At 40.1% G+C, this 120963-nt stretch overlaps 5 protein-coding genes across 6 annotated transcripts; 3 read left to right on the forward strand and 2 right to left on the reverse strand.

The window, feature by feature from the left end:
• Window positions 1–36128: 36128 nt before the first annotated feature.
• Window positions 36129–41610, forward strand: ears2 (glutamyl-tRNA synthetase 2, mitochondrial). Its single transcript, XM_027022560.2, has 9 exons — window positions 36129–36580; window positions 38693–38848; window positions 38981–39170; window positions 39489–39961; window positions 40167–40275; window positions 40725–40878; window positions 40973–41103; window positions 41216–41351; window positions 41460–41610. Exons 1-9 carry the CDS (start codon window positions 36313–36315, stop codon window positions 41541–41543), a joined length of 1701 nt encoding a protein of 566 aa, XP_026878361.2. The 5' UTR covers window positions 36129–36312; the 3' UTR covers window positions 41544–41610.
• Window positions 41611–41708: 98 nt separating this feature from the next.
• On the forward strand, window positions 41709–52977 carry LOC113585192 (ADP-ribosylation factor-binding protein GGA3-like). Of its 2 annotated transcripts, none has more exons than XM_027022558.2 (17): window positions 41709–41929; window positions 43810–43894; window positions 45462–45537; window positions 45676–45774; window positions 46250–46373; window positions 47165–47265; window positions 47411–47491; window positions 48743–48865; window positions 49382–49463; window positions 49626–49742; window positions 49866–49991; window positions 50395–50456; window positions 50583–50683; window positions 50766–50896; window positions 50991–51160; window positions 51862–51972; window positions 52796–52977. In XM_027022558.2, the coding sequence occupies exons 1-17, from the start codon at window positions 41887–41889 to the stop codon at window positions 52904–52906; spliced, it is 1743 nt and encodes a 580-aa protein (XP_026878359.2). In that variant the 5' UTR covers window positions 41709–41886; the 3' UTR covers window positions 52907–52977. The 2 variants fall into 2 exon arrangements, with proteins under 2 accessions (XP_026878359.2, XP_026878360.2); XM_027022559.2 differs by having other exon boundaries at window positions 51862–51945.
• A 2356-nt stretch (window positions 52978–55333) lies between these two features.
• Window positions 55334–79134, reverse strand: LOC113585194 (cAMP-specific 3',5'-cyclic phosphodiesterase 4B-like). Its single transcript, XM_035534735.1, has 19 exons — window positions 78841–79134; window positions 78132–78667; window positions 73413–73541; window positions 72004–72125; window positions 70558–70728; window positions 70415–70454; window positions 69611–69681; window positions 69177–69226; window positions 68800–68912; window positions 68315–68408; window positions 66583–66737; window positions 66018–66116; window positions 61579–61743; window positions 61246–61345; window positions 60340–60494; window positions 58108–58230; window positions 57010–57192; window positions 55451–55803; window positions 55334–55337 (listed from the first exon to the last, which is right to left on the reverse strand). The coding sequence occupies exons 2-19, from the start codon at window positions 78171–78173 to the stop codon at window positions 55334–55336; spliced, it is 2169 nt and encodes a 722-aa protein (XP_035390628.1). The 5' UTR covers window positions 78174–78667; window positions 78841–79134.
• A 1854-nt stretch (window positions 79135–80988) lies between these two features.
• On the reverse strand, window positions 80989–86007 carry cdc37 (cell division cycle 37 homolog (S. cerevisiae)). The gene is made up of 8 exons (XM_027022562.2): window positions 85699–86007; window positions 84557–84838; window positions 84279–84384; window positions 83947–84062; window positions 83652–83774; window positions 83331–83513; window positions 82629–82700; window positions 80989–82393 (listed from the first exon to the last, which is right to left on the reverse strand). Exons 1-8 carry the CDS (start codon window positions 85804–85806, stop codon window positions 82253–82255), a joined length of 1131 nt encoding a protein of 376 aa, XP_026878363.1. The 5' UTR covers window positions 85807–86007; the 3' UTR covers window positions 80989–82252.
• A 30516-nt stretch (window positions 86008–116523) lies between these two features.
• On the forward strand, window positions 116524–117414 carry sp6 (Sp6 transcription factor). Its single transcript, XM_027022557.2, has one exon. It carries the CDS (start codon window positions 116524–116526, stop codon window positions 117412–117414), a length of 891 nt encoding a protein of 296 aa, XP_026878358.1.
• The last annotated feature ends 3549 nt before the right edge of the window (window positions 117415–120963 follow it).

Genomic DNA, 120963 nt, shown 5'->3' on the forward strand with positions numbered 1-120963 from the left:
TTACGACAGAGAAGTTAGAGTTGAGTGACTGTATGTCTGCCAAGGTCACATGGACAGAGAAGGATCGAAAGTTGTTCGCGAACCAGGCACTGGTGCCGTTTTCAGTTCCACAAGGCAGAGCTAAATCAATATCGAAAAAGATTCAACGAAATGCTTAATTGAAAAAAATAAATAAATAAATAAAAACTTCACAAAAAGTGAAAGGAGATAACCATGAGACACTTTTTAAGACTTGGTCAAATTTATTTGGTACCGCTGGACCTACCTGAATTGCTGATTTGCTGAGATTTCTTCAGGTACTCAACCAAAACAAGCGTGATTTCCTGCTGTGTGATCAGACTCATTTGGTCAAAGGCCTTGTCCAGCCCTTCAACGCTGTTAGAGAAAGATGAAATCCATCTCAGCACAACATGTTCAGATGTTTGCAATGTTTACATTCCCAAATTTTGGCAAGGATCAAAAAGAGAGCTTGCACGTTGGATCATTCTATTTAATGTGGCCATGCATGAAGAAAATGAAGGAAGGTTACATGGCTGCAACAATAGAAAAGAATGAGACTTACATCACGTGGTAGGCAGCGCAGTCAACATACGATGTTGTTATTGTCAGCATGTCTGGTGTCAGGCTTGGGAAGAGAGGCACCAGTAACGTCCAAAACCACTGAGTCCAATTATACATGGAGAACTTTGGGAAATAACCGCTAATGATTCCAAATGTCCGATTCATCATCATGTCCCTGACCATGGGATTGATCTGTAGCATCTTTGGAAGAGGAAGGAGGAAAATCACTCGCTCAATCTTGAGCACTCATGCTTTCCTGACAAAATTGTAACTCTAGGAATTCTCTGAATTTGTCCTACAAAACAGTCATTTTGTTTATCAGACCAAAGTTGAGTATGCTGGATAGACTCATCAGTTGAATTATACCTCAGAATTCTGACTCAGAGATAGCAAGTACTCCTCAACGTTCAGGAAGCTGTCGCCTTCATTCAGACGCTCAAACACCACGTTCATCATGTCTGTGTTGTTCAGTGCTCCAGACCGTAAAGTAATTTCGGCTACTTGGGGTGCAGTCAAAATTCCTAGTAACAGAAACTGTGGAGTGACATTTACACATGTTGTCTTAATAATGGTCCTTTCTATAAACATGTCTTTTTACTCTGTGTAACTTCTACTTGTCACAGATTTTGTTTACCCATTTCCCATTTCTGACAAATTTTCCAATGTTCTTCTCTTGCCATTCCCTTATGTCACTGATGTTTGAAACACATCCTGGATCTGTTAATAAAACACACATCCATCCATCTATATATATATATATATATATATATATATATATATATATATATATTTTTTTTTTTTTTTTTTTTTTTTTTTTTTTTTTCTCCATTTTGTTTTTGAATGGGTCTGTTTATTTACATTTGTACCTGAGTTGTCTTTTCTTGTTAGATAAGTGTATATGAAGTGGCTGTATATCATGTTCTTTTTCTCTTCTGTTATGAATTCTTCTTGTGTACTTAAAAGCTTGACTCTGCCATTCAAAACAGACAAGAATAATAATTTAGAACAGGGCTTTTGCATAACTCAGATTACAACTCCTCTTTAAATGACTATTTTTCAGTCTGATATGCTTCCCTAAACTAAAATATAACATTTTTACTTAATCTTAATCACACACACACACAATCACACACACACACAATCTCACACACAATCACAATCACAATCACACACAATCACAATCACAATCAATCACAATCACAATCACACACACACAATCACAATCACACACACACAATCACAATCACACACACACAATCACAATCACACACACACAATCACAATCACACAATCACACACACACACAATCACAAAATCACAATCACAATCACACACTCACACAATCACACACACACACACAATCACACACACACACACACATCACACAATCACACACACACACACAATCACACACACACACAATCACACAATCACACACACACACACAATCACACACACACACACACACAATCACACACACACACAGTCATTTTTGAATGGCTTATGCTTAGGAATAATGAATTCCTGGTTCAATTGTAGCATCAAAGATCTTATTTCCCCGAATCTGGTAAGATTCAGAATTGACTGCAGTGTTACATATGATTGTTTATGCCTAATAACACACAAAAAAAAAAGTAAAGGGGAAAATCATGAGTAAACATTCAATGCTCAGATTTGCTCATTTATAGCAGTGGAAATCGAAGCAAATGGAATAAAAGCAATACAGTGCAAGATATATACCCAACTAAAAAGGAGGATCACATGTAAAAGACAAAATTGCTTTAACTGCAAAGTGGTAAATCACAGAACAACTTTTTATATTTAAGATGTTTTTAAGCCCAACAAGATACTATAGGGCCAAAGAATGAGTAGATTTATGCATCATTAATTCATTATGAGACACATTTACATCTACTCCCTCTGCAGTGTTCTTGGACTCTTTATAAGCTAGCTTCCTAACTTCCCACAAGTGCTTCTCAATCAAAATCTGGGCTTTATTGTGGGCCCTGCATTTCAACTAAAATGAGAGTTGTGCGTTTTAAGAAAGTGACATACTAATAAATTTGTTTAAATTAGACATTCAGTGTTGATAATGAATAAATCCTCTCTGAATTTCAGTGCCAACTGCAAGAGTTATGTCCCAGCTCTCAGTACACCTGAAACAAGCCAATGAATATAAAGGTTGGGGTCTGCTTTAGGGTAACGTGGACTCTGCTGACAATTTTGTCTCTGAGTATGTTCCATGTTCCAACCCTGCCAACCTCTACTCTAGATCACTGCTGTGGACATCCATCCCAGGCTAAGACTAGGCTCCAACAATGCTTCATTTTCCATGCCATGCTGTGATATTAGGGCTGTGATGTATGGAGATAGCCCATTGACACCCTGTGCAACCTATCTCAGTCCCAACATGGTCCAAGAGCTTTCATGGTGGAGATGGACACATCTGTCACAGTAATGGGGCTATGCTTTCTCAGAGGTAGGGAGAACCCAAGAAATTATGTCTTATGTTCTTTGCAAAACAAGCTCTGTTTGAGCACAATTATGATGTGGAGAACAAGGAATTACTCACTATCAAGCTAGCCCTCAAGTTGTAAATGCACTGGTTTGAGGGTGCAGCACATCTGTTAGTTATTCTTCACCCAATTCCTGCTGACCACCTCACACTGAACCAGATACAAAAACACCAAGGCTGATGTCCTGTACTGCATGCACAATCCAGAGCCCCAGGAGGAAAAACCCATGACCATTCTACTGCCCACCTACAGGGAAGCTCCCATCCTCTGCAATATCAACAAAAATCTCACAGAGATAACTACAATAACCAAATAGACAGACACTTGAATCCAAACAAGGGCAGCAACAGAAAAAGAAACCAAAACAAAACCATATGGCAGACATTGCTCATTATGCTCAATCCCACGAGAACCATGATGTCAATGGGGAAGTTGTAGCAGGCTGGGTATTAATGTGAGTTCAACAAGCAGGTGGAGAGAACAAAGCAGGAACATGATTGGTACCTGCTCTGCTTCTGCAGCGACTAGATGGGGGACTGATCAGTTTCTCCCCTGAGCTGAGCGTCCCTTCACATTCTCCAGGCCCCATAAGAAGGCCCCTGAGGTACCAGCCTGGGGAGTGGCTCTCAACACAACTCTCGTCATCCATTCAAGAAACTCCAAACACCACTCTAGCTGTTCCATTCAAAGTTTAACTTATCAACTGGGCTATCCACCATCTCCAGCTCCCCAATAACCTTCTGGTCTCACATTCTTTCCATATCTCCCTGCTCAGGTTGTTTGTACCACAGAAGACAAGATGTGGGACAAGATGTTGGGCAGCACAGTGGCTTAGTTGTTAGCATGTTGGCCTCTTGGCACTAGGCTTTTAGGTTCATCATCACTCCTCTTCCTGTGCACCCCCAACCAACACCCCCATCCCCCTACCAATGTGGCTGCCCTCCAGCCCCTAACTCAGCATTGAAGCAGCACCTGGGTGGGCTACTGTCACAGGTCAAAGCAACCCCTGTACATCCACAGCACTCTGCCTCCGATGAACTCTAGTCACCTGCAATTTGTTCCCTTGTAATCAATCCATGTTGCTATTTAAACCAGTGCAGTCCTGACTGAGCCACTTCATGTTTTTTCCTTTTGTAGTTTCTTATTATAATGTCCCAGTTCTCAATTTGTTTGCCTTATGTACTATTGTTTTTTGATAAACATGTTCGTTAGCATTAGCACTGTGTTACTTTGAAACAATTACATATTTTAAATGTACTAACGTTTGATCTCACACTTATGCCTAAACTAGATGCCAAAAAAGCCATTTCTGTAATTCAAAAACTGTAACTGAGCTATATATCTAAACAACTCCATGTGTTTGTTATATTTAACCTTTCATGTCTAATCCATATTACTTGGGTGTACAGAGTCTCAGAAAGAGACCTGTGTTGACATACTGTAATCAAGGAAACTGTAGATTGAGAAATATGAAATTAAAACGTAATATAGATTAAATGACTTTACATGATGTGGTAGGCTTCACAGGAGAAATCGCATTGGCTCAGTGTAGTCAGAAACTCCTCAGTTAAGTATGGCAATAGAGGCAGGAGCTTCACATACACCCATGACTCAACAAACATTACACTGTTGATGTTCCCTTCACTGAGAGTCTTCAGAGCATGAGATATCACTGCAGCATCAGCACCTGTATCTGTGTCCTGAATAAACAGCAATGGAAGGAAGTCAGTCACCTTTCCAAGCAAAATGAACACTGTTTTGCATACCTATAATGTTTATAAATGTTTATAAACAGGTTACCCACCAGTTCAGCCAGAAGATTGAGTGTTGACTGGATCAGCTGTCCAAGTTGGTTTTGAAGACGCTGCAGTTTTTCTGTCAGAAAGCTGTCATTACTCTGTACACCACACAAAATCTGGCTGCTCATGTTCTCCACTGCATCCAACACCTACAACACAATTAAGGAATTCTCAATGACATTACTCATACAATACAGTTAAGGAATTGACTACTCTAAACACAGTCCCTTTCCAGACATTACTCTTTACCAAAAACAGACATACAATACAAATTCACTGAAAAGCATAATACATGTATATGCAGATAAACCCACATATATACATAGAAAAACCTACAGATTTAGAAAGGTAAAATCACATTCTATCAACATATATAATATGCAGTTTAGTTGAACATTATGCTACATAACAGCTAATTAAAAAAAAAAAAAAAAACAATTCAAAAAAGTGACAAATGGGGTCACGCCAGCCAACATAACCTAAATGCTATCCACCATTGAGCTGAGCTAACCTGTGGGTCCCAGGCAAAACTATAATCCTCACTTATGGCTTTGCACTATAGCCTAACAGTCAGACTTTGGTTCTTACCATTAAGGATGCATCAGTTATTTCAGCAAAGTTGCACGTTTCTGTTGAGAGGTTAAATGTTGTCCTATTCACATATTAAAGGGGAAAAATATTACATATAATATTCCACAACATTTTTCTAACAGATTTGCAAAGTTTATATTATACATACACACACACACACACAGCAGGTGAAATAAATATTGAACCCATCATCAATTTAAGTAATTCTAAGTAAGTGCTATTGACATGAAATTCTCACCAGATGTCGTAACCAACCCATCCAATCCCCACATGCAAAGAAAATCAAACCATAGATGTCCATAAATTAAGTTGTGTAATAATGAGAAATGACAGGTAAAACATTGACAGGGAAAACATATTGAACATGCTTACTTCGCACAAAAAAAAAAAGTATTTAATACTTTGCACAAAGCCTTTGGTGGTGATGGCAGCTTCAAGACGCCTTCTGTACGGAGAAATTAGTTACATGATAGGCCCACTCTTCCACACAAACACTTCAAATCCTGAAGGTTCTGTGGGCTCCTTCTATGAACTCTGAGCTTTAGTTCCTTCCATAGATTTTCAGTTGGATTCAGGTCAGGTGATTGGCTGGGCCATTCTCTGAAACCAGTTGAAAGTTTCCTTGGTTGTGTGTTTAGGATCATTGTCTGCTGAAATGTCCACCCTCATTTCATCATCATCCTGGTAGATGGCAGCAGATTTTTATCAAGAATGTCTCAGTACATTTGTCCAGTCATCCTTCCTTCAATCATATGAAACATGCCAGTGCCGTATGCTGAAAAACAGCTCCACACCATGATGTTCCCACCTCCAAACTTCACTGTTGGTATAGTGTTCTTGGGGTGATATGCAGTGCCTTTTGACCTCCAAACATAGTGTCTTATGTCATCCAAAGAGTTCAATTTTGGTCTCATCTGAACAGACTATATTATCCCAGTATTTCACAGGCTTGTCTAAATGTTGTTGAGGAAACTATAAACACGCTTCAGTATGCTTTTTCTTCAGCAATGGAGTCTTCTGTGGTGAGCATGCATACAGGCAATGGAGGTTGAGTGCATTACTTATAATTTCCTTTGAAACAATTGTAGCTGCTGATTCCAGGTCTTTCTGTAGCTCTCCACGGGTGGTCCTTGGCTCTTGGACAACTCTTCTGACAATTCTTTTCACTCCTCTGTCTGAAATCTTGCGCGGAGCACCTGATTGTGACCAGTTTATGGTGAAATTATGTTCTTTCCACTTCTGGATTATGGCCTCAAGATTGCTCACTGGAACCTTCAGTAGTTTAGAAATTCTTCTGTAACCAATGCCATCAGCATGTTTTGCAACAATGATGTTGCACAGGTCATGCAAGCACTCACAGGTTTTACCCATCATGAGCTGTTTCTTGTGTGGCATCTTGGTAATGAGATACCTTTTTATAGGCCATCAGTTGAACCAGCTGATATTAATTTGCACTAAGTGGCAGGATTGCTTTCTAATTACTGATAGATTTCATCTGGTGTCATGACTTTCCATGGGTTTTTGCACCTCTCTTCCTTCGTGTTCAATACTTTTTCCCTGTGTCGAAATATATTTACTTAGAAAATTGGTCACGTTCAATACTTATTCTACCTGCTGTGTATATATATATATATATATATATATATATATATATATATATATATATATATATATATATATATATATATATATACACACACACACACACACACACACACACAACATGGTGTGAGTTAATACTATATCCTGATTGGTTGTTGTGTAGTAAAAGTAAGGTACTAATGTATCTTAGCAACCTATGCTGTCAGTGGGGGTGTGGCTAAATCTTTGTACAGTTTTATAAATAATATCTATGTATGTTTACTAGCTACTTTACTAGCTGTTGTTCTAGTAACAAAATCTTTGATTTAGTATTGAATAGAATATAATTAGTATCAGTATCTTGGGCTGTATCCAAGCAAAATCATTTATGAGTTTACTCCAATGCATAAAAGATGACAAAGGCATTTGAACACCTAACACCTAATACTCACATACCTGAAGACTATTGTTGCTTCTCATTACCTTTCTCATCACTTTCAGGGTAAGATTAAGAGTAAGGTATGCTTTTACTAGGTCATATATGCACATGTCTACAGCACGATGAAATGTTACTCTTGAGCTTGGGTTAGCCATCATATCCCACAGTGGATGCATGGCAGAGACAGGATTTGAAACCACAACCGTCCAACTGATGGGTTATCAAGCCTAATGTTGGGTTATCATTTACTGAGTGTCAAGTTTGGCCCCTGCATGTGTCCTTATTGTCATTTGATACCCTGTCTCATGTATTTGCTTTTCTTCTGTGTTTTGTTTTCTCTGCACTTAATTTGTAGCACCTGTGTCTTTTTAAATTCTGATTACATTCTGATGCATGTATTTAAACCCTGTCTTGTTCCCTGTTTGCTTTGCTGGTCATTGTGTTAATTCCTAGCCACTGCTTGTGTGATTCCTAGCCTTGTGTTTTCTTGTTATCACTAGTATTATTTGTCATTATTGTTACTTGTGTAATATGCATTCAGCATATTCACTGGCCTCCTAACTGCTTAACGTTACACTGAGACTAGTTTGCATACAGGCTTAAGAGATCTGTGGACGAGGCTATAAATATCAGTTGCCATTTATCCTGAAAAATGTCGATTTCAGCAGCATGTATGCCAGTTTCCTTAATTGACTTTAGCTCAGTGATTAACATAATCATTCATGATTTATTACTGATCAAACTTCACCACTATTCATCTTCAAATGGATCCACATCTTCCAAACTCACTTGAAGAAGAATGTTTCAGTGGGTTGTTATCTCTCAGTCTATCAACTGAAGTGAAGATAAATCACTCCTTATTCCTCTGATTAAAAATCGGTTTGATAAGATTGAACTGTCTCACCTCCTGTCCACAGACAGGAACCAGGACCCCTGTGGCTCAAGGTGTCTAGCAACAACAACCATAAAACGTCAATACCTCAGGGCTTATCACTCCTGCCTGACCATCTGACTTGCTGCTTCCTTTACCAGGACATCATAAAGTGTCATAAATCTACAAATTGCAATGTAGGAACCTTCCAGCAGCTTGTTAATATTGCTTGAACTATGACTCTAGGAACTAAGACTCTAGGAACTAAGACTCTAGGAACAATAACTCTATGAACTATGACTCTAGGAACTAAGACTCTAAATTCCATCAGAGTTTAACTTATTTGGACAACCAACACTTTCCATGCACATCCCAAGAATTAAACGCACTTCCACATGAATTTATTTACAAGAGCTATCAATATGTAAAATAAATATATTCTAATATATCAATATGTATAATAAAGCTATTCTAATCTATCAATATGTATAATAAATAAATTTTTTTGTCATTGACCCATAGTACCACATGGCAAAGAGAAGTGTTGATTTATTAAGTGTTGAGAAGTTCTTAAATGTTCACAATGTCTTCAGGTGGGGTAATAATCTCAAATAATGCTTGGTCATTTTAGTGTAATATTCAGATTGTGACATTTAATTCTTTTTTGTGTCTTATTTTTGTCTTCTTGCCTTGTTCGCTTGTTGTTGACAGAATAGTTAACCACTTCTAATTGTGTTTGTAATCTTATATGGACCAGCTAGACAAAATATAGTAGTCCAATTTAGTAGTCCGTAGCTTTCCAGGTAAGGTCGGAAAGAAATTAAAATGACTGTTTAGTTGTTTCACATATTCTTAGTTAAAATTTGAACCCTAACTATATCTATCATACACACTCCCAGTCTCTTGATCTTTAACTACATCTGTCATACACACTCCCAGTCTCTTGATCTTTAACTACAACTAGAATGTCTGCAGATCCCTTCCACCTGACATCACTTATAAAAAATCATTTTGGAAGACAAGTTAAGGCATTCAAACCAAAATCATCACTTTCGCAATTCCATATCACTGGTAAACTACCTTCCTCCCTGTGTCTGCATACTGAACTGACAAGGTTACACAGCTATAACTTACATTTTACAATTTTGCTATTTATTTTGTACACAGAAATTTATATCCATATACATTGTATACACTGTGTTATGGCTTGTGTTTGCTCCTGCATCTTATATCTTATATATATTTCTTACTATTGCTTATGCACATACTGTAATGTATTGTCCCTCCCATTGTACCTGCACTGTAACTTTGGCAGTGGTCATACCTTTGCATTCCAAATAATGTAGCTGACATGTACTGTAGAATAATGCAATTAGTTTTGAGATATTTAGTAAATTTTGTTTATTCTGAAATATTTAACTTATATACATATACAAAAAATAAGAGTCTCATCACACTCTTTCCATCCCTGGTATTTATTTTCATATTCCTTGCTTTGGATGTTTTGATCTCTTGTGACTGCAACATCTATTAACTCTGCTGGGTTCTGCATCTTATCTACCAGTGTCTGATTGGATATCTACTACTTATTTATCTGTCAAAATCTGTAGGTCCCACAGGATCTGGAGTTCCCACAGGATCTGTAGTTCCCACAGGATCTGTAGGTCCCACAGGATCTCTCTCTGTGGTCTCTCTCATATGTACAGCATATTCTACTATATATAATCCAAGGCTCTTGCCCGTGTCTCTCACTGTGTGCTTCTCTCATACAACACACAGAATAGCATAGCCACTAAAAATAACCAGCCTTAAATTGTCAACTGTTATTGGCCATTCCTCCTCAAGCATTACTGCAGAAGTTGTCTAGTGTCAAGAGTTGTATTCAACTGTATATCAAGGATTTGGAGAAAGGATTTGTTGGTTTTAGTGTAGTGGCATTTTATTGTTAATGGACACTGCATTAATAACATGTCTGTTTGCATTGCCAGTTAATGCTATGGTAGCAATGAAGTTAGGAAAGTCAAAGAAAAGAATGTATACTCTCAAAACTCTCAAAAAATATATTTATTGTATTTGCTGACCTGTTTCCTGTGAGACAATGTGTTGGTTCTCCTAAGGAAACAAATATGCTATAGTATTAAAGTGGAGTACAACATACTTTAGTATAATACATTTACATACTTTGGTATAATACATTTTACTATAGGTATATTACAATATTTAAAAAGACAATGTTGTTTAGATAATGAACACAGTCATCATGTATTTAATTAGGATTACACCTTACCATCAATATGGCCAGTCTGACACTGAAATGAAATTAACAGTCATACATAAGTTGTGCATATCACTCCACTGCAACAAAGAACAGCTTGTGTGTGGAGGGTGGTGAGCATGTGTTAACTGTACCTGTGCATTAAGCAGTAAAATTAAACATCCTGAGGGAAGATAAAACAGTCAAAACAGTTAAAATCAAATGCATCAGACCTTTGGTGCAACACTCACACTACCACATATAGAAGATTATAGAAATATAAATGGCATAACGAATTGTTTTTGTTTTGTTTTTTTTACTTAAATTTTTTTTTTTATTAGACTTTTAAAAAACATTTACATTTAGTTATACAGGAAAAGAACTTATCTAGACTGCATCAACATATGAAGGCTGAGAAGAGTGTGGTCTAGACCACAACAAGATGAAACTTCTAATAGGTTCACAAACTTTCAAGCACCATTGTAATTTTTAACTGTTAATAATACATTTTCAATTGCATTGTATGTACTATGTACAAATATCATAAATAAGCCTATTAAGAACTACAGAGTGAGGACGAGGCCATGACAATAATATGACCATATTTCTTGCACTAAGTTAAAAATCAAATATACTCCAAGTTCATTTTTATTCTGTATATAATTAGATGATAGATGGAGGAACAAAATCTCATAAAATTTGATGACTCCTCTTCAGTAGGTCAAAGGTCAACCCCACCCATCACCTTTGGAGTCCACACTTTCTGAGAAAATTTGTTGGTTTTAGACAATATCTTTCTTTGATTGTTTTGCTTTGTACTATACTGATTTTTCGAGTTTTCCTGCTCGCTTGTTTTGCTTATGACTAGATAAGCTTTTCAAGTTGACCTGCTCTTCAGTGTATTTACAGGACTTTACACTGATTAAATTTATCAGTGATGACTGAAGGAGAGGTATTGGATGAGTCTCTAGGATTCCAGGATCCTCAGACACACCAGATCCAATGTAATGGATTGGATCTCTCCAGAGGAGAGCACCACTCACCACGAATGTGGTGGACTCTCTACAGCCACAAGTTCAAGACCCTTACAGGTACAGCAATGGTTCCTTGTTCATTGCAGCATACAAGCCGGCAGTCACTCCTTTGCAAAGCCTCTGTCATTTCACATTGCGTTAAAAATGGATTGAATATCTTGGATGTAGAGGAATTTGCCCTGCTTGAGAGACAAGCTAATGATTAGCCTCCATCTGTGCCACCCAGTCACAGACAGACAAAGTGATACCCTCTCACTGCACGCTCACTCCCTCATCAATCTAAAAACTGTTCTGCTAACCTAAAGCTGCTGATGGTGAAGTGTAGGCCCTTTAATATGCTGAGGGACTTTAACATGAAGTTTATACTGGCTGTTTATGCATCACCATGAGTGAATGTGTGAGAAAACTCTGCTACTGCTCTAAAGCTGCTGCAAACACCATCAGTAAACAAGAAACAAGACACTGTCTTCATCACAGATGGAGAGTTCAACCACTGCACATCTGGACGCCATGGTCACACAGATGGAGACTTCAATCACTTGTAGGTACCATGCCAATCCACCAGGTGGCAGCACCATCAGCAACGCATATAGCAAGCTTGCATCAAATGGAAGAACAAGAGTGTGTCTAAAAGCATGTGGAATTAAGCTGTTTTAAATACATTGATCAGCAGAAATTCGCTCCCTCTCTAGTTTTCCCTGCACCAAGGTTAGACCTAAAAGAGGGGCTCTGTCATCTCTTTCAGGTTCTTTCTTCACTCAGCACAATGCAGACCATTAATGGCAAACAGCCAAAAATAATAATTTTTAAATGTAATTAATCCAGTAACGATGGAATCTAAACTAAAGTCTGGTAACAGATTCACCAAATTACTTCAAGCAAGTTCGTGAAGGTGGTCATGCGGCCTGAAACAAAGGCAATCAATTCCCTCTTGTTAAACTTAAGACAACTCATTTTCCTTGATTTTGGCTCCAGAAGGACAATTCCCAGTACACCTGGATGATGTCATATTTTATTAACAGAGAACCAGCTGTGGAAATTCCCTCCTAATTCTAGAGGAAATAGCTGGGATAATCACTCAAAACACATGAGACTTTAACATCTGGCTGTAGTTTACCTAAACTGCACCGTTTCATTAATGGACATAGTTGAAATGCTGTTTTAATGCATCCATGTTTGTTTCAGTCATCTTTATTTAGATATTTTTAAAATTGGTACACACTGGAAGTAAGAAGTTCTTTCTCCTCTTTGCATGCAATCTCTCTCTCTCTCTCTCTCTCTCTTTACTAAAAAACATATGTATTATCAACCTCCCTAGGCTCAGAAACACTGACCTTCTTGTTAGTTAATAAAACTATCCCCATTATCATTTGTTCTATGATCATGTTAGAACAAGCCAGCTGAGCTCATTAATATACAGCCACTTTGCTCTGCTGTTTAAACTCAGCACCATTTTATTTGCTTGGTTCCATAAGAGAACCAAAATAGCAAGTCCCGCCTCCTTCTCACTCACGCGTCCACAAATACACACACGCGCACACTCTTTTAGCTTGTTTCACTGTAAATATATGTCATGATTAGTCTCTCCCAAGTTCCAGTTTCCATGTTTTCCCTGTCTTGTTTGTTTTGGTTCCATGCCTTAGTTTCGTTCTCTACCCCCCTTGTTTGATTGCTTGCACCAGTCTCTCGTTTCTACCTTTTGGTTCATGTATTTAAACCCTGTTGTGTGCCTTGGTCCGGGCTGTTCATTGAATGTGTTTAGTTCATTGCATTTGCATGTTTATTTTATATGGTTGTGTTTCTTTGTACTCTGTGCCTATGTGTTTATCCTAGCCTTTGAGTTTCCTAGCCCCAAGTTTTCCTAGTGTGTTTAGCCTGCTTCCCCTGTTTCATAAAAGAAATCACTGTTATTTAAATCCTTCAGGGATCAAATCATTAAAAATTAAAGATTCTGATTGGATTTTGTGATTCTGATTGGATTTTGATATTTGAGACTGATTTAATGAGACTGATTAATAAGTAATGCATAGTGAATCTTATGTATGTTAAAGGATTAGTTGTGAAACCCCTACATAATTGGAGCTTGCCAGTGTGAGGATTTTTGGCTCAACCAAATTTGTATGACAATCCCCAAATTCGCCAGCAGGGGGCACTGCCCTCTGGGGCCACAAGGCTATGTACTGTGTCCTCTCCAGTAAACATGAAAAAGGCCCAAGGATGTGCTCTAAATCCTCTCCTGTATTCCCCCTTTACGTGTGACTTCGTAGCCACCAAGGGCAACACTAGTATCACACAGGATATGGCATTCAGGAGAGAGGTGGTGGATCTAGTGGACTGGTACCATGACAACAATCTCTCCTTTAGTGCAAACAAGACAAGTTGATCCAGGGAGGAGGGAGAACTGCACACACCGTTGTACATAAGTGTTACAGACGTGGAGAGGCTGAAAGCCTTCAAACCCCTCAGTGTTTACATCAGTGTGGATCTCACCTAGTCACACAACACAAATCGCCTGATCAAGAAGTCCCACCAGAGGCTCTAGTTTTTAACAAGGCTGAGAACATTTGACATCAACCAAAATCCTCAGCAATTTCTAAAGAGGTTTTCTTTCCAGCAACATCACAGTCTGGTATAGAAACTACAGCCCAGGGCAGGAATGCACTCCAGTGTGTAATAAAAACTGCACATCTCATTTCTAGAACGGCCGTCCCTGCTCTACGGGACATTTACTACACCAGGGTCATCAGGAGGGCCCACATCATCATCAGGGGCAGCACACACCCCAAAACTACATCTTCTGTATTCTGAGATCTTCTGCCAAGACAGTCAAATGGCTTCTACCAATAGTCAACGAGGCTTGTGAACACCTCACACAGGCTGCCTGCCACTCTGAACTGTTGAACTGTGTTAAGACTCACACACTATCCACTGAACTGTTGAACTGTGTTAAGACTCACACACTATCCACTGAACTGTTGAACTATGTTAAGACTCACACACTATCCACTGAACTGTTGAACTGTGTTAAGACTCACACATTATCCACTGAACTGTTGAACTGTGTTAAGACTCACACACTATCCACTGAACTGTTAAACTATGCTAAGACTCACACACTATCCACTGAACTGTTGAACTGTGTTAAGACTCACACACTATCCACTGAAATGTTGAACTGTGTTAAGATTCACACACTACCCACTGAACTGCACAAACATGCATGCATACTCTTTGAACTATTAATTCTCCACACAAATCATCACAAGTGGCTGCAGAAACACATTGAAATTCTGCACTTAATGCTCCTTGAATTTCTTTGCACAACACACATGCAATTTTATAACTATGTAACAATACACACAAGCAGCTTTAGAACTATTTACTTATTTAACTCTAAACAGGTGTCATAAATGTTTCTTTTATTAGTTTATTCACTAGTTGTTGTCTTCATTGTTATATGTCTAGTTTTTGTATTATCTAGATTTTTGTATTAGTTTTTTTTTGCTCTCCAGTGTATAGAGGATACGCAAAGTAAGAATTACATTGTGAAGTGTAATTGTTTATGTTGTGCGAATGACAAAACTCTTAACCAAATTAAAACGCTTAACCAATAAAACGCTTAACCAAATTATTGCTATAGTATATGAACAAGTGCAATATTTGCCGTCGTTCCAACTGGAGTGTCAAGATTATCAGTTAACTATGGATCACTTTCTATCAGCAGGTATGAACCTCTTTTACCTCGGATCTTACCTCTGTGTGTGTGTGTGTGTGTGTGTGTGTGTGTGTATGTGTGTGTGTGTGTGAGAGAGAGAGAGAGAGAGAGAGAGGTGACCTGAGACTATAGAGGGGGAGTATGTGTATGTATGTTTGTATTCATATGAGACTAGATGGGTGCATTGACCTTTGACCTAATTGGAAATTTGTAAATTTTAATATTACATATTTTTTAATATTAATTTAGTGCTCAAATTATTTTTTAATATTAAAATTAGTCATAATTAAAATGAGAAATATACATTTTATAAATGATAAACTTATAAAATATTATGGATTATAAATGATAAAATTTAATTAGAAAATAAATAAGTGCAACTATTAATAATTAATTAACTTTATCTATATGTTATATCTAATATTACTTAATTTTGTTGAACATACATTATTTAGGTAAGGTTTTCATTAATCCATTAATGTTGTTTTTAACAGAAATGAAAATACAATTAAAAAAATTTAACTAATGTGAATATCAGTTATTCCTATCAGTGCTGAAGTGCTGATTAAGGTGGGTCAGAGAAGAAACTAATAAGAATTAATATAAATAAACACACCACTATAGTCATTGTCATAGTAAGATTATGTATAGACATGGTATGGAAAATGATACAGACAGCCATCGATGATTTGCCATATAAGCATATAGAACACGCTCACAGAGGGCTTGGTGCCAAAGTTTATGCATATCTAATCACTAGACTTTATATTATGCATTCCTATCTAATCACTAGACTTTATATTATGCATTCCTATGTAATCACTAGACTTTATATTATGCATTCACATCTAATCACAAGGCTTGAGATTATGCATTCATATCTAATCACCATGCTTTATATTATGTATACATATCTAATTGCTTCACAGCAATACCTCAGTTGGAAAGTAACTCCACACATATGACAAGTTTACAATTAGCATATATCTGTATATTCTTATATACATTATATATTCATGTTTAAGAACATGCATGTGTGTCTGTGTTTGTGAGTGCATATCTTACCTATCAAGAGAGCACCTAAAGCTCTGCTGCTGTTGTTTGTTTTCATAATGGTGGTCCGTCCAATCATCACTTCATCATTGCAAACTGCACAAAAAAATCCAAATCAAATGAGATAAAGAAGCTACTACTGAAATTAATCCAGTTGCACAGAAAGTCCTAATGGGTAAAAACTCTTAAATCACCTTTACATTCCCAGCATGTGTCAGACCACCCTGTAAACACCCCACCCCACTGATATCTAATGCCAAAATAATAAACAAAAAGATCTAAATAATTGAAAAAAACAAAAATACAAATATCTTCCCTTGCTTTAAACACTATACATCCCACAGCTGGAACAAACTCCCAGAAGATCACAATGGTGCCCAAACCATTTGTGTTTTGGATTTTTCGTAATCATGTATTTTCCTTTAAATGTTTTTTTTTGTTGTTGGTTTTTTTTTTGATGTTATACATCCTTTTAAATTTTAGCATACAGCATTTCATAGAATTTAAACTCTGAATTCTCAGACCTTTGCTCATTATTTTATGAGATTCATGAGATAGAAAATCTAAGATCAAAAATCTAATCCAAGAGACAAAAACAACTAAAAAATAACTTTTACAGAAATGTATGGACAGTATTCTTTAGTGATTCCATATTGAAAACAATGTGAGTGAAATTAGGAAAATCAGAACCCATAGGAATTTCCTTCACATGTTAATTTTTTAGATTGAAATTGATCTTTATCTGAATGGAAAAGAGTAGAGGAATATTGTTCTGTATCGATATGCACACATCATACTTATGTACAGCGCTTATATCCTAGAGCACAGTTATGTATAAGAGCAGAACACAGAGAGAACATACCATAAAGAAAACATAGCATACATCCGCAGGGATAAATGTATCCCATCTAAACATAATTATTAAACATAACATTATCAACAAAGAAACCATCAAGACTGACACTTGCCAGTTTAAACTATAATCATTCACTATAAAATATCTAAACCAAAACATCACATATCAAACTAAACATCTAATTAGATTATATTGATACGGGGTAAGGAGTGATACTCTTACTGAATAGATTCTACACAGTTCTACACATTTTTCAGTGTGGAGACAATTCTGAATACCCCCACGTCAAATGTGCCTCATTATAAATCAATTGGTTTTTTTACTTTTCCAGTGTTTCACAACTCAGTGTATTAGTAATTTGCTCTTGAATTGTGTATTTTACAGCATTGTTTTATTGCTCTCATTCTTGGTTTCAGCTCTGACACTCTTAGGTAATGTTATTTTTGGACTAATCTATTTCTGCAAGCTAAGGATACTTAAAGCACCTTTATAAATACCATAAATAAAAAAGTTGCAAGAATAACTTAAGAAATTAAAAAATTATATGTGCAAATAAATATCATCCAGTATATTTCATTTCCATGAAAAATAACTTTGGCGTATATAATAATTTGATTAAGAAATACATCAAATACAGTTGCACCATTTATAATGTAAATAGTATTCAAAAACTGTGAAGAGTAGTGTCATCTTACCTGTTAGACATGTACATGAGGGTGTGAGTGGATGTGAGGCTTTGAGTGTATCTGCGGGTGTGAGCAGGTGTGAAAATTTGAGTGAAAATGAGGGTGTGTGCTGACATTTGTGGGTGGGAGACACCTAATAGCCTCAGGATATCCTGAATCATCCACCTTACAGATCTTACAGCAATTTGGTTTTAGAGTGACTACTGGAGCTTCATAAATGTTTACACTCATTTTCAGCTTTAACATTTCTAGAATCTTTAGGACGGACAAAATATTTAAAACATTTTCTAAGGATCTACTGTAATTTATTTATTTTTTACTTAAAACGTATGTTTAGAAATGATTAGCTATACAGGCAAAGCAATTGTTTATTTGTCACATACATAGTCATACACAGTATAACTCACAGTGAAATGGTTTGAGAGTGCTCTGTCCAAACTGAGGTGAAAAAACAGGGGTGTATAGGGAAATATATATCTATATATATACAAAATATATTAACAATGTATGTACAATAAATCTACATATTCCTTTTACATTTGTTCATACTAAATGTACATATGCCTTTTACATAAAATCTCCCAAACAGCCAAAGACCCCTGAACCAACTGCCCCACGCCTAAATACTCCTCATTCACAAATGCCCCAAACCCACTGTCCCCATGCCTAAATACCCCTCATCCATAAATCTTTTCAGCCACCAACATCCCCCATAGCTAATTTCCCCTAATATACAAATAACCCATAGAAAAATGTCCCTCAACCACAAATACAACCTCAGCAAAAGCCTTTCAATTACACATATCACCCATCGCTAAATGCTTTTAAACCAAACACCAACACAACATTAGAAAACATCCAGAAATATCACAGAACCACAAAGGTACATAAAACAAATATCCTCAACAACTAAATGCCTTTCTACCACAAACATCACCTAGAGGTAAATACCCAAACACTTATACACTCCTACTTAGCCTTCCAACATCCAAGTAAAACTTTTTTTTAATCTCCTTCCCTTTTTATCTTGTTTCTCTTTGTTTCTCTATCTAACATGGAAGCGGTTTGCCTATGTGTACTTATTGGCATATTGAGATACCTGTAGGCTCTCTGCCAGAGAGCTCTCTGCTCGACCTCAGGCATTGGACAAAACAGTCTAACTCAGTCTTGATAAATTACTAAATATTATATCTCTAACATCTAAAGCACTTATGATAAATTAGATCATCATTGATCAGAGATTTAATGTACTCTGTGTAACAGAAACTTACAACAAGTACATAGTACATACATTGAATGAGTCTTTCTGGCTACACTGCCCTTGTCTAACTGGTCACAAATGTGGAATTTCAGTTTTTTAAGTTTCAAGTTTCAAGTTTGGTTTATTCGTCACATACGTAGTCATACACAGTATAACTCGCAGTGAAATGGTGGAGAGTGCTCTGTCCAAACTGAGGAAAAGAAAACAGGAGTGCATAGAGAAATATAGATATTCTCTATATGTGAAATATATATATTCTATGTATGTACAAAATATATTAACAATGTATGTACAATATATGTATATTATGATTATATACACAATGTACAATGTATATGGTTGTGTATATATGTACACAATCTACAGAATGTACAGATCCATTTCGTATAATAACATATCTACAGTTGTTGTGTAACAAGGTAATTGAATTTAAATATATATATATAGATATACAGTTATGTTACATGGTGGTGGTGGCCCCCACAGTTTATCAGTTTCCCTGATTCAGGGCCCGAATGGCCTGTGGGAAGAAGCTCCTCTTCAGTCTGTCTGTCTTGGTCTTCATGGAGCGAAAGCGCCTCCCTGACCTCAACAGAGAGAAGAGTCTATTGTTGGGATGGGTGGGGTCCTTCACAATTCTCCTGGCGTTGGTCTGGCACCGCTTGTAGTAGATGGTCTGCAGGTCAGGAAGTTCCGTGTGAGTGAGGCGCTCTGCTGAACGCACTACCCTTTGGAGTGCTTGTCTGTCCTGCTTGGTGCTATTCCCAAACCAGACTGTGATGTTCCCCGTGAGGATGCTCTCGATAGTGCAGGTGTAGAAGTTCCGCAGTACTTTGGAGGGCAGTCTGAAGTCTCTTAGGTATCTGAGGTGGTAAAGACGCTGACGAGCCTTCTTTGCCAGGGAGTTGGTATGGCAGGACCAGGACAGGTCCTGCGAGATGTGAACACCAAGGTACCTGAAACTATCTACTCTCTCCACCGTGGTTCCACTGATCCTCACAGGTTGGTAGTGCCGCTCCTGCTTCTTGCTGCAATCCACGATCAGCTCCTTTGTCTTACTGATGTTTAGGAGGAGATTATTTTCCTGGCACCAGTTTTCCAGGTGTTTAATCTCCTCCAGGTAGGCCCTCTCGTCGTTGTCCGAGATCAGACCCATGACAACGGTGTCGTCAGCAAACTTGACAATGATGGTGGAGCTGGAAGTGGCTGTGCAATCGTAGGTGTACAGTGAGTAGAGCAGGGGGCTTTATGATGACATATTAGGTGTAAACCACAAACCTAATTATGATTTCTTATTTCAAAAAGTTTGACATTCTTTGAAATTCATAGCCTGTTTGACTATTTAGTATTTACAGGCTACCAGGACCCTATTCAGAATTTACTAATGAGTTTGCAGATTTCTAATACATTTGCTTTGGTAGAAAGAGCTATTGTCAGAGATTTCAACATTCACTTTGGTAATCCTTGAAACCCTTTGAGATAAGTGTTTATTTCACTACTAGAATTATTTGGTTTCACTTAATGTATAAGAGAATCCACACATTCTGGTGGGCATATGCATGATTTATAAACTAGAATGATTAAAGCAACAGATTTTTTCATCAGGCAAACCACCCACCCACCGGCCAGCCTCCCTGCTGTAAGGCGTTTAGTGCCTAATGTTTTGGCAATGACTTCCACCTCCACAAAACATTTGTACAATACTGAAAATAACCAACATGATGCCTGTAAGGCAAGGCAAGTTTATCTGTATAGCACTTTACACACACAGTTTCAAGACGCACTTCAAAAGTTACAATCTTTATATATATATATATATATATATATATATATATATATATATATATATATATGAGAGAGAGATTATACTACCAATATATTTATACAGAAATTATATTATCAACAATAATATAGTGTTCTGATTAGATATATTGTTATTTATTGTGACTACAGCATATGTACAGTCACACCCAGGAAATACAAGACTTCTTTCTAAGAGCACAATACAGCTGAAGCCTAAATGCTTCACTGCCACAAATTTACATAACAAATGTTGGCTGATGGCCCTCTGAATGTTGGCAAGGAGGGGTGATGGCCTCAGAATACAGAAATTATGCTAGTGTTATGCTAGTCATGCTAGTGTTAATACTGATGTATGACATAGACATTGAAGCACTTATAGTGCTTGGACCCCTTTTGTTTTTGTTAGGATTTTTTTTCTTCTTCTTTTTCTCCCTTAAAACGAATCATGCAGACCAAACCGTAAATCCTACAGACACAAAACTTGGTCAATAGGTAGTAGTTCTTCCTGCTACTCAGGTGCATGATGCCAGCCTGATTAGACTATAGTTGGTGCTATGGAATACCCAAATGCATTCCAGTCCAGAACTCACATACCATAAGGCCTAGAAAGGAAATACCACTTCCCATGAATTCCTTGGCTCAAGCCAAACAAAAATGTCTCAAGAACCATTAGCTCTGCCCACTTAGTTTTTTTTTGCTAATTTGCATAATATTCAAAACCTACTTTTGCAGGTTTTTTTATCCAATCACCAAAATCTTGGTGTAAAAATACTCAGTAAAGGCTGAAACTCAATAATTATCAAAAGCATTTTGACATTTCAAAACAATATGGCCGCCATATGCAAATTAACCCTTCCGGTTAAGTGCATATTTTGCATAAATGTCTATAACTCATGAATGCTTCAATCAGTTTTGATGATACATTATATATATTTTAGGCCCCTAAGGCTGGGGAGCCTAATTCATTTTGGCAAATATATGTCAATATGGGGTGCTATAAACCCCAGAAAACTGTATCTCAGCATCCCAACATCAGATCAAGGTGAAACTATGCATCCAGCATTCTTTCACATAAGGGTACAAGTATAATTAAGAATTCACTTCTCATTCACTTAAAAATTGTGATCGCCATTGGCCAATCAGCTTTCAGAAGGCATTTTACAGGCTTAACATTGACCAGTCATGATGAATCTTAAATTATATGGCTATGTAAGGATTCTCTGTGATTCTGTAAAGTTTCAAAACATTTGGAAATTAGGGGCACAATTCCAGAAAATGAAGCATGTTTTTTTCCTACATATTTTCAATTAGGAACATACAACTGGAATCAAATGATTCCTTGAAATAGTCTGAAGATATTTGCAATTGCAAGTGTTTTTCAAAAATGTTTACTGTTGTCACACTCATTAACTGTATAATTTGCACTTTTTGAACTAGTCCTTGGATTTTTCATTCAATCACATCAAATCAGGTCTTGAAAAAGTCTTTAGAGTCTGAAACTAAATAATTATCAAAAAAAAAAAAAAAAGCTTTTTGTTGTGTTCCTACAGCACATTGATCAAATCGGTATCACTTTTCTGAGTCATATCACTGAAACCTTATCATAGTTTGTTTGATTTTAACCAAAATTGAAATATGTATTTACACCACTAGTCTGAGGGAAACTGCACAGTTTGAGGTAAATCCATTGGTGGGAGGTTTTACAGTGCAGAATGACCTATTATGCTTATAATCGTAAGCCTTGTATTTTCATACCTAAATAGGCAGAAGTAATTATGTAATGCAATGTAATGGTAGTCTGATGTTGCCTGCAAAGTTTGAGCCACTTATGACATTGGGAGGCTCTACAGTGCACAATTAGCTGCTTTGCATTTAATCACAGGCCTTGTGCTTAAATATCTAAATGGACAGAATTCAGGAACAGTATGTCACATCAACACAAAATTCTACAGACACACATATAATGATGTTGCCTGCAAAGACTGAATCTCTTAGAAGATTGTGAAGCTCTACAGCATGCAATTTCCTACTTTGCATATAGTTGTGCGCCTTCTATTTAAATCCCTAAAAGGACAAACATCAGGAAATGTACTTCATATCAACACAGAAATTTACAGACATACTTGTAATCACAGTCTGATATTGCCTGCAAAGTATGAGGCAGATAGCCCATCAGGAGGCTGTACAGTGGACAATTACCCACTTTACATTTTAATTATAGGATTTATGTTTGAATACATAAATGGACAGAAGTCAAGAAAAATAGTTTACATCCACACAGAAATTTACAGACATACATGTAATGACAGAACAATGTTGTACATTGATATCAGATTCAGAAGGGCTGAACATGTCACTTTGTAAATTTTAAACATTCACAAAGCATATACTTGTAGTCATAGTATCATATAATCAGCAAAGGCCATTAGTGCAGTACGTTACTGTTCTTAGCTTTTTATACCAGCACCAAATACTCAAAAATTCACCAGCAAACATAGTGACACACACACACACACACACACACACACACACACACACACACACACACACACACACACACACACACACACACACACACACACACACACACACACACACACACACACACACACCTACTTCTAGGGTTCACCTAAACACTGCACTGCCCCTCCCAGCCACACAACCACCCACCCTTCTGTGGCTTACCTGTTTTTGTTTCTCTCTTTGTCTGTCTCTCTATATACAAACACACAAACACACACCTACCTCTATGGTTCACCTACACACTTTCTCTCTCTCTCTCTCTCTCTCTCTCTCTCTCTCTCTCTCTCTCTCTCATACACACAGACACACACCTACACTGGGGTTCACCTACACACTTTCTCTCTCTCTCTCTCTCTCTCTCTCTCTCTCTCTCTCTCATACACACAGACACACACCTACACTAGGGTTCACCTAAACACTGTATTCCTCTCTATCTATCTTTCTCTCTCTCTCACTCTTGCCTCTCTCTTGCCAAAGTGCGTGGTCACAGAGTCCATAACACATTTACTCTTTACATACTATATTCAGTCTTTACATACATACCTAAGCTTTCACTCACTTAATCCATTACTTTTTCAATGAGAAAATGTAAAACAGAAAACATTTGGAGTATTAATGTGGCATCAGGTAGTTACATAGAGCCCAAAATAACCATGCCAATAAAAACAGTAGAATCCAACAGCCTGAACTAATATCACTAATCTCTTCCATAAAATCTGGCTTGCTTGCCAGATTCACTACTCACACACTTTCTTAAAGAATTGCTACATGAAGTTATAAAACCTCATAATAAACTCCTTCCTGAACTTTGGAAATGTGCCTAAATCTTTAGCAGTCATCTTCAAGAAAGCTAACCTTTACTCATGTCAGTTAAACTACAGGTCAATCTCAAACCTTATTTTATTTCCAAGATCCAAAAAAGATGTAGCTCAGCAGCTAAGATCATACCTGAATCAAATCCAGACACATTATGTCTTTCAGATTGGGTTTAGGCCTCATTGTAGTACAGAGACTGCACTGAACAAAGTAGATAAAGACCTATTTTTGGCTTCTGATCACATTTTAGATAAAATGTCTTCAACGTTAAATGGAGTCTATATAATGGATGCTGCATTAATCATTTATCAGTTTGCAGTACCAGTTCTTGCAATGGCAGAAAATAAGTTTAGAAATAATAAGGTTAGAGAAACAACTTGCCTACACCCTATGATCTTTACACTGTGTGCACAATTATTAGTCATGTTGTATTTTTGAGGATTCATTTTATTATTGAACAACTACAGTGCTCTGGGTCAATCCTAAATATTAATAAACCTGAAACCTGATTATTTAAAAAAATAAAAGTGAGGTTTTGGCTTTCTTAGGAGAATATCTATATGTGCATAATTATTAGTGTGCAGAATTATTATATAACTAAATGAAAAATGGAAATGATCCCATCTCACTTGTTTATTTTCATCTGTTGAATTGAGAGTAATAAACAAACAACTCAAAATTGACAAAAAAACATTTCTGGCATTTCAGCCACCTTTCTTTTCACTAACAGCCATAATCATTCAATTCATGGAGTCTGTCAGTTTCTTGATCTGTTGAAGATCAACTTTTTGTGCAGCAGCAGCCATAGCCTCCCAGACACTGTTCAGAGAGCTGTACTGTTTTCCTTCCTCGTAAATCTCCCATTTATGAAGGGCCCACAAGTTTTAGGTCAGGTGAAGAAGGGGACTATGTCATTATTCTTTCATCTTTAAGGTCTTTACTGGCTAGCCACACAGTGGAGTACTTCTATGCATGCGATGGTGCATTGTCCTGCATAAAAATCATGGTCTTCTTGAAAGACGCTGACTTTTTCCTGTACCACTGCTTGAAGAGCTATAAAGCTCCCAAACTATGGAATAACCTTCCTGTAAATGTACAAGACTCAGACACAGTCTCAATATTTAAGGTTAGGCTGAAGGCCTATCTGTACACTCAGGCATTTTATTAACTTCTTCCCATCTTAGGTAAAGGTGTAGATCTGGGTGTCCATGGGCATTGAGAGTTATGGTAAAGTGGCATGTTATGGTGCTGTCACTTCACCTCTCTTTTGTCACTCAAATTTGTTGACTGAGAGCGGCAGAGTGCTGATGTTCCATTGTGCCCTCATACCTGCGTTTCCTTCTGGCTCTTTCCTTTTAGCTGTGTTGCCATAACTAGATCTGCCACAGTCCATCCTTGCACATTATAGTTCCCTAATTGACACACCCTCTTACCTGGACATGCATAATAATCTATTTTCTCTTTCTGCCGAGGTACACCTACGTCTGATGTCATGATGTTACTGAGCCTCAACCCATCTAAGATGCCATGGCTACTCCCACCACCCCCTGATGTCCCCTGATGTCTCCTACTGTAACCCACCACACCTCCACTATAGCCAACTATTTCTCTGTTGCCCTTAATGAACGTTCTCTCAGGGGATGGGTTTCGGACACATGCACACCATTCGGACAAGACTAAGACATCTAGAAAATTGGATTAAACATTAATTGCTTATTTTTTCATTTTATTATTAGTTTTTTTTTTTTTTTTTAATTGTTATTGTGGTGACCATTGTCAGTCAGAGGAGGATCGGCCCCCCCTTTGAGTCTTGGTTCGTCTCAAGGTTTCTTCATCAGGCTCTAGGGAGCTTTTCCTTACCACTGTAGCCCTTGGCTTGATCACTGGCGGCTTGAACTTGAACATTTATAAAGCTGCTTTGTGAGAACATCTGTTGTAAAAAGTGCAATATAAATACATTTAGATTTGACTTTGATTTGAAGTAATTGTCTTCTAAAAACTGGTAGTAGGTTTGGGAGTTGATTTTGAGTCTATTTTCAACCCAAAAAGATTAAACTAGCTCATCTTTAATAATACCAGCTCATAGCAGTACCCCACCTCCACCTTGCTAGCATGAACTCTGTGTCCATTACTGATCCAGCCATGGGCCAATCCTTCTGGTTTGTCAATAGTCACTTAAAACCTTTGAAAAATCTGTCTTCAGATATTTCTTGGCCCAGTCTTGATTTTACCTGCATTTCAACAGCATGTGTCTTGTTCAGTGGTGATCATTCAGCCTTCATTACTTTGGCCACTACCTTGGCCAGGAGTACTGAACACCTTGTACTTCTGGGCACTCTAAGTAGGTTGCAGTTCTGGAATATGACAGAACTGGAGGACTTCATGGTTGATTATTTTAAAATCTTTGGCAGTTAATTTGCTTCTTTTTTCTCAACATTATTTTGCGACCCTGTGGACTACTTGCAACAAAGCGTGTAATGGTTCTGTGATCACGCCCCAATATCTTAGCAATTTTAAGAGTGCTACAAACCCTCTGAAAGACTTTTTACAATTTTTTTTTTGACGTTTCAGAGTCTGTTAAACCTCTTTTTTAGCCCATTTCGCCTGAGGAAAAGAAGCTGCCTAATAATCATTCACAACTTGATATAGGGTGTTGATCTCATTAAGCCACACCCTCCCTCATTACACAAATACACATCATCTATGCTTAAATCCAATAAGCATTCAAGTTTACACAACTTGCAATTGGAAAATATGTATAAAAATTATGATGTGGTCAAAATGTTCTCTTGCCTAATAATTGTGCACACAGTGTAGAACAACATGGAATGAGTTGTTATGATTTGAACATCTTGTGTTTTGAGCATAAACATGTTCAAGCAAACATTTTTGCTTGCACAGCTCAGTTTTAGAAATCTTGTGCACTACATTACAACTTTTATAACATTTTCATCAACTCCAATATATATATTCAAAACTGCAGCTAAGTGCACAAGATTTCCAGAGAAATGGCTCTAGATCCCTGTGGCAGGGACTACGGACGATCACGGACTACAGGAGCCCACCCTCCGGACTGATGAGTGCGGATGAGTCTCTGGCGAACGAGCTGAATACATTCTTTGCTCGCTTCGAGGCTACATCTAGCAGCGCTAATGCTAGCAGCACAAATGCCAACGGCGCTAGTGCTAACAGCGCCAATGCTAACGGCGCTAGTGCTAACAGCGCCAATGCTAACGGCGCTAGTGCAAATGGCACTATCGGCGCAGCCAATGGACCATGCGCGGGGCCCACCATAGAACAGCGCCCTCTCATCATCACGGAGAGTGACGTGAGGAGAGTGTTTAAAAGGGTGAATACCAGGAAGGCGATGGGACCAGACGGTATCTGCGGGAGGGTCCTCAAAGCCTGCGCAGATCAGCTAGCCCCGGTATTCACCGACATCTTCAATCTCTCCCTGACGCTCGGTATTGTCCCGTCCAGCTTCAAGCGGTCCACCATCGTCCCCGTCCCGAAGAAACCTCGACCCTCCGACCGCAATGACTACCGCCCTGTCGCCCTCACATCAGTCGTGATGAAGTGCTTTGAAAAGCTAGTCAGAGACTTCATCACATCTTCACTGCCAGCCTCCACGGACCCACTGCAGTTTGCATACCACCACAACCGCTCCACTGACGATGCGATTGCACATCTGCTCCACACTACACTGACTCACCTGGACGAAGGGAGGGGAAATTATGTTAAAATGCTATTCGTCGACTACAGTTCAGCATTTAACACTATCATTCCCTCCCTACTCACTACTAAGTTGGGAGATCTAGGACTGCATACATCCCTGTGCGACTGGATCTCCAACTTCCTAACAGACAGACCACAATCAGTACGGGTGGGCAACTGCACCTCATCCACCCTCACCCTCAGCACTGGAGCTCCTCAGGGTTGTGTCCTAAGCCCCCTGCTCTACTCACTGTACACCTACGACTGCACAGCCACTTCCAGCTCTAACATCATTGTCAAGTTTGCTGATGACACCGTTGTCGTGGGTCTGATCTCGGACAACGACGAGAGGGCCTACCTGGAGGAGATTAAACACCTGGAAAACTGGTGCCAGGAAAATAATCTCCTCCTAAACGTCAGTAAGACAAAGGAGCTGATCGTGGATTGCAGCAAGAAGCAGGAGCGGCACTACCAACCTGTGAGGATCAGTGGAACCACGGTGGAGAGAGTAGATAGTTTCAGGTACCTTGGTGTTCACATCTCCCAGGACCTGTCCTGGTCCCGCCATACCAGCTCCCTGGCAAAGAAGGCTCGTCAGCGTCTTTACCACCTCAGACGCCTAAGGGACTTCAGACTGCCCTCCAAGGTACTGCGGAACTTCTACACCTGCACTATCGAGAGCATCCTCACGGGGAACATCACAGTCTGGTTTGGAAATAGCACCAAGCAGGACAGACAAGCACTCCAAAGGGTAGTGCGTTCAGCAGAGCGCATCACTCACTCGGAACTTCCTGACCTGCAGACCACCTACTACAAGCGGTGCCAAACCAAGGCCAGGAAAATTGTGAAGGACCCCACCCATCCCAACAATAGACTCTTCTCTCTGTTGAGGTCAGGGAGGCGCTTCCGCTCCCTGAAGGCCAAGACAGAGAGGCTGAAGAGGAGCTTCTTCCCACAGGCCATTCGGGCCCTGAATCAGGGAAACTGATAAACTGTGGGGACCACCACCACCACCACGTAACATGACTGTATATCTGTACATCTGTATATATAGATTTAGATTTATACTCAATTAACCTGTTACAACAACTGTAGATATGGTTTATACAAAATGGATCTGTACATTCTGTAGATTGTGTACATATATACTCAACCATATACATTGTACATTGTGTATATAATCATAATATACATATATTGTACATACATTGTTAATATATTTTTGTACATACATAGAATATATATATTTATCTGTATATATATATATTTTTTTTTCGCTATGCACCCCTGGTTCTCTTCCTCAGTTTGGACAGAGCACTCTCCACCATTTCACTGCGTGTTGTACTGTGTATGACTATGTATGTGACGAATAAACCGAACTTGAACTTGAACTTGAACTTGAACTTGAACTTGAAATGGGACCTTCTGCTTTCTTTGCCAGTTTGGATTCGCTAGTGTTTAGTGTTGGTGCTTATTGTTGCTTGTGTCTTTGTTATAGACTCTTTGTTATAGACTGTGTCTTTGTTATAGACTGCTTCCCCTTTTGTCATTGTGTGTTTGTTTTTTCTTTTGAGCACCATGTATTCTTGTACTCACCTGGAATCTTGCAGTTAGTTTTGTCAGTCTCTCTGGGTAAGAGCATCTACTAAATGTCATAAATGTAAATTGACCAATATTAAAGCCCTCATTGACTGTGCCCTTGTTGTATTTGTGTGTTTCAATGCTGAGGCATGTATTCATGCATTGTTCTAATAAATGTATACATATACATGATACATTCAGGGTTCTGATTATGTTGATAATATTGCCATGTTAACATTATACACAGACATATGATATTTACTGTGTGGTCTTAGACTTATTTCTAGTAATATTTAATCAAAGAATAGCCACTATAAGATCTGTGCATCAGATAATGTACCTCATACACAGCTCAACTTTGTATGAGAAAGGTGGCATGAACATATATTAGAGCTAATGTTGTATTAACTAGGGTTAGGGTTGTGCCAACTAAGATTAGGGTTAGAGTTGTGCTGTGCTTTTTTGTGTTAACAGGGTTAGTGTTGTGCTGTGTCCTGTGAACTAGGCTTAGGGTTGTGCTGTGCTCTGTCTGCTCAGTACAGCTGCCTCACTCACTCCTGAATTTTACACTATAGTTGTACCTATATTCCGCATTTTATCTCATTACTGAATACAAGTTTAATTTCACATCAACTTAATAATGACATTATAATTGTTGTTGTGAATTTTAGCATTAAGAGTCTTCTACTCACTATACACCAAACATACACGAAGCACTGAGTGCGTGCCTGTATCATCTGAAGAGAGTATGTTCTTAATCTTTGCAATGTTCCTGAGATGAAGAAACATGGTTCTAGAAATATTACTTATATGAGCTTTGAATAAGAGTGTCTAGGGTTAGGGTCATGTACAAAGTACAATGCCATAGAGAGAGTGTCTAAGTGGACAGTCCTCTCCCTTCAGTACTATCTATAGGGATTTCCTGTCATATTCTGGTCAGATCAGGCCCTGCTTCAGGTGGTGCATGTGTATGGTAGTGGGGGTGTGGCCAAGTTGGGTGGAGGAGGTGTGTGACAGTGCAGGTGTGTCTAAGCATTGTCTGAGGGATGGAGACACACCCAAGGTGAACCAGCAGGTGATTAAAATTGGTATCACCTTTGTGTCATTAACACGCAGCATACTCATGTGGACTCCTCTATCCACAAGACTACACGATGCAAAGAGAGAGTCCAATTCACACAGCGTCTTCCCTTTTGTTTGTCAAAGATACTTGAATTAAATGTTCCACATGTGCACAGGTTACTAGGGTATGGTAATATATTATGTGCATTGAAGAAGGGCCATATAGCAGGAGTGAGAGGGAGCAGGAGAAAAGCCTTTAATATCTTTACCAAAATTTTCCATCACATTACAGAGTTCAGCATAACAGCATACCACATCTCTGGTAACAACGATGCCAGCTAAACACCACAACCAAACAGTAGTCTGTTATTAACAGCAAATGTCAGCTAAACACAACCAAACAGTGTTTTTGTAATCTTCATATAAATCAATTACTTCCTGGAGTCCAGCTATAGAATAGCCTTTTCTAACCAGAAACCTGAAGTGCCCTCAAGGCATCATTCAGCGCCATAAATACGTGACCATACAGCTGTTAATAATAGCAAGCATAGCTGAAGCAGTCCACCCTGCTATTACACATCAGGAAAAAGCAATAATGTTCAAAAACTGTTCTGAACATAAACTTTTCATCCCCTACAACTTGTACAGCTGATGGAGGTGAATCTCCATCTCTTTAGAAATCCTGTGTATTACATTATGATTTTTACTACATTTAAATAATCTTTAACTACAGTACATACATACTCAAAAGTACACAGGGCTTCCAGAGAAACTAAATTTTCAGACAGAAGTCTTTCATCAGCACTTTCTTCAGTGCTTCTGAGGTTCTATGAGGTAGAAGGTATAACCAGTTTATTTATGAAAAAGTAAATGTTTAAATCATAACATTCATTCCATGGGGTTTTAAAGTTCCAAGAGTGTTGATCAGTTTTTTTTTCTTTGAGTTTCCAAATTTCATTGCTGCCATAACAACAACTGGCAATGCAAACATGTCATTAATGCAGTGTCCATTAGTATTAAAATGCATTGTAATATGTATGTGTTTATATATATATATATATATATATATATATATATATATATATATATATATATATATATATATATATATATATATATAGTCCATATTTGAAAGTTGAATTTAAGCAGACTTAATTTAACAGTTCAAACATTATGGTACAGCTAGTACTAATGCTAACTAGCTAGTTTGCCTTCTACTAGCTAGCTAGCGATCAAGCCATAATCATGACATTAACATTAATGACATTAACATTAATTCAACTCTGCAAGTGTCACTGTTGCATTGTACAGTTTGCCTTTTGCTAAAAACCATCTAGCTAATATTTGCCAATGTTAGCTAGCTAATTCTGCGTTATGCCACTTGCATTTTATGGTTTGCTGTTTGCTAATCATCTAGTTAATATTAGCTAGGTAGATAAATTTATGCAGGTCTCACATTTGTTTATTTATGTATGGTTTGCTAAACTATATTTTACAGCAACACTTACAAGGCTCATTAATTTTTCACATTAATGGTTTATAATTTACAGCTAATAATTGTATCTGTTTTGTGTGAAAACTACATATTTATTCATGTTTGATTTGTGAAAGTGAAGACTTTAATTGATAATGCAGATAATAAATATTTAAATATACTGATGTCTTTATTTCAGTAGTTTTATGATTAAATAGTTCAGTATAGTAGTGTATTGCTCTTGCCTTATACAACACTTTTGAATTGGTTAGTCTAACTAAAAAAAATTTGTTTACAAATTTCAAAGCACTTTTTAATTGGCAAGTCTAGCATAAACTTGAGTCACCTTTACTTGATATATCAAGTTCTGCCAACTTAAAATATTAGATTATGATTACCAAATTCAAGTTCAAGTTCAAGTTTGGTTTATTTGTCACGTACATATTCATACACGGAATAACTCGCAGTGAAATGGTTTGAGAGTAAATTATAAATTATTAGATTTATGAGATTTATGACCAATCTGAAAGAAATTCAAGTTGAGGTGACTTTAATTTAAGTTTAGCTAACCTTTTAAGACTTGTTATACCAACTTAAATTTGTAATTGTGGGTAACAAATCGACCTTACAACTTCATTATTTTAAGTTGGAGTCTGTCTTTTTTTTTTTTACAGTGTACAGCTCATCTATCAGAATAACTAACTAGAAACCTTATGTGCCCTCAAGGCATCATTCAGAGCCATAAATGTGTGACCATCTTACAGCTGCTAATAGCCTATGTAGTTGAAGCAGTCCACCCAGCTATGACACATCAGAAAGACACAATCAGGTTTCTCAGAAATACTTGTAGCAATTTGCCAGATGAATAAGGTGTGGCATTACACTGATGTCCTGACAGTATCCAGATGACAAGCTGTCAAGCTGCAGCTTTGTTTTAGTTAATTATACCAGAACAAAAGTAAATAAAATGCCAGTAATGCAAGCAATTTAAGAATCAGGTAGTAAATACATTCAGGCCAATCATAAGCTCAATGTGCCAGAAAGAGGCAAAGAAATCGTACTGGCACACTGTAATAATATATTTTTTATGTTTTAATGTTTATTTATTTACATCACACCAGCTGGAGCGTGGGACACGGGAGAACTGTGAAGCTTCAATTTCAGCAGCCCTTTATACAGGTGGCTAGGGGTTAGGGTTAGTGGTTAAGGTAACACCACTAGGGTTAGCATTAGGGATAGTGTTACACCACTAGAGTTAAGGGTTAAGGTTACACCACTAGGGTTAGGGTAACACCACTAGGGTTACAGTTAGGGTTAGTGTTACACCACTAGGGTTAGGGTAACACCACTAGGACTATAGATAGGGTTAGTATTACACAACTAGGGTTAGGGAAACAACTAACTATAATGTTAACCCTAGTGGTGTTACCCTAACTCTAGTGGTTTAACAATAACCCTAGTGGGTTCTATAGGTCCTAGTCTTGTCCAGATGGTGTGCACATGTCTGAAACCTATCCCACCAGAGAACATCCATCAAGGGCAATGGAGAAGTAGTTAGCTGGGATGGAGGTGTGGTGGGCTACAGCAGGGGGCATCAGGGGGTGATGGGAGTAGCCATGGCAGCTGAGACGGGTTGAGGTTCACTAACATCATGACATCAGGGGAAGGTGTACCTTGACAGAAAGAGAGAATAGATTATTAGGTATGACCAGGTAGGAGGGTGTGTAAATTTGGGAACTATAATGTGCAGTGATGGACTCCGGCAGATCTAGCTATGGCAATACTTGTAAAAGGAAAGAGCCAGAAGGAAACATAGGCATGAGGGCACCCGGGAACATCAGCACTCCACTACTTTCAGTCAGCAAACTTGAGTGACAAAAAAGAGGTGAAGTGACAGCAATTATGTATGTATAATGTTGGTGCTTTCTCAATCTGTTTTTTCCATGTGTTGTATTTTTTTGGAGTTCTGCATCTTTGCAGAAAGAGTTCTGCAGCTTTGTAGAAAGTGTAAAAACCAGTCAAGCATTTACTTCCTCATAACCAGAGCAACACAGAGCACACACTTCTTCCCCTATATGTTCTGTACTTTTTTGCATTCTCTTGTTTATATATAAAACTATATTGTACACACTCCCCCCTTTATATGTATTTAGTGTTTTGTTATTCATACACCTGACCCTCACAAACATTTCAATGTACTTCAACTGTCTTGGACATTCTGTTCACTTAACAAATAATTGTGAAATTCAAACAATGTGTTATAAATGTAGGCAAACTAGTTTTGCTGGATTGCTGTTGACATAACAGGATTTTTGTCTTCAGTGTGACATTTGAGATGTGACATTTGAGGTGCTGGAAAACTCCCAGAAGTGCAAAGAAAATTTGATTGATATATGGCATGCAGAAAATTTAAATATGAATTTTGTGTTGTGAGTCTTTTGAGGTTTTAAGAACCAATTCCCTTGTCACGGAACGCTCACCTCCCACGAGTCATGTTGTTCGGCCAGCCACGTGCTGCAGGTGATTGCTCATTTGATCCCTGGTGGTTCTTCACTCCCTCCACCCCATCTCCAAATACAGTCTCCCTGCTGGTGTAGGTGGAGCAGGACATTGGTGCTCTCCTCCAAGTGTGAACATCAGTAGCAAATAGTGATGTGCTGGTGACATCTTGAAAAGATGCAGTGGCCAGCTACATGTAGAGGAGGCATGTGCTAGCCTTGGAGTGAGAAGGGGAAAATAACAGTGGGAGAATCCTGGGAAACAAAATGTTGAATTCCAAGGCAGTTTTGTCTTGAAATTTCCTGAAGCTGAAATGTTACTGAAAACATCTGTTCTCCTCTGCCTTTCAGATATTTAATTTTTTTTTATTTTGAATTCATTCATTCATTTTTAATTCATTTAAAAAAGTATATATTATTATTTAAATTGCTATCTATTTAAATAATTTATTTCATTTAATAAATTGTTTTTGTTTCTCCTTTTTTGGGAAAATCCCCCCAAGGTGACAGATCTCAGGATGTTAAAAGTTTTATTATTAAATTTTTATTAAATAATTCTGTCTATGTGAAGCACTTTGAAATGCCACAGTGTATGAAACTTGCTATACACATAAATCTGCCTTGCCTGGTCTGGTCAATGTTCACCTAAAATTTTAAAATACACTAAACATGATTAGTGTATTTAACATTTACTTTAGTTGTGTTGTTAAAGGCTAGAATTAGCCATGGATTGTTTTAAACTTGTATTTTAGCTGTTACTTTTGTTGTGTTTTATAGGCTAGAGTTAGTTGTGTTTTAAAGGCTAGAGTTAGTTGTGTTTTAAAGGCTAGAGTTAGTTGTGTTTTATAGGCTAGAGTTAGTTGTGTTTTAAAGGCTAGAGTTTGTTGTGTTTTAAAGGTTAGAGTTAGGAAGAAGACAGACAGTATCAGCAAGACTGCAACAATAAAGGGAGTTTGAAAACAGGGGGTTGTTAATGTGAATTAATGTGAATAATGTTAAAACAGGGAGCTTTATGCTGTTTATGTGGTTAATGTGAAAACAGGGAGTTGTATGCTATTTATGTGATTAATGTGAAAACAGGGAGTTGTTTGCTGTTTATGTGGTTAATGTGAAAACAGGGAGTTGTATGCTGTTTATGTGGTTCATGTGAAAACAGGTTTGTATGCTGTTTATGCGAATAATGGCAAAATAAAGTAGTTGTTGTTATTTTACAACCACTTTGTGGTGCTGACTTACAATACTACCATTTTTGAAACCCCAGTTTATTCACTCAGAATAAAGATACACTCAGACATATATGCATGTCTATTTGAGTAGGATGTTTGGGGTTTTTTGTTTGTTTGCTTGTTTGTTTTTGTGCAGTATTCTTTCTAGAGGGCCGATGTTCAGACGTAAAAACACTTTTATTTTGAAATGTGAACTTCGTTAAAATCAGTACGAGTTCCGGTACGTGTTTTGCTGTCAGCGGCTTAGGTCATTAATAGATAATGGAACATGTGCTGTATGGAAGACTGAATCAGTCTGTGTGCTGTGCGCTTTAATACTTTACTGGCTAAATGTATGTTCACTGAACCCGGGAGGAGATTGTGTTTTACAGCAGTGTATTGCGTAATCTCGGGACAGGATGGTCATGTGTTCTTCACTGAGCCTCAAGGTTCAGCGGAACCGCTTTCGTTTCAGCGAGATCTGCCAACTGTACTGCAGAGCACCAAATGCTACAGATGGGGTCTACGTGACAGGCAGTATTAATTCTGGTCGTAACGTTTCTGAATCGGTGTCTTCCCCAGTCTACTTTAACTGTACTAAACATGTTCGTACTTACAAGTTATCGGCTCCAGGTCTCTCTGACAAGAAGCGCGAAGTGAGAGTAAGATTCGCCCCGAGTCCCACAGGTAAGTGCCTGCCTCCTCCAGTAAACACATCATTCACACGGGTTATAACAGCATAGTTAGGTTAAGATGGCTAGCTAACTAAGAATGATGAGATGTAGAGGATCCTCCAGTTACCCGTTTCATATTGAGTCGAGCGATATGCAAAGCGTTTCCTCTCTGCCATTACATTCTCAGCACACACATATCTGAACATTTTATCCCAGTCTTACAAAACCATCCAGTTCGGATTAGCTAACGAATTTGTTTGCATTTCCATCTCACCTGAGTTCAGCTTTTTGTATGAATGAAGTGCCTAGTTTGATACTGAGCTTATACGATTAAACTGTTTGGATTAAATATCTGAATCTCAAATAAAGAACCCCCCAAAATATTTTGTGGCTAATGCCACCATCTCTGGTGTTGCTTTCAGCTGATTCTTTTACCTTTTCTTCGTAAGAGTCCCACACAGATGCACATAAACATACACAAACATGCAAACAATCTGTTTCAGTTGTATTGAATATTTACACTCTGTCTCTCACACACACATACACAAACATGCAAACAAACAGTCTGTTTCAGTTGTATTGAATATTTACACGTTGTCTCGCATTCACACATACACAAACATGCATACAAACACTTTGTTTCAGGTGTAGTGAATATTCAGTCTCTCTGTGTTAGCTGTGAATATTCACTCACACAGTGTTCAGTTGTGAATATTCACACTCACAGTGTACAGTTGTGAATATTCACTCTCACACACATGATGTTCAGTTATGAATATTCACACTCAGTTCTCAGTTGTAGTGAATATTCACTCACACACTGTGTTCAGTTCTAGTGACTATTCACACAGTGTTCAGTTGTAGTTAATATTTGCTCTCTGTGTTCAGTTGTGAATATTTGCTCTTTCACATACACATGATGTTCAATTATGAATATTCAAAATCTCACAGTTTTCAGTTGTACTGAATATTCACACACTCACACAGTGTTCTGTTTGTTATCAGGGTTTCTGCACCTGGGTGGCCTTGGCACAGTGCTAGAGATAGTTGTGCTTTAAAGGCTAGAGATAGTTGTGCTTTAAAGGCTAGAGTTAGTTGTCTTTTAAAGGCTAGCGTTAGGAAGAAGACAGACAGTATAAGGGAAGTTTGAAAACAGGGATTTGTATGCTATTAATGTGAATAATGTGAAAACAGGGGTTTGTATTTCTAGCTTTTAAAACACAACTATCTCTAGATTTTAAAAGACAACTGTGTGAAAACAGGGGTTTGTATTCTATTAATGACATTAATCACATTAAACCCCCATTTTCACATTAATTTGAAAACAGGTTTGTATGCTGTTTATGTGGTTAATGGCAAAATAAGGTAGTTATTATTATTTTACAACAACTTTGTGGTGCTGACCTACAATACTAACATTTTGAGACCCCAGTTTATTCACTCAGAATAAAGATACACTCAGACATATATGCATGTCTATTTGAGTAGGGTGTTTGGGTTTTTTGTTTGTTTGCTTGTTTGTTTTTGTGCAGTATTCTTTCTAGAGGGCCGATGTTCAGACGTAAAAACACTTTTATTTTGAAATGTGAACTTCATTAAAATCAGTACGAGTTCCAGTGCGTGTTTTGCTGTCAGTGGCTTAGGTCATTAATAAATAATAGAACATGTGCTGTATGGAAGACTGAATCAGTCTGTGTGCTGTGCGCTTTAATACTTTAAAGGCCAAATGTATGTTCACTAAACCTGGGAGGACCTTGTGTTTTTCAGCAGTGTATTGTGTAATCTCGGGACAGGATGGTCGTGTTCTTCACTGAGCCTCAAGGTTCAGCGGAACCGCTTTCGTTTCAGTGAGATCTGCCAATTGTAGAGCACCAAATGCTACAGACTGGGTCTACGTGACAGGCAGTACTAATTCATACACTTTGTTTCAGGTGTAGTTAATATTCATTCTGTCTCAGGGTTCAGTGGTGAATATTCACTCTTACACACACACACAGACCCACACAATGTTCAGTTGTGAATATTCACACACACACTGTACAGTTGTAGTGAATATTCACACTCTCACATAGACAGTGTTCAACTGTGAGTATTCACACTCACACAGTGTTCCATTTGTTGTCAGGGTTTCTGCACCTGGGTGGCCTACGCACAGCGCTTTATAACTTCCTGTTCGCTAAGCAGCAGGGCGGGACGTTTATCCTGCGACTGGAAGATACAGACCAGTCCCGCCTCATCCCTGGGGCGGCCCAGAACATCCAACACATGCTGGAGTGGGCTGGTACAACACATCAAATATGTTACTTTAGCAATATCAAAATATCACCACCACCACTATCATATTAACAACACCTCAACATCACTGTGTGTGTAGCAGGGGTCAGTATGGTCCATACATTATGTGTGTGTGTAGGTATTCCTCCTGATGAGAGTGTGTGTAGCGGGGGTCAGTATGGTCCATATGTCCAGTCCCAGCGGCTACACATGTACTCTGCTGCAGCTACATCTTTGCTGGAGTCAGGCCATGCCTACCACTGCTTCTGCACCAGTCAGAGACTGGAGCTGCTGAAGAGGGATGCACTGCGCAGTGGACAAACACCACGGTAAAACACTCGCCCATTCACAAACACCATGGTAACACAAACACCACATTAACAGTCACACACACAAAAACCAGAATCACACTCTCAAAAACCACAGTAACACACTTGGTCACACTGCTTTACCATTTTTATGTGCTTTATGCAGTAGTATGATAGAGCTGCCAGCTAGTTTTAGACTGTCCCTATTCTAGCCATTCTAACACGAGTGGAACATGTCTGTATGGTAGCTAGTGTGTCTTTTTTTTGTCTTCCTCTGATAACAGTGGCTACCCCCCCCCCCTCTCTCCAGTGGATATGGTGTATCTCTTACTTTTGCAGGTATGATAACAGGTGCAGACAGCTGAAAACTAACCAGGTACAGGAGAAACTAGCTGCTGGCGTTCCACATGTGATCCGTTTCCGGCTGTCTTCAAGCTCAGAGCCGTTTGAGGACATGGTGTTTGGCTGGACACGGCACGAGGTAGCAGAGGTGGAGGGCGACCCTGTAATCATCAAGGCCGACGGTTTTCCCACCTACCACCTGGCCAGTGTTGTGGACGACACACACATGCGTGTGAGTCATGTACTGCGTGGCTCGGAGTGGCTCATATCCACCTGTAAACACCTGCAGCTGTACCGTGCCCTGGATGAGACTCCGCCCACTTATGCCCACCTGCCTCTCCTACTGAACCGCGATGGCAGCAAACTGTCTAAGAGACAGGGAGACATCTACATCCAGCACTTCAAACAGCAGGGGTTGCTGCCTGAAGCTCTTCTGGACATAATTACTCACTGTGGATCGGGATTCAACAGTGAGTCAGTAACTCGGCAGCTGAGCGAGTCAGTGAGCAAGTGGGTCAGGGAATGAGTCAAGGGATTCATTGGATAAGTGAGTTAGTGAGTGTGTATTATCATCATTATGCTAGTTATTTTTAGATATTTCTGTTTGTATATGTTTGTGTTTAAATAAGTCAGCCATGTACTGTTGTAAGCCTGGCAGTTATTTGTGTGTTTAAGGTAATCGTCTGGGCCGAAGGCTGGATGATCTGATTGAGGAGTTTAACGTGTCGAAGATCACGACTCACTCTGCGCTGCTTGACTTGGACAAACTGCCCGAATTCAATAGGTGAACAGGTCAACGAATACATAGCCCACACTTACAAGAGGTCATCACTTCACCCCAACACAAATCAGATACATACAGAGGTTATCCTGCCACCCAACACAGAGTAAATATAAACAAAGGTCCTTTTTCCGGTAGGCAATCAGCCTCCAATACTGCTAGAAACACCAAGGGGGTCAGTTCTCTCAGAGCACATGCACTGATATACTGATGAATACATGCATATTTAGAACACTAACTCAGCCTGGATATGAACCTCTGCCCAGTGCTGAACATGGAAATGTAAATACATCTGTAGGGTTTCTACCCACACTGCTTCTGTGTGTATACCTTTCAACAGATTTCTTTTACTTTTGTTTGGGTGGTTTTATTGTTTTGGGTTTTTCCTAGAGAAATTGTTGAAATTTTCATAAACCATTAGTTTACTAAAGGTACAGACTATCTGTGTATAGGATTCACTTGCAGCGAAGGATTGAAGATGAAGGTTTCTGCTGCCACCTGGTGGATGAGTTAAAAAATCACATCACACAAACCTATGGAAGTCTGATTCAAGATCCGATTGTTTTGGAGCCTACTTACATCCAGAGGGTGCTGCACCTGAGGAAGGTAACCAAGTCATCTTGGGAACAACTAAAACCTCATCACTTTCCTGCATCTCTGTTAATCTTTTTTGTTTGTTTGTTTGTGTGTGTGCACACAGGGTCACATCACCTCATTGAAGGAGCTGGTCAGTCCAATGTACTCATACCTGTGGCTCCGCCCCTCTGTATCCTGGCAACAATTGGAGGAAATGAGTTCAGAAGTGCAGGATATCACGGCTCTCACCATACAGTGAGGCCACATCCACTAACTCACCTCAGGGGGCTATTCAGCAAAACCTGGCTAATTGATTTATTAGCAAATGTATGTGTGCGTTCACCACTGAGTTTGTGTATGTGTGTAGGGTGGTACAGGGCTGTGGAAATCAGTACACTGCCGAGTTTCTGACTGCTCAACTGAAGCTTATTGCTAAAAAACTGAAGAAAACTAAATACAGTTCAGTCATGAAGATCCTCCGCCTGGCACTTACTGGAGAACAGGTACACACACACACAAACAGTCATATTCCATAGTCTATAAAATATGGGTTTATCTGAGTGTTCCTGTTGAAGTGCTGACAGTCTCTCTCTCTCTCTCTCTCTCTCTAGCAGGGACCAAGTGTAAGTGAGGTCATGATTTCTCTGGGTGAGCAGGAAGTCTGCTTTCGCCTGCAGAGAATTCTAAAACATTAACTCGGACTGTTTCTCTTCAAACTTATGACACGTTTGTTTTCAGCAGAATAAAGCTCTTTTATGTAAATGTTGTTTACCTCTTGATGTATGGAAACACTACTTTCATCAGTTCCCTGAAAAGAAATGTCATCATTCAATATTTTGAGGAAATTACAAGGGCAAAGGTGTTTTAGACTAATATCTTTTAAAATGAAATTTCTTGCATTTCTCGTTCGTTGCGGCGAGCTGAAATACACATGGGAAGGTGGGTAGGAGTCAGTTTTTCAGCGTGACTATCAGCAGGTCACATGCTCTGCGCTTCTCGGCGCTTGCTGCAACCGCAGCACTTCTGCGTGAAACGGACATGGCGAGCGAGGAGGGCGCCGACACGCTAGAGACTTGGTTGAGTACGTTTACGTTTTGATTAAAACACAACAAACCCGCGAAACATTTTTAACCCTTTGTGTATACACAAACCTATTTTGAAGCGCTACTTGGTGTAGTTTAGACAAACTTGGTTTCGTTTTGTCCATGTTGTTAATGTATACCGTTGTAAGTAAACAAATCGCGAAGATGCAGAATAAACGTAACGATGAGTGTTGCGTAATTATTTATCGTTAGTAAGATTGTGCGTCAGCAAAATTGACTTAACCTTTAAGTTTCAACACTCCGTGTTCTGCCTGATGTAGTCTAGTCAAAGCTAAGTGTCAAAGCTGTCTTTAGCTTTCCCCAGTTGTTTGTTTATATATCATATGTCATTATATAAATGTAGTCTTTGAAAAGGCACTGAAGCGGAAGCACCACGCGCGTTATCACGTGCACGCTTAATTCCTGTGTTGAGTGTTCGCGCGACTCAGCTGTGAGATCTCTCATATACATTTATGGCATTTAGGTGTGAGATTTCTCATTTACATTTATGGAATTTAGCTGTGAGATCTCTAATTTACATTTATGGTATTTAGGTGTGAGATTTCTATCCACGCTGATACTGCACTTCCGTCAATGAAACAAACAGTCATTTAATATTGTAAGATTATCGCTACACACTGGATGCTTTGGGAGGACCTGGATTTCTATCGTGAATGGTCATTAAAGTAAATTTAAGTCTTAAATAAAACTACCCTTATTTATTAGCATTTTAAAATTAAATCTGAACTAAAGGCTTAAACAGTGGAGGTCAATTACAAGTAAAAGGTAATGCATGTGAATATGTTTTGGTTGTTTTTACATAATTAATAGATTTCATTTACAGTAACGTTTTACTCACAAACTTAGACACACTCAAATAGTGCTAGGGTTAGTGAGATGCTGTGGGACACCTATAGAAATCTGAGATGGGTCAGCACGCATCAATTAATGACTTGATGATATATCTAAACAAATAACTGGGAAACGCACACTGAGAACTACCCAAGTAGGTTAAACAAACCTGAGATTCACAGCAGTGGTTTCATTTAGGATAATCTCACATCACCAGTCTTATTCAATTTCTCTTGATGGACCCATGAACACGGGCATTATTAATTACAAGAGATGCCTGCAGATCTTGTGTGTGACTATAGCAATCTCTCTCACGCACATGAGGATTCTCTGAAGCAGTGCCATGGTAGGTCAGTGGTTAAGTTACTTGAGGTGTAATTGGATGGTTGCTGGTTCAAGCCCTACCATTGTCAAGTTGCCATTGTTGGAACCGTGGGCAAGGTCAGTTGCCCAAGTTGTGCTCAGTTGTAACTGTAAGTTCCTTTGGATAAAAGTGTCAGGTAAATGTATGCACTGGTCTTTGTGTCACTATATATACTTCTGTGAGGGTTCTATGAAGCTCTGGTCCTTATAGGACACCCCTTCCTAGGTAGAGTAGCAACAGTGCTGAATTTCTTCTATTTGTAAAATAACTACCTGTTTAGTGTAGAAATCCCTTTAAATGGTCTGGTAAAATCCCCTTTCAGATTACATTTCACTAGAAAAGAATACTGTGAATAACAGGCAACCTCTGTTGGTTTTATGTGTGTTTTTTCACATGGCGGGGCAGATCAGATGCGCACCTGAATGAGACATCCATCATCAGTTAACCTACAAGTTCTTTTCCTTCAAGATTGTTATATAAACATTTGTTCAATAAAATCATGACCACATGGGCTATCAATTTTTGCAACTATAGATAATAATGTAGTCTGACTTTGTTATTGAAAAGAAAGTGTTTTTATTAAATTATAGACAAGAGGTTTTGTACCGTCTTTTTTGCAGAAAGAAAATCTAAATCAACTTATTTGATTTTCTAATGTCTTAGATAAGGTGACAGACCCTGAGAACACATCAGAGAGATGGGACTGTATCCAGGGATTCTACCAGCAGGTTAATGCACAACCAGATGGGTGAGACACACGCACGCGCACACACACACACACACACACACACACAAAAACACACACACACGCGCGCGCGCACACACACACACACACATAAAAACACACACACACACATGCGCGCGCGCACGCACACACACACACACAAAAACAGACACACACACACGCACGCGCACACACACACGCGCACACGCACGCACACACACACACACACACACACACAGTGGTAAGAATAAAGAGCCTATGAGAGGTTAGATATAGAGGTCAGGTATAATTTAAGTCATTTGTCTCTCACCATGTGATTTGCTTATGTGTCACTCAAGTCTTTGTGAGAAGTTAACCCATAAAACAATCATGAAATCACTAAGGATTTACCCTTCACATCGGAAACATTTTCTCCATCGTTCAACTGACAACTGGCTAGCTAACTAAAATGTGCAAAAAGTGTACAGCTGCTGAAGTTGCAGTGATTTTGGAAAGTAGTGACAAAGATAACGGAGCCTTAGAGCCTGAGGGGGTTGATTCCTTTGATGATGAAGAATACAAAAGAGATAGATGGCTAAATTAATGTTATTTTACGATATCATTTTAATAGTGGACTTTAACTAGTCATATGTAGACACAATGTCTGCTGCAAGCCACCTAGCTGAGTGCTGCTTCTGTGCAAAATTGATGTAAGTGATTTGTAATACAACAGTCATGACTTTTGTTTGAGAAACTTGACTGACCATTAGTAAATGTTTGCTTTGTTAATTTTTTTTTAATGTGAAAGTAAGCTAGTCTAGTGCAGATGAATGGATATGTTTAGACCATATGCAATACTGTTCTGTGAAGTTGAGTCTTCTGTTTTTTGCCATATTTTGATTATAGTTTTTGTAATGCTCAGTTCTCACCTCCACACATGAAGCTTGATATTTTGATATTCTATGAGCATATGACAATTGTAAAACTGTAATTTTAGAGATTCATTACATTTTTCTATACTACTTTATTCATATATTTTACTGCTCCTGTGAACCAAATACTTTGGTAACCCTATTCCAAACACCAAAACAGTTCACATCAGTAAAGGTATGTTTTCACATGAAACTTCTAAAATTTGACCTCATATTTTTAGATTTAGGGCCATATTATTTTTTATGCAGTGCTCTAGGTCAAATGGTACATCATTATGAAGAGAGCAGAAATTGGTCTGAACATTTTGATATAAAACATATGGGTATCATGCTATAAATAAGAACCTTTGAAATGAATTTAAGAAAATATGCGAAAACGTAGAAAATGTCCTTAAGACTTCAGAGGGTTAACCCTCACCCTCCAAATCCCTTCATTAACCCTTGTTAACCCTCACCCTCACATTGCACCAATCCCAATTACAGTAACCCATTAGAACCATACAGGAATAAAAGTTCCCATTAGAACCAGGAATTGAAGTCAGTACACTGTACTGTACTGGGGTTAGGAGTTAGGGTTAGGTTACTGTACTGCTGTATCTTCACAGAAAACCCCTGCTTAAGCTCTTGCTCCTTAGTTCTGTTAATGTTTTTTTTCCCCTTTATTTTAATGTGTGTTTTAGGCCCCAGGTTGCTACACGTCTGTTGGCACACAAAATTCAGTCGCCTCAGGAGAGAGAATCTCTACAAGCACTCACTGTAAGATCCATAAAAATTTGCACATGTGTGTAGTAGTAGTAGGAGGAGGAGGAGGAGGAAGAGGAGGAGGAGTCCTGTTTTCTCACTAGTGTGTGGGTGTGTGTGAGTGTAATAAAGTCCTGTGTTTTCTTTTCCCAGTTGCTGGAGGTATGCATGAATAACTGTGGGAAACATTTTCATAGTGAGGCTACTAAATTCCGATTTCTGAATGAACTCATCAAAGTGCTGTCACCAAAGGTACAAACCTACAAGTAATAATCTACTAATAATCTACAGGTTTTAGCCCTAGCTCAGAGAGTAATAATCTACTAATAATATATAGGATTAGTTTTAGCTCAGAACGTAATAATCTACTAATAATATATAGGATTAGTTTTAGCTCAGAACATAATAATCTACTAATAATATATAGGATTAGCCCTAGCTCAGATCAGATTAATATACTAATAATATATAGGATTAGCCCTAGCTCTGAGCGTAATAATATACAGGCTTAGCCCTAGCTCAGAGAGTAATAATTTACAAGATTAGCCGTAGCTCAATAGTTATAAAATAATTAAAACTGTCAGGGTAGAACACAGATCTCAGCAAAATATTTTTGAGGTAATTAATAAGGGCTCAGAATAGCATAAACTATGAATATAAATGTTAGTGTGTGAATATGTTGGGTGCATTTAAGCAACTATATGTGTGTCTGCATGCAATCATGCAGTACCTGGGTACCTGGACCACAGCCCTGGTGAAGTTGAGGGTGACAGAGGTTCTGTATGGCTGGACTCTGTGGCTGAAAGATGAGCCGAAGGTGCAGGAGGCGTACCGCATGTTAAAAAAACAAGGTCAGATGTCTGTACTGCACAGTAAACAGTACCACTGTCTCTACTGCATGCTAAACAGTAGTACTGTCCTTATTGCACACTAAACAGTACCACTGTCTGTACTGCACGCTAAACAATGTACCACTGTCTGTAATGCACGGTAAAGAGTGTACCACTGTCTTTACTGCACGCTAAACTGTACCACTGTCTGTACTGTATGCTGAACAGTACCACTGTCTGTACTGCACACTAAACAGTACCACTGTATGTACTGCATGCTTAACAGTGTACCACTGTCTGTACTGCACGCTAAACAGTGTACCACTGTCTATACAGCATGCTAAACAGTGTACCACTGTCTGTAATGCATGCTAAACAGTGTACCACTGTCTGTAGGGCACACTAAACAAGGTACCACTGTCTGTACTGCATGCTAAATAGTGTACCACTGTCAGTACTGCACGCTGCACAGTACCACTGTCTGTACTGCACGCTAAACAGTGTACCACTGTCTGTACTGCACAGTAAACTGTCATAAGGTATACTAACCATACAAAAATGTGCCATTGTCCATACACTTTAATTTCATCACTGCCTGTACTAAATTATAGACGTCTGTACTACAAACTACATTTTATCGTGCACTGATGGTGAGTCCAGGGTGCAGGATTTCAGTAGGTGTTTAATGTACAGACATTGGGTGAGACTCCACACACAGCAAGCTGAGATTAAAATACAAACCCTTATGTTTCAAACTGTTCCTCAGACCAGCATGCAACCTCTCCAAACTCAGCACATTTAAATCTTTCAAGGTATTGTGAAAAAAGACCCGAAACTGCCAGACACCGTGGTGATGCAACCTCTGTGTCCCAGGCAGGAGGTGTCGGTGTTTGATGATGAAGGTAAATCACAGGTAAGAGTAACTCACTGTGTAGACTATTTCAAGAGTAAGAGTATTTCAAGAGTAAGGGCATTTCAAAGGTACCATCTGTTCTAAATAGTTTAAAATAAGCCCAAAATGGAAGGAGCTGTAACTGGGTTTGTTGTCTGTGTTGTAGTTGTTGTCACAGCTGCTGAAGAGTACCCGTCCAGAGGACCTGCAAACAGCTAACAGACTGATTAAGAGCACACTGAAAGAAGTGAGTGTGAGTGTGAGTGTGAGTGTGTGTGTCTGTGTGTGTGTGTGTGTGTGTGTGTGTGTGTGTGTGTGTGTGTGTGTGTGTGTGTGTGCGCGCGTGCACATTCCTGTGTTTGTGTGTGCCTGTGGTTGTATAATGTATAATGAATGCTAGGTTCAGTAGCAGTATAGTGTTAAAAGGAGTAATAAGTCATCTTTACAACCAAAAATTAGCAAACAATATTGATGAAAGTGATTATGAAAGAAATGTAAAAAATAATAATAAAGTTCAGCTGACTGGAGATGAAGACTCCAAAAATGACTTATTGCTTATATGAGCAGGACTTATTGCTTCTTTAGGCATGTCCATGAGGTGACCACAGCACATATCTCCAAAGTGTAAGGCACTGTAATATCACCATCCAATGTGCTATAATGGTGATACTACAATTACTCTACTCTTTATTGGTGAATAATTTACCTTTAGACAGTTGGTCTTACAATACTGCACTAAACTGGACTCACGTATCCAGCTTTGCACTAAAGTGGACTCATATTGAACACTACACTAAACTAGACACACATAGCTAACACTGCACTAAACTGTACTCACATTGCAAACACTGCACTAAAGTGGACTATCCAACACTGCACTAAACTAGACTCACCTAGCCAACACTGCTAAACTAGACTCACCTAGCCAACACTGTACTAAAGTAGACTCACGTAGCCAACACTGCACTAAAGTGGATTATCCAACACTGCAGTAAACTAGACTCACCTAGCCAACACTACTAAACTAGACTCATGTAGCCAACACTGCACTAAACTAGACTCACTTAGCCAACACTACTAAACTAGACTCATGTAGCCAACACTGCACTAAACTAGACTCACGTAGCCAACACTACTAAACTAGACTCATGTAGCCAACACTGCACTAAACTAGACTCATGTAGCCAACACTGCACTAAACTAGACTTATGTAGCCAACACTGCACTAAAATGGACTCGCATCCATCAAACTGCACTGAATATCTACAAAACCATCCCATTGGCCTTTAGAACATTTAATACTCCATCAGAACCAAACTAAAGATTAGGGTTAGATATCCAGATTAGGGTTTAGATACTCTTCCTGCAACATAGACAGTCCTGGGGGTCTATAAAGATGTGTACATCTACACAAACACAACACTCTGCACAATAAATAACTTCTTACTGCTCAAGTCATCATTTCATGTGTGTGTATGTGTGCGCACATCTTTTCCAGGAGCAGGAAAAGATAGAAAAGGAGGGCAGACGTGTTGGCACTCTTCAGGATGTGGAGAACTGTACATCACAACTTAAATCTCTCCTGAGCCAACAGTACACACAACACACTCAGGACATGCAGGTGTGTGTCTGTGTGTTTATCCTACCAAGTAGCACATATTTGTTTCCTAATTATTCATTAATGTGTCATTTTTTCTACTGTATTTAAACTTAGATGACAAATTCCCTGTGTGGTGGTAAAAAGTTAACCAGTCAATCAGCCAGATGTTGATGAAAATAGTGATATTTTCAAGTTATGTTCATGTGTTGAGAGAGTCAAAAATACTTTCCTCTCTGTTATATAACTATGTGCTATATCAATATATATTGTTGGAGTGCATTTTTGTTTGATGTGTTATTGAATTATTGTAAAGGTGTTAGTATTGTATGAATGTTAAAATAATGTAGGGTGAATGTTGTCTTAGGGATCTCTATGACCTGTGATTGGTTAAATGTGTTTCTGTGTAGGATGTCTGAGCTTTCTGATAGGTTAAATGTGTTTCTGTGTGGGATGTCTATGAGCTTTCTGATAGGTTAATTGTGTTTCTCTGTAGGATGTCTATGAGCTTTCTGATAGGTTAAATGTATTTCTGTGTAGGATGTCTATGATCGCTGTGACAGGCTGAGACCAATCCTCTTCAGACTGGCCAGCGAAACCGTGGATGATGATAAAGTTTTAGGTCTCATTCACACTCAACATTCACACACAAAATACCCACACCCATCCAAACACTCTAAATCACACCCTATTTATCCCATGGTGTCTGTGTATGTGTGTGTGTGTGTGTGTGTGTGTGTGTGTGTGTGTGTGTGTGTGTGTGTGTGTGTGTGTGTGTGTGTAGCTGAGATACTGCGAGGGAATGACAAGATAACAGATGTGATGAACCTGTACAGAGTAAAAACACAGAAGCAAGAGCCAGAGACTCAGACAGTGCCTTCCCAGAGTCACAACAGCCAGGGTTCAGTATACATTCTACACACACAGTTCCATTGTCAAAAATGTCAAAATGCATCATAGACATTTATATTTATATAGACGATTGGTCAGTATCTGGTCTGTAATGCCTGTCTCCCCGCGACAGACCCAGCTAGTCCAGTCAAGACCTACCACTTGATTGACTTGTCTGTGCTGGGAGATAGCGCCACTGCTGGCTGCATTGAAGACAGCAGCTCTCTGCTGCTGTTGGAGGAGGATGTGTGCCCCCATGGTAAAGCCCTCCTCTGTCTCATATTAGCTGCGTTCAGAAAGTCCTTACTCAGCTCCCCGCTTCTGTGATGCCATCTTTATGGCTGTCCTGACATAACATAACATGAGAGAAGCTGCTTCAAACACCTCTGAGCAGATGGTACATGACTGGATGCCATGCAGGATGTAACCATAACAAACACTGACCCTAGCTAACCCTAACCCTGGATGCACAGAAAGTCTTCAAACTTTAGAGGGACATCACTGCCTGCATGGCCAGAGATTAGAGGAACTGTATTAACGGAGGAGTAGAGGAACAGTAATAATGGAGGAGTAGAGGAACAGTAATAGCGAGAGTAGAGGAGCTCTTCGTTAAGATTCAGTGTGGGACCAGCGTGTCATTAAGCATTTTGTTTTTTATTCAGTTGCAGACTCCTGCATCCCAAGGACACTCGGGGTGAAATCTTACCTTGAGGAACTCACTCAGGTATTGTCATTCTGGTTAAATGACATGTCTCTTAGGCAGTTTGAGGAGTATATTAGCTCAGTGCTTATAAATTGGCTCAGCATATACATACTGGTTCTGCGTGCCAGAGACTGTGTTAAATTTCAGCTGGAGGATAAAATGAAAGTTATGAAGGAGTCTGGCTCTATAGAGACAACTAATGGAAAAGGAGCCTACAATAACCACAGTGCATCAGTATTACCAGTCAAGTGAGTGATAACTGGCAAAATAAGTCTTTCTGTTCTGTCATGTGTCTTTATTTTCAAACTGATCAGTAATGTTTCTTTTCAGGAAAGTGAACCCATTTAGATCAGAATTAGATGACATGAATCAGATGAATCAGCCAGGCATATCAGAATATAAACCACATCCCCCTTCATCCCTTATGAACATCACTGTTTCTTTGGATTCTATTAAGCCCAGTGAGTGACAATTCAACAATACAGAAAAATGAAACTTGACCCTAGTGAAAACCTTATTTCTGTCAGTGACAAACATGCAGTATATTTACTTTAGGCCACCTAAAGCCAATAACAGTGTTCGATCATCATGGCATCCGGGTGTCTTTCCACTTCACCAAAGAAGCTCCGCCCTCTAGGCCTGATATTGCCGTCATCATCATCTCTACTGTTAATACCTCAGCACTTCCTGTTTCAGACTTCCTGTTCTTGACTGCTGTTCCAAAGGTAACAACACCTAATTATTGCTGAGTATGTGTGCAGCCTCAACCCTGCAACGCCTACAATCTAGGGTTAGGGTTATAGTTAACTCCTCAACCCTTATAATCTTTATTATTACGATCTCTAACCCTCATCCCTCAACCTCTATGATTCCTATGATCTCTATCTCTAACTTCTCAAGACCTAGGATCTATAACCCTAACCGCTCAGCCCCTATGGTCTCATCTCCTACAATCTGCAACCCTAACCCTTCAGTCCCTATGATCTCAAACCCTATGATCTCTAACCTTAACCTCTCAACCCTACATCTCTGTCCCTACAATCTATAATCCTAACCCCTCAAGTCCTACAATCTCAACCCCTACAGTCTATAACCCTACAATCTCAAGCCCTACAGTCTCTATCAGCAGCTGTAAGGTTATGCAGCTACACAGTTCTAAATAAACCTGGGTTATTTGGGTTAATGCATCCTCCTCCATATGATCACAATATAAATCTCACTGTAAAACATTGTCCTTCATTTTACAGGCCTCATCCTTGACTTTCTCCTTTACTCTAGGGTTAATGGTTAGAGTTAACATCCTCTGCCCTTTTTTATTCTAGGCTTAGGGATTAGGGTTAATACCCTCTGTCCTTCTTTACTCTAGGGTTAATGGTTAGGGTTAACATCCTCTGCCCTTCTCTCTCTCCATCCATTGATGTTGCAGACAATGCAGGTCAAACTGCAACCTCCAACAAGAAGCGATCTGCCCGCATACAATCCCATACTGCCCCCTGCTGCCATCTCTCAGGTACTGCTGCTCTCCAACCCTCTTAAGGTAGGAAAACAGGCCTGGGCTCTCACTGGGGTCATGCTTCTCTGCTTCCTGTCAGATGTGTAGCACTTTTATTATCTATGCAGCTGTGTTTTGTTAGATGATAAACATTACTGGTGTCATACAATAAATATCAGCACCAATGAGGTCATTGTTATTTTTCTTATTTTTATAATTCTTTTTAAATTTATTGCTGTGCAAACCAAACCCTGTACAACACCTAGTCCTGAGAAATTCTAAACCTAAGAAAGACTAAACCTTGTCATAGATCCTTAAGACAACTAGTCTGGAAGTCATAGATTATTAAGACTAGTCTGGAAGTTGTGGATCTTTCTTGTGGATTTCTTTCAATGCTTATTTTCAGAATAAAACTTGAATCTGTATGGTTTATGTTCTATATGAATTCAAGATTAATTAATGTTCCATAGAATTTCTGCAAGTTATTGTTGTATGCATGTCTTTTTTTTAAAGTAAATGTCATTATGTAATATTCACTGGTAGAATATTGGATAATTCCTTTATGGCATTTCTGTGACCTACTCTGCCTAAACTTTCTCTTAATAAATAAAGGGGAGCAGGGGTTAAAGGTAAGTTGAGGAATGTCCTCTTTAATCACTTCTAAATTAAGATCAGGTGCTGGGCATCTAAAAAAAACTCACCTTACTTAGAAAAACATTAATGAGTGTTCTGGAACAATACCCACATGTCTCATCGGTGTGTGTTGGGATGTGTCATTCTAGAGACCGGTATCTCATCAGTATGTGTTAGGATGTGTCGTTCTAGAGAGCAGTGTCTCATCAGTGTGTGTTGGGATGTATCGTTCCAGAGGCCAGTGCGTGTGAGAGTCAGGCTGTCCATGATGCTTGGAGAACACAGTGTTCAGCTGGAGGCAGAGATTGACCACTTCCCAGAGTGGGACTCCTGGAATAACCCTTGACCTTTTTATATACTTCTGAAGAGATTTTGGTCATTTATGTAATAATTAAAAAAAAAATTGTTTACAAACTAGTGCCATCTTTTAGTCTCAAACATTGCTAGTGCAGTTCACAAGTCTGCAGACATATGAGAGTCACAATGACTGCAGGTAGGCATACTGTAGTGTACCAGTCACTTTTACTTTGTGATGTCACTTTATATAATTTAAATACATTATTACAGCACACAGTGTCAGCAGGGCCCATCATCTCTGTAGTCTCCCTTCCCAGAATGCATTGCTACAGATTCATGCAGTGTCCAAGCATTTCAGGTGAAAGGTCCATTTCTCCACCTTTAGCTCCAACATTTTCCTTTCCGACAAAAATGGAAGGAAAAGGTGTCTTAGCACAGTGTAGGTTAGATCATAATACATATCTGACAGTTACCATACACACACACACACACACACACACACACACTTGCAATTCACTTGAGGACACCAATATAGCACCGTATGACGGCTAGAGTCCATACTTGCTCTTGCTGGAGGGGAGATGGTGTCTCCTTTAAATTTCCAGAGTGCTACAAAAGCTGTGGTGTGATGGTCCCTCTGTAGGCTGGAACACAGAGCTGGCAGTGATAGATTTACAGATGAGTGGGGTGCTCTCTATTCTCTCTCTTTCCTGTCTCTGTGTGTTACACATAGGAAGGAGCTACCCTAGTAGACAGAAAAATTTACATATGCACACTCCTGGCTATACACGAACCTAACAGCGTGTACTCCCCAGATACAGCCTGTACTCTCCATACACTATATTATCTAGATTCAGCCTGTACTCTCCATACACAGTGTGTACTCCCCAGATACATCCTGTACTCTCCATACACAGTGTGTACTCCCCAGAATACAGCCTGTACTTTCCATACACAGTGTGTACTCCCCAGATACTGCCTGTATTCTCCAAACACAGGTGTACTCCCCAGATACAGCCTGTATTCTCCATACACGTGTATATTATCTAGATTCAGCCTGTACTCTCCATATACAGTGTATACTCTCCAGATACAGCCTATACTCTCAATACATTGTATACTACCTAGATTCAGCCTGTACTCTCCATACACAGTGTATACTCTCCAGATACAGCCTATACTCTCCATACATTGTATACTACCTAGAGTCAGCCTGTACTCTCCATACACAGTGTATACTCTCTAGATTCAGCCTGTACTTTCCATACAGGGTATACCCTCTAGATTCAGCCTGTACTCTTCATACAGGGTATACCCTCTAGATTCAGCCTGTACTCTTCATACAGTGTATACTCTCTAGATTTAGCCTGTACTCTCCATACAGTGTATACTCTGTAGATAAAGCCTGTTCTCTCCAGACACAGTGTATATTATCTAGTTACAGCCTCTTGACTGTCATTATGCGGTAATATTCAACCTGGCAAATATCTAGATACCACACTAGCTAATGTTAGTGCTTATCTAGTCAAGAAACAGGATGTTGGAACACCATGCAGTGAACAATTCATTTGAGCCTAAATGCTGCCCACCAAACCAGGCGTTCTATCGTCACAAATGCAGCTGCCTTCTGATTTAGGTGCTCTGTCTTTCTCTCTTTCTGACTGTATCCCTTTCTCTCCTAGTCTCCTTCTCCTGTTTCTCTCACTGTGTCCCTCTCTCTCCCTGTCTTCTGTGTCTCCTTCTCTATCAGTCTTCTCTGTCACTGTCTTCTCCTTCCATCACTCCTCTAATGGATAGGACAAATCTAAGGGGAGGAGGCAGGACTGGACTATTGCTCACCAAACCTCAGCACTGACCCAGCAGGGGGCGCTGTGGTAGGTGTTTAGAGGGAGTGAGTTTCCCTGTACAGTGTAAATGTTGACTCACTGTCCTCAACTTCACTGGGTGGGAAGAAGTCTTTTTTGCCTTTTTATTTTAACTCTATTATAAATCCCTGTATTTAATTTTGCTTTTTGTTTCAGCTCTTTTTTCTGGGCCTTAATCATCCTCCACTTCTCCTTTGTTCACACATTCTTGTTCTCCCTCATCTGTTCCCTCTTTCTCTCCTCCCCTGTTCTCCCATTCTTGCTCTGTTCCCTCTTTCTCCTCTTTCTCTCCTCCCTCGTTCACACAATCTTGTTCTCCCTCATCTGTTCTCTCTTTCTCGTCTGACTCTCCTTCATCTATGTCCTCGCTTTCTTCTCTCAATCCCTCACTCACTCCATCCTCTGCTATCTGCCCTGATATGTTCTTCTCTTCGTTGTATTCTCCATCTCTTTCCTCTTCTTTTTTTCCTTCCCTCTCTTCCTCTGTTTCTTCTCTCTCTCCCCCCAGCTCTCCCTCTTCTTCCTCAGTCTTTTTTTCCTCCTCTCGGTCTCCATCTTCACTATCTCCTCTCACTTCTCCTTCATTTCCTCTCACTCCTTCATCCTCTCCTTCACCTCCTCTCACTTCTCCTTCATCTCCTCTCACTCCTCCATCCTCTCCTTCACCTCCTCTCACTTCTCCTTCACCTCCTCTCACTCCTTCTTCATACTCTCCTTCATCTCCTCCCACTCCTTTCTCCTCTTTCTCTCCTTCTTTCTCTTCTTCCTCTTTCTCTCCCTCTCTCTCAATTTCTCCCTCATGCTGATCAATACTAATAATCTCCTCTGGTTTGGTGTGAGTGTTATTATGCGTGTATGTGTGATTGTGGTTGTGTGTGTCATCATCCAGGGAGATGGGAAACTGGAACCGATCTGGTTGGCCTTTGTCCTGGACTGGGGGTGGGGAGGGGCTCTGTGGTACAGTGTTCTGGTACCAGTCTCTGTTCTCCTCCAATGTGTCCAGAATCTCCTGAGCATCTGGATGAACCAGGTCACCCCAGGTCTCCCACAGTGGATGCACTATATAATCTATAAATCCCACCTACAGCATGCACACACACATACACATACACATATACACATACACACACACACAATTTTATTTACATCTTTTGTCACTGCAGTGACACATCAACCTGACGGCCCCTGTGTAACTCTACATACAAAGAGTCTTATATATACTGACAGTGTAAAGAACACTGTACAAGTAAAGAGTATTATATACACTGACAGTGTAAAAGATGCTCTACATGCAAAGAGTCTTATATATACTCACAGTGTAAAGAACGCTCTATATATAAAGGATCTTCTTTAGACACAGTGTAAAGAACGCTCTACATATAAAGGATCTTATATACACTGACAGTGTAAAGAAGGCTCTACATGTAAAAAGTATTATATACTGATAGTTTAAAGAACGCTCTACATATAAAGAGTCATATACTGACATTGTAAAAAACGCTCTATATATAAAGTCTTATATACACTGACAGTGTAAACAATGCTCTACATGTAAAGAGTTATATTTACTGACAGTGTATTAAGCATGCTCTATGTAAAGTCTTATATATACTGACAGTGTGAAGAACGCTCTATATGTAAAGAGTCTCATATATACTGAAAGTGTAAAGAACACTACATGTAAAGAGTCTTATATATACTGACAGTGTAAAGAATGCTCTACATGTAAAGAGTCTTATACTGACAGTGTAAAGAATGCTCATATATACTGAGTATATATGATATATCATATGTAAGTGTCTCATATATACTAACAGTGTAAAGAATGCTCTACATGTAAAGAGTCATATATACTGACAGTGTAAAGAACACTCTACATGTAAAGAGTCTTACATATACTGACAGAGTAAAAAATGCTCTACATATAAAGAGTCATATATACTGATGACATGTTAGACAAATTTGCACATCACAAGCAGACAAATCATTAGCTCCAGACATGGAGTATCTAGATTTGGTAAGTTAGGACATAAACATGATGGCTAGGATGTATTCTATGAGAAAATGACAAAGCACTTTTGTAAGTCACTCTTGTTTTTTTTTGTGTGTGTGTGTGTGTGTGTGTGTGTGTGTGTGTGTGTGTGTGCGGGTGTGCACGTGCATGTGTGCATGTGTACTTGGCTCTTCTACACAGAGGGTGTGTGTGTCTGTCTGTCTGTGTCTTCTCCATGGAGGCTGTGTGTGTGTGTGTGTGTGTGTGTGTGTGTGTGTGTTTGTAAATGTGCACCTGGCTCTTCTCCACAGAGGCTGTGTGTCTGTCACACATGGCACTGATTTCCATGCCTCTCTCTCTCTCTTTGTCTCCTTGTCTGAAGAACTCCTCCATGATCCTCTGTGTCCACTGTCTGTACAGCTCCAGTGGTTTGGTGGGGTTACTGAGATCAGCACAGTGCATCATGTTCCTAAGGACCTGCGAAACACATACACACACACGCATGCACACACACACGCGCGCGCACACACACACACACACACACACACACACACACACACACACACACACACACACACAGTAATCTCTACATAAACACACAGTAATTTACATACATGCACACACAGTACTCTCTACATTCACACACATTATTCTCTACATACACACAGTACTCACTACATACACATAGTAATCTCTCTACATACATGCCGAATTCTCTATATACACACACAGTACTCTACATACACACACAGTACTTTCTCTACATACACACACACTACACTCTCTACATACACATACATTATTCTCTGCATACACACAGTACTCTCACTACATACACATAGTAAACTCTACATACATGCCGTATTCTCTATATCCACACACAGTACTCTACATACACACAAAGTGCACTCTACATACACACAGTATTCTACATGCTCACTACTCTCTCCACACACACAGTTATCTTGGATTCTAACCTATTGTACTGGCTAGAATGTATTCTATGAGTAAATGACAAAGCACTTTTGTAAGTCGCTTTGGATAAGAGTGTTTGCCAAATGCTGTAGAGAAAGAACTGGGTGTGTGGAGAGAGTACAATGAACTAAAATACTGTGGAAATCAGCAATCTTTCTACCCACACACAGCACTATCTAAACACACATGGTACTCTCTACATACACAGTACTCTCAACATATACAATACTCTCTATATTCAAACACAGTACTCTGTACATACACACATCACTCACTACTCACTCACACAGTACTCTTTCTACACAAACAGTATTTTATACACACACACACACAATACTCTCTACCCACACAGTACACTCTACACACTGTACTCTCTACATACACAGTATTCTACATACACAGATAATACGCACAGACCTGTATGCGTTCAGTATAGTGATCCAGCAGCAGTACTCCTGAACTTGTCACTTTCTTCGTCTCCACCATTGTCTTCAGATCAGCCAGAAGTGTCATGTGCTTTGACATGTCTGTGGCCAACACCTGATCTCACACACACACCCACATGTATATACACACATCCCTACATATACACAGATATATATATATATATATATATATATATATATATATATATATATATATATATATATATATATATATACCTCCCACTGTCTCCCCCTCTCCACCCTCCCACTGTCCCCCTCTCCACCCTCCCACTGTCTCCTCCTCTCCACCCTTCTACTGTCCCCCTCTCCACCCTCCCACTGTCTCCCCTCTCTCCCCCTCCAGTCACCTAAGATAACCAAGACTAAGCGGGGATAAGTGGACTAAAAGGGGGATAAAGGGACGAATGGGGGATAAGGGGAATAATGGGAGGATAAGGGGATTCATAGGAATATACGGGGATTAAGGGGGGGGGGGCATAAGGGGAGTACACTGTGTGCAAAATTATTAGAGTATTTTGACCATATCATCATTTTTTATGCACCTTTCCAATTCCAAGCTGTATAAACTTGAATGCTTATTGTATTTAAGCACATCAGATGATGTATATTTGTGTCATGAGGGAGGGTGTGGCCTAAGGAGATCAACACCCAATATCAATTTGTGCATAATTATTAGGCAGCTTCTTTTCCTCAGGCAAAATGGGCCAAAAAAAAAGGTTTAACACTTTTGTAAAAATCGTAAAAGGTCTTTCAGAGGGATGCAGCACTCTTAAAATTGCTAAGATATTGGGGCGTGATCAACATGGTCGCAAAAAACGAAGATGGAAAAAAGATGCTAATTAACTGCCAAAGATTTGAGAAGAATCAAACATGAAGGGACCAGGAACCCGTTATCCTCCAGCGCTCCCGGAGATTTATGGTGAAGGAAAACAGTACAATTCTCTGAACAGTGTCTGGGATGCTGAGGTTGCTTCCACACAAAAAGTTGATCGTCAACAGATCAAGAAACTGACAGACTCCATGAATGGAAGGCTTATGACTGTTATTGAAAAGAACGGTGGCTATGTTGGTTAGTGATTTTTTTTTTTTTGGAAATGTCAGAAGTGTTTATTTGCAAATTTTGAGTTGTTTGTTTATTATTCTCATTTAACAGATGAAAATAAACAAGTTGGATGGGAAAATGTCCGTTTTTCATTTAGTTGCATAATAATTCTGCACACTAATAGTTGCCCAATAAATATGCACACATAGATATTCTCCTAAGAAAGCCAAAACCTCACTTTTACTTTCTTAAATATTCACATTTGAGGTTTACTAACATTTTGGATTGACTTTAGTTTTTCAATAATAAAATTAGTCTTACAACTTGCCTAATAATTGTGCACACCGTGTAATTGAAGATAAGGGGGCTGGGGGGATAAGTGGGGATAAATGGAGACTAGGGGGGATAAGTAGGGATAAATGGAGACTAGGGGGATAAGTGGGGATAAATGGAGACTAGGGGGGATAAGTAGGGATAAATGGAGACTAGGGGGATAAGTGGGGATAAATGGAGACTAGGGATAAGGGGATAAATGGAGACTAGGGGGATAAGTAGGGATAAATGGATACTAGGCGGATAAGTAGGGATAAATGGAGACTAGGGGGATAAGTAGGGATAAATGGAGACTAGGGGGATAAGTAGGGATAAATGGAGACTAGGGGGATAAGTAGGGATAAATGGAGACTAGGGGGATAAGTGGGGATAAATGGAGACTAGAGGGATAAGTAGGGATAAATGGAGACTAGGGGGATAAGTAGGGATAAATGGAGACTAGGGGGGATACGTGGGGATAAATGGAGACTAGGGGGATAAGTGGGGATAAATGGAGACTAGGGGGATAAGTAGGGATAAATGGAGACTAGGGGGATAAGTGGGGATAAATGGAGACTAGGGGGATAAGTAGGGATAAATGGAGACTAGGGGGGATAAGTGGGGATGATGGAACTAAAGGGACCAATGTCTCCCCTCCAGCCTCCCACTGTCCCCCTTTACACCCTCCTACTGTCTCTGTCTCATACAACTACTACTGTTTTTTCTTCTCAAAAACAACTTAAAAAATATTTTAAAAATAAATATTTGCTAAGATGCACATTTCACTAAATTGCTTTGCTATATGCCATATTGGGATTGGGCTGTACCACAGTGTGTGTTTGTCTGTACCATATCGATGACGAGCTTGCGGAGACTCTGTCTCTGTCTCTTGCTGAGGTTCTGGAAGATATCACAGCTGTCCTGGTGCAGGAGTTTAAAACCCACAGCCAAGTGGTGATTCTCCAACACAGACTCATCGTTGTACATCAGAGCCAACTCTGAGTCTGGGGAGCCAAACATTAAAATCAATAAGAGGTTTCCAGTTCTAGAGAAGCTTTAAAGATTTATTCAAACTCCAAGTGAGAATAATTGAACCCTCCTACTCAGGGAGGGTACAACCAGACTCCCAGTTTTAGTTCATAGGGCATTTAGCTAATACTTTTATTGAAAGCCACTTACAATTGTGAACGAGTACAAGTTGAGTAATTGAGGGTTAAGGGGCCCAACAATGGCAACTTAGCAGAGGTGGTGCTACAACTGGCCACCTTTGGCAACTTACTGGTTAAAAGGCCTTACTGGTACTGAAAAACCAGCCTCACTAGTGTTTAAAGAACTGGGCTTACTGGTGAGGATGAGAAACTGGCCTTACAGCTGACAATTAGAAATTGGCTTTACTGCTGACAAAGTAAAACTGCCTTATTGGTGTTGAAGAACTGGTCTTATTCGTATTAGTGAGGAACTGGCCTTACTGGTGTTGGTGAGGACATGGCCTTACTGGTGTTGGTGAGGACATGGTCTCACTGGTGTTGGTGAGGAACTGGCCTTACCGGTGTTGGTGAGGACATGGCCTTACTGGTGTTGGTGAGGAACTGGCCTTACTGGTGTTGGTGAGGAACTGGCCTTACTGGTGTTGGTGAGGACATGGTCTCACTGGTGTTGGTGAGGAACTGGCCTTACTGGTGTTGGTGAGGACATGGCCTTACTGGTGTTGGTGAGGAACTGGCCTTACTGGTGTTGGTGAAGAACTGATCTTACTGGTGTTGATGAGGAACTGATTGGAGACTCCTGGATGGTCCACATCATGAATGGCAGCAGCAAACAGTGCAGCCAAGACCTCTAAATCTGTGAAAACAGCCTAATAAAAAAATAGACAATGAGAGAGAAAGGGAGGAAGGAGTGTGTGTATGATTGTGTTTGTGAGATGGAGAGTATGTGAAAGGCAGACAGGAAGAGGGAGAGTGTGAGACCAAGAGAAGGAAAAAAGAATAAGAACTTGAGAGACTACAGTAGACACACACAAACAGTTACATTTACACACACACACACACACACACACACACACACACACACACACACACACACACTCACGTCAAGAGCAGGTGTTGAGAGCAGCACATGAATGCTCTGGGTAACATCCGCAGCGTGGAGGCTGTTGTGGTAAGCTACGTTGCTATGGTAATGATCTTCAAGTGTCATTACATAGGAAACTAATGTATCGACAGGGATACGGAAGGTCTTCAGAAGGTCTCTCTCCTATCTCATACACACACACACAGATCAGAAAAATAAAAAATACAGCAATGGTCAGCAAGGATCAACAGCTCACACAGATATACAGATACACCCTAGCACTCTTTCTCTCGCACTCACACACTCATTCACACACACACACACACACACACACACACACACACACACACACACACACACACACACACATACACACACACACACACACACACACACACACACACACACACACACACACACTCTCTTACACACTCACACACACTCACCTGGAATATGTAGTATATAATGCAGCTGAGAGGTTGGTTATTGGAGAGTTCAGCCACCCGAAAAATATAAAACTATAGTGGGCCGTTTAGGGTGAAATCACTGAATCACTTGGGCACACGCACAATATTTGCACATATCTATGAAACTCTTGCACATAATATGAAATATTATGAAATATGAAAATAAATATGAATATGAAATATGAAAAAATAATTGCACATAAACATGAAATAATTGCACATAAATAATCTACTACTTACATTTGCATATGATGACTTACACTTGCATATACACACACTTGCACATTCACTGGTATGTAAACAGAGAGTTTAACAAGGATTGTGTATATGTGTGTAGCCATGTGTGTGTAAAGCAATTTTCAGTGTGCCCAGAAATCATTTAATAATCTAGCCTTCATTTTATTTGTCCAGTAGAACATAATGGGGGACAGTAGTCACATCACTGCTGAGGCTGTTAACCTCTTGAGGAATCTTCTTGAGTCTCCAGTACAGATTAATTAGATTGTGAATTCTATTGAGACAAGTGGTTCTACATTGACACTCACACATTCCAATGTTGAAACTGAGTCAGAAATCAGTACATTGTTCTGACTCACAGCGCAGAATTTTGGGCCGAGGAACCAGACCCAGCCTAACACAGCCCACAGTCTTTTACGTCCAGTGGAGTCATCTTTTCCCTCACAATCTTGCCGCTATCAGACGAGAACGATATAGAACTTGGGGGTCTAAGGGAAGTAAAAGGTAGAACATCTTGCCGTTTAACTTTTATTCTACTTTGGCTAGCTAGCTAACTAGTGATTTGTAAATGACTATTAGATAGATAGCTTGCTACCTGCTACCACTGTAGCTGTGTGAGCTAACTTTGTGGTAGCTTGTTAGCCAGCTAGGTTAGCTAGTTTCACAGCCTCAAATTAAGGAATCAGTAAGCTGCGACTGACATACATTACAAAACATTTTCCTTAATGCCTAATCATGCTAACTATGTAAGCAGTAGAGCATTTCTGTCTTTACGTGTGCCATGTCTCATTGCTGCTTCCACACTTAGACAGTACAGGGTAGATGATGCCAATCTCTTCTCACAAGCGTTTATTGTCTCTTCAAGCCTAAAAGTCCTTTTCATTGAACCTTCAATAAAGACATAATCCTGCTGTCAAAACCCAAATGAAACAACTGTCACGTTCTTGAGATAAGCAGCAGGCTTATTTAGAGTTCAGCTTTACACTATAACTAATAAAAAAGGTAGCTATGTAGACACAAAAGCAAGGAATGTAGTTCGGAAACCACGTATGGTTAAATATTTAATGCCAATGTAATGCCTGGAGCTTGAGAGATTAGTTTGTATTTTAAGCCCATAATAGGTGAAACTTCAAGTTCAGAGGAGATAGGGGAGTCTGACATAGGATGTGCAGCCAGCAGTGTCTAGTAGAAGTGGCAGAAAATGGAGAGGAAACAATACATTCACATCAGGAGGTGCTGAGGCCTCTACAAGTTTCTTTTATAGAGGAACCAAGCACACAGGCCTTTGACAACTCTCATCCAAGTCCTTAGTGCTCAGTCAAGTGTCCAGACCACTAACATACAACAAGAATCAAATTCCCAAGCTTCATCATTCCAGCTCTCTATAAGTGACCTTTGTTATATCACTTAAATTTCCTGTTTGTCAAACCAAGGTTTCCAAATCAAGAACCCTTGAAGAGCTTCAGCAGACCACAGAGCCACTGACAGACCACCTTGCTAATGTTGGCTGTATAAAGCAGCTCACGAGTTTGACTGACAAGGATCAGCTAGTACAAGATGTCCTGATGTTTCAAGTGGTTAATCATGTTTGTGGTCCATTTGAAAGGTATATTTTTTTTTCACAATTTTAGGAAATACAATTTCAGAAAGTGAATCAGTATTGTTTAATGTTTCTGCATCTCAACAGCTTGGTTTGTAAAATTGCTCAAAATGTAATACAGTTTTGCTGATAAACTTTGTCATTGCTGATAAACATTGTAATATTCATGAAAATAAACAATTCACTTTTAACAATAACTGAACATTTTCTCTTGGAACTTCATTTTGTGTATTTAGGAAACACTTTGAGTGTTACAGAAGATCCAACAGCATCCAAAAGCTTTTCAGTCTGTCCTGTGTTACAAACCAGGGAGCCTCACTGCCAATATCACGGATGTTCTGTTTGACATCAGATGGTCAGAGACAGGGAGCAATAAGAGACCAGATGACAACAGGGTTTTGCATAGTGGAGGGACTATTTACAGGATGCTGAAGGTGGGAATATTTGTAAACATAAATCTTTCTAGCATTCAGAAAGCTGCATGATGTGGGTCTAATTCGGTGTGCCTTGGTTTATCTCTACAGTTTTTATGCTTGCTGCCACTGCATGGTTGATAAATGCATCTCAGATTTTTCTAGAGACTGACCATCACTCTTGCAGCTGTATTCAAACAATCCATAAGTACTCATAACTGAGTTTAACTCTGCATCTAGATGGCATTTATTAGGCTACTCCATATCTACATCATATGTACCATTATAGTCATTTAATTAGACCAGAAATTATGCACTTTATATAAAAATATTAAGTATTCAATATTTATCTCTCAAATCTTTTTTTTCTTTGTATTTTTTTAATTCTTTTTGCTAGTAGCCATTAATTTTTGGTTTTTTTCCATTTTTTTCAGAGGAGGACGGTACAAAAAAGCTGGAGGACATCTATGATTGTATATGATTGTATATGATTGCATATGATTGCATATGATTGTATATGATTGTGTGACTATACTCATCAATGCAACCATGAAATATCATCCTCCAGCTTATGATTTACCAATTTATGATTTCCACCAACATACCTGTCAAAACAGCACACAGCAACAGCGCTATGTCCACATATATAGCTCAATGTATATTCATATTCTGTAGTCCTAACGGAGGACACTGAAGAGGGGACTAATGGTGTGGTATAGTCACGTCTTTGCTAATAGTTCTGCAGGTCTACATGGCGCATAATCTACTTCCTAATAGTATATCCAATCAATGACCTGCAATCTTAAATTGGTTTTCCACTCACCATAACTCAATGGGAGTTCTTATACTATAGATTCGCCAACGTATGGCTCTACTTCAATGAAAGGAACGTCCAATCGAATCTAATTCTTGCAGTATTTTAGTGAACCCTCCTGCACTGAACGTGGATACCCCTTGAGCATAAAGTGCCCCGAACGTATATCTTGTATAAAGTAAGTCAATTAATCGCAAAAAGCGAAGCGATTTCTTGCCAGTTGAATCCTAGATCCAAACAATGATTAATTTGTTCCCCTGTCAAGTTGTACCATGGGCTAGTGAGAGTGCCAGTATGACTTCTTGGTGGAACCGTGAGACTATTCCCTCCATGGTTTCTTTGGCCTTCCCTGCAGCAAACTAGATTGATGATAAAATTATTAGTTCTTGTATGGTTTTCCAGAGCAGTCAAGTGCCGATTTACCGTGTCTTCTTGTAGAGATTCAATGCATCATAGGATGCGGAAGAAAAAAAACAAAACATCACTGTTGCCAGTAATACATAATGACTGATTAAAGATTATTAGGCCAAGTATTAATTGGTACAGTTGCTTGTTCATCTTTACTTAAGGTTAAGGGGCGATGTTCAGGATTTTTGGCCAGACTTTACCTTATGCACACCAATATGATCTATAAATTCTAACTATCAACCTTCTGGTTACAATTTAAATGACTTCCGGGCGCACTGAAAACTGCTTTATACACACACAGCCACACACATGCACACAATCCTGGTTAAACTCTCTGTTTATGCACGAGTGAATGTGCAAGTGTGTGTATATGCAAGTGTAAGTTATCGTACGCAAATGTAAGTAATAGATTATTTATGTGAAAATGTTTCATATTTATGCACAAGTGTTTCATAGGTATGCATGCGCGCACACAAAAACACACAAACACAAACACATATATACTCACTCACACTCACCTGGAATATGGAGTACATAATGCAGCTGAGAGGTTGATTATTGGAAAGTTCAGCCACCCGAAAAATATTAAACTTCCACTTATCCAAATCCTCCATTACCTATAGACAAAGGGAAAGAGAGAGACGAGGAAGGAACATAGATACAGGGGGACAGAAACAGATAGGGTGGAGAGATGGACAGACAGGGCAGAAACAGAGGGACAAGGAAGGAACACAGAGACAAAAACAGGAAAGAGACAGAGGGAGAAACAATGAAGAGTGTGGAAGTGATGCAGTTTTCCAGGCTGTGTAAGTTTGTGTCTCTGTGTGTGTGCAGTGTGTGCATATGTGTATGTGAGTGTATGTGGTGTAGGTTGGTGTGAGTGTATGTGTATATATATATATATATATATATATATATATATATATATATATATATATATATATATATATGTGTGTGTGTGTGTGTGTGTGTGTGTGTGTGTGTGTGTGTGTGTGTGTGTGTGTGTGTGTGTGTGTGTGTGTGTGTGCACGCGAGTGTATGAGGTGGGGGTGGGGGTGTGTGTATGTAAGTAAGGTGTGTCACCTCTACCAGAGTGTCCTCGTGTTCTGTAGAGACCCCAAAGCGAGGCAGTGGTGTGCTTCCTAGGCTGTGTGTGTGTGAGAGTTTTCTCACTCCACTGATGTGACTCATAGGTTTCTCCTTAAGAGTGGGAGATGGAATCTCCATTTCATTCTGATCTAAAACCAGATCAATACAAATGCTCAGGCAAACCATACATACAAAAAGCAGCACCTTAGAGAGTACAAAAACGACCAATTTAAACAGGATAACCACATCTCCCACTGGCTTGCAGTACTGTTATTCATTCCAGCCATTTCTAAGTTTCTACCATAGTGGGTGTGTTTACGCACTAGATGGTAGTAGAGAATCACTAGATGGCACTAGAAAACTAGATGTACTGTATGTATGTATGTATGTATGTATGTATGTATGTATGTTTTGTATGTATGTATGTATTTATTTATTTATTTTAAACCAATGCTGTCTGCTTCTCTACCAATAAAAGATCTGCCATGATTTTTTCTGGTTGTGTTCTGCCTCTTTTCTCCGATTTCCCACTACTGAGCTTTGGCGTTCTGGTACATGCCATCACAGCTCTGCAGCCTCTGTTCCCATTAGCGTCTGGAGTCTTCCACCTGCATGCTATGCCAGCCACTTACCATCACTCGGCATCTGATATATATTAATTGCTGCTACAGACCTTAGTTCTCTAATCCCCACTCATTTGACTCTGCTATTCCTGATATCTAGACAGATAGAGGACACCAGCAAACAAGTGAGTTCCTATCTTTGTTTGACTATTTTTCTATGAGTGAACATGTTGATTTTCCTACCCACTCTCATGTCCACATACTAGATCTAATCTGCTCCTCTGGTTTAGATATTACTTCTGTTACTTACTGAAGTCACTGTTAGCATCTCAGTCACTAGGCCATACACTAAATCCCTCATCACTTTCTGTAATATTAAGCTGTTGGCGCTCTGACTTTCTCTGCTCATCTTTTCTCCTCTCCCCTAATATCTGTTTCAAAACTGTCCTGATGATATTCCTTCTATATATACAATGATTCCATGTCTGATACAGGTAGTACCTTAACTTAACAGCATGGTTTAAAACTGTGTTTAAAACTACAGGGTAGTTCAGAGAATATGAAAAATTGCCAGGTGAATACCCCCTAAACCCCATGCCTGAAGTTTAGGTTATGTTTGAGAGAGACAGACAGACAGACAGACAGAGAGAGACAGGCATGTGTGTCTAATAACAGGAATACATTCAGCAACTGTTTAAGGCAAATTCAGCAATTCTCACAATATATTGTTTTGGAAGTGTGAGCAATATTCTTGAAGAGTAAACAAAATAAAAATAAGGAGTAAAACTCCCTTTTATCAGTACTTAACCCTATCAATGTTTCCCTTTAATCAGTACTTAACCCTATCAATGTTTCCCTTTTATCAGTACTTAACCCTATCAATGTTTCCCTTTTATCAGTACTTAACCCTATCAATGTTTTGCTTTTATCAGTACTTAACCCTATCAATGTTTCCCTTTTATCAGTACTTAACCCTATCAATGTTTCGCTTTTATCAGTACTTAACCCTATCAATGTTTCCCTTTTATCAGTACCTAACCATGACATTAGACATCACAGCATGTCACTACATACTGCTAAGTAGTCAATAAATTGACTTACAATCACTCTCTCACCTATGCACAAGCAAGCATGCACACACATACAAAAGTGCACACACCTACCTAGAAACGTGGTGGAGATGTATTCAGACACCTGGTTGCCAGAACGACTCATCTCAGACAAGTGAGACAACTCCCTGTTCAACATTCTCTTAAACTGAGAAAACACACACACATACACCCTATAAGGACAGTTGGTGTCATTTACAATTTGTTTTTTTCCATCATTTCAGTTCATCATCTGCAGCACAGAGCTATATCACTTGACCCCTGGGGAAGAGGCAGGGTGGTCCATCTAATGGGACTCTACCTTGCTAAGTCATGTCATGTGTATATACAAGCGTGTGTGTGTTGTTTTGTGCACACGTGTGTGGAATGTTTGGACATTACCTTGCTAGGTCATGTTGTGTGTGTGTTTTTGTGCATACGTGTGTGTGAGCATTTTGTTGTAGGTCTCAGGCAGTGTTACCTTGCTTGGTCAGGTTGTGTGTGTGTACCTGTGTGTGTGTTTTTTAAGTTCACGTGTGTGTGGGCTGTTTGGACATTACCTTGCTAGATGCCATGTCACTAACAGAGCGATGGGTCTGAATGGTCTCCAGCTGATCCAAACACCAGTCCAACTCTGCTAAAGTCTCCAGTGTAAGCTGCTGATACTGTTGATCTAAAACACACACACACACACCCCTAAAACAGCTGTTCAAAATGTTCAGGAGCACCACAGACTACATGTTACATTTACAGCCTTTGGCAGACACCCAGAGCGACACCCAGAGAGACCTCCTTTTAATAGATATTCAATTGACAATAGATAGGTCAGTGTTAAGAATACTACCAGGTTAAAGCCCTGGTTAAAGCAGGAAAGTAAAAGGTTTTTTTGGTTTTTTTGGGGTTTTTTTGGGGGGGGGGGGGGGTTGAGAGGGTTAACCTGAAAGTGAAGTCCTAAGACCTGAAGACTGATTACTCACTGGTGACCTCCTGTGGAGAAACAGAGATTTACAAATGCATCTCATTGTGCATGCAGCAGGACAATCTATACCACCAACTCTGAGGAAAAGAGGAAGAGGAGGACAGAGGAAGAGGAAAGAGGGAGTTACACTATGAGGAGAGAGGGCTACACTATGAGGAGAGAGGGAGTTACACTATGAGGAGAGAGGAGGTACACTATGAGGAGAGAGGAGGTACACTATGAGGAGAGAGGGAGTTACACTATGAGAATAGAGGAGGTACACTATGAGGAGAGAGGGAGTTACACTATGAAGAGAGAGGGAGTTACACTATGAGAATAGAGGAGGTACACTATGGGCAGAGAGGGAGTTACACTATGAGAATAGAGGAGGTACACTACCACTGTATACTAACTTTACAGTGGAGCTGTTGAAGTTAGCCAAGATTGTGAAATTACTTCTGACAGAGCGCAAGCTGGCCAGCACCTGGAAGGTAGAAAAGATTGCATAAGAGAGAGAAAAATAGAGAGAGGAAGCATTTCATTATATACATATATACATATATATATATATATATATATATATATATATATATATATATATATATATATATATATATATATATATATATAGAGAGAGAGAGAGAGAGAGAGAGAGAGAGAAAGAGAGAGAAAGCGAAATAACAAAAAGGTTTGAAACTCTCAAGCTAAAAAAATGCTAATTTTTCATGAAAAAGGAAAAACAACATCTAACATCGCAAAGAATATGACATTATTGTATTGTATATAATAATTATGCATCTCCAGTCAATATATGTACTGTTATTACTGATTTACCACTTGTATATAATAATTATGCATCTGTTCTAGGGCCTTTCTTTTTTCTTTATATATGCTACCTCTAGCTGACATTATATGTAAACACTGTGCTAGTTTCCACTGCTACACTGATGATACTCAGCTATATGTCTCAGCCAAACCAGAGGACATATCAGCTTAGTATTACTGATGAATGCATAAAGGACATCAGACACTGGATGTTGAAGAACTTTCTCTCACTTAATCCTGACAAAACAGAGGTGCTTCTATTAGAGGTGAGTGAAAAAGAGAGACAGAGACCAAAGACAGAACACGGCAGGGATGTGAGAAGACAGGACACAGCAGGGAGGTGGGAAGATTCCTACTGACCCCTTAAGTTGAAGTTACAGGGTGTAGCTCACCTGAGCAAAAGGGGTGACAATGAAATCTTCAGCAGTGTGTCTAAGAGAGGAAGAAGAAAGGCGAGGGGTCAGTGTGTGTGTGTGTGTATGTGTGTGTGTGTGTGTGTGTGTGTGTGTGTGTGTGTGTGTGTGTGTGTGTTTACCCTTCACTGGCCATGGAGGAGATGCGTGAGACAGTTTTGGGTGACAGGTCGTAGTCAGAGTCAGAACGGTAAAGAAATGACTCTCTCCTCTGACACTGAGGGAAAGACGAATGCAGCATGAGTGCCGGACTGGCCTGGAGCTCTGATGGAGAAACCCCATTCTCTACTTCACTGCACAGAGAGAGAGAGAGAGAGAGAGAGAGCGAGAGAGAGAGAGAGAGAGAGAGAGAGAGAGAAAGAGAGAGTGAGGGAGAGAGCGCAAGAGCGAGAGAGAGAGAGAGAGAGAGATTGTGTGTATATTATTGTACATTATTGCATAACCATTTATTACAACAGTGAAATCTGGGCACTAGATCAAATAGAAAACCATGAAATTCGTGAATTCGGCAGACATATCCTGCAGGTACTCTGCAATGTCTAATCTGGCCAGCAGAGCTGAACTAGACAGATTACCACTCCTGGATATTGAGCACAGATTCTGCAAATTCTGGTACCACCTTGACCAATCAGACCCAGACCCTTCACCACACAGCTTTTATCAGCAATAAACGAAATACCAACATACCACTACACCTACTAGCCAAGAAAAACCTAGAAAATAACCCAACTCAACCCTCAACCCTCAACACTGAAAGAAATTGAAGACAAAAATTATGCCCTGTAAAAAAATGGAACCACATCAATACAAATACAGCAGCGCAAATACCACATCAATACAAATACAGCAGAACAAATACCACATCAATACAAATACAGCAGAACAAATGCCACACCACATTACTACAAATACATCAGAACAAATACATCACTACAAATACAGCAGAACAAATACTACATCAATACAAATACAGCAGCACAAATAACACATCAATACAAATACAGCAGAACAAATGCCACACCACATCACTACAAATACATCAGAACAAATACATCACTACAAATACAGCAGAACAAATACTACATCAATACAAATACAGCAGCACAAATAACACATCAATACAAATACAGCAGAACAAATGCCACACCACATCACTACAAATACATCAGAACAAATACATCACTACAAATATAACAGAACAAATACTACATCAATACAAATACAGCAGCACAAATAACAACATCAATACAAATACAGCAGACCAAATACTACATCACTACAAATATAGTAGAACAAATACCACATAAATACAAATACAGCAGAACAAATACCACACCAGTTCTTTTCATTTTAATTAGCTGTTTTTTGTTCATACCCTACCAATATTTAATGTCACCAACTTATAGTCACTCTCAAAGCTACAGTCATTCACCAAGCTACACTCTCCATGCTAGAGTCACTCCCTCAGCAGTAAGCTCCCAGCCCAAAGAAAACAAACGTGTAACATTGATAGTGTGTGTGTGTGTGTGTGTGTGTGTCCATGCGCATTCATGTTAGCGTGTGATTACCTGTTTGTATCAGCATGTGTGATAGCAATCCGTGGTGGGACGCGAAGGGGCAGGGTCGTGGGGCGGGGCATTAGGCTAAGAACTTCAGGGGAGCGTGCACGTGGGCGGAGCCAACATGGTACCTGGGTAGAAACATGGTAGAAAAGCACACCAACCACTCACCATGTGAAACAAGAATGGTCAGAATCAACCAACATGGAATAAATAGAGTAGGACAACAGTCCTACTTTAAAGGCACAAGTTATTCTATTCCCACTCTCCCTAAGCATACTGAACACATGGACCTACTATCCCAACAGAAAGGGCAAAGTTAAGGGTAACACAAAGCACATCTAAGGCAGGAGTGGTCTTAAACCCTGATAAAGTGAGAATGCATGCTCAAGGAGGAAGCAACGGGATCTAAACACATCCAAGTTTGAATAAGAAATTCACACAACTACTTCTTAGCCCTGTGAAATATTAAGGAATGGATTATATGACTTGTTGCCACTGTGGGGCCCCTGAGCCCTCAATTACTCAAAGTTGTACTGATCCATGCTTGTAAATTGCTTTGGATAAAAGCATCAGATAAATGCTGTGAATGTAAATAAGGCAAAATCTTATGATATTTCTGATACATAAATCTGAAAAACATTTGCAGGTATATTCTCAGGATCTAATCCTAATCCTGAGGGTTTACACTCAGCATCTAATCCTAACCCCACAGGTTTACTCTCAGGATCTAATACTAATCCCACAGGTTTATTCTCAGGCTCTAATCCTAACCCCACAGGTTTACTCTCAGGATGTAATACTAACCCCACAAGTTTATTCCCAGGATCTAATTGTAACCCCACAGGTTTACTCTCAGTATCTATTCCTAACCCTACAGGTTTACTCTCAGCATCTAATACTAACCCCACAGGTTTATTCTTAGGATCTAATCCTAACCCCACAGGTTTATTCTCAGGATCTAAGACTAAATTTACAGGTTTACTCTCAGCATCTAATTCTAACCCCACAGGTTTATTCTCAGGATCTAATCCTAACCCTACAGGTTTACTATCAGGATCTAATCCTAACCCCACAGGTTTAAGGTACAAAAATGCCACTGAGTCTGAAGCAAACAACTACCCATTAATAAACAATATGGGCCTCGCTCAGCTGTCTGTTCGTACTACCAGCTCTTGCCACCAGAGGTCTCCCTTCCCAGAGTACTGATCAGTCTCTGTGACAATTCACCAATACAGCAGAGTCCTATTCACCAGCAGATTGTCAACAGCCTAGTTTCAATCACAAAAAACCTTTATGTTTGTCCAGTTGCAAAAACAATAACTTCACTACTCAAATAAAAGCAGGGAAAATAAAACCATAGAAATTACATTTTTAAAGTACTCTCAATTACTCTGATAGGAGGAGCAAATGTTTACCTGTAAGCTAGGAGAGAGTCTTCTATTTCGGCCTCGTTGAAACTCCGCTGCCAGTGTGCTGCCAGATGTGTAAGAACGGCTGTAGCATGCTGACTCGGCCTTCTGCCCACCTCCAGGTGCCTCATTACCCTATTGAAATATGTAAAATATGCTAATTAGAAGAGGTATAGCTGGAGTCAATGATCAGTTCTTCCTGCAGAGGTGCGAAACCCCATTAACCCTCAGGTCAGGTCACGCTAACCCAGCCTCCCTCCAGTCAGGTCACGCTAACCCAGCCTCCCTCAGGTCAGGTGACGCTAACTCAGCCTCCCTCAGGTCAGGTCACGCTAACCCAGCCTCCCTCAGGTCAGGTCACGCTAACCCAGCCTCCCTCAGGTCAGGTCACGCTAACCCAGCCTCCCTCAGGTCAGGTCACGCTAACCCAGCCTCCCTCAGGTCAGGTCACGCTAACCCAGCCTCCCTCTGGTCAGGTCACGCGAACCCAGCCTCCCTCAGGTCAGGTCACGCTAATCCAGCCTCCATCAGGTCAGGTCACGCTAACTCAGCCTCCGTCAGGTCAGGTCACGCTAACCCAGCCTCCCTTAGGTCAGGTCACGTTAACCCAGCCTCCGTCAGGTCAGGTCACGCTAACTCAGCCTCCGTCAGGTCAGGTCACCCTAACCTAGCCTCCCTCAGGTCAGGTTACGTTAACCCAGCCTCCCTCAGGTCAGGTCATGCTAACTCAGCCTCCCTCAGGTCAGGTCACGGTAAACCAGCCTCCCTCAGGTCAGGTCACATTAACCCAGCCTCCCCCGGTCAGGTCACACTAACCCAGCTTCCCTCAGGTTAGGTTACACTATCCCAGTCTCCCTCAGTCATCCAACTGGTGTTTGAACATTTCACTTCACTAAGAATTCTTACTACTTTAGTTTACTACAGAAATGTGCAGTGTGAACAGGTCACATCTGACCCGGTCTTACAGATTCCTCCTTTGTAACTTATAAAGGATTCAGCCCTTTCTCTTACAGGAAGCTATCCTTGTGCAGTCTCTTGTGATCTCAAAGTTAAACCACTGCAACTCGCTACTTACTGGTCTTCCTCCAAGAGCCATCAGAAATACCATGCTTCAAGTCTCATGAAAGACAAGCATCAAGACTATTCATTGTCTTGGCTCCTAGATGGTGTAATGAAATTCTGCTTGCTGTCCGGACAGGCGAGTCCCTTGCAGTCTTCAAACACAAACTGAAGACCCATCTATTTGTGGACTATTTAAACGACCACTGAACCTGCACCTGTGTTGAGTAACAAACTTTAATACTTATTGTATGTTATTGCAATGATTGTTGTCTGTTATAGAGCTTATATGTGTTTCAAACTTTTAGGCATCAGCACTGATCCCTGTATTTCTACAGAATTCTAGTTCAAAGGTATCTTGAACTCCAGCCTACTATACTGGCTAGGATGTATTCTATGAGTAAATGACAAAGCACTTTTGTAAGTCGCTCTGGATAAGAGTGTCTGCCAAATGTCGCAAATGTAAATGTCACTAAGAATTCTTACTTAAGCTTACTACAGAAATGTGCTGTGGAAACAAGAATTTAATCTAAATAGCCACACAGCACTTAAATTAGTAAAGCAAAAAACTTGAGCAGAGTGTATGTACATTTTGATGTTTATGGACTAATGTGAATACTTATATATGTATATATTTGTTATATTTGTACATGAATGTGTATGATCATAGGGGGTGGGTGGGTATACATGTGTGTGTGTGTGTGTTTCTCATCTGTACTGCAAAATTGGAGCAACGAAAGGGGGAAGCAGCAGTTGCTAGGCAACAAAGACATGTTCTAGGTGTTGTAGCTGAAGCTGTCTGGACCCAGATACTAATACAAACACACACACACACAAACCTTTACATTCTTTACTTAGGTTCACAATTTACATAATAAAAAAGGGTCCTAATTTTCTCAGTTGCAATTATCCAGTCATGGATACAATAACAGCAGAAATGATAGGTGTATGTGTTACATTTACAACAGCATTTATGATGGGGGTACATTTGGGATTATGGTTTGATAGACAAATATCTAAGGTTGGGTTTAGTGTTATGATGGTGAATATCTAAGGTTTGGTTTAGTGTTAAGACGGTGAATATCTAAGGTTGGGTTTAGTGTTATGATGGTGAACATATACGGTCACATTTAGGGTTATGATGGTGAATATCTAGGGTTGGGTTTAGTGTTATGATGGTGAATATCTAAGGTTGGGTTTAGGGTTATGATGGTGAATATCTAAGGTTGGGTTTAGGGTTATGATGGTGAATATCTAAGGTTGGGTTTAGGGTTATGATGGTGAATATCTACGGTCGGATTTAGGGTTATGAATACATTTATGGCATATAGCTGACACTTTTATCCAAAGCAACTTACAATTATGACTGAACATAACTTGAGATAAGGGCCTTGCTCAGGGTCCCTACAGTGGCAACTTGGCCTTCTGATTACTAGTCAAGTACATTAATCACTGAGTCACCACAGCCCCCACTCACCCTCAGCACTGGAGCACACCATGGTTGTGTGCTGAAAACTCTCCCAGCACTGGCACATGCTACACAAATTCACACAGTCACACACTATTCCAATCACATTACTGCGGTACTCTACACACACACACACACACACACACACACACATTACTGCCATACTCTGCAAACACACATGCCTGCACATACACTACTTCAGTATTATATACCCATACAGCTCTATGTATATTACTGCAATACTGTGCACATACACAAACACCTGCACATACATTACTGCAGTATTCTACACACACATTACATTACACAAACACCTGTACATTCATTACTGTAGTACTCTACAAACACCTGTACAAACATTACTGCAGTTCTCTGTGCACTCTCTCTCTCACACACACCCACCCACACACACACACACACATGTGCATACATTACTGTACTACTCTACACACACCCCGGCACATACATTACATTACACACACACAAACACCTGTACATACATAACTGCAATACTCTGTAGACACACTCCTGCACTTATATTACTGCAATACTTTGCACAGGCACACACACATACACATACACCTGTATATACACATAACTGCAGTACTCTGCATACACACTTCTGCACATATATTACTGCAATGCTCTTCATATGCACATAAACACACAACATACATTGCAACATTATTCTGCACACACACACACACACACACACCTGCAAATACATTACTGAAGTACTCTGCACACACTGCACACTTGTTACAATTTATCTATTTGCATATTTTATCATCTTAATCAATTTAATTAAGAGTAATTAAAATTAATTAATCGTAATTAACAAAGGCAGGGTTCCAATAGCAGAGCGTATGTAGATTAGTTCATTGTGTACTCGTGAGTACAGTGTGTAAATACAGTTTCTGTATCAGTATAGTGTAAGTGATTGTATATTAATATAATTTACTCATGAGTACAGTGTATGAATAGTGTATGAGTACAGTGATGTACATATGAGTACAGAGTGTGTATACGTACAGTAAGTACATATCTGAGTACAGTATGAATACAGTTTCTGTATGAGTGTGGTGTATGAGTATAGTTTATGTGTATGAGTGCAGCATATGAGTATTGTGTGTGTGTGTGTGTGTGTGTGTGTGTCCAGTGTCTGTATGTGCAAGACCAGATTAAGATCAGAAAGAGTTAGAGTTAGAACATTTTTACACTTCTCCTGAATACCTGAGTACACACCAGGGCATAGTCTGGGCTAGTGCGAGTACACACCCAGGACCACGTCTGGGCTAGTGCGAGTACATACCCAGGACAAGGGCTCATTTGTGGGAGGGGCTCATTACCGCTGGTTTGCTTTCTCACAGAAGAATTCTTTCTGAACCTTTCTGAATTCTTTCTGGTTCATCTGTTGACTGCTTTTTATTATTTTCCATGGATACAAACACAAGCTGTGAAGAAGACTGCAGTTTGTACACATGGCATTTCACCATCCGGGAGTACACGTAAATAACGAGCCATTTTAATTTTAGACCACTCCTGGGTTTAAAAATAGCCTTCATACTGAAACAAATATACTGATCTCACAGAGCAAGCAGACCTGTGTATGAAAACAACCTCTAGTGTCAAAACAGCGTTAGGATGTGCCTAACTGTAACATAAAGAACACATGACCAAAATGTACAAGTATAATGCCAGTGTTTATATATTTGATATTCAGATATGATAATGTGCCAAGAATTTCAGCAATCTGTTTTTTTTCAATGCTTAATAAGCACCATATGCATTGCTCTTCAAGAACACTTGTTCTACACAGATGACAGCTGCTTTCCACTCACTTCTGAGTGTCCTGGACAACTTGCAGGGACTCCAGAAGAAAAACACCTGAGAACTTCTAACAGACAGATCCAGCTCAAACAGACAGAATTCACCCATCACAGAATAAGATTTCATGCATATGAGTAGTTTGCATATGATTCTGCCTGTATGAGTACAATGTGTATGACCAAGTATGGGTACAGCGTGCATAATATTAAGTACAATGTTTACATTTATGGCACACAGCACTCTTATCCAGAGCGACTCACATATTTGTCAGTACACATCTTCCCTAGGTATCAAACACCTGACCTTGGTGTTACTAGCACCATGTGCTACATGGTGAGCAACGGTGCTTTTGTATGTATGCATGTTACCTCTTCTCCAGTCAGAGTCAGAACACTGCGGCTTTTCTTCATTCTGATTGGTTGGTTCTTCCCTCCGGAACGAACCGGAGCTGAACCCAGACAGCACAACAGATGGAGAGCCAGGTCGTGCTGGGGTCACGCCGGGGTCACATCAGAGTTACACCCCTATCCCCATCTCTCTATTACCCTGTTTTTTATTTAAAACCTCGTCCGTCCTGTACTGAACTGGTGGAAGCTGCTTTCTTCAGTCAACGATCCTCAACTTGATTTGTTGTCCAGTTTGGGGGGATACAAAACACCATCCTACTATTGGTCATATCACAATGCTTGACTGCTTTGGACTTGTCAGTGATCCTGTCTTGATTTATTTTAAAAAATAATAAAAAAAAATTTAAAGGTTAATTATCCTGAACTAGAGACACCGGTGCAATAAATGTTGTAATCCTGGTTTGTATTGGTTGCTGACACTAAATTAGTAATCCAGGTTGAAGACTGGTAGATTGTTACTGTGAGGAAGGAGCCAGCACTCGTGCGTCCCGTTCCAGCTGCAACGGCAAGATATTTGTGATTAGTGGCATTCAGTTTCACAGCTCATTGACAAAAACGGCTCACAGACTCGTGCTCAGTTATAAAATGCAGGCAGTTTCCGAAAGATCAACAATACAGCCTGGTTGGCAAATGGAAATAAAAATGTGGAAGAGACAAGACTATAGATTACGTCATGACAAACCGTCCGACACCGCGGTCGCACTTCACTCCCCCGTCACACCCACTAATGCAGACAGATGTGAAGCATCTCCGGGGTAGAGCCTCTCCAACACAGACGAACATCAAACCTCCAGTCATCAGGACAGTGCCGCGCTGCCGCAAATACAGGCATTCAAACCGCACATCCGGACAGACGCAGACCATTAACGGGCATCCGCGGACAAACGCATCAACGCTATAAGGGCAGACGCAGGCCGTTAACGGACATCCGCAGACAGACGCAGATCGTTAACGGACACCCGCAGACAGACGCAGACCGTTAACGGGCAGACGCATCAACGCTATAACGACAGACGCAGACCGTTTACGTCAGTAGCGCGAGCGCTCGGCAACAGATATATAAAGATAAACGTGCCGTTAAACGAGCTTAGGACAAGCGATGAGTCTCTCCTGGAGAAAAACTCACACTCACCGTGATCTCTGCAAGACCGATAGGTGAGAGGAAGGATGAATGGCTAGATGGTGTGATTCTGTTTCTATGCAGCCAGGTACTCGCGGAGTAAAAAGGTTCTCGGTAATATCCGCTATTCCGAGGATGTCGCGAGCGGACCCCTCCTCCGGGGTAACGTGCGCGCGATGTGTGTCTTACACACGAACACTTGCCCTCGTTACCACAGGTGCCAGTTAAATTCAAGAAAAATTAATTACTATACCACATTACATACCAGACGCACAAAACAAGATTGCTCGAACACGACTTCCATAAATTAGTAGCGATGTTGCAATTTTTGCAGAAATGGGCTTTCTGGTTTTGAGTGCTATTTACAATACCTAATATTTTCTGCAGTGCTATTTACAATACCCAATATTGTAAACAGTAATATTCTTGCTATAAATATGGAGTATAGAAAATACATGCATAATATTAAACTTAAAATGGCTCTTTAATGCGCAATAAACACACACACAGTTAAGCATATAACGCATGATCACAACTCAAAAAAGGTAACGAACTAAAGGGTGTGAATGCTTTTCTTAGATGATGTGGGCTCAGAGCAGTACCAAGCTTTGGGCTACACTTATTATCTGATCTGTTCAAAGTAGTACAGGAATTGCTGGTTGGTGAACTGGTGATCGTTGCCTCTACCGGCGGCCATGTGAAAAATGAACCTACAGAGTCGGCTCCTTCGTTGATGGGCGTTTTCCTTCCTTGGCTGTGGACTGAGCACACCGAAGTTTACAGTCATCCAGCGCTCGAGAGATCACAGACCTCTCAAACTGGACTGGTGTCTTGGATGGTCTCCTTTTTTATAATGCCCCACCCGGTGTGCTCCCTGAGATCCCATCTCAAGATGGTGGTGGGGCTTCAACCTGGGTAATCTTCCCAGTTGAGGCTGGTTGGACGTCACATAGATGACACAGCTTCTCCGTGAAGGGTCAGGTACCCTTGTCAAGCAGTCCCAAAAGAGATATCTGCCCAGAATCACAGTGTATTAAAATATCATCCAAAATTCAAAATTATTCAAGAGCTGTTTCTGGCAAAACAGATCAAAACTTTTAAAAAATGCTGTTTGCCTCAAAAGCATTCAATAGTTGCTTTAAAACCACTTTCTGCAAATATAAGATAAAGAGAAGTTTTGAAATGGGTCTGGAGCTAGACCCATCATTAGAGTCAAGGAAGTGTTTTTTTAAGAGGTTGAACACTGGCCACTTTAAAACAAATCAGGAACACTCCCTGAGGTAAAAGAAAGATTCACAATTGCTTGCAGATGAGAAACAGCATTCTAAAAATTTTAAAGAAAATTATAAAGGAAGACCATCATAAGGACCAGAGGATTGCCAGTGCATCACAATCTGTTAACTCATTCAGAGTTTTTAGAGATAGTGATATTTCGAATCAGTTTATGGAAGCTAATGGCCAACTCAGCCAACATATAAGATATGATCCAGACATGAAACAGACATGTAAATGTAAGGTGTACACTGGCCCACTGGTTCTCTTGAGTGTACACTGGTTCTCTTGAGGTTAGTTCACATTGGAGACACATCATTTTCTACTAATTATCTTACATGACACTCAAACTGAGATCACTTAAATCACAAGCACCGAAAACCACATTTGTAAGAAATGGAAAACTAAAGAGAATGCACACAAAAGTTTGTTTACAGCAGAGCTTTACTTAACAACTCAAGTGAAAATAAAAGGAAATAAGTCTGAACCTATACATGAATGTCTGGCTGGAGAAAAACAATCACTCCAGCTTCGAATGGCTGCACATAAAGAAAAGCATAGCTTTGCTGCCAAGTTAAACGATCATAAGGTCAATGCACTTATATACATGGGCACTGCAGAAAAGGGGACACTACAAAAATATCTAATATGAACATCACCGTATTTCAATATTTTTCCTCACTTATCCAATCCAGTGGTTCACAGATGCAGAATTGTCAGATAAACATGACTAGAGCGCTCACATGCTCACGCTTCTCGAGCCATCCACCAGCAGGGGGCAGCACACAGTACGTCAGATTTGCATGTCTTCCTGTCAGCCAATCGGCGTGGTTTCTGTCTGATGCTAAAATGGAGCTTTAACTGAAAGGTATCAGCACACACCACTTACTGAATAATTTCCACCTTTTTAATACTAATTACTCATTAATCAACAGCAAGCTAATAACAGTGTTGGAGTTTCCTCAGGCTTACAGACAAGGAACAATAATAAAGGGGGTGGAGGAGACAGGGCCAACAGCGAGAGTGCAAAACGAACCTTCCACATCAACACAGAAGCACAGTGAGAGTAGGGAGGGGCACTGGGCGCTACATTGGGTTAGGGGCAGTTTCTGAACCAGCATAACTCTGGCTCAGCTCACTCCATAACAGGTGTTGATACAGTGCCTGCGTCAGCACAGTTGTGCCGGTCTTCATCGGCAGGGTTGGACAGACATGCAAGAAGTGGTACTCCCACGAGGGGCCATTTCTCTGTGAACAGCCATTCTGTGTGGCATTACCTTTACTACTACTCATCTCTCTGTTCTTTTCTAACATCCTGTGCTTGTTGACATTTTACAAAACCTAATCCTTATCCGCTTTCCCGACTGAACCCTTACTAACATAAAAAACAAAACAAAAAAGTGGGACACCTGTGTGTGTGTGTGTGTGTGTGTGTGTGTGTGTACGGACAAGCACGTATACACAGTGCCTGTTAACTCTATCCTCAGTGGCCCCACCAGTTAGATCAATTATTGCATAATCCCCCTACCAGATTAATTCACTCTAAAGCAGCCAGGATGGGCAAACAGGAGGAAGGTGGGTAACAGAGAGGGGGTTAAGGAGAAAGGGGCAACTTTGAGGGTATGTGGGGGGGGGGGCTTTATTGGGGGAGGGGTTTGGTTGTCTGGCTCTTGCTGAGGAAGAGGAGTGTTCATTTGGCTTCAGTGTTTCCTGTGTCCGTCTTCAGTTCCTCATACTGAGGCTCCTCCTCCTTCTCCACCTCTTCATCTGTCTGTGAGTTTGGCACCCAGAGGCCAGAGTCAATGCAGCGCTTCATATGGTACTTAGCCTCCTGCTCTCTCACACACACACACACACACACACACACACACAGTACCACATCACTCACAGTAAAGTACTTAAGAATTTAATAACACTGACACTGTGCATCTCACACACCACCCTCCCCCCCACATATACCTTGACCACCCACCCACAAACCCCTCCACTCCCTCACACACCCCATGGGTTCCATTTGACTGATAGCATACTATAGCACACACACACACACACACACACACACTGACCGTGGGGTCCATTTTACTGATTGCATCCTGTAGCATCTGAATGTCTTTTTCATCAAAGCACTTTTGCATTTCCTGTTTTGAAAAAAAGGCACCAATTACCAATTATAACAAACCCACTATTGTTTAGCCAAACACTGTGAACACCAGGGACAGGGAGTAACGCTGCGCACGTAGACACCAGGGACGGGGAGTAAGGCTGCGCACATGGACACCAGGGACGGGGATTAACACGGCGCACGTGGACACCAGGGACGGGGAGTAACGCTGCGCACGTGGACACCAGGGACGGGGATTAACACGGCGCACGTGGACACCAGGGACGGGGAGTAACGCTGCGCACGTGGACACCAGTGACGGGGAGTAATGCTGCGCACGTAGACACCAGGGACGGGGATTAACACGGCGCACGTAGACACCAGGGACGGGGATTAACACAGCGCACGTGGACACCAGGGACGGTGAGTAACGCGGCACACGTGGACACCAGGGACAGGGAGTAACGCGGCGCACGTGGACAGCAGGGGCGGGGAGTAACGCGGCGCACGTGGACACCAGGGACAGGGAGTAACGCGGCGCACGTGGACACCAGGGACGGGGAGTAACGCAGCGCACGTGGACACCAGGGACGGGGAGTAATGCAGCGCATGTGGAGTATCTGAAACCTGACTGAAATGACGTGCGCAAGTGGTGGTGGAGCTTTACCAGGGGTAGCGAATCATAGACCTCTACAGGGTCCAGGCCCCCTGGGCCAAGGCGCTTTTGCTTCTCCTCTTCCTCGTACTCCTTCATGGCCTTTTCAATGCGGATCTTCGCTCTGCCGCGGACGCGCTCCTTAAACGACTCCAGCTCATCGTTAAACGCATCCTGGTACTGCTGGTCTGCCATCTGACACACACACAAAGAAAACCTGATTACAGCACTAAGAAAAGTTGGACTTGGGGCCTAACCACCCCAACCCCCAAATCTTCTATAATCAAGAGAAGCCCTCTGAGGCTGGAGTGTCTTAAGGGTTTGAGGAAACACCTTTATCTTGGTGAAGAACTGACGGAAGCATCCGCGAGGATCCACCTTCAGGCTCTTGGCTAGTTCCAGGATAAACTGCATCACAATCGTCTGATGAGCCACCTGCTCCATGAGGGCATGTTTCTAAAATACACACACATACACACACACCACTTGAAGGCCTGTTTCTGAAACACACACACACACCACTTGAAGGCCTGTTTCTGAAACACACACACACCCCACTTGAAGGCCTGTTTCTGAAACACACACACACACAATGGCATGTTTCTGAAACACACAAAAAAGCCTGCACCTCTTCCACCTCTAAGTCGATGCACATGATGACCAGGTAGTTTGCTGTTTCCTCACACACCAGATGAGGGTAATCAGACAGGTACTTTTGACTATCATCCCAGCGTCGCAGCATTCCTGCACACATACAGAGGGAGAGGGAGAGAGAGAGAGAGAGACTCATTTTTATTTAAATGGTTAAATAAATAACTATGGCAGCATCAAATTTAAATAACCACCTTCAACTCGAGTGGTGTGTCTGTGCGCCCTAGAGCTTCAGGAGTCATTCTAGAAATATCTAAAAACATACAAAAGCTCACACAAGCAGATGTGTACAAGCACGCACACCCTTACCAAAGTGCTTTATCTGTTTCTCATATTTCTCCACAAAGGTCTTATGCTTCAGCTCCTTCTCCTCCTCAGTGTCCACCTTTACCTCCGGCTTAACGTTCACCACACTCTGTTACAGGGAAAGGAGGGAAAGAGATGGAGAGAGGAGAACAGAGAATGAGTGTGAGAGAGCGAGAGAGGGAGAGGATAGGGGGAAAGAGAGGAAGAGAGAGTGAGAGAGTTTTTGAGTAGATGTACTCCTGCAGAATACATTGCCAGTCCTGGCGTCATGTGCAGCTCACCTTGCTAAAGCCATCTTTGCTGAGTGTATCCACGTTCCAGGGCTGCTTCTTCTCCTCTCGACGATACTCATCCATCTTCTTCTCCCAGCTCCTCTCCTCTCTCCTCAGCTGCCTTTCCTGGGCCTGGGCCTTGTCCAACTCCTGCCTGGACTCCTCTGTGGATGCACCCGCCAACTCCTGCACCTTCCTTTGCACCTCTGCCAGCTTCCTCCTGCTCTCTGATAGGTTCTTCTCAAGCTCTTCCCCTTTCTTTTGAAAGGATTCCATTCGCTCCACTCGAGCCTGAGGGGCAGGATTTCATTAGAGAGGCAGGGGAAAACACAGAGGAAGAGACACACAGGATATTATTTACACTGACAAAATAATCAAACATACATTTTCGTTTGATTTCACAAGCTCCTCCAGTAGTTCAGATACCTTTGAGAAGTATAAAACAATAGAAAACAACAATCCAGTTGCTAACCAATTCAATGGGCCTCAGGCTGACTCGGGTTGGTGTTGCACTAAACATATTTGGATATTTTATACTTCCGTGGCGTTGTGTACGATCGACATAACTAACATAAGCCAACACCAGCAAAGACTGTAGCGCGTTTAGCAAATCAGATACCTCAATCGCAAGATAACCTAGCAAACTAACACCAAAAGCTTCAGAAGACAGGAAAAGGCAAGTACGAGAAACGTCTTACGATACACAGGGCAAACTAACGGAACACATACATCACTAATTAAAAATAATAACAATAAAATAATTATATATATATATATTCTGTCAAATAAAAGGATAACGTTACTGACAGGGGTCAGCTAAGGTTAGCTTAGCAAAGAGAATTACTAAAGGCAGCAAACAAGCGAGCTAGCTAGTTAGGTAGCTGGATAATTAATTAGCTATTTATGTTTTATCTGACTTTAGGAACCATAATATAAAATGGCCAACAGACCAACAATGGTAAAATGGCCAACAGGCCAACATTTTAAATACAATTTACATTACTTGCCAATCTAGCTAGATTTCAGTGGGAAATATGTAGGTTATCTTAGCTAACTAACGCTAGCTAATACAGTAACGGCTCGACACGTAGGAAGTCTGACTGGTGAGAAGTATATTTAGTTGATGTTGAAATATACTGATCTGCTGTTACCTGGTGTCTCCACCTGAACAGGCTGGGTGTGTCGATGTTCGGATGAGTGTCGTCCTCGTCGTCAGATACCTCGATGTGGTCCCACACGCTGTAGTCGATGGTCGTCATGATCTTTACCCTGCGATAAAGCGCCCAAAGCAAACCCAGCGTACCGACAGTCAAAGCACAGTGGTGACACTCAGCGCTGCTGTGACTACTGAGCCGTTATCCTGAGAAACACGCCGCGTATCTGTAATGGTTTAGAGGTTCAACGCTAACCCTTAGTGTAGAAGAGTCTGGAAACCGCGGCGCTTCCGCTCTGACGTCATCACCCGGAGCCGCAGCGCATTGCGCGTGTTAACGGTAGATCTCAGTTAGCATGGTAGAGTACACTTTAGTGCTGCAATATACAGCCCAGACTGATAGTATAGGCAATCAACACGTTAGTACTGCAATATACAGCCCAGAATGGTAGTGTAGGCAATCAACACGTTAGTACTGCAATATACAGCCCAGACTGGTAGTGTAGGCAATCATCAGGTTAGTACTGCAATATATAGCCCAGACTGGTACAGAAGCAATCAATACCTTATTACTATAATATACAGCCCAGACTGGTAGTGTAGGCAATCAACACATTATTACTATAATATACAGCCCAGTCTGGTAGTGTAGGCAATCAACATGTTATTACTATAATATACAGCCCAGACTGGTAGTGTAGGCAATCAACACGTTAGTACTATAATATACAGCCCAGACTGGTAGTGTAGGCAATCAACACATTATTACTATAATATACAGCCCAGTCTGGTAGTGTAGGCAATCAACATGTTATTACTATAATATACAGCTCAGACTGGTAGTGTAGGCAATCAACATGTTATTACTATAATATACAGCCCAGACTGGTAGTGTAGGCAATCAACACGTTAGTACTATAATATACAGCCCAGACTGGTAGTGTAGGCAATCTACACATTAGTTCTGCAATATACAGCCCAGAGTGATATGAAGGCAATCAACATGTTATTACTATAATATACAGCCCAGTCTGGTACGGAGGCAATCAACACGTTATTACTATAATATACAGCCTAGTCTGGTACGGAGGCAATCAATACGTTAGTACTATAATATACAGCCCAGACTGGTAGTGTAGGCAATCAACACGTTAGTATTGCAATATACAGCACAGACTGGTACAGAGGCAATCAACATGTTATTACTATAAAATACGGCGCAGTCTGGTACAGAGGCAATCAACACTTTATCCAAAGAGCCAGGCATCTGTCTCAATGTTCAAAACATGTGCACAATGGCGGCTGGCCAAGAGAGGGCGCTAGGGCACCGTCCTCACTGGAGGAAATGGTTATGTTAATTTTTTTAAATAATCGATAACTACTTATATTAAGAGTGTGTTAAAAGCACAGTAATAAGTAATATATAAAATAGACTGGGGGAAATGAGCTTGATGCCCTTTAGGTTAATTTCCTCTCTCCCAGTTAGGCTCATCAATCAGTCAGTGGTGTGGTTCTGGAAGACAGAAACATTCATGCAGCAATATGACATTTGTCAGCTTCACTGGTATCAGCAGCCAGGAGAGACACACAGACTAACAGAGCATTGGAGAAAAGTGGGCATGGACCCATTTCAGATGAAGAGCAGCAACTACCTGAAAGTTATAGACTATCATTTCAATTATCTGGCACTCTTATCCAAAGTGACTTACAATTATGACTGAGGGTTAAGGGCCTTGCACAGGGGCTCAACAATGGCAACTTGGCAGTGGTAGATCTTGAACCAGCAACCTTCCAATTATAAGTCAATTAACTTAACCACTGAGTTACCTCTGCGCAATTACCTGAAGAGGTGAGGAAGAGCATCTGTAATCCTGATGTTGAATTAGCAGTACACGGTGAGCAAGAGCGTCTTTAATCCTGATGTTGAATTAGCAGTAAATGGTGAGAGAGAGCGTCTATAATCCTGATATTGAATTAGCAGTACACAGTGAGCAAGAATGTCTTTAATCCTGATGTTGAATTAGCAGTACACGGTGAGAGAGAGCATCTGTAATCCTAAAGTTGAATTAGCAGTACACAACTCTTTCTAGGACTTTGGAGATGAACAGCAAATTGAATATGGGTCTGAAATTCTCCATGGCTCACCTATCAAAACCCGATTTCTTAATAATAGGGGTGACAGCTGCTAGTTTCAGAGCAGGGGGAACATAACCGGTTGTAAGCGATTGATGATGGGACAGATAGGAAAATGAACATTTACAGGAAGGTTACTTTATAGTATGGGAGCTTTATAGGGAAAGGATGTGGTAGATATTCTTATTCTTGGTACTAGTAAAGAGCTGCACCTTTTGATCTAAGCAGACGTGGTGGGTCTTAATGCACTAGGCGTTCGCTAAGGCACTGTGGAGCAAGACTGTTGTGTGATGTGATGTGATCAAATTGTCTAGTTCTAGTAAGAACTCTGGCTACTGCACTGCTGAACTAGCTGAAGCTTGTTTAGGCACTTAATAGCCAGATAGTAGGGCAATACAGTAGTCCAGTCTTGAAGTGATAAATGCATGGACTAGCTTCTCTGCATCCTTTTCAAAGTTTTTCAAATATTTTCAAAGTTTATAACCGGTTGTAAGCGATTGATGATGGGATAGATAGGAAAATAAATGTCGGGGAGGCAGCACTTTAAAAGAGAGGTAGGAGCGGGATCAAGCATTTGTTTGTCAAAATATTTACATCTCACTTTTACATTTGTATTATTAATACCTGAATAAATATAGGTACTTTATCAATTTCTTTTAAGCATACATTGATATGACTTATTTTAAATGAGTAAAAATCTTTACAAGCTTTGGCATTAAGGATACAACTATATCAAAAATAAAGAATAGTGCACTTCATAGATAGTCTTTATTTTTAAATATAAACTTTGAAAATATTTGAAAAAACTTTGAAAAGGATGCAGAGAAGCTAGTCCATGCATTTATCACTTCAAGACTGGACTACTGTATTGCCCTACTATCTGGCTATTAAGTGCCTAAACAAGCTTCAGCTAGTTCAGCAGTGCAGTAGCCAGAGTTCTTACTAGAACTAGACAATTTGATCACATCACATCACACAACAGTCTTGCTCCACAGTGCCTTAGCGAACGCCTAGTGCATTAAGACCCACCACGTCTGCTTAGATCAAAAGGTGCAGCTCTTTACTAGTACCAAGAATAAGAATATCTACCACATCCTTTCCCTATAAAGCTCCCATACTATAAAGTAACCTTCCTGTAAATGTTCGAGACTCAGACACAGTCTCAATATGTAAGGCTAGGCTGAAAATTGGTACAGTCAGGCATTTTATTAACTTCTTCCCATCTTAGGTAAAGGTGTAGATCTAGGGGTCCATGAGCATTGAGAGTTCTGGTAAACTGGGATGTTATGATGCTGTCACTTCACCTCTCTTGTCGTTGTGTGCAGTGTGTTGGTCATTGTTGATGTAGCGTGTAGATGGAAATGTAGTCATTGTTCTGTTCAGTGTAATCGTTAAGTGTTCACGTTTATTGCTCATGTTATATGTGAGTGCCGTTATGTTTTATGTAATTAAATGTTCGTTCATGTCGAGAGAGTCTGTGCGTCCTGCTCCACCCCCTTCAGCACTCGGGCCAGCACGTTACAGTGGTGGAGTTGACTGAGAGTGGCTCTATCCCTTTGTTGCTCCTAAATCCCTAATTAGCTAGTTTTAAAGTGAAACATTAAAATAAAATAAAGAAACAGACTTCAGAACTAGTAGAAGAGAATAGCTGGTCCTGTCCTTTATTGTAAGTCAAGTTAACAAATCTCCACTATTACCTCCACACCATACATTAGTCAATATATTCAAATTGATATTCAGTACCTATACCAGTTTGAGCTTGGTACCTGTGGTGGAAAAATGTGCTCATCAATGTGCTCATCGAGCACAGACAACTTTATGCATTGAGTAGTAAGAATGTATTAAGTTCTGTTCCCTGTATGACAGAGATAGAGATAGAGATAGAGATATGACAGTATGACAGAGATAGAGATAGCGATAGAGATAGAGAACTCAATAAATTCTTAACTACTCAATGCATAAAGTTGTCTGTGTTCGATGAGCTCTCATTTTTCCACCACAATTTGGCGTAGTCTGCAGGATGAGCAGCTCTACCGCCGAAGGGGGAAAACCAACACTTCACTGAGGACGCTCCTTGGCAAGGCTGAGCTGGGAGGGAACACCCATCCAGGGAAAAGTAACGCCAGAGTGAAGGTATTTGCCCTCTTCCTGCGGTGACTGCCTCATCCCAAAAACAACTAAGAGTGGAAGAGAGCGACTAATTGTGTAAGTAGTTCGAATACTCCCTCTGTGTGCCGTCTAGGAGCTCTCCTCTGGCATATGTATTTCATGACGATGAAATAGTAAGAATAGAGCCCAATAGGCCCGGGCCGGGGAGGAGAGTCAGTCCTTGAGAGACAGAACACAAGATAAATTAATGGGACTAAATTACAGCAGCGCATGCATTGAGAGAATAACAAAATGGGATCCCAATCTACTAAATTAATGAAATATGACCTGTCCGAGTGGAACCAGCCCTTGCATAATGACATGCGAAGGGACTATGGGGAAAATGCCATTAAGTGGCTGCCTGTGTTAGTAGAGTATTATGGGTTTCCTCGGAACAGAAGTTTAAGTTTGAAACTGCTTAATAATATGTTTAGACATTTAAAAATTTTTGTTCCAGCTATCTTGTTTGCGCTCAACACTCCCCAAAAGGAACCACCACGCAAACCCCAGTAGTAGGACACCCACCAGCAACCGAACCACTTCAACACTGGCTGATTGATTTTGTTGAACTAACTGAAGCAGAAGGAAAGAAGTATATGCTGGTGTGTGTGTGTGTATGTTCAGTAAATGGGTAGAAGCATTTTTCACTACCAAGCAAGCTGCACAAACGGTAGCCAAAATGTTCCTAAGGGAAGTCATCCCTAGGTGGGGCCTACCAAAGTGTATCTCAAGTGACAACAGCACACTGTTAGTACATCAAGGTCTCATAGAATTAACTAAACATTTAGGTATTGATATGAAGAAAGACTGCAGTTACCACCCCGCCAGTGCAGGGGCGGTAGATAGAGCTAACAGCACTTTGAAAGCTGGATTAGCAAAAATGTGTCAACAGACAGGACTTAATTGGATACAGTGTTTACCATTAGTCCTATGGCAAATGTGAACCAGACCCCAAAAGCGAACGGTGCTCAGTGCCTTTAAGACGGTTTTCGGCAGACCACCCAATACAGGCGTAGGGCCTCCACTGATGGATAACGTACTCCTAGCTGATTCCATAGTACAGTACTGCATGTCATTGCACCATGCTCTGTCCATTGTATCCAAACAGGTGCAAGCTGTCCTGCCAAGCCCTGCAGACAAGTACCTTCATGATATCGCTCCAGGCGACTGGGTATTGGTGAAAGACCTCAGAAGAAAGCAGTGGAACCAAGTGCGGTGGACAGGACCACAACAAGCCCTGTTAACAACCCACACTGCTGTTAAAATTGAAGGACGAGGAACCTGGGTACATCATACACACTGTAAGAGAGCCCCAACACCAGCCCCGACTCCAAGCAGCAGCACCCCAACAGACTAGGTCCGAACTGTGTTGAGTAGGGTGTTGCAGGTAAAACCTACCCTTTCGACACTCGGAACCGTCAAAAAACCTATAAGATGGGTGTGCTGTCGTTTGTGATACTTGGGTGCTGTATCATATTTAGTGCATACTACCAGAAAGATTCAGGTATAACCACATCTTTGATAGTATGGGAACCAGCAAGATATTTCGGCATCGACCTATAAGGTTCCGCTAAACGTTGGTTCATACACCCTATGGATCAAGAACCAGTGCATTGGGCACATGCCTTTAATAAGCCAATTAAGCAGGTAATCACAGCCCACACAGGAGAAAATTCCACGGTAAGATGTCACATCATCAGAATACCATTTAATATGTGTAGCTATACAGCATATAGAAAATACATATGGGTTTCATTAACCGGACGAGAAGTCAGGCAGACAATTAACTTTACTATAGAGAATCACCCCGATGATGGGAATACGATTAAAATAACGCTACGAAATATGTGGAATATGAGCATATCTAGTGGCAATTATTTGTGCTGTATAGAAAGGGTAGGGACTGATTATTGTGCACCGCTAACGTTGGTGGCGCTTCCACCTAAGGCAAAGCAGGTGGAAATCGCAACGGTAGAGAGAAGAGTCGAAGACACCTTATTAGAAGTGGACAATGAGGAATTAACTCTATTAGAGGAAAATATACCATTCCAGGGCCCCAACGCCACTGAGGCAGAACGATTGACAGCTGAATGTCAACACAATACAGCATACATATCGGCCATTGTGCATGCCCAACACGTTAAGCAAGATTGTCTGTGCAGACATAGGCATAGTGAACATGAAGCACTCCATGTGCCAAATTATTAACCAGACCTCAAACTGTTCCAGCCCCACCAACTCTACCACCTAAAATGATGCTGCATGTGGCTGCTAGGAGGGGTATGCAAAATGATCAATACGTCTTGCTGTTTTTATATTCCAGATCTCATTGACAATATCACTGATTATATGAATCATATGCAATCCACCATCACCCCGCCACCTGCAGTTAAAGGAGGATGGTGGGATTGGCTAACGGCCATGCTAGGCAGTTGGGCCGTGCGCATAGGGACAATAGTACTACCTATCACTCTGACTATCATATTGTTGGTGATATGTGTACCCTGCCTATTATCCATGTGTGCCGGATGCCTTGCCTGAACGGCTACAATCCAAGCTCTCAGCGCCCGTGTTAACAGCGATAAGGAAGCATCACTGGATGACCCCAGCGGGGACATCAACTTATTGTTTGTAGAATAAATGTGTGATATAGAATCAAAGGGGGAAATTTTATGGAATTCAATGAGCTTTGTGTGTTTCTATAGTCACAGCATATGATCAGGCAGTAATAATGCAACAGTTACCTTACAGAAGCCTTAAACAGTGCAGTAAACAGGATAAGCCGGCAGACCATTGCATTGTGACAGAGGAAGCGTGGTGTCAAAACCAGACGTTTCATATGATGCTTACATATCTGTCTCTGATCATGGGGTTCAGCGAGAGGGCAGAGAGAGTATTATGTGCTTAGACAGTATATGTATGATTTAGATAAGATCCTTTAAAGGAGTTGTTTTTTATTTATTTCTTTGGGCGTTATCGCCACTGTCGGTGTATAAGAGGAAGAGAAGTGTACTGCGAGACAGTTCTCTATTTCTGTCATACAAGGAACAAAACTCAATAAATTCTTACTACTCAATGCATAAAGTTGTCTGTGTTCGATGAGCTCTCATTTTTCCACCACAGTACTATTACATTACATGTTTTATACTATTTCTAATTAAATGTTTAAACCTCTTTTTCCTGTTAGCACTCTTTTTATTACCTCAGCCATGTTTTCTTCTGGCTCTACACTTTTAGCTGTGGGGCCATAGCTAGATCTGCCAGAGTCCATCTTTGCATATTATAGTTTCCTAATTTACACACCTTCATACCTGGACATGCCTAATAATGTAGTCTCTCTGCCGAGGTACACTTACCCCCATGTCATGATGTTACTGAGCCTCAACCCGTCTCAGCTGCTATGGCTCCTCCCACCACCCCCTAATGCCCCCTGCTGTAGCCCACCACACCTTCACTCTGTCCAACTATTTCTCCGTTGCCCCTGACAGATGTTCTCATGGAAGATGGGTTTCAGACATGAAAACCAGACTAAGACTTCAAGAAAACCAAAATAGACATTCATTGCTTATTTCTTTATCTTTATTATTATTATTATTATCTCTCTGTCACAACTTATTCTACTTTTTATTGTTTATTTTGTTGCTATTGTAGTGTCCTTTTGTCAACTAGAGGAGGATGCCCCCCTTTGAGTCTTGGTTCCTCTCAAGGTTTCTTCATCGTGCTCTAGGGAGTTTTTCCTTGCCACTGTCGCATTTGGCTCACTCACTGGGGGCTTGGACTCAAACACGTGCAAAAGCTGCTTTGTGACATTGGCTGTTGTAAAGGGCGATAAATAAATTTGACTCTGATACCCAAACTTTAAGACTACTAATAACTAAGACTAAGACTAAAACCAGACACGTGAATAAACTACAGACACCCCACAAAAGGCTCAACATTCAGTCATGTATCGACACCTCCAAACACCTCCAGAAGGCTCAAGTTAGTCATATATCAACACCTCAAAAAGCATCAACAGTCAGACATTCAGATCAGAGTTCCCCCATTTTGATGTTTGATGTGAACATTAATTCAAGATTGACTTCAATTAATTACATGAATGAGCAGTTGAACAGGTGTGACTAGTGAAGTGTGGTGAGTGTATATGTTTTTATTTCAATCAATCCATCAAACCTTATTTTCATTTGAGAACACATTGAAGATGGCCCTCATTTGCACTGTAGTCATACATATAAAAATGAAATGGAACTTAATCATCTTAAGACTAAACACCTAGATAAATAAACAGTAAATTAGAAAAGATTTTTTAAAATTAAGATTTTCATTAAGATGACAGTGAAAGTAATAAAATGTATATAAGCAAAACTACAGGATGTCTGTTACAGGATGTTAAGTTGCCTCCAAGATTATTTTGCTCACATTCATAGGCCGACAGGCTTCTGACGTTTACTGCTGTATGTTTCAACATATCCAGTCATTTTTAACAGGAAAAACTTTTACAGTGAACATTCATAACCCTAACCCAGTGGATATTCATAACCCAAACCCTGTGAATATTCATAACCCTAACTCAGTGGATATTCATAACTCTAACCTAATGAATAGTAATAAGCCTGTCCCAGTGGATATTAATAACTGTAACCCAGTGGATATTCATAACCCCAACCCAGTGGATAGTAATGTGGAGCTATTGTGATGTATATTCCATTTGGCTCACATTCAGCACAGCTAGACACTGATACTGAACTCCCTCCTCATGTCTACACACTGATACTGAACTCCCTCCTCGTGGCTGTAATATCCAGGGTTCAGTGGGTCTATCACATTTATGCTCCGTGTCTCTTTTGCTATGCCAGTATGGCACTTTAATGTAGGATTTAGATTAAATTGACTATTCATGTGGATGTGTTTAAGATAACTGTGATTAGCATGAATTTGACACTCACATGTAATCTTCACAGTCACACTCGTATGAGCCACTCCTTGTCCATTGCTGGCGGTGCATGTGTATAGGCCCTGGTCCTCCGACCGCATACTGTGGATGGTGACAGAGGCATTTGAGAGTGTTTGGTTTCCTGGTATCGTCCACTTATACTGAGCACTGGGGTTAACGCGGGCTGAAAATGTCAGCGTGTGTCTACCACCTTCAACCACTAATAGGATGTTGGGTAAATCTTGGGTAATCATCGGTTTATCTAAGACAGGGAGAGACACACAGAGAGCTGTTGTTAAAGATATATATATATATATATATATATATATATATATATATATATATATATATATATATATATATATATATACACAAATATATATAACAATGTATGTACAATATATGTATAATATGTATATATACACAATGTACAATGTATATATGGATATGTGGATATATGTGTATGTACACAATGTACAGAATGTACAGTTCCAGCTTACAAATTTCAAATCACTTCAAATGCTAGAAATATTGCATAAGGATATCTGTGCACTAATACGGGTTTGTAATCTATAAATAGAAAAGTTACTGTCTATAATTTTTTTAAATATCTGTGTTTGTGGTGGTCCACACCAATACACCTGTGTGTGGTGGTCTACACCAATACACCTGTGCCTGTGGTGGTCTACACCAATATGTCTGTGCATGTAGGGGGTTGGTTCTTACTGTAAATGGTGAGGTTGAAGACAATTTTACATTTTATTAATTCAGGTCTTGTCAGATAGCACATCATTTTGTTGGTCTCCCACTCTGTCCAGGATGGCACATCCAAAACCACAGTGGACTTGGTTTCTAATTGACCATCTCCCATCTTAGACTCCCAGCCCAGATTGTAGATCATTGAGGGTATGTTTGGTATAGAGCAGTAAACTTTAACAGGTCCTCCATATTCCACCTCCATGGTTGGGGGTGTGATGTTAAACACCGGGTACAATGCTGTTCCGTTTTCTTCTGAAGCAAAGAAAAAACAAATGTGATTAAACATGGTAGATGTATGTCCCCACTGAGAGAGATTTTTCAGCATTTATAATTGGGACTGAATACAACTTGAGCAACTGAGTGCTTAGGGCCTTGAACTGCCAACCTTCTGATTACTAGTGAATTACCTTAAACACTGAGCTACCATTGCCCTACAGGGAGAGTGTGAGAGAGGGGGTGAGAGAGTAAGGGAGAAAGAATGTTGAAAACCATTCCTGTATCTCACCCATTATAACAGGTAGAGCATTGTTCTACTAACACCAAGGTCATGGGGCAGACATTCTTATCCAGACTGACTTACATGAAGTTATGCCTTTCTCAGAACCCAGTGGTGCTTTACAATCATCACACAACTTTTTATATATAGTCAACATTCCGATGTAACAACAAATGTTGTAAATTTAATTGAGAGAGAATAGATACGATAAGCCCCAGAGAGAGAGAGAGAGAGCGAGAGCTTTCTCCTAAAGCTAAAACAAACCCAGTCCACCTACTCTGCTCCAGATTCTTTTCCACTTAATCTTTACCAATATTTGAGTTTGCCATCACTGACCAATCAAAAGTAACAACATACCGGTCTCACCCCACCATAGGACAACAATGACCACTAGAATTCACACCTGTTAAAACTTTGATTTACAGTTCTGAAAAACAACTGCTCGTTTGTGCTGGTATAGCATTATAGTTACCATGGTGACATGTCTACTCTTATCAAGACTTCATAGACCAGTGATTGGCCTACACACACACACACACACACACACACACACACACACGCGCGCGCGCGCTTACACACTTTTTTATCATCACTTCGTGTTGTGCTGTCGCTCAACTACCTTATTTTGACTTTGCTTCCTTACATGAATTTGTAGATGGTTGTAACACAACACATGTCATGATTTTCATAAGTAATGCCTCATCCTGGCTAATCATTTGTGTTCTCTTCCTGTATCAACACCACTCTCTCCTTATCACAGGTTGGTGACATCACCATCCAGTGCATTTTCCGTTGCCCCTCTTGATGTAATTCAAACTAAACTGAATCCTGCATCTTATGGAAAAAGAAGAAACAACAAACACAGATTCTGAGCTATTTACATACCAAAATTGAATATGGTAAAACTATTACATCTTTACTAATCCATTGATTGATAGACACATAATATTTGAGTCTCACATATAAGATAGCTACAATTGTTCCAAGTAGCAATGCTAGCCAGCTACATAGCTAGTTAGCTAGCTATATTAGCTATGTTTAGTAAATAGTAAATAGTTAACCTAAATTAATATGATTTCTAGTTACTTCTAGCTAAAGTGTCTAATTCCCTTAGAAAGTAATTTTGCTTGTTGCAAGCACTTATTGAGAATGCTTCTGCATGATTCCTTGAGATAAGGACACTTACCTGCCAAATAAGATATTTTCTGTAGGTAAAATGACCAAATCAGTTCACATGAGTAAACTTTAATGTATTTCTAGATTTATTATTTAATAAATAATGGCAGGATTAAAATCATTTTCAAATGTAACAGAATGTTTTAATTCAGCTCGTCTTTAACCTTTGATTTGTAAGTTTAACTGTTACTGTTAAATGAAATGGAAAATAATTGATCTAATATATCCATTTAGGACTGCCAAACCTCTCAGAAGAACAAATAATTCCTCTCCCACATCAACCCAATAACATAATTTACAATCAGATGTTGTTTTTACCCTTTTTGGACAATATAAACTACAGAAAGACCAAAGAGTACTTTTGCTTTTAATTTAAATAGTTAAATTTAAATAATGGGCAAGTTAGAAGTTTTCAAGATCTGAAGGAGATATCTGAATTTCAACAGAAAAACTCTAAAAACAAAACAAAACAAAAAAAAACACTATAAGAGTGAAATGTTGAATAATAATATGCATAAAGCCTGTATACAATATTAACACATACATTGTTTGTCATTCTCTAAAGACTCTTGGTATAAATTCCAATTCAGTTCAAATTAATTATGTATAGCAGTTCCTACATTTGTAGCTTTAGTGATTTCATATATACAAGTCCAGGTCTGGGCCTCTAATTCCACATTATACAGTCTAATCTAAATGGCAGAAAGAGGTTGTTGTAACCATCACTGAAGTTGTGGTATTACCTATGTGAAACAGAATGATTCTCCAAAATTAGGAAAATGTGTATTTAGTTCTGAATGAAATGTTAGAATGTACTATGTTGTACCTGAGCAATATTTAATCAGTTGTACTGAGAAGGGTTAGATATTTAATTTTTGTATTTATGACTTTTAATATTTATAAGCCTTTTACTACAAAAAACTAAAATAAGAAACTTAAAAATCTGGTTATATGTTAAACAAAATCAGTGATTCAATTGTCAAATAAAATGAGTGGTTAGATGTTAAAATCAGTGGTTGGATTTACCACAACTGGTGTAAACAACAAAAATGTAAACTTAGATGTGACATAGAACAGGCCCCACCTGTACCTTTCAGTTGTGAGACAGAAGAGGCCCTTTGCTCATTTGATCTGTGTTATAACTGAAAGTAGCATGACTCACCTACACATGTGGGAGTCCAGAAGTTAATGAATGAAATATTTTAAATTAAATGCTTGTGGTCCATCAGACACAGCCTCAGTTGCTCAGTGCTCAACAACCCAACAGATGGCCTCAGGCACTCTGTACCCATCAGATGCAGCCTTGGACACTCAATACCTAATAGCCTCAGACACTGGCTCAGATGCTTAGGGCCCAACAAACAAAGCCTTTGATGCTTACTTTGGCACTTACAAAGAGAGGCTCAATAACTATTCTTCAGTGATAATTCCAAAAATTCAGTACTTTCAGATATATTTCCTGGGCCACTAAAACTGATTAAGCATCTCTTACAAAGATACATTTTGACCTATAAGTTAATTGCAATAGTTTTCTAAAATCAGCTTAGGAAATTGTTAAATGAAAATTGTTATGATGGTGACTTTCAGTTTGGTTTCTCGCTGCATCTCAGCATTGAGACCGCTGTTATACAGGTCCAGAATTATATTTTTCTGATCATGGATTCCGATAAGATATTTATGCTGGTGCTTCTTGATTTTAGTGCTGCACTTGACACTGTCAATCATAACATCCCCTTATATAGACTGGAAAGCCAGGTAGGGCTGTCTAGAGTGGCCCTTAGCTGGTTCAGTTCATACATGAAAGGCATAATTATTTCCCTTAGCAAATGTAAATCTAAACAAGCATCCTTCTGGTGTCCCACAAGGATCCATTTTTGGACCCTATATGTTTTCACTAGGGCAAATCCTTAAAAATGACATTCAGATTGATCAAGCTCTCTCCCCAAATGTCTACGAACATATTGTTTCTTTCTCAGTCCCTGGAGCTAATAAACAACTGAAAAGAAGCTTTCTACAAATTAACAAAGAACTAACTGTCTCTATCTAACACTCACCACATACACAAACACATGGATACACATGGATACACACATACTCATGGGCACACATGCACAATAAAATTATTTTCGAGGTTTGAGTTTGGTTTGAAATGGGAGAGAGAAGACTGAGTAGGAAGCACAGACGCTGGTACACACACTTCTCAGTTTTCTACTCAACATCATTTGACTTTCCCATGATCAACAGCACAGTTGGTAACAGCAAGAAACCATACAAAAGGAAACCCATCCTGTATGAACATACACAGCCCAGCAGCCCACCAGTGTCTGACCTACCGACGCGGACTAAACACCAGTGTATAAGCTACTGACAAACAAAGTATGGTGTCGGGGACGCCAAACTGACCCACACACCCATGTTCCCTCTTTTTATGGCTGGAACGTCCAGAGCAGTACTCCCGTGTGTGTGTGTGTGTGTGTGTGTGTGTGTGTGCTTGTGCATGCGTACTATGCATATAAGCATTTATTAAGCACTACAATGTGTATGTGTTTTAAGCATATTAACATAAATAAAACAGAGACCCATGCCAGTGTGCGCATTTGAAAACAGCAGTATCCTGAGTCAGTGTGTGTTTCCTCATATCATTTCCAGCTTACACTATACTGTCCATGTGACAACACATGCAATCCTGTAGATTGTTTATTCCTTGAGGGTTCCTATTATTGCATTACATGAATGACAAAGGTCAGATAAGGATTACTATAGAAACATAACATCCTTTATCAGATTGGGAGGGGAGCAGCAGCACCAACATATCAGAATTAAGTGGTTAAGGGGAGGAGAGGGTGAAGGGGATCATTGCTCTTAAACTTTGCTAGCCACTGATTGTATGTGACCAGCATGTAGATGGGCCTGGGTAATCAGGGACATGAAAAACGAACATTCCTGCTCTAGAAGACAACATTCTGGTGCCCTCTAATGCATCCTTTAAAGTATTGCTTAAGATTATCAGAACAGTCTCACTACGGTTTAAATATTTTCATGTGAGTGTATTAATCTAAAAATCTTAGTATCTCAAGCCCCCTTGTCCAGGTGCCCCGTTCAAGCAAGGAAGTTCGTTCTACCAGCTGGGAGCCAGACCAGAGAATAGTTTTAATGCTTGTCTTCCATGAGACATGAAGCATGGTGTTTCAAGCCAAGCCATACTTGAGGTTCGAAGTACTCAAGGTACGGATCGGGCTTTGACCATTGACATCATGTATGGAGGAGCTGGTCCATTTTTGGCTTTGTAGGCAAGCATCAAGTTTTTAAATCTGATGCAGGCAGCTACTGGAAGCCAGTGAAGGGAGTTCAGCAGTGGAGTAACATGTGTGAACCTCAGAAGATTGAAGACCAGTTGTGATGCTGCATTCTGGACAAGTTGTAGAGGTCTGATGGCTCTTAGAGGAAGACCAGCAAGTAGGGAGTTGCAGTAGTCTAGCTTTGAGATTATAAGAGTCTGAACAAGTACCTGGGCAGCTTCCTGTGAGAGAAAGGGTCAAATCCAGATTTGAAACATGAGTTGAGAACGACAACTGGTTGTCCAAAGTTATGGTCAGGCTACGAGCTAGCTTCAGCTCTAGAGGATAACACTACAAAAACCCCAGTACTAGAGGATAACACTACACTACACACATACACTACAAAAGGTTGAAAACTGAGTAAGTGTGCCCAACAACTCTGTAACAAATCAAATTAAATCTCAAAATAAGAGTAGACCACAGAAAGCTAACAATTCTTAAATTAATAACAATGATCATTATTCTTTCAAAAATATTTTTTATATATCTTTACATCCCATGTTCAAATGTCTGATTTCCTTATGTTCTGGTGAACATGAGTGTGAAAATGTTTGATTATGAAAGATTTTTTGTGTGTTTCATTACTAGATATTACTTACAAAACAATATCAATTATGAGAGGTTTCTTAAAACTACAAGGATATCAGTGTCATTTAGTGATAAACTGCTGTGAAAACTCCATGGATATCGGTGTGTTATTTTTTCCCCATAAACAAAAGGGAAATAAAGGAACAATGGTTGTCATTGATGTAAATATTGTTTAATGTATAAATTCAAATGACACTTTAATCAATTAGAAATGTGTACTGCTGCGAGTTTGAGCAAACTAAGTGGAGCAGTGGCCTATCCTTTGGCGCCATCTTGTGGGCAAAGTTGCACAGTTCCAGTTCTAAAGACAGCAATTGGAATTATGTATATATGCTTCAGTAAACGTCACAGAACATAAATCCAAAGTTCATGGCACTGGACTTAGGTTCACGGGTTTAGATTCGGCATAAATGATAAAACAATACTAATCAGTCAGTTTTTTGGCAAATGGTCAAACAAAATATTATATTGGTTTGATATTTGAAATCATATTAAAGAGATATTTGAATATTTGCATTAAAGGCACTTTGGCACACCATGACAGGAAATTAATGAAATGGAACTTGGGACCATCACCATCATCATCATGCTGTGCTGTGATTCCATTCATCTCCACCTCTCTGTTCTCCTTGTGTTGTGTTGTGTTGTGTAATGTTCTATTAGTGTAAATATTGGATATTTTATAGATTTAACTTTACTCACATAAATAGCATCTAATTACTCCTTTTAGCTAGCTAATTTAAAATTTAATATAATTTCTGTTACCTACTGTAATTGGGTAGACAAAGTCAGACGCTCACGGATAAGAGGTTCCGGTTTTATTATAATCCATCAATAGTCAGAGAACGAGCCAGGGTCAGAGCCAGAAAAACGAGATCAGGTATCAGCACAATCATGAAGTAAAGACAGTCGAGTCGAAAGCCAAAAAAGCTATCTAAACACAGGCAGACTAATCTGAAGGGGCAGGAAGGAGACAGTAGAGAGAAAACACAAAATCTGATATACAAAATCTGATACACAAAATGACAAAACAGTGAAACTGGAGGCAATACTTCGCAATGGTAAGACTGACTAAACAGGCTTAAATAGACTGGGAATAGAAGAACAGGTGATGTTATAATCCAGTGACGATGCTCTGACGAACTGTTTGTGATTGGCTGGGTTGTTATCCGGGTGACGAACAGCAATCCTGCATCTTATGGAAAAAGAAGAAACAACAAACACACAGATTCTGAGCTATTTACATACCAAAATTGAATATGGTAAAACTATTACATCTTTACTAATCCATTGATTGATAGACACATAATATTTGAGTCTCACATATAAGATAGCTACAATTGTTCCAAGTAGCAATGCTAGCCAGCTACATAGCTAGTTAGCTAGCTATATTAGCTATGTTTAGTAAATAGTAAATAGTTAACCTAAATTAATATGATTTCTAGTTACTTCTAGCTAAAGTGTCTAATTCCCTTAGAAAGTAATTTTGCTTGTTGCAAGCACTTATTGAGAATGCTTCTGCATGATTCCTTGAGATAAGGACACTTACCTGCCAAATAAGATATTTTCTGTAGGTAAAATGACCAAATCAGTTCACATGAGTAAACTTTAATGTATTTCTAGATTTATTATTTAATAAATAATGGCAGGATTAAAATTATTTTGTTGGGAATTGTAGTGAGCTTGAGACATGGGCGGTATGACGCATACCAATCTGTATGCTGTGTTAACATTCCTTTTTGCCAGCTACACTATCTGAACAAATATACCTCTTAAAGCAAAGGAGGGACCAACTCCATATTAATAAGTGTGGATTTAGAATGGGATGGTGTCATAAAAGGTCCAGTAGATGTAATGTGTAGGTGTCCCAATATTTTTGGCCATATAGTGTATCTTAAGTTATAATTAGCCAGGATGGCTCGCTAGCTAGTAAAGCTAAAAAACAAACAAAAAAACAAAACAAAAACGTGTGCGCCACAGTAAATCGCGGTTGAACATGTAGTTCAGGCTCAGTAAGCATGCTATATAGCAAATCAATCAGTATCATTTTGTGAATTTTCAGTGTAGAATGAGATAGCTAGTTAGCTAATTAACTTCACAAACAGCCAATATTTAGAAGAGACATTAGCTAGCTAGGAGTTGCTAACGCACTATGGATTTTTGTCATTTGTATCTGGGTTTAATGTAGCTAGGTTAGTTAGGTAATGAGCGAATAACATTAATTAAGATGTTACACTGTGGCACCTTTATAAACTGTATTTTAACCTCTAACGTTAATGTATCGGTTTTCAAACTTTCTCCAATCGACCAAAGTTGATATTATGAATTTTTGGCCAGTTCTGGGCAGTCGTTTAAATACATGCTCAGCATAAATATTAAATTCAGTCTATTAAAACATGTTCGTTAATCCAATGTACTGAACAGAAGTCATGTGAGACGTGGGAAAGCGAGGCAGGACGCACAGAGCGTGTCGAACACACACAGATGTTTATTAGCATGCGTAGGGTAACAAACAATGTAAAACACAACAGTGACACTACGTCTAATGAGACAAAACGCATCACACGATATACAGTACTATGAACACTACTATATAGCTGGTAAAAGCTCACACCGGGTTAAACACCTGCAAGGACTGAGTATTACACAAGGACTTAAATATACACGTTAAATGACAACTAACGAGACAAGTGTACCATGGAACCCACTACATTACATTTACATTTTAGGCATTTAGCTGATGCTTTTATCCAAAGTGACTCAAAATAATGACTGAGTACAACTTGAGCAATTAAGGGTTAAGGGCCTTGCTCAGGAGCCCAACAGAGCCAACTTGGCAGCAGTGGGGCTTGAACCAGCAACCTTCCAATTACAAGTCAAGTAACGTCTGGAAAATGTGTGTTTTATTCATTACAGTGTCTATTCTCATGGGAAATTCCATTTAGTTGGCAAGTAAACAACAAGTCTTTCCTCTACCAGCAACAAGCCTGGACAGGCTTTCTGTGGGAGCCCAGGGCTCTACACATGGCCCCAGTGTGGGGCTACAGCAGAGCAGTTCAGTCTTGTACCCTGGGCCTATTGTGGGACTACAGCAGGGCGGTTCAGTCTTGTACCCTGGGCCCAGTCTGGAGCTACAGCAGAGCAGTTCGGTCTTGTACCCTGGGCCCAGTCTGGGGCTACAGAAGAGTGGTTCAGTCTTGTACCCTGGGCCCAGTCTGGGGCTACAGCAGAGCGGTTCAAACTTTCTTTCATAACTTTCTTATTCTATTCTATTCTAAGGATCAAACACAGCACCCTTCTCAGCCTGTCTAAACAGCCCTGTTCAGAACAGCCGGTCAGAGTGCCTGTTCCTTTAAATGATAATAAGCCACTGCTCATGCCTCCTGCACTTCCGTGGGATTTGCTGATGCGAGTATGGTTTCACACTACCATGCGACTGTTGGATCGTTAACCCTGGGAGAAACACAGCAATGCAACCATATATATATTTGAACTGGAGTCAGACCCTGAGTTTGCTTTGAGGTCAGATCTCTGAGTCAGACCCTGAGTTTGCTCTGAGGTCAGATCTCTGAGTCAGACCCTGAGTTTGCTCTGAGGTGAGGTCTCTCTTTGCTGAATCTAGCAGTAACACACACCCTAACATATACACCCCCACACTGCAGAGTGTGCCTGCTTCCCAAATTAGAGATATACGTAAAGCACATTTCCCCTTAGCACAAAAATGCTAACATCTCCTCAGGGGAACACAGCTGTAATTTTGACTACATTTTACTCTCATGGTATTCACATATTGTTAAGATTCACCTTACAAACATTCAACTAACAAATGAATATCATTCAACTAACAAATGAATATCATCATTCAAGTTAATGTGGATCCTGCAGTAAGCGTGCTTGCACCAGTAACCTTCTAGAAAGGTAACATTTTACTGCAGTCATAGTGGTAGCTAGTGTTAAACAGCGAAAGAAACACAGCATAATTATTTTTTAAATACTTACATTTAATGTTATATAGAAAGGGGAGCCAAATCTGAGGCTTGTTTTAGCCCATGTTTTCTGACATAAGCAGCCCACAAGAAACAACCCTAACTCTAATCCCTGATCCATGATCACCACATAAAAACACACACATAAAGTAATTAAAGGCAATTAAGTTAAAATTAAATATTAAATCAAATCCAGCAAATCCAGTGATGTGTTTGGGTATATAGTGATGTGTTTAGGTCTCTAGAGATCTGTTTGGGCCTATAGTAATGTATTTGGGTCCATAGTGATGTGTTTGGGTATATAGTAATGTTTTGGTCCATAGTGATATGTTTGGGTCTATAGTGAAGTGTTTGGGTCCATAGTGATGTGTTTGGGTCCATAATTATGTGTTCCTTTAAGGTTTCAGGGACGAATACAGCCTGAGCACCAGGGCTGGTCATCTTTTGCATCAGTGGCACATTCTGGTTTCTTAAGATCAATCACTGTTACACGTCTCAGTCTAGGTAGAGGATTCTGTAACATTACAACATGATGTAATAACAGCCAGCGATTGGTGAGTGGAATAACAAACGAAACAGACGAAGTCAATGCGGTGCATAGCAAGTGTATTACAAAGTGCTGGAATAAACATACATCCATACAGAGGATCAGCGTAACAACGTAAGGAAGGACCAAGATAAAAAAAAAACCAAACAAACAAAATACAGCGTACACTCGCTCCCTATCACCAAAGAACACAGACACAGAACCCATTTGCCTCAAAACAAACTGGCAGCCCCTTCTTACAACACCGTGATCCACTGCTATGCTTAAGAAAGATATTTACAACAGACTAGATATGTACATATATATTCATATGCAAAGCAGCCAACTATCAGAGGGAGAACATTAACTTGAAAGTCTGGGGCAGAATACAAGGCCATACACCGAGTTCTAAGTCAGTCGAATTCAAAACAATTGCACAGTAACAACACAACACAAGTCTTTTTTCCAACACAACCAGCCTGTCTCTCTCTCTCTTTCTCTTCCTCTTCCTCCTTTTATCTGGTGAGCCGGAGGTTGGTGATCCTGGCATGGAGACGCAACATTGGGACTGGGTCCAAGTGCGGAAGGGAAATGACCCACAAGACCTGGCATGAACCTACAACACAGAAGCAAAGAAACCAGGGCACACATACATAACACATGAAAGACAGACAAACCAGGGCACACATACATAGACACACATACATAACACACGAAAGACAGATAAACCAGGGCACACGTACATACACACACATAAATAACACATAAAAGACAGACAAACCAGCGCACACATACATATACACACATATACATAACAACTGCTTATCTGTAGTTCTTAGAAAACATACCCTACAATTCAAAAATCATTAATGAAGTTTTGTATGACATCTGTCACTCTTTCATCTCTAAATGTTGTACTTTATTTTTATGCCATATCATTTTTACCACCAAACCTGTCATAATCTAGATATTAAGATGTTTATGGTGAAATGTGTACTAATTCAAAACCCAAACCTGTGATTTAAGGGCAGGTGAGTGTTCAGGAATATGGGTGCAATTAACTGGATGCAGTATTTTAGAGTTACAAATACCTCAGGGAATTTTGCTACATTTGACCACGGGGGGGCACTGGAGGGCATGAATTGCTTTTCCACTTTTGCTCCAGGCTTTGAGCTCTGTTCTGTAAAGGCCCACATTACAGCCCCATTCGCACCTCAGCATGTGATCTGCTTCTGTATATATACATACAGATAATCAAGAATACTCTGCGTTTTCACCTTGTATTTCTATGTTTTTTGGCCTGTATCATTAATGTCAGTCAATTTCAGACTACTTTACTTACAAGTCTGTTCCATCACAGTCATATTATTTATTATGTTTAGTCTTTTTGGGGGGTTGATTTAGTGTTAGGTTTAAATTAGTTCATTTTGAATGTTATTTTACTTCACTCAGTTGAGATGATATTTCATTGTGTTTATTTTTTGTATACATATGCATTCAGACACATGCACACATACACGCAGACACAGCCAACAGGTTGTATAAAGTGTGTGTGTGTGAGTGTGCACATGTGCATGTTTGGGTATTCGTGTGTGTGTGTGTGTGTGTGTGTGTGTGTGTGTGTGTTTGTGCACTCTAAACCAGTCGGACACTCAGTAATGGAGGCGCCAGAGCTCTTTAAGAATCAAAGGCAAGGGGCGGGGCCAGGGAGGAAGTGTCTACCTGAAAATACAGGTGTGCACTACAATCAAAGCCCTGCTCACTAAAATGACTGACTCCCAACGCTAAACACAGGGCACCTCATCGAGGGAGTGTGTGTGTGTGTGTGTGTGTGTGTGTGTGTGTGTGTGTGTGTGTGTGTGTGTGTGTGTGTGTGTGTGTGTGTGTGTGTGTGTGTGTGTGTGTGTGTGTGTGTGTGTGTGTGTGTGTGTGTGTGTGTGTCCGCCAGTAGGATTTGTGGATTTCCAGTGGCAAACATGGCAGAGGAAATGTGGCGTTGAGCAGCTGTCTGTTTGGGAATTTAAGGAAAGGAAGTTACAGTGAGCTTTAGCCAGTGCTAACCCTGCTAACCCTAACCCTTCCTCTCAGTAAAGTTAGTGTGAATTAGTGTTAATGCTGGTATTTTGGTGTTATGTGGGGTTATATGTGGAATATTAGGTAACTGTAGATGTGTAGATTTAACACTTTATAAACATCACATTACAGGATCAATGAGTTGCATGCTCATAGAGACATTTTGTTTACTGTCAATGACCTATCTATCTATCTATCTATGAATAAAAATCTTTTGCTTTTGATTACTGAGTTTTGCTTAAGCAGTATTTGCATACAGAAAAAAAATTAACTCCTTCAGAAAAGTAGTAATACCAGAGAGATGATGTGTGAGTAAGACTGTGAAGACATCTGGATGTGTATAGTCTGTCAGTTTGTGAGCAAATTCTGTCCTCACTCTGTAAAACATGGTGTGGGGGCAGGGAGTAGGCTATTACTATGGCTGTGCTTCAAAAGTTGTTTTTTTTTTTTTTTTACTTTATGTTTGTGTTTTAATGTTAACATGAAAATATTTGTGATATAATTTAGTGTGGTTAGAGAATACGCTTTCCCAGATGTTTTAAAATATTAAAGTTAGTGGGGGGGGGGGGGGGGGGATATGGTTGAGAGAGACAGAGAGAGAGCAAGGGAGAAAAAGATATGAAATTGTTTCCTAACTGTCTAAGGTGGCTTGAGGTTTTCAACTGACATGTTGAGACAAGTGAGAAGGTTTGTTTGTGTGTGTGTGTGTGTGTGTGTGTGTGTGTGTGAGAGAGAGAGAGAGAGAGAGAGAGAGAGAGAGAGAGAGAGAGAGAGAGAGAGGGAGATCACAAAACCAACAGGCCTGTGTGTTCTGATGGTTGAGCAGAGACTGATTACAGATCAGTTTTGTTACTCTTTCTCTCAAACTGTTTTTAAACTGTTTTTAAAAATGTATCATTCAGAATCTTCTCAAGTAAACAGACACTTCATGGTCATTTACAAACGTTTAATGTGTTTTCAGTGTTTTAAGTACCATTTGCATGTTCTGAGTACTATTTGAGTGTTTTGAGTACCATTAAACTTCTCTAACTCCCTCTTTTAGCCTTCCTCCTCCTACTTTAAGGTGAAACTGATTCATGATTCTTCTGTGGCAGAGAAACAAAACCTCGTCTGTCATACCTTTCAAACACAGTATCCACTAGGCTGTAGCTATAGTCTGTAGACTGTAGGTGTAGACTGTAGGTGTAGTCTGCAGGCTGCAGCTGTAGTCTGTAGGCTATAGCTGTAGTCTGTAGATGTAGCTATGTCAGATGTAGGCTTTAGCTGTAGGCTGTAGTCTATAGCTGTAGGCTGTAATCTGTAGCTGTAGTCTGTAGTTTGTAGGCTGTAGCTGTAGTTTGTAGGCGGCAGCTATAGTCTGTAGGCCATATCTTCAGGCATAGGCTGTAAACTGTAGCTATAGTCTGTAAACCTGTAGTCTCTAGCTATAGTCTGTAAGATGTAGCTGTAGTTTGTAGGCTGTAGCTGTAGTTTGTAGCTGTAGGCTATATCTATAGGCAAGGGCTGTAGGCTGTACCTGTAGCCTCTAGCTGTAGGCTGTAGCTGTGGTCTGTAAGATGTGGTCTGTAGCTGTAGGCTGTAGGCTGTAGTTGGTAGTCTGTAGACTGAAGACTGAAGACTGCAGTCTGTAGTCTGTAGTCCTGTAGGCTGTAGTCTGTAGGAGAATAATGAACACAGAGAGCAACCTGCCTACTGGAACAAATATTGTGTGTAATTAATTATTAACAGTGCTGTGATAGAGATGAGAGGAGAACAACTATGTACATCTGGATGGTGGAAGAGGCATGACTTGAGTGTATAAATATTCAGCCTCCCCATTTTGTTTATTCAATAATTATTGTTCTAATTATTGATTTTAAAGTGCATTCACTGTTGCTCTGGGGAGACTATCTGCTCGGAGATACCAGCAGTGGGTCTCTTTCAGCATTAAGACTCACACCACATCTTCAAAGACTCAGGGCTGCGCACTCCAGGAAAGGTGTGGCTCGTGAGTCAAGTTGTCCTGTCATAAACTCCAGCAGCTGTGCACGCATACCTGCCCCATGCGCGACGGCACGCAGGGACGAGAAGAAAGGATATGACCATCATGCTGAAGTGAGACTGCGTTATTTAATGGACAGAACAACTTCCCACATGCACTGAATGGTACTCTTGTTCAACAGGTAATACCTTTTTCATTAGCCCAGTTTTGAAGATTAATTTATTTTAAATGTTCAGCAATTTTCAAAATTTTAAAATACTTTTACAATTATTAAAAAACCTACCATGGTTTGCACTGAAAGACAAAACGCAGAAACAGAAACATACATGTTTGTGTATGTTTGTGTTCATACATATTTGTGTATGATTGTGTTCTATGTTCATTTTTGTTCCCTGTATGTATATGTATGTCTTTGTATGTTACGTCCTGCTATGTGCCAGTAGTAAAAGATAGTGCAACATATCAGACGATCAGACACTTCCTTTCTCTCTGTACATGACAAATTACCATGGACACGTTGTCCAAGAGATCCACTGGGCTAACGTTAGTGGACAGACAAACATACAAGCCAAAGCAGGGTTTTTTTGATCAAATAAGCAGTGTGCTCAAATAAAGGGTTTATAACCACTTATTTTTAAATACAATGACTGAAAGTTAAAGACAGTAAAATTTCAGTATGGTAGGCTACACAAGGTTTCTAAAGTAAGAACATGTCAGATAGAGGTCCTTCATCAGTTGTGCAAGCAAAGTGTTTCTGACGTTCTAGGAGGTGAAAATAGTTTCACAGTTAAACTGGTTACACCTCCTAGAACTAAGAAGCAATTTGCTTGCACGGCTGATGAAGGATCTCGGTTTGAAACATCCAGTTTCTCTGGAAACTGTGTGTACTACACTGAAACACACACACACACACACACACACACACACACACACAGACACACACACACACACACACACACACACACTACTGCTTCACCCAGATCTTGCTAGCTAAAACTGCACTTGGTGAATTCTTATGATCTAATGTCTACTGGATGAAACTGGTCTGAACCAAAGGCATGATGATGAGAGTGCTTCCTGGCTGTGTGTGTCCAGTGCTTACTCACTAGCACTCAGGAGCTCTGCAACGCTGCTTTCTTATGAAGACAACTATAAAATAAACCGATATTTTAGAGCTATTCTGCTCATCCTCTCAGTTGTTCAATCTTACTGAGTATGGGCTACTCTCAGTTGAAGAGTGTTACTGAATATAGGTGGGAAGGTGAGGGGAACATCTAACATGTAATATATAACGTAACATATAATATGTAATATATACCATATAACATACAACATGAAATATACAATACACAACACATAACATGTAATATATATATCTGTAACATGTAATCTAACATGTATTACATAACATGTTTGAGGTGCGTGTGTGTTTCACTCAGGTCTTCCTTCTACTATACAGAGACCACACACACACACACACACACACACACACACACACACACACACACACACACACACAAAGTGGCTTTAGTGGTTGTAGTCACTTTGATCATGTGTCATTCAACTCAGAATAAGACAGGCTTGAAGGTTTGACTGTGACTGATTTGGTGTTAAGGTGGGAGGGTTAGGTTCAGGGCGTTAGGGGTGTTATGGTAGGAGTGTGGAGTTTGAGTGTTAAGGTGGGAGGGTTAGGCTCAGGGCGTTAGGGATGTTATGGTAGGTGTGTGGGGTTTGATTGTTAAGGTGGGAGGGTTCTGGGTTGTAATACAATAGACATTCATTGTTTATCTTTTAATTAAATTTTTTCTCTTTCACGATTTATTCTACTCTTTATTGCCTATTTTGTTACTATTGTAGTGTCCATTGTCAGCCTGCTGTTAGAGGGTGCCCCCCTTTGATATATATTTCAGTGAAAAGAAGAAGATGCATATATGCCAATAGGTCATGAGAAACATAACACTACTTGGCTTGGCTTATGTGGGAGAAAACATTTCAATCAATATTCAGAATTATTAACTGCAAGATTCTAAATGAGCTCATGTTTGTAAGTAATGAATCAATTCATATAGCATATAAAGTACATTATATTTAGCTGACACTTTTATCCAAAGCGACTTACAATTATGACTGAGTACAACTTGAGGGTTAAGGGTCTTGCTCAGGGGCCTATCAGTGGCAACTTGGCAGTTGTGGTGCTCGAATCAGCAACCTTCTAATTACAAGTCAAGGACCTTAACCACTGAGCTACCACTGCCCTAGTAAAAGTAAAAGCTCCAATATAAACACTAAAATCAATTTAATTTGACTTTCATTAAAAAGACATTTTTTACAGTTGTTCAGTTAGAATTAGAATTTATTTTCCCATGTGTTTCTCCCATGGATGTCTGATACAGATTTGGCCGTTACATTTACTGTGTGGGTCAGAGCTGGGGTTGAGTGTGTGAAGGTCAATGCTGGGGTTTAGTGTGTAAGGGTCAGTGTTAGGGTTGAGTGTTAGTGCTGGGGTTTAGTGTGTGAGGTTGAGTGTTTGGCTTGAGTGTGTGTGGGTCAGTGTTAGGGATGAGTGTGTGAAGGTCAGTACTGGGGTTAAGTGTGTGAAGGTCAGTGCTGGGGATAATGTGTGAGGGTCAGTGTTAAGGTTGAGTGTCAGTGCTAGGGTCTACTGTGTGAGGGTCAGTGTCTGAATTGAGTGTGTGTGGGTCAGTGTTGAGTGTATGAGGGTCAGTGTTAGGGCTTTGTGTGTGAGGGCCAATTCTGGGGTCTAGTGTGTGAGAGTCTGTGTCAGGGTTTAGTGTGTCACGGTCAGTGCTGGAGTTTAGTGTGTGAGAGTCAGTGTTAGGGTTGTGTATGTGAGGGTTAGTGTTAGGGTTTAGTGTTTGAGGGTCAATGTTAGGGTTGAGTCAGTGGTGGGGTAGTGTGTGGGTCAGTGCTGGGGTTTAGTGAGTGAAGGTCACTAAATTTGGCTCTTTAGTTAAGCTTTTGTAGACCAGATAGGATCAGCTGGGTGCTTCCCTCTTGCTTACGTTAGGGCTTGGGGTTAAAGAATAATTATAGTGTCTCACTCAGTAACACAAACACACACACAGAGACACACAGACAGACACACACACACACACACACACACACAGTGTGTACAGTACACTTGATCCTGGTAATTCATTAGTACAGTGATATAAAGTATGTGGGCACCTCTACTGGTCAGGCATTACTGACCAATGGCATATATTACTGACTGTGTAACAGACGCTAACCCAGACTATATATACTGTATATCACTGTCTGTATAACAATAGTGCCTGTATAACAGACCAGACTGAACACTACTGATCAGCTGAATATATTAGCCTATGTAACACTTCTGAATGACTGCACATATTATAGACTTTGTATCAGACACAACTGACCAATATAAGCTATATATAAAATCAGTGTCTGATACACAGTAATAATAATAATAACAATAATATAACTGACTGTACATATTTGTGCCTGTATATTAGACACTATTGACCAACAGTATATGTTACTGTTTGTGTATCAGACACTATTGAAACACATTTAAGCCCATGTTTTTAAAGGTTATTGTATGAGGGCTAAGATTGGGGTTAGGGTTAGGTAGCACAACATCAAGTAAAAACATCAAGTAAACACATAAATAACCAACCATATACACTTAAACTGCACAATATCCAGGGAGATGGTAGCTCAGTGGTTAAGGTACCCCAGTAATAATCTGAATATTACCAGTTCAAGCCCCCTTGCCACTGTTGGACCCCTGAGCGAGGTCCTTAATTGCTCAAGTTGTATTCAGTCATAATTGTAATTTGGAAAACTTTGGAAAAGTGTCATCATAAGACATAAATTACCAACCATACACTCCAGACTGCCATTACTTATTGTTACATTATAAATGACTGACAACTGTTTTCCTGTTTCTTAAGAACATTCTATTCCATTAACCCTAAAGTTTACATCCCTAAGGCTAACCCTAACCTTAGTTCACATCCCTAATCCTAAAACTAGACCTAGTTTATATCCCTAATCCTAACCCTAACCCTAGTTCACATCACTAACTTTAGCCCTAACGCTAATTCACATCCCTAATCCTAATCAGTGTTAACATTAGTATAATTTACACTTTCAGCATCAGTGTTTTAACTTTAGTGTAATTTACATTTTCAACATCAGTGTAAATCTGAAGTTGGTGTCAGATGTGGAGAGGAAATACAGATTTATTGTTTCTGGGTTTATTGTATTTTGCAATTTTGATTATTATTCCACTGTGATGGATTGGTGCATGTCCAGAGTTGGTCCTCATCTAACCCTGTGCTCTTGGGATTAGCTCGGCCCCAAGACACTGAATTGGATTAAGAGGTTTAAAAGATGAAGGAATAATTACTCCATGATATGGGAAGTGAAGGAAAAATGTGTGTGAGGTGAGCTTTAGGAAGCCCTAACCCTAACACTCACAGATATAACTCACCCACTAGAGTCACTAAAGTGTGTTAAAAGTGTGCTTGTACACATGTATTCATGTCTCTTGGCTTTTACAAGTGTAAGTGTGAAGCTTTCTGATTTGCATTTCTAGTGATTGTTTACACCTCCAGACTCAAGCACATACACACAAGCATACACACACACACACACACACACACACACACACACACACACACACACACACACACACACACACACAGTATTGGCTCAACTGAGTCTATATGTTTGTGGCTCATATTGAGTACACAGAGCTAAATCAGCCCCCCCACATATTCAGCTTCACACTCATGTCTGTAACCGCACTGTGTTGTGTGTGTGTATGTGTGTGTGTGTGTTCCCTATGCGCAGGATCTCCTGTGCTGTTCTGTCTTAAACAGATTAAGTGGCTACATTTCTGTTGCGAGTGATCACTAATTCTCATGCTCTTAAGCGACCACACACACACACACACACACACACACACACACACACACACACATACACTGACAGTCTCACAGGAAACATTAACAATCACAACAAACTTGTGTGTGTGTGTGTGTGTGTGTGTGTGTGTGTGTGTGTGTGTGTGTGTGTGTGTGTGTGTGTGATTTATAAAGCAAACAGGTTTAACTGTCTGCCAGAACATCTTAACACAGGCATACAAATAAATCCTGGAACCTAGCCATCACCTCCCAGATCTCACACAACTCTCAAACTCTCTCTCCATCTCTCCCTCACTATCTCTCCCTCTCTCTGTCTCTTTTGCTCCATTACTCACCCCCTCTCTGTCTCTCTCCCTCACTCTCTGTCTATCTCTCTGTCTCTTTCCCTCAGTCTCTCTGTATGTCTCTCTCTCTCACTCTGTCTCTCTCTCTTTCACTCTGTCTATCTCTGTCTGTCTCTTTCTTCCTCACTCTCTCTGTATGTCTCTCGTTCTCTGATAATTCAAGAGGAGTAGGGCTCCAGCTGTCAGCAAATCCATGCAGCTGCAGCTGTATTCGCAACTAACCCTATAAATACACATACATACACACACACACACACGCATGCACACACACACACACACACACACACACACACACACACACACACACACACACACACACACACACACATACATGCACGCACAGGTATCTGCATGCACTGAACATATGAAGAACATACATATACATTAACAACTACACAAATTCTGTGAAAATAGCAAATCACTCACCCATGTCACTGTAAAGGTACCCCCTTGAGAAGCTTCTGATTCTGTGTGTGTGTGTGTGTGTGTGTGTGTGTGTGTATGGGTGATATGTCTAAAATACCATGTCTGGACATGCTTTTATGTCTCTCCTCACATTATGTGTTTGGGGGGCGCTATGGGAATGAGCAAATATAGCTTTAGGGTAGGACACTGTTGTCAGTAAATGTCTATGTGTGTATTTGTATTAACGTTTTGTGTGTGTGCCTTTGTGGTACAATCTATTCGTCAGCATGAAACTTCTAAGTAACACCACCCTAGTCTGTCCACTAGGGGGAGACATTAGTTCTGAGTCTCACACCCCCTCATCCTGGAACTCACTACAGGAATGCAATTAAAAATACACTTTGTCCATACAAGAGAAAAACATGTTTTACTGAACACTAGAGTCTATGTGGGTCTGAAAGACATGGGAATGGAAACAGGGAAACCCTATAAACATGCATAAAATTAGGGTTACAGTATGAATGTATAATTTATAAATGATAAAGCACCTCTTGTTGATTAAGTTATTTAGTCTACAATGTAATAAATAATTGACAACAGACCAGTCACATTTAAACTAAATGTAGCGGTACTTTAACAAACCACAGACACGTGAAATGTAATACATTTTTTTTGCAAGCATTACAAATTTAATCTTTCTCTTCCACTTCTGAACAGTGCTATAATAAAATACAAAAATGGTTGTGTTATATTGTACATCATTCTTTAACGAAGTAATTCTGTATTCTGATCAGTAAAGTTCCTAAAAGTTTAAACAAAATTTTGTGTAGTGTGCATCTGCTTGGAGGTGGTTTTTAACCAAGTGTCTCTCTCTTCCTCCACAGAACTCCTGGGGACTCTCTCTCTCTCTCTCTCTCTCTCACACACACACACACACACACACACACACACACACACACACACACACACACACACACACACACACACACACACACACAGTAATCCACACACACCCTCCATGGCGCACCCATATGAGCCATGGCTGCGATCTGCACCCCCTGGCGGACCAGAGGAGGTGGGTATGTCTGGATGGTGGGATCTGCATGGCGGAGCTGCTGGGTGGATGGACCTGCAAGGTGCACCGGGGCTTGGGGGTGGGGGGGGAGGCATGGGTCAGGGAGGCTCGATGGGCCTCCAGCCCTCCGTCAGCTCCTACAATCCAGAGAGCCAGATGTGCTGCCTTCCCCCATCACCCCAACCATCTCCACTCTACACCCCCGACAGCTTCAAAATGGAGCCGTTAGCACCTGACATGCTGCAGCCCGGCTCCTCTGCCTCTTTTTCTTTGGAGGAGCCACAAGAGGGCGCCAGTGGCTCCAGCCGGCCCAAACCCAGCCGTCGATCTGGGAGCAGAGCTCCAGGCCAGACCGCCTGCCGATGTCCAAACTGCCTCAGCGCGGAGTCGCTTGGAGCCTCGGCAGGCGATGATGAGAAGCGCAAACACCTGCACAACTGCCACATCCCAGGATGTGGCAAGGCATATGCGAAGACATCACACCTGAAGGCTCACCTGCGCTGGCACAGTGGTGACAGACCCTTTGTCTGCAACTGGCTGTTCTGTGGGAAGCGTTTCACGCGTTCTGATGAGCTGCAGCGCCACCTGCAGACGCACACTGGCACCAAGCGCTTCAACTGTGGCGTGTGCCCGCGTGTCTTCATGCGCTCTGACCACCTGGCCAAGCACATGCGCGTGCACGAGTCGCCATGCCAACCGCCCGAGGTGCAAAGCAGCGGGGAGCGCCTCTCGCCCGTGGTGAGTGGTGACGGCTCTACATCTGCTCCACCCGTGCTACATCTGAAGAGCGAAACAGAGATGAGCAAAGAAGAGGGGGCAGCACACAGCAGCTAACTGCACCTACATATTCCCTGAACATCACCATACTGCTGAACACCACCTTATCACTTACGTTACTGCTGAACAACACGGCAGTGCTAATATTATTACTGAACACCACCTTACTGCAGATATTATTACTGAATACCACTTCAATGATGATATTACAACACCACCTTACTGCTGATTTTACTACTGAACACCACCTTACCACTGACATTACTGCTGAACACCATGGCACAGCTGATATTACTATTGAATCCCATCTTGCTACTGAAGACCACCTTACTGCTGATGTTACTGCTGAACACTATGGCACTGCTGATATTACTACTGTATCTCATCTTACTACTGAACACCACCTTACCGCTGACGTTACTGCTGAACCCCTTACTGCTGATGTTACCGCTGAACACCATGGCACTGCTGATATTACTACTGAACCCCATCTTACTACTGAATGCCACCTTACTGCTGAACACCACCTCAATGCTGATATTACTGCTGAACTCCACCTTATTGCTGATATTACTGCTGAACACCACCTTACCACTGAATACTGCTGCACTGCTGATATTACTGCTGCACTACATCACCTTACTGCTGACTATATATCTGCTGGATAACTACACATAATAATTTACACTACAAAACATAAAATCACACAGACACACTTACCACTAGTGGTGAAACACAAACTTTCACAGACACACCACTGTAGGTGAAACACAAACTCACAAAAACACATGTTCTAGAAGGCAACTTAATGGAAGAATAAAATATTTTTCCACAAAATAATTGGGATAATGGTCAGCAGAACTGAAGTGGAACATGATAATCATAAAGGTGTGAAGCTGATGGGATCATGACACTCACCTAGTTGCCTAGGTTGTTTCCTTAGAGATGGCACATTTCTGGACATAGATCCTACAGGATGTTGATATGGTTCCATCCAGTGTGATTCACCAAGGTAAATGAGGCATGGAGTGGTATTATATTTCTCTCTGCTGGTTTTGGTTTTCATATTTGTTTGTTTCCAAGTGTAATTTATTCACGAAAATTATAGACACACACATATACCCATTTCAGAGAAGCACAGCTTTTTATAAGCATGTGTTCACAAGAAATGTGAGAATTCAGTAAGGGCAAAACAACTAAGAATCCCCTTAGTATGAGGAACTGAGAGGCCCCCTAATATGAATAAATAATCATATTACCCAACTGTGGCCTTCTCAGAAAAACCTATTTAAAAACCTTGTTTCTTACAATAAATCATTAGTTCATAGCTGTAGATTATAATAGGGACATTTTAATAAGTGACATTCTCCAGAGCAATATTACTATGACAGGACAAGGCGATGTGGGTACTACTTTAATACAGAAGAGTGGGTGTGCGACACTGCTTCAAATCTTTAGATTTTCAGATCATTAGTTAAAGTTAATTAGATTACAGATTATTAGTGAAAGATTATTTTGCTATAAAATAAACTAAAAATTATTAGGTTTAAAAATTCACTTGTTTTTATAAAGTTTAGCAACGATGTTAGCAATTGAAATATGTGTGGAGAAAAAGCTAGAATATTATAAATGTGTAGCTATTATTTGAATAGTTTCATCAATATTGCCATGAACAATATATACCTTTTACATTTTCTACTCTGTAGATGAAATTCACAAAAAAAGGATTTTGTTTTTATTTTTTGTACATTGTCCCAATGCTGCAGCAATTCCCAAGTGCTGTGTGATTATCTACTTTAAATATTCACAAAGTAGTACAATTAGTACAATTATTTCATCCATTGTAAGGTGATTTTGGTACATCACTTAGTATACAAAGTCAACATTGGGTGATAGATTTTGGTTCCTTTGTTAAGACTTTGTAAAGACTTTATAAAAATAAAAATGATAAGTAAACTGGCTTATTTTTGTTTATTTTTTAAAAAACATGTAATATTAAGATTAATACGATTTTTTCATAATGCCAATGATTGGAAATGTCCATAGATCAATAGATAAAAAGGAGATATTTAACCCTGCATTTGCTCTTAGTAGAGTACTGTTTATATTTAGAGATTTAGCAGATGTTCTTGTCCAGAGTGACATACAATAGTGCATTGTTTATATCAGTTGTCTCCATGGAAGAATTCTTTCCATAGAGGAATCATGTGTCTTCTGACTTCACCTATCATTTATCCATCTAACAAGACAGAAATATTCAGGCACTCGCAGACTTATACATGCAACAAGACAGAAAGATTCAGGCAAAGGTCAAAACCAGCACATGGCAAAAAAATACAAGGGAGATTCCAAAGAGTAAACAGTGACAGGTGGAGTTCGAAACCAGTTAGACGGAAAACCTACAGAGGTACACATGGGCAAATCTAAAAAGGCAATATCCAGAAAACAGGCAAGGTTGAACACACAGCCATAATAATCCAGGAAACAGACGGGGTCAAACACATGGCAATAATATCGAGAACTGGCAGGGTAAAACTCACAGCAATAATAATCCAGAGAACAGGTAGGGTCGAACATACATAGATGATAATTCAGAGAAACCACTCAGTATGCTTACTATACCTCACAATGACAGACTTAACTGAACAGGCTTAAATACACAGAGATACATGAGAAACAGGCGGTGATGATTAACACTCTGGAGTCACTGAAGGATTCGGGTTCATATTTCTCCATTTCACTAGCCAGGGCATTGTGGGAAGTTGAGTCCAGAGCTCCAGGGCATTGTGCTGGATATCTGAACACCTGACAAGTCAAGGCACTGTGGGAAGTTGAGTCCTGAGTCCCTTTTCCCATCATCTGTTTAAAATTTTAATTTAACAACTTTCTGACTTTTCCACATAAAGTATTAAATCTTTTTTGCAACAGTACAATATTTCTTTTAATGTCTGGATTTACAGAATATTAGCATCTAAAATTTGCATAAAAGATGTCATCCCTCAAAAACAGGTTGCCAGTGTAATTGTGATGGTGTCAGGGAGGGAGTGAGACATGAATGTAATAGAGTGTCTTTATTCTCCATGTTATATAAAGGCAAGTAAACAGCAAGCTGCCTTAAAGCACAAATGAAATAAAAACTCGCTGGCAGCAATGACTCGTAGCATGAAGACACTGAAGAGCAGGATACAACTCAGCACATCTTCTTTGGCAATTTATGGATGAGCAATGCACAGCACTGGGAGTGGACACCTGTGGGGGTTTATACAGGGCGAGAGAAGAAGGGAGACAGAACAAGGCACAAGTCCTCATTATAATCAGTAACTAGGTGATTGAGAGCAGGAGAGGTGTGTGTATGTGTGTATATGGATGTATCCTTCATGCTGATTGCTCTGTTCACCATGACATCATAATCATAACTCATCATTGCTTATGCAACATGTATTTAAACAAACTGAATTAATCTCAAGAAGCACATGTAAAAAGAGTCACATGTGTCTTTGGTTTAAATTCACCTCCTGAGACTCATCACCTCCTGACCTTGATGCCTCATAGACAGTGACCATGGCACAGAAGAATTACATAGACTTTCAAAAAATTATAGAAGTA

Source organism: Electrophorus electricus, chromosome 16 (assembly GCF_013358815.1).
Source record: "Electrophorus electricus isolate fEleEle1 chromosome 16, fEleEle1.pri, whole genome shotgun sequence".
Lineage (NCBI taxonomy): Eukaryota > Metazoa > Chordata > Actinopteri > Gymnotiformes > Gymnotidae > Electrophorus > Electrophorus electricus.

Excerpts from the sequence above, each read along its gene's own strand:
- ears2 (XM_027022560.2), top strand. The coding sequence starts at position 36,313 with ATGGTCATGTGTTCTTCACTGAGCCTCAAGGTTCAGCGGAACCGCTTT. Across the intron at positions 40,276-40,724 it reads AAACTGCCCGAATTCAATAG|GATTCACTTGCAGCGAAGGA; the intron begins GTGAACAGGTCA and ends ATCTGTGTATAG. Across the intron at positions 41,104-41,215 it reads ATCACGGCTCTCACCATACA|GGTGGTACAGGGCTGTGGAA; the intron begins GTGAGGCCACAT and ends GTATGTGTGTAG.
- LOC113585192 (XM_027022558.2), top strand. The coding sequence starts at position 41,887 with ATGGCGAGCGAGGAGGGCGCCGACACGCTAGAGACTTGGTTGA. Across the intron at positions 46,374-47,164 it reads CCGCATGTTAAAAAAACAAG|GTATTGTGAAAAAAGACCCG; the intron begins GTCAGATGTCTG and ends AAATCTTTCAAG. Across the intron at positions 50,897-50,990 it reads TTTGGATTCTATTAAGCCCA|GCCACCTAAAGCCAATAACA; the intron begins GTGAGTGACAAT and ends TATTTACTTTAG.
- LOC113585194 (XM_035534735.1), bottom strand. The coding sequence starts at position 78,173 with ATGAAGAAAAGCCGCAGTGTTCTGACTCTGACTGGAGAAGAG. Across the intron at positions 61,744-66,017 it reads TTATGTACTCCATATTCCAG|GAGAGAGACCTTCTGAAGAC; the intron begins GTGAGTGTGAGT and ends TGTATGAGATAG. Across the intron at positions 60,495-61,245 it reads TCAGTTCCTCATCAACACCA|ACTCAGAGTTGGCTCTGATG; the intron begins GTAAGATCAGTT and ends TTGGCTCCCCAG.
- cdc37 (XM_027022562.2), bottom strand. The coding sequence starts at position 85,806 with ATGACGACCATCGACTACAGCGTGTGGGACCACATCGAGGTATCTGAC. Across the intron at positions 84,385-84,556 it reads GCAAAGATGGCTTTAGCAAG|AGTGTGGTGAACGTTAAGCC; the intron begins GTGAGCTGCACA and ends TCCCTGTAACAG. Across the intron at positions 83,775-83,946 it reads TCGACTTAGAGGTGGAAGAG|AAACATGCCCTCATGGAGCA; the intron begins GTGCAGGCTTTT and ends TGTGTATTTTAG.
- sp6 (XM_027022557.2), top strand. The coding sequence starts at position 116,524 with ATGGCGCACCCATATGAGCCATGGCTGCGATCTGCACCCCCTGGCGGA.